Raw genomic sequence first — 131,100 nt, 5'->3', positions numbered from 1 at the left:
TTGCTGCGGGGCTGCTATAAAAAACGATACAAGTGATACCTCAGAACACAATGGAGAAATGTCAAGTGAGAAGATAATGTTTTTTAAAAGGGAACATCCGCTTCGTGAGTTGAACTGGAGTCTAGAAACACTCTCTCAATCTTATCTGGGCCAGGTTGCTTGACAAGCCGCCTCTCAGATGATGAGGAAGCTCGTAAAATAAAAGCTTCCCTGGCATCCAGCCAGGTATTTGCTGTTTTGTCAAATTAAAATCAGTTCTGCACAGTTAAACAACAGGGGAACCTTCCCAATCAGCTACGGTAATGACAGAAAATTATCTTCTATTTACTTTTGCAACTTTAAATTCTAATTGCAAGACTGGTTCCATGACCATCCATGCAAGTCGAAGCTTCTGAACACCTAGATTTTAAGCCAACCCTGCAGTTGCTTTCAGAAGACTGACTGAAAATCCAACTTTATTTGGGCTGATGCTAATGTCGGGGTGATGACGATTACATTTATGACGATAATTAGACTGGCGACAGAGGTGGCGATGATGGCGGTGGTGGCGATTATAAGTGTTGATTGGTATAATGAGAATGATAATGATGATAACTACTATTACAACAATTAGCTGAAAGGGGAAAGAGAGAGACAGACGCAGAGATCAGTGTTTTCGTATGACCTCATCTTGTTAACGTCTCATTAGGGAATATTCAGGTTATGCTCACTTGTGTCAATTATTTTGAAAGGTCATACACATAATGAACTGAGGACATGAGGACACAGATACAGATGCTGGCCGATAAAGGACTGTGTGACAGAACATGAAAGGGTCATGAAGTCAGCTCACAGTTAGTTTGATTTTATATGAGTCCCTGTTATTTGGTGCATGCAGATGCCCAATGGCTGATTTCTGCAAGCAGAAGTCAGTCGTTGTGCCAAAACAGAGAACTGGCTTCCACAAGTTAATTTAAAATGTGTGATGAGCGCAGAATTTGCCTCTCAGTGGATCTCATGCTGCTGCCTTTAATCAACACAACTCCTCAAACTACATTTCCATTCCCCTCTGTCTCTCTGGCCCGGTGAGAGGACAAACTTTTCAGAGCCAAAGTTTTAAATGGCCAAGTTCAAGGCAAACAGCAATGCACATACAGAAAAAAGTCCTTCCTGAAAGCGCCGCTGAATCGCTGGAACGGGAGGAAGCTGTAGCTGGTTTTTATGCTTTGACCCTCTCTCCGGCTGAGGCATTTAAGCTCATGCACATCCTTCAGAAGTTCAAGGGGAGAAAAAGTGAAAGGAAATCTGAACACATGACCCTCTTAAAGGATACGCCTCAACTGGCCTTTTGTATTGGCTTCGCTTGACAGACACCAGGTGCAGAAAGAAAAATTCTTCTGGGTGGAGGGACTCAGAGATGGGTTTCACATTAAAGACAACATCGCATCATATCAGACATTTGGAGAAAAGCATTCAAACCATAAAAGCATAACACAGAAAAAACAGACACGGAAGCAATGGAAGAAACCTGTATTTGATGAATAGTTCCTGAGGTTAAACTGAAATAAAATGAACTCTTCCTAAGACATTAGTAGACACCCTCAGTGTTTGTTTTGATTTATGTATTCATTGTAATTACCAAAAGATAGTCCTGAATTAATATCCAACAGCTACACAGGCAGTTAATCAGCTTGAGGGTTGTTGGCCGTTGCTTAGCCAGCTTTGATGTGAGCTCTCCATACTCTACCCTGCATCATCACTCCAATCACAGGGTAACAACAGAGCGCTGAAGTTACGGGACTGAGTTTGTCAGTCTGGTCATGTGCTATCAACACCAAAGAGATACAGCTAATATTAGCTAAATCCCCTCCTTTAACATGGGCCGAACACAATACTGAGTGTGTGGGAGCAATAGGTTTTGATAACGAATGAATAAAATGTCTAATAGCCTAGCTTGCTAGCTTCCCCCACATTCCAAGTGGAATACAAACGTCCAGTGTGTAACAGTTAGGAGAATCTATTGGTAGGAATGGAATATAATATTTAATGGTATGTATTCAATGTATAACTATCACTTGAAAATAAGAATTGTTGTGTTTTGGTTAGCTTAGAATGAGCCATTTGTATCTACAGAAGAAGTGGGTCCTCTTCTATGGAGTCCGCCATGTTTCTACAGTAGTCCAGAACGGACAAACCAAAAACTGGCACTTTTTGTTTGCCACAAAATCCTATCCCTGTTATAAAGCGTCTTAAATCACTAGCGCTTGTTAGCAAATGCTACCTATATATACTCATACTCATATATACATTGGTATATATATGATATGTTCCAGTCAGCGGCACACGACGTACAGCAGCTGACAGCGCGTCTTCTTGCATTGCATATCAAATGCCAGTCAACTGTTGCCATGGGAACCGCCAACCAGAGGTTTCCACAAACATGTCCTTCTGGAAGAATTAAAATATGCACAATAGCTGCATTATCATTCTATTTCCTTACACTAAACTGAGGAGTTCAGAAGGACTTTCCTGCAATTAACTGACGAAAACCATCAGCTAGTACACTAACACATCCACATCCACATGCACACGCACACACACACGCACGCACACACACTAAAGAGAAAAGAAAGACAAGCTCTAATAGGAGATAATGGATTCTGGGTCAACACCTGGTAATCCTTACATCAGTGAAGGGGAGGGCCTTGACATTTTCCAGAAAGTGCCATACAACATGCCTATAATAAGAAGGTCAACTAAATTTCAAATAGGGGCAGGCTGGAACAAAGAAGGCACACACACAGAATATGTGAAACCTTTAGATTTTAAATTGAAAAACACACATTACTCCATCAAGTATTGAAGGCAAGGCTGAAAAGAAGGAATAACTTGTAAAATCAAATTGCGTGTTTTCATCTGTGGCAGCGACAGCCTCTGTTGGAAATTTTGAATAGATATTTTAATCACTGGGTTGGTGATTTGAACTTCTAACCAGATAATCTTGTTTTGGCAAAGACAGTAAAATGTTCTGCCTCAACGGCATTTATACGTTGGCTTTGGTTGCTGGTGTGTTTGCGCATGCACGTGTACAACCACAGTCATTAAACGAAATGGCATATGTAGTCAGTGTTTCAGATGATTTCTCTATTTATAGACGTGTGGAGGATATGGTTATGTTGACCCAAAATAACTTTTCCTTTGGGACTGTCTGTTCTATGTCCAGAGACAGCAAATTTGGTTCAATTAATTTCATTTGTAGGCAAATTGAAAATCCCCGTGTAATTCAGATGCCAAATTAGAACAAACAAGCTTCAAAGGACAGAGAGCTACAGTCCTCTCAGCCAGTGTGTAGTGTTATTTCCAATCCCCGTCCCAATCCAATGGGCTGTGATGCAGGCTGTGGGAGAGCGAGTGGGCCAGAGATGATAGAGGACTCTTGTGTTCTGACTGTGACTCTGGCAACACAATAACGCCCCCTGCTGTCTGACCACTCTCACCCCCACCCCCACCCCCACACCACACGCACACACACATCACCACACACCCTGCTGCTCCAGCCCCCCCTGCCTGGCTGCAGAGAGCCTCGCCTGGCGTGGTGCGTGACCCCGCGACTCAGCCACTCTTCGTGTAGACCCGTCACAATAATGAACTCCTCGACCCCCCGACCCCTCTCCTCACCACACAGGCTCTCACACAAAAAAAAAAAAAAAAAAAGAGACCTCGCCAGAGCCGCGTGCATTCCTCCCGGTTTGGCTTGGAGAAAACCCTCCGAACCACATCTGGTTTTGCTTTGCTGAGATCTCTCCCCACATTCAATTGGGTCTTAAAAATACGGTTTCAAGTAATAAATGGAGGGTTGTGCTGCTTATTTGTACACTGTATGATGAAATTACAAGGGCTGTAATTGGTTACTTCCATAATTGCATTTAAAGTAATTTATGTACTGCCTTAGGGACGCCAAATGAGATAAACTCAAATGATGATAGCAGTGGAATAAGTAAACATTTATTGGATCTTCTCTGTGGATCCTGACATTTCAGCTCCAGGAACATTTGTGCAAGCAAGCACTGATGGAATTGGTTAGGGCGGTGGCATGCTGGAGTGTGTGTGTGTGTGTGTGTGTGTGTGTGTGTGGTGTGACACTGAGTCGTACTATTATTAGAGAGCCACTGGAGGGCAGTGAAAGTACTACGTGTGGCAGGCAGGATCATCACTGTTCAAGTATGTGCATGTAAGCCCAGTAAACAATCAGCAGGGTGTGAAAGAGAGGTCATGCATCATTGGCGTAGGAACACAAACACGGAGCTCTGCCTTGTCTGTCCCCCTGTGTCTCTCCTTGGGCTCTCCTTCTCTGTGCTTTCCCATGACCTACTACCGTGCAAATTTGGGAGACTGCAGAGCTGTTTGTGGAAATATTCAAACTGTGATAGACACATATGAAATTGGCTTTTGTTGTTTGTGCTGTGATACAGCAGGTAGAGGCTCATACAGTACATGACGTGCAAAACAAAAGGGTTCGGTGCTACAGAGCTCCTGAGCAGAGAGTCAACGTTGTGGCCGCGCCTGTGCAATAATAACAGCTTGTTGCTGCTGTTTCTCCCGGGACTGGTTCTTTTGTATGTAAATTAACTGAGACAAGTGTAGAAGGAAATAATCCTGCTGTAGTAATAACAACATAATGGAGCCATGGAAGTTAAACAGACGTACAGTATACAATGCAACTGCTCTGCTTAGTATATCTTTCATCAGGCCTGTATTGCCCGTCCAGGCTTTCCAGTGATTGGCAGGCACACAAAGCAGTTTTTGGTAACAGCAGTAATTCTATTAGAAGATGTAAAAGCCCACCAGCAGGCTGCAGCTCTCCATGCAAGAGCTATCTGTCTTATAATGGAGAAATATCACAAGTGTGCCAAATGACCATTTACAATACCACCACATTTTGAAATGAAACTCTCAATTTGAGCACTGAAAAGACAATCTTCTGAAATCGAGGAGGGAAAAAAAGGGCTTTGAGTGCTGGATCACATTCCACCCAGTTGACTACTCTGCTTCCCGAGAGGACAAAGGTAGGCCCATTGTATTAAAAATTCAAGACTGGTGAGTTGAAATTGCATCTAGAGTCAGGGTGCACAGCGGCATGAGAACCTGTGGGCTGCTGGGTAAACTGGATTCATGTTTGAAACCTTTACAGTGGAAGCCTGGCGCTTCAAAAGGAAGAGGGTCTTTTTAGTGCAAATCGCAGCACACTGTTCAGCAGCTCGGGTCACGTGCCGACACTCACAAAGGTCACACGGGGAACGACCTCAACTTTCAAGAAAATCTTGCTCTGACAGAGGCGGACAGCTGATCAAGTTGACACCAATTTTTCCTTGCTTTCCTGCTGTCATTCACCTGTTTATTCACATTGCATTAGTGGGCGACCCCCAAGGGACTGCACCATAAAGTTGACAGGTAGCTTCACTGTTCTCCTCCAGTCTTGGCTAACCTTGTACGTTCCCACCCTGAAACAGTGTTTGCATTGATTGCTTTTGTGATATTCAACAAAACTCAAACGCCCTTGGTTTCTATGGTTTGCTATTGCAATGCAGATCACCCCGTCCGAGCGATGACCTATTAAGATGTGAGAGGACCCATCAGGCAAGTGGGTTATTGGAAAAAACGTTTTTTAAATCTCTCAATCTGGTTACGTAAGGCACACGCAGTAATGCTTTCTGCTCATCATAGGAAGTTTGGCTGCAGAGCAATCAAGTCAAAGTTTTCCAGTGTGGGTCCTAATCACACTCTGATGTCCTTGAAGTAGAGGGAAATGACAAACATGCTGCAATTCAGAGGATTATTACTACTCATATTGAGAGATCCCCCTCATGGGAAAGCATACATTTTTTGATGACTCAACTCTATCAAAGACAGATTTAGAAACACAAGGGTTGAGCTAATGGTTGTACTGGTGTTAGTTTCTGTTAGGGCCTCACACGGAGGAATTGTTGTGCTATGCTACGTGTATCACAGAGAGAACATGGCAAGATCAACAACAACGGATTGACAATGGTGCCAAGAGGATATCTAAGGGCCAATTTGCTGAAGAAAGATCCGGCATCTGAGCAGCTGATCCCTTCAGATAAGAGCGCAAAGCTCATTTTCAGCTCCTTACAAAAATATTTCACCAGCCATGGCTTTGTGTTTTTCATATTACCATCCCAAGGTTATTGGGGGAAACCACCGACATTCAGTTTACAACTAACATGTTTAATGGATAAGACGATGTGAAATCCATGCTTAGTTATGGAGAAAAACAAGACAGATGAAATCCAGTGTGTGCAGAGAGGTGTTTACAGCCCCACCGCTTCACAGGGGGAGAGGAGGTAGTCTTTTTGCAGATACCGCAGTACATAACATTCTAGTAAACCATTATGCCATAAAACATCTTTTTCTGCAATGAAACATCTATGCATTCAGGCAAAAAATCATCAAGTTGCATATTTTTATGCAATCTCAATTTGTCTGGGACATTAAAATAAGGTGGAATAAATAAATACAAGTAGAGGTTAAAATGAAATTCACTGGAAAGGACTTTAAAGGTCCAGTGGTCCGTGTATCTTTTGGTCATTGGATTTTCCTTTCAGAAACGGGTATTAAAAAACAGAAAACGAGTGGTTATTTGATTTTCGTTTTAAAATACAAAAATTAAAATTGAAATACGAGGCGTTTTTCTTTTTCATGGTCAAAAAGGGATGAGCATATTAAAAAAATTATTCGATTTTCATTTTCTATTTCATAAAACAAAAAATAAAATCACTAGAAAACAGAAACGGAAAAAAGGCCTGTTTTTTTCATATTCTGAGACCGGATGTTGTCATTTACAGGACGGTGCTGTGTAGAAGAAACAGTAGGCTAGTAGACTGCGGTCAATCCAGCCGTGAGTCCGAGCTCCGTGGTCAAATCAGCCGCACTTAAATTTAGAGTGTACAAGTATTCTCAGCATTATGGTAAATGCGGAGAAACGCCGTATTTACTTCCGGTTTTCAAAATAAAGGTATTTAGAGCCGTAAGCTTTAATTAAAATATGTTACATTAAAGTGTTGTGCCCCTGATGAATAAAAAAACACTTTATATCAAGTATCTTTACTGTATATGAAAATACCACTTGGAGGTACAAATACGGACTTTTATTGTTGAATTTCTCCAAATTGGTACAGTAAAAATGCTTGATATTAAGTATGTTTGTAGTCTCATATGTGTAAAAGTCAAATATACCATCAGTAGCCAGGAAACACTGAGCAATATGTTTTTACAGTACCTCAAATATGGTCAAATATGCAATCTCTGGAGGCATAAATATGAGGCTTTTATTTTGGCATTTCTCCACACTGGTGCAGTAAAGATACTTGATATAAAGTGTTTTTTTTATTCATCAGGGGCACAACACTTTATTGTAACATATTTTAATTATAGCTTACGGCTCTAAATACCTTTATTTTGAAAACCGCAGTCTACTAGCCTTCTGTTTCTTCTCCACAGCACCGTCCTGTAAATGACAACATCCGGTCTCAGAATATGAAAAAACAGGCCTTTTTTCCGTTTCTATTTTCTAGTGATTTTATTTTTTGTTATATGAAATAGAAAATGAAAATCGAATAATTTTTAAAATTTCGCTCATCCCTTTTTGACCATGAAATTTATATCGGGAACTATTGGTATCGGGTTTTTAGAACCATGTTTGTTCTGTAGACTTCAGCATTTCCGAGCCTGCAGGAACGCAGCATGGGACGTTTACCGGCGCGCGCTAGATGACGTAGAACAACAACAACAACTACTAGACTGGTTGGTTGCTAACTGTGGCTAACAAGCAAACAATTTAAAGCTGAATGATTTTAATATTAACACAAAATAAGTGCAATGCACCTTAAATATTTGACCCTGCTATGAGCTGTTCCTTAACCAAACTAACAATTGGCTTAGAATTTACATTACACTCCTTCAGGTGCATAATACAATTAAACACATTAACCAAAGCTAACGCTTAGCTTGCGATTAGTGTTGACGCTCTTTTCAGTATTAATACAATGAAAGTTGAAGTTGTTCTCTTAGTGTGCACAGACAGTGTTTACATTTGGAAAGCCATGTTGCATTTATGTATACATCCAGTGGGGCATCACAATAAAATCAGGCATAAAGTGTTAATTCCACAATAGGAGATATGTTATGTTGTTACCTAACAGTTTTGGTGTAAAAGGCCTGCATATATCGGTATCAGGTGATATCGGTATTGGAAATTGAGAGTTGGACAATATCGGAATATCGGATATCAGCAGAAAAGCCAATATGGAGCATCCCTAGTCCAGTGTATGACATTTAGGAGGATCTATTGGCAGAAATGGAATATAATATTCATAGGTATGTTTTCATTAGTGTATAATCACCTGAAAATAAGAATAGTTTTCTTTACCTTTGAATGAGCCATTTATATCAACAGAGGGAGTGGGTCCTTTTCTATGCAGTCCATGTTTCTACAGTAGCCCAGGACGGACAAACCCAACACTGGCTCTAGCCTTTTGCGGCCAACACCAACTACAACATTAGATGCCACAAAACCCTACACTTCTTTTTTTTCCCTATTATTTATTTCTTCTCTAAAGCAACTATGTGCTGTGATTTGATGTGCTTTGTAACAACTGTAATATTATCTGTAGCAGCTTAAGCTAAGTGGAAATGGTATAATTTTGTCATTTTGTCAGAGATACAAATTGGTGTCTGTGAACCCTGTGTAAATTTGAAGTGACACAGTACCAAACACTGACTGGGCTTAAAAGGTGGCAGTGTTTAGTTTTTTTGCTCACAAACAGAGATTGTGGTCAGGTAGCTTGTTTGTCAGTTACAATGGATTTAATTGACTATAATTCTTGAGGAAAAAATTATGTGAACTTCTTAAACCACCCCTGCAGTATAATCCACTTCTCCACTGTCCATCTGTATGATCAGCATGTTCCTAACTGTCATTGTTTTGCCAAAATTTGGCCAAATCACTTTCCTCCTCTGTAAAGCTCTCTACATCTGTTGTGTAACCATATTTTAGCAAAGTGATGGCAATTGAAACATACTGAGCATTCGGATGAAAAAACAAATGGAGTGCAGCAGAAGTTTGCAAAGTTTCTGTGGACATTTTAAAATTCGTGTCTGCTGTGAAAACTTTCACACATTGACACTGACGATATCTTCAAAAAGGTCATTTTTTGTGCACTCCTTGAAGCTCTGTAGCTCAGTTGGAAGTAAAGTGTTTAGCCATATTTTGGCCAAGCAATGTTGGAACTTACTCTACGTACTTACAGAAACAAGTGAAGTATGTTGTAGCAGTGTTTTGAGTTTCTGTGGACATTTTTAATACTTCCCTCCCTGTAAGACATTGACATTTACTTTAAACGCAAATGACTAAACATTCTTTTTTGGAACATAATTGTACAGCATGTGGTCCTTTTTAAAAATCAATCTTATATTGTTTTTTATTTATTATGTATGTTTTTAGTGGTCTTTAATAAACAGCATTTCCCAGTGCGTTTTAAAAGTAAAAGAAATAATCATATAGGCCTACTGCCGCTTGATCAGTGGTCCTCCTCTTCTAACATGATGCTGTAAGTACCCTTCTTACATCATTTCTGGATGTGCAGGGCTCTGGTTTAGGCACAAAAACGACTTGCTCATCTTTATTAATACATTTCAAAGGACCAACCCTCTAAATGGACGCAGGCTACGTGAGGTAGCCATTGTGCACAGAGAGCGCGTACTTAAAACCAATATATCTCCGGCCTTAGGACTAGCCACAAAAACTACTTGGTTAGGTTTAGGAAAAGATTGCTAGTTACGTTTTGTAGGCTAACTTGAACAAACTAAACCTAATGTCATTAGGTAACGCACCTGATATAGTTTAAGTATGTGACGTATTTATCTTACATAAAAGAAACTGATTCTTTTGGTTTCACGTTGGACACAAACAGCGGTCTTCTGGGTTAAAGTCCTGTGTTTCTTTAAGGTAGGACGGCCACACATGTCAATTTTCATGGCAGCTGTCTTTTTTTTTTGATGCTAACAGAATGAATCATTTGTTTAAATCACAAAGCTTTTAACTTGCTATTGTGGATGTCGATTTGTCTTCGTAAAGACTTAAGAAAGACTGATTAAAGAAAAGCTGAACGCGAGGTTGCATTGGAGTTACAGAAGTTAGTGGAACAGAGGCTAGCCGTACTCTGCTAACTACAGCTGCTCTCTCCATGAAGTGGCTGCTAACTGCTAACAGCCAAAGATCTTTCAAGCCCACAGATGGTGCGCGTTTTACACTCAAAAGAGAAAATCTCCTAAACGGCTGCACACTTTTATCCTCAGATATATTCTCTAACATTAGCTTGTGTACTGGGTCCATAAATATGTTTACACTGGCAGTGAGAGACCTGCAGTGCATAATGTGTAGTTTCCCCTCGCTAGTTTCCATCTTTGAAGTGCCATGTTTCATCCCCAACGCCCCCTTGAGAATATGTTTTGAAACTGATGAAAAAGGAGAAAACAAACAGATTTTTGCTAAACGTTCGTATGATGAGTGTCTCTGCTACCGTGCATATATATGAGAAAGCACAGGGACTTTGACTATAAGCCGAGTAAAACAGGATATCCATGAGACACTGGGAAGCCTTGACCACACAGAAACCCTACTGGTGAGGCCAGATGATACTGTGCTCTTTGATCGCATACAAACACACACACACACACACACACACACACACACACACAGGATACAGTTGAGCCTCCCATTTTACATTTTATCTCAGAGCCTCTCCTGGGTTGAGCCATATCCATCTCCTGTCTTCTTAACCAGTGGCAGTATTGGGGGCTGTCTGCAAGATGAGCACAGAGGCTCAATGGAATAAAACTGCGAATTTGTATGTGGCTGAGTGGGTGTGTTTGGCTACATTCATACCGCAGACCTTCATGCTCAGTTCTGAATCGCTGCTTATATCTGATGTTCTTGGATCACTTTTCCAGTCTATTCTAGGATGCATCTGATACCAATATGAACTGACAGCAATGTGGAGAAGATGGCATACAGAAGATGGCATATACGTATTTGTACCTGTACATCTCCTGCTTGTTTGAACACATTTAGCTTACCTTCAGCCTTTGAGTAAATTGAGGCATCCCTCCAGACTCTAATCAAGGTGGACTGCATCTGTGAATATGACAGTTTCCTCAGTTGAATAATATAAAGTTTATTTATCATCACCTGATTCTAAATGAAAGGGTTTAAATACGAGGTACATGCTGGATGGATGCCCCAGAGACAGATCTTTTTTACCAGGTTTTATGCACATCAGACCTGCTCATTATTTTCAGCATCCTTTTTTCCACATTCATAAATTAGAACATTTATTGGTGAATTTATCTGGATAATGAAAGAAATGTGTGAAAATCTGATAAAAAAAACACCAAAATAATAAAAACCTTGCTGAAAATTTAATATTAAAAAAAAAAAACATTTAGAGTGTTTGCACAGCATTTGCAATTTCTCCCCATTTGTCTAGTCACTTAATATTACAAGTAGGTTTTCTGAGCTGTGGTTGTTTACAGTGAAGAGTCTTTTTGCAGCAGGAATTACAATGTTTTGCAGGTATTTAAAATCAATATGCACCTACAAAATGCGCATGAAAGTTGGTACAAACAAAATATAATGCAACCCCTAGTGAAGATTTACTGTATTCACCACTCCTAGAAATCATTAGATTGGTGTCATATGTCATAGAAAAAAAATGTCTAAATTGCTGACATTTATAACTACAGTGTGAATTCAGTCTTTACTAATATTCCAGCATGTACAGGCGTTCTGTATGGTGCACACACACATTTCAATAACAGAATATGAGTGCCCTCGCCTGTACGCCCGATGAGGTCCAAGCACAGAAATGTAGGGCATGTAGCTCATAACCCTTTGACAATCTGAGTTAGTGCACATCAAACCGGCTGTGCTTTGGCACAGTTATTGAAAAATGTGAGGAGAGAGCTCCTCCCCTATCTTTTGAAGTGTCCAAATTATGATGGAGGAAAAAAGCCCTCCCAGTCCTGGTCTGATAAAGCAAGATTGAAACCTTATCGATTTTGTGTTATTCGAAAGCAGATATAAAAGATCCTGAGCAGAGAAGACTCTGGGAATGCTGAGCACAGTGGCTGAGAAACTGGATTCCTTCCTTCTCTTGTCACAGCATCCTTCTGTGCCCCGGGCCTCCTATCGCCAGGCACTGCGGTGCCGGCAGTTAGTGCGACAGCTGGTCTCCATGCTTGCCTCCATTCTCTGTCCCTGAACACCCAGCTACTACGGTCTCTCATCAAGTCTTGTGAGCCAATCCAGGCTTTCATCTCCCGACAGCTGACAGCTGATGCGCCTCTACAGATGCTGGTTTAAATCATTCATATAGCTTTCCGCTGTTGAAGATACATCCTGCTCATGGGAAGTACTGAGATGTCTTTTCCGCTCATTTTTTGCACCAGTAGCTGAGTTTGTGGCTCGGACCTTACCTAGTTCATTAGTCAGACAGTGGGGGTATTTTCAGAGTGCTGCTGCTGCTTCCATCAGCTGTAATGCAGATATGACACTGCTCATAAGCCTGATGAAGCCTTGGCTCACAGCAATAGGCTGAGAGGCTCAGGGCGACTGCCTACTGCAGAGTCACGGGGCTTTGGTAGTTCCCACTTGATTAAGCCCGACTCAATGCACTCGGCTCTCGCTTTAATTTAAAAACTGCAAGGGGAAAAAAATGTAATGAGAAAGTCAAATTCATAGATATGATGTAATTGACTTTGCTGAACATCTAGGAATCCGAAGGAGTTTGATTAGTGGAACCTAATCATAGTTTAATTAGTGGACTTAGACTAGATACAGCTTCCACAGAGGATCCTATGGAACAGCGGATCAAGAAGGCGGCAGCAGGCAGTGATTGAGACGTCATTTGTGTTAACATCTCATCCTGCTGCAGCTCTCCATCTCTTCTTGCCTGATTTGATCTACTTTCCATTCTCAGATTTTTATTCACAATCACACTCCTCCTTGATTGCAAGCCGCTCCCCTAATGGAGTACATTGTATCTCAAGCTGCTGCTGACAGCCAAAGAAAGCTCTCAGCCTTATACTTATCTTGTCAGGATTTTTCCCACTCCATCTTTACCTCATGTTTGTTACACAAGCATGTCTTTCAAGGTACCCTGTAAGAGTTTCTGCAGCATCCTCTGCTGCTTTCTGGCCATTTCAATTTTGTCTGTTTTCATCTCCTCTTTTCTATCTGACGATTCAAACATGAGTTACGTCTTAAAGTTCCAGTGTGTACCATTAGGAGGATCTATTAGCTAAAATGGAAGATAATATTCACGAGTATGTTTTCATTACTGTATAATCACCTGCATATGGGAAGCATTGTGTTTTTGTTACCTTAGCATGAGCCGTTTTTATCTTCAGTAGAGGCTATGTTGAACCACGATGCAGTAGCCCAGAACGAACAAACCAAACACTGGCTGTAGATAGGGCCTTTCGTATTTTTGCATCTTTGCCACCCTTTCTCATTCCCAGGTCATCAAATACAGACGCCAGCAGTGTTCAGTTAGTTGCAACCGTTCATACATTTCCTAAAGCTGTTCTGTTGTTAACAAAAACATACAGATTTAACATTTACAGATTTTAAATTTAACCCATATCTCTTCACAAACTCGCCTTTGTTGAAGCAAGTTTTTGAGTGCGTCTTGTCCTCTTTCTGATGCGTCAATATTGATTAGGAATAATCTGATTACATGTGCATCCCAAATGGGACTGGACAAAGACACGTTTAAACCTATTTCTTTTTAGCAATGTCACCACATTTTGCTACACTATCGTCAGAAAAGACCCTCAATAAAAGAATGAAAATTCTGTGTAACACGAAGCATAGTGCTTATGTTTTACGTTTTTTTTTTTTTTTTTTTTTACAATTCTTGACATCTAGCATATGTACATGGCAAGTAAAAATCATGGTTAAAGTTAATAAAAAAGTGAGATTTATGATGCAAACTCTGGTCTCCTACATGGAAGTCTGATGCTACCCACACTCCAAGTGGCACTGGACGTAAATCACGAGGTGCAGCATCGGCCAATATGTTCTTAATTCCTGTTTTGTTTTTAGCAGTGAACTTAGTGAATATAATGATGGCTGAAACAATGAAAGTTAGACCCAGGTTGTATGAAGTTCTTTATAAGTAGACAATCTGATTAGTTTTTGTTATACCTTATCCGATGAATAGGAAAAATCCTAAATTAGAAAATATTTCCTTGTATTTTTGCCTTCATGATGATTATCAGATAAAATAAATTGCTTTCCATCCAGCAATATGGGCAAAGAGATAGGGAAATGACCTGTGATAAAGGTCCTTGGCTGGATTCATGCCCAGGATTTTGCAGTTACATGGTTATAAAGAGTTCGTGCCTGAGACCACTGGGCCACCAGAACTCCCCCTTTGTGTGACATTTTAACTTGTGTTAATGTTATTATCCACAGGCAGGGACTGCAAAAGGTCTGCATCAACAGACTCTGCTTCAAATGTTTTAAAGGCATTTTCCTATATATGTACATTTGTTCCCAGTGAAATCTGCTAATTTACATTTGCTCCGTGTGTCGGCCTCGCTTTCATCCTCAACGTGACACTGTTAATCTATGTCACGGCATGAATAGATTTTTTTCTTGCTATTTTCTTCATCGTGATTGTACTCATGCCACCGATAGCTAATTCCACGCCCAGTGAGGTGCAACAGTGTGCGGCTGCTGCTCAGTTAACAAGGTTATTGATTTGGAAACCACCCTCTAAGTACGGTCGCTCCTCAAAAAACACACTAATTGCCATTTATTCCTTACTTTCAATGTGGCATAATGACTCGTAATCCTTACAAGATCCAGCAGACTACTTTAAACTTGGCACATCAAACTGAGGGTGGAGAATATGTTAAGAGGGATACTTTGATGAAAAACAACTTCAAACAGACACAGCTCGCTCCTATTCCCTCCTCAAACAACAGACCACCTGTGTCTGCTTGAGGAAGAGGAAAATACGGCGGTGCAGCGAGGAAATGAATCTCCCAGTGATAGGAGAGCACCCGTGTGTTTGTAGTTTTCTCTTCTGAATTTGAGCCAGCCCAACAAGTATGTCCCACATACACAGAGCAACAATCATTTATCTGCACGCTTCTAACAAGACATCATAAATCTCTACCCTCTAGCTGCTTCACAAGACAACACCCCAATAGAGTGGCATCCTCCCTGGTGCTCCCTCCTCCCCTCGCATTAATCTATCTGTGTGCACCCCGGGTCATCCATTAACCGTCCCAGTTTCTGTCTCCCCCATTTACTGAAAAAGCATGCTGGCAGGCCTCTCAGGCAGTCAGCATCTCGCTCTCAAAAACACAGCCATGTAGTTCAAGGTTCCATCAGTCGAGGGACCACCGAAGATGCGAGTGCAGGGTGCATAATCGAGGATAGGAATGAACCTTCAGGTGATTAATCCATAGGCACCCCGCTTCTTCCAGATGGTATTTCGTGCGTCGAAGTCTATGAACCTCGCTGTTTCTACCACTGGTCTACCGCAGCATCCTCTGCTACAGTGAACGCCCGCCGAGATCCATTCACCCCTCGCCCCCCATGATGTCACTGCCACCCACTCTATCCATACAGATTTATGCTGGTGCACATATGAAGGAGGTATTGACATTTAAATCAAGCTGAAGGATTAGCGAGAGCAGACAGCTGCTTCTTAAGATATACACTTATATCCATAAAAACTAGACGTGTATTACAGACCACCAATATTCAGTGTTGAACTGAAATCTACACCTCAGAGAAATACTGGTTCCAGTTTTCCTGCTGTGTGTCACGCTCAACATATGTCGCAGTTTCCATGATACCTGCATGTGAAGGGATGAATGATACTCCCTAATGGAAGGTTTAATAATGTAATGTGGCGTTCACAGTGAGCAGAGTGACATTTGTCCATACTGAACCTGATGGGCTTTACATGTTCTGAAGAAATTGCTTTCCATCCAGCTGAAATTACAGACAGCTTATCAGGTGCATACTTCATATAATGTTGGCCGAAGTGGCTGAATAACCCTATAAATCCCAACTCACATGCCTTAAGTAACAAAACCTCCCCATGATTTGTCTTGGTGAAAAAATAAGACTTTTGTTGGAAGGCAAATCATCTGGACAACCAGAGCACATATCCAAATAGCAACCCTGTTTCCAAGAACATACACTCATATTGTACTCATTTGCAAGAGTAAATACATGTTTTAAGAGAAACGCTATGCTATCTGGTATAATAAGGCAAAGTCTAAAAATCTTCATACTAAACGTATCATAAAAACATTTACTGATAATGTATTTAATTTGCAGTAGGTAAAGTATGGTTGCTGTCTTTAAGTGTATTTACATGAATTAGCCACCACCGCCATTCTCAAACTGGATTCAAATGGTGTGCACATTTACGTGGGATTCACAGGAAATAATGCATGCATGTATTGGATGGAATTCAGAACAAGTCTGCATATAATGGCATAATGTAATCATATGTGCATATGTCACATAATGACGTAATCTGGAAGAGTGGAACAGCCAGTCTTGGGCATTTTCAAGACGGAAGTATTTGTATATACAGCGATTTATCAAGAAGAAATTTCCATCCTGGTCGAACAACTACGTTTTTTCGTTTGTCATATTTTTGACCAAGCAGCTCCTCAAAGCATGTTTTCCCTCCAGTGATCTATAAACATGTTATTTCAAGCAGAACTCTGGAATTTGTGTTGTTGTTCTTGACGTTCCACCAGTGACGTCAGGTGCTCCTACTTGAAACTGAAATGAAATAAAACAATGTCTGTGGATTATCTTGAGTAACCTGCTCATCATTTCTGGAAAGAGACATTGCTGTTGACTTAAAATGTATTTATTTGGTGTTTTGAGAACCACCAGAGTGCCATCTGGATCCATTATATTAGAGAGAAGGCAGATATCTCTACGGGCGATATCCGCATAACTCGGCAACTCACACCAAAACTATCTAGATGGATAAATAGTAAATAAGGAAATGAGGAATAACATGTATTTTTTATTTTCAGGTGAACTGTGCCTTTAAAGTGATGTGAAACTTGTGCTCTGGGTTCAATGCTGACTTAAAGGACGGGTCAGGACATGTTTACTTACATTGAAACAAAACCACATCCTTTACCTTAACCAAAGTGCTTTTGTTGCCTGAACCTAACCACATGTTGGAATTAGGAGGTGATCACTGGTCTCTGGTGCGCTGTAAGCCTGCATGCAGTACAAAGATATAGCACCTCTTTGACTGGATAAAAACATCACCAGTGAACAAAAACCAGACAGCAATTATGTTTCCCTCAAAACGCATTTGGCAAAACAAATTAGTGGTATATGAGTGTAATTTCTAGGAGACAGTGTTGCAAATAGTCATCCTGGTTTCCAGAAAAGTCTAAACCTGGTACATCAGCATGCAAACACACAGCAATAATGTATCTGTTTCTTTAGGTTACCGCACTTCTAATAATGCCCATGAGGAAACTAGTTTTCCTAATTGAGTCAAAATTTATTTTGTAGCTGCCCAGAATCCTCTGTTGACTCAGAGGGCAAATCCAACAGTGTCATTTGTTGATGTTATTGTGTGGCTTGGGAGAAAACACAGGTGTGACAAAGAAGCTGATCCTAACATCAGGGGAGAGAAAAACAGCACATCTGCTGTGGGTCACAGTGTTGTCAAGCAGACAGACCATATGGGCTGCTTCCGCTCAGCAGCAGCCATATCTCAGTGCCACTAATCTGACAGGAATGACACCTCCGGAGAGGCTGTGAGCTATGTTTTAATGAACATTGTACGTTATTAAACTCATTATGTCTAGACTCTCCTTGCCACTACATCTCATTCAGCCTGCTCCTCCATTGTTTCTCTCACCCGCCTCGCATGCATATGAGTAAGCATGCGTATGCACATGTGTCTTTAACCTTAAGATAACAACACGTACAACATGTTCTGGTCTCAGCAGCCTGTGTTACATTGGTTTATTGCAGATTGTATAATGTTGGGGCATAGCCCAGCCTGGGTTTTGAGCACCTTTAGGCACCAAATGCAAATGCTGGTATTTTCCTAAACAATGCGCTGAATGGAAGCGATGCTAAGCACATTAGTATTCATCAGTAGTTGCATGCAAATGCTTATTTCATATCTTGTACACATGTCATGTCAACCCTGACTGCTTTATTGTTGCATTAATCATCTGATCTGTGTCATCAGCCCCTCGAGATGCATCTATACATTCGAGAATTTAAGGGAGAAATAATTACCCCTGTGGATTGGTCGATTTTGGCTCCGTTTGCTGGCATGTATGGATTTTCAAGTGGAACCTTGTTGTAATTATCTTTGCAAATTAAAAGACATTAGCAGGCGTCTTGGTAGTTGTGCAGGGGCATATAACTTCATTAGCCCAAAAGAGGGAATCAGCACTACCAAAGATGTAATTTGCGGTGATGGATATTTCAGGAGTCATTTCAGTCGGACCCACCTCCTGTTGGACGTGTGCTGCCTCGCAAATCAGGAAAACAGACAGCACTCTGTCCACGAAGAGCAGAGAGAGATATGACAACACAAGAAAGGAAAACAAAGAGGGAAAACGAGGAATAAAGAAGGAATTCATGGTACGGCTGGATGGGTTCTCTCTCAGTCGATTATGTTGATTTACTCGGTTCTATAAAGTCTGGGCATTTTGGCCATAAAATGAAGCTCTTACCCAGATTGTTTACATAAATCTGGATAAGGCTCATGGCGTTTCACACTGGGTGAAAATTAAGCCCCAGCCACAGCAACTAACTCAAGTTAAAACTACGTTGCTTGCTTTGAGAGAAAAACCCAACTCTCTGAGGTTGCCATCACTTTCTATTTTTGAACTAACGTATTAATTAATGCGTTGATTTGAAGGATAACACTAGTTTCATCATATTTCACACTTCAAATTGGGCTGAGTAGCTGAAAGAAAACTCCCTTAGGAATTTTGCTCTACCATCCAGATACTATAATTTTATTTTTGGTACAACACCCTTAAATAAATGTTCTTCTTTCTGAATCCTTTTTTAAATTAGAAAAGTAGACTGAACTGTGGTGTTATGTCAAATATACTAGTTAAAAAAGCCATTAAAGTTGAGTCATTGAGCTTTAATAATGGGGACCATTTAATTTAATTCTACATCTCTCTTATATTTTTTTCTGCTTTTGTCTTTTTGTCAGTACACCTGAATAAGACTAGAAGCTCCTGGCGTTTCAAGCAGCTCCTCTGCGCTGCTGGGACTATGAGCTCCGATCGCTTCCTCTCAGACCTATGGTTGGGTAATCAAAAAGAAGCCTTGAAATTCCTGAACCGATCGTGGAAAAGCTCCTGGTACACAGCTCTAAGGCAGATAAATACAGATCTCTGATTTTGCTGTCCTTTGGTTACCTTGTTCTCTTGTTAGCCGTGAGAGCTTCAGAGCAAATTCAACTTGTGTATCAGTACAAACAAGCTTATAAGCAACATTATTAAAAACAGACAATCCAGAGAGTAATCTGCTTGTTTGCATTTAAATTGCTATCTAGAGACTACTCCAGTGAAACAGCCTTTTGTAGCACATTTTACTGCAGCATAGTATGTTTTTTTTATTAGGCGAGTTATTCATTAACTGATTTATTTCTTCTCCACCAAAAGTGGAGAGGATTAAGCTGGTCGGTGCCTTCGGCTCTATAACCATGAAAGTGCTTGAAAGTTAAAGGCAGACAAATGTAAGGTGCTCTTGCTGTTGTTGAAACCCTAGTGTGAGCTTTGCTGACTGCCCATTGGATATAGCTGATACAAGTCAGAAACAATTGCAGTGCAGTGTTGCCGGGCACTGGGCATAAAAATATTGATCAACAGCCGAGATGAAGGTGCTTTATACCTGGACATTCATTATTGATATTTGATTTTTGTAGCGGCTGTAAATGTGATTTATAACCAAGCAACAGATCTTTCTCCAACTCATTTGGAATTACTTCCCCCTTCATTTAAGGTCATGGTTTCCAACACTGCTATTTTCCTATTTGCATTTACATGAGTTTAATCACAATTCAATGTAAATTAAAAGGAATTACATGCAGTAGCATCCCTGAACAGCAACTTAAAGGTCTGTAACAGGTTCCAGGTTATACAAATGCTTTTCTCACTCCTACAGCTGAGCAATCGTTTTTTGGTTTCTGCTTACATTAATTATGTCCTGTGAGTCAGTGGTACCCAACCTTTTTGGCTTGTGCTTAGAGTTGAACTTGTAAGGGATAATCACCGAGAGGCAGGGCAATAAACAGTTTGATATGCCCGGCTTGTGGACGGTTTACGGTAACCTTCCACGAGCCGGTTTATTGCCCTGCCTTGAGGTGATTATCCCGTTTATTCCACTTCTTGCTTGCCAACATAATAAAACAATTCAAATACTTTAATAATTATGCTTTTGCTTATTCGTATTGCATGCTTATTTAATGTATACTCTGTTTGGGTTCATCTCCCTCAAAAAGTAGTCCCCTTTAGAACTACGGTGAATAACGTTAGCTCAGCTGTAGCTAATTAGTTTCTATAGCAACCACACAAGGCTGCATCTGATCACTAGTTTAATAACGTAGTTGCTACATTGTATCTCACTTGCGAAACTATGTATCGTCTGACCCTCCGATAGATTTCCGACACATTTTAGAAACTTTTTTAAACAAGCTTTATTTTTACAATGGACCTCGTGTTTGAAATTTCTGTGATAGAAAAAAAATACAAGCGGCGTATTGATCTACTATTTGATGACGCTGTGCTCTGTCAGCAGCAAGTACAACCGACAAGTCAGCGGGCAACCTGCCGGGTTAATGCCCTCCTCCCAGCCAATCAGAATCAAGCATTCTTAAACGAAGAAGAATAAGAGTGAGATATTTTAGTTCTATTTAGTTTTCTGCAATGATAGGATCCCCTTCATTAGTGTTGTCTAGGGGACGTGGATTTGTTTTCTTTCAGACTCACAATGTTGGTACTGTAATTGGATTGGTTAGCTGTGTGGGCAGGTACTAAATTCTTTTTGATATGTCACTTCAATATCAAAGCCCATACAGGCAGTTAACCATCAGGAGAAGCCAACATTGTTGGCCATTGCTTAGTCCCATCTGTAATTTAACCGAGCAGCCTCCTGGGTAGACGTCCTGTGTTTGTTTGACCCATCCATCCATCCATACATACATTCATCCAACAATCAATTTTTTTCCTTTGACATTTGCATGTAAAATGACACGCCGTCTCACCAATATAAGTCACTGGTGTGAAATGACATGCAAATTGCAAAAATATGCGGTGTGATAACGTAACGTAACATAACACATGACATATTTTTGGTATCATGCTTACATTATTCCATGTGTTACTCTGTGCTGTGATTCAAATCATAAGGTAACATACAGAGTGCTGAGGTTACAGTCACATTAGAAAGAAACAGCTGACACTAACCAACTTCCAACAAACTAACAGCTTGAAACAGAACTTGAACAGCATGATGGGTCCTCCCACATGTTGAATGTTGTTATGGGATGTACAGCCTAAGACAATTAATTCATAACAATTTATGAGCGTGCAGTTTGTGCACGGTGGTGCACAGAATGAAAAGCAGCACAAAGCATCTAATAAGGAATGCCACACACAACATCTGAATATAATAATCACAATATTACCACCATGCACACTAACCCCCTATTTCTTATGACTTTTGTGCAGTTAAAGAACATAGCACCTCCTAGACTAGAAAAAACAAATTGCCAGTGAACATAATTCACGTAGCAATTACCTTCAAAACGTAGTTGGCAAAACCATTTAGCACTTAATGAACATACCTAGGAGGTAGGGGTGCTACAAGTTATGACCAGTTCGACCAAAGAATAATTAGTTTTCTTTGATTTCTTTGAAAACGTTTTTGGGGGACTGAAGAGGAAACATATCCAATAATTCAAAAGAAAAAAGAGCAAAGACGAAAAGGTAATTTTGTTTGCCAGAATTAAGCTTTTTCTGCTCTTCAATCCTGTTCTTGTGGCTCCTTGTGGGTGTCCTGAGCCCCAGCTTGAGAACCACTGCTCCAAGGGGCACCCTTCATTCTTTCATCTCTTTTGCCCATCATGCGCTGTACAAATGGCACTTTCTGAATATTTCACCAGGATGCAGATTAGTGCAATTCTGCTCCCAGGTTCAAACCATAATAATCATATTTGGTTGGTGGTACCAGCTCTTCTGCTATTATAATGCATTCTAGTTTATTGGCATCATAAAAAGACAGGCTGAAAATATTGTTCCTGCGAAAAAAGGAAAGCTGGAGTAATAAAAAGACAGAGACGGAGCTGTGGAAGGTGAAGGGGCTGTTTCTGTAGATGGACAAAGAAGGAGAAAGAGTGTGCGGCAGTAAGAGAGCAAAATGCTTCATAGCCTCGGGGGTGTGCGCTGCTGAAAGAGACAGCCTAATGGAGGGTCCCTGTGAGGAGTGTTGACAGTCTATTTGCTTCAACCCAGTCAGCAGCTCTCCACACAACCACTGAAAGCAGGTGCACTGTAAAATCAGAACAAGGAGGGGGGTTGTACTTGCAAACGAATACCTCCTAATTAAAGGTAAATATACATATTTAATGAGACTGAAGTGGTCTCATCTTCACCTCCTGCAGGGGTGTCTGCATAATGTCCATGCTGCACTAATTATTAGCAGCAACGCAGCAGGAGAGAAACAGAGAGACAATGAGAGGGTGAGTAAATCTCTCAAATATTAGAAAGCTAGCATTTTGTCCCTACTTTTACCAATAATACTTAGCGAGGTTTCATAAACAGTCATAGTTTATGTTTATTCCCCAGTGCAAAGCTCTGAGAATGTATCCGAGCTTTGACATAAGCCATTATTGTTTGTAGTATTTAGAATGTGGGTCACATACAGGAGCAGTAACCTTGGAATTTGGGGAGAAAATAAAGGCCTCTTTGATGCCGAAATTCACAACATGACCACTGCATAAACAGGGGATTCATCTCTTAGACATTATGCATCCATAATGCATGAAAATGAAAAAATTGTGGATATTTAAAAATAGATTTCCTGTAAGATGTTATTTGAAAGTGGCAAAATTAATATCCCTCTCTGCATAAAACGCACTTCAGAGATAAGCTCAGTTAAATCTTCATAAGTGTATAAAAGTTTAGCGGCCACATATTGCCTGACAGGTACACAGCCACGGCTAACCCATGAGAAATAATGCAACATTTTTGGCAGCTGCTTCCATGGAACCCCAAAGCATTTTGTCCTCCCAAGGCGGACCTGCCTCGGGAGTAAGTGTGCACAGCAAGATAGCGACTGCAGTTCCTTTAAGGCCCCTGTAGCTATATTTTTTAAGAAGAGCTTTCTATTTTAAGCAAACCACCACTGAGCTAGGCTGCATGCTAGTCAGTGCTGGATTTCAGAAAATACCCAGCTACAGCTACACTATAGGCTCTGGCACCACACTTTCGCTATTTATCCTCCCCACTTTGCTGCTAAACAGAAAATATTTTGTAGTTTTTAAGAAAGCAATAGAGAGAGAGTAGAAGAAAAAAGAAAGCCCTCCCAGAATTTGCCCAATAAAAATAGATATTAAGGAGTATTTGCCTGAAATTCAAGGAGAGCCAGGCAGTATCGCTCCCCTGTAAGCTATGTGAGACCTTGTGAGATATTTGAAGGGGTACATCTGTTATTGTTGGTGCACTTAAACTTATTTCAACTTTTAAAACTTGATCTGTACTTACCATGGCCTTAGGAATTAGTAGTCTCTGATTGGCTGGCAGTTGTCTGTTAAGGTTGTGTAACAGGACACCTTCTGTGCAACAGTTTCATGAATTCAGTGGGCAAGGTGTATGCAGGTAACCATAGCAACAGTACCTCAGCATTGCAATACAGTACCAGGTGATTCGCACTAATCTAACAATGGGTGAAATTACTACAAACACATTTTGAATGGAAGAATGGAACAAGACTGCGTTCAGAAAAAAGATCCATTGTTGCCTTTTAGTTCTGGTCCACTTGTTCAAAATACAAACAAACCAAGAAGTCGTACAGACGGACAGGTAATTTATCCTGCTTCATCAGCACGGCATTGGGGAAAATCAAATTTTGGTGACTGACAGAAATTCATGCTGCACTTTACCACTTCTTATGTGTTTATTTATCTCATCTGCTGCCACCCACAAAGATAACTGATTGTGTGTATTAGCTGAGACTGCGACTGGACCTGGAGATGATCATGAATAATGAAAAACAGGTAAAAAACAGGATGAACTGCAGGCGTCATGTACGGTAACATGACAGGGGGAATAGCACCAAGTCCTCAATATTCAAAGACAAAATATTTTGTTCTTTTAGAGCTTTACAGAGAAGTGTTTCTTATCAGATGCTCCTATCTGTAGTGCCACTGCATTTGCCTGTGCTTTCCAAAACTGTTATAAATTACTGTTGGAAAAATAAATGCATTTAAGGATGTGACAACGCTTTGGTTAATGTTTGGTTTGGTTCGGTTTGGTTCAAGAGCAAAAATGACTGGATTAGGTTCAGGGAGGGACAGAGCCAGTCGGCCCTATATTCTCACTATGCAAGTTGTGTTGGGCCTTGAAATTTAGGGCCCCGCCTCCCCCCTCGTATCGAAGCAGGTGTGAATGTTTACAACTTCGATGAGAGGATGAAGCTGAACAATCCATCACACACACAGAGAGAGAGAGAGAGAGAGAGAGAGAGAGAAACACCACAAGAGTGAATTGTGGGAACCAGGTAAACTTCAAGGTGTTCTCTACCCTCCCCTTTGAAGACAGCAAATAACAGTAATGTTAAGTTGAGGTGCTAGCTTGTGTCTTGCCTGCTTGCCAGCCACTTCCAGGGATGTTCTGTGACTTTGTGCTTGACAAAATTGAGAGCGAAATACAATTATTTATTACGTTCGAGCACCACTGGGCAACAGTGTTTAGAAACTGCAGCTTGGAAAAGATGCGCATGAACATGCGTTTATGTGTGCTTGCACTCGTGCTCTCCAGCTGCAGCAGTAACCTCTGTGTGGACCGATCCAGACAATATGGCCTCGTTGACACTCCTCATAGCCGCACATAATTTTAAAACAATCAAGGTTTAGTTACAACTCTGGACTGATGCAAGATTGAAAGCAATGGTTAGACACTGATTATCTACAAGATGTTGATTAGCTGTGCATAAACTGGGAAACATGGATGCACCAGCAAATTAGTATAAATAGCATTTTATTTTTTCGTATAATATTGTGAGGACTGGTCTAATTACCAGGCAGCAGAGCTAGAAAGTCAGTGTTCTTTTTATTATTTTCTACAATTTATTATTCATTCTAATTAATATTCACTTATCTTAAGATTCTATAGAAAATATGATTTAAACCTTATTCTGTTTTCTATAGGTCTACTTATTCTTAGACTGACAGATGGAGCAAACTCTTTTAATAGAAGACTATAGTGGGACCACTGGGGTGTCAGGTCTGACTGTGTGGTAATGGAAAATGGTTTACATGGCTCATGGGTCAGGTAGGAGGGCCCCTTAGCAGAAATTGGCTTAGGGGCCCCAAGCAGAGGTCAGGACCAGCTCTGGGGAAGGATCGCAGTTTCAGTTAAAATAATAACTTTGTTAAGGATAGGGGACCTTCATCGTTATGATTACAATAATAAACATGATGTTAAGATTATCCATCCCGACCTCCTCCCTACAAGTCTTTGTTGTTCTGTAACGTCACCTGACTTCCTTCTTTTGCTCATAATTACAGCAGCCTCTGGAAGGGAGGACTAGTTACCTTTTGCTACATTTCACTTTTTAATGTGGAACTGGTAAAAATCACACATCCCATCTGAACTGCTCTTACATGCTGCTGTGCATATGTGTTGCCATGGTTACCAAATGATCCTTCATGTTTACTTCCATCGCTAAGTTGCTTTGGAGTTTGCTTCCTGCACAGTTCACAATCAGAAGACGAGTTGGACCGCAGGTTGGACTGCTTTGCTGTCATGCCGTAAATCAATCACACCAGAATTCACGTGAAAGCTTACCGAGGCCCACCTTTTCAGGCCGTCTCAGCCCAGTTGTCTGCACTTTACTAGTGTTCATTAGAGTTTAATTGACAGCTTTCACAGCAACACGAACAGGCAAAGGCAACGGAGCTTATTTAAACAGCACCAAAGCGCTTATAGGTGTAAAAGCATCCTGTAGGATAATTAACCATGGTTCAAGTGTGAAGCACCCCAGCTGGGCGGGAGATGTAACTCTGCTTTACATTTTGTCCTCAGTCACGTATCGCAGTAACAGAGGGAGACAGGAGGCCGACAAACATGAGGGAAAAAATTTCAATTATTAATAAAAACACAAGCCGTGATATACTTCCGACTAGTGCTTCCATTTGCTATAATTAAATTCTGGATAGCTTCAAAGGCTATTCAGATGAGACAATCAAAGAACACCACTCTCCGATTGAACTGCTTCCAACTCAAAGACATGAAACCTGTGATGAGGGGTCGTGCATCGCTTTCAAAGGGCCACAAGCTAAGGAGACTAAGCGCAAGTTATTAGATAGGGAGGCTCGTTCTGAAAAGACCAAATTCTACTAATTCAAGCCAGATCTAAGACTGGATTTGTGGCGAGGCGGACACGTTAAACAGCAATTTTTAGCACACAGTTTGGTGTGATCTCCTCTCATAAAGAAACAAGAGAGACAGAGACAGAGTGTGTAGCCGTGGTAAGCCAGATTCAGTTTTCACAGCCGGCTTGGGCAAACACAGCCGAGCAGTGTGCCCTCGGCAAGCCTTTTGTACTCTTTTTAACCATCACCATTTATGGCACCAACTGGGAAGGCAATGTTTTGGCCACCCTTTAAAAAATTCATCCCATTAAAGAATATTGAATGCCTTTTTAAATTATAATCAGATAACTAATCTGTATAAAGCTCCAGTTGGGTTTTTAAGATTCCTCCTTCAGTTCATTAACTTCTCAACCCATGTTGCTCCTTTTTTTTTATTGATGGCTCTGGTCACACTCCACACTGCTGGTACTGGGATCTATCCTATCCACATATGATAAGATTATCCAAATTAGGGAACCATCTGGTGCTCAGCACTGTGATATTGATAGTTATTTTAAAACCATTCAAGAGTACAAATGAAAAAAATTACAGTTCGCATCCTGCTTAGGTAAAAATATCATTAGCTGAAATATATGAAGAGACTGAATGTTTTCTACCTAAAGTCTAGCCGATGCATTATGTGTTTGACATTAAAGTGGTGCTCAGGGAGCCCAAACCCAATCAATCTCAGCGAGGCAGTTAGAGAGAAGCCAATTGCTTAAGTGTTCAGATATTCTGATTGGAGTCCCAGGTGACCAGCACTGTCAGTAATGAGATATAATATGTGCAGCCCTGGGAGACATCTATTCACATAATGCCTGGGGAGATAAGACTTGCGATGGCATTTGAAATCTAATTGGAAACACTTTTGTAGTGAATAAAGGGGGACACTAGGCACTCTTACTGGTGTGACACAATGAAGCATAACAAAACTATTTCAAAACAGTCCTGGCATTCAGTGTTTCAAATAGAAGTCATCACTGAAGCAAAATAAAGCCAGCTGTTTAAACACGAGTTGGTATCAGTGTATGGAGCAGTTGGAAGATTTCACTTCAAGCTCATGTATCATGATTCATTTTATTCATCATTTAAAGCAGGAGTTAATTAGGGTTAAGGGAGACAATTTTCTGCATGTTTTTTGTGTCATGGAGAATAAATTATGGGAATGCAAACCAATCAGCAGTGACCTCTGACAGCCGTTCACATGTGAACACTGCAATCTGCAACTGCAATTAATATGAGGTCATTTTCTGTTTTTTTTTCTCTAATATGTAGCAAGGGCTGTTTTATGTATGGTGTATTGTGACATATCTTTGCACTGAGGCAACTACAGTATCTACAGTAACTTACAGGCTTAGTATAATAAACTGCATTTTCATTATTAGTCTAACTATATGTTATCTGTACACTGGAATAAATACACAAAACACAGTACGACCCAATGTGGTGATGCGTTTGTATTTGTCAAAGATACAGACAATATGCAGAATGGAGTTTGGATAACAGAATGGATCTTTGATAGATTTTATTTATTTTTAAAGTATTTTTATTGCTAGTGACATCTGAAGATAGACAGGAAAGGGGGGCAGAGAGAGGGGATGACAAACAGCAAAGGGCGGCAGGTCAGATTCGAACCCTGGGCCGCTGCAGCAAGGACTCAGCCTTGGTGCATGGGTTGCCAGCTCTACCCACTGAGCTAACCGGGCACTCTTGTTTCGATTTTTTATAAATCCATAAACTTGTATATCATTGGATCTTTCCAGATACAGGTCCCTTTTTGTCCACTTTTATTTCTTATTCTTCCTATTCTTACAATACTTATTTCAAACTCAAGTCAGGGCCAATACAATGCTGTTGTTCAGCACTAATTGAACATTTTAGCCAGGCTGACAGAGAGCCACAGCTCTATTGAGCCACATATCCCCATAAACTTAAGTGGCAAAGACTTTATCGTTTATAGTAAAATTATTACTATTAGAGAGAAAATTAATCACCAACTGCCATCAACAGTTATCAGTGGCTCTCCAAGTTCAGGAACTTTAACTAATGTAAACTTAGATATATATTTAGACTGTTTTTCTGCTATCGATCTTCATCAGTTAACTTCAGTAATTTCTACATCGAAGCAATCAACCTGTCTGTTGGACCTGATCCCAACTAGGCTGCTTAAAGAAGTCGTACCCTTAATTGGGCCTTCTTTACTGGATATGATGATCTTTCTTTATTATCAGGATATGTACCACAGTCTTGACCCAGGGGTTTTAGTCAACTATAGACCGATTTCTAACCTCCCCTTCCTCTTTAAGATTCTGGAAAAAGTAGTCGCCAAAGAGTTGTGTGACTTTCTACATAACAATAGTTTATTTGTGACCTGCTCCATCATTTTGAGTCACTTTGACCCAGAAACACATTTTGAGTTTTCTTCATGGCTGTAAAGAGGAAAGTCTCAGCTTTATGGCGATACCAAAATTATTTTTCTACTCCAAAATTGTATGAAACACTCTTTCAAAGGTCGACTGTCACCAAACCTTGTTTTTGAGAAAAAGGGCTCTAAAGATAGCAATCAACATTCCACCATATTCCAAATGAATTGAAAGACATTTATAGACAGTTTATATTCAAATAAATAAACTTACAATTCAAAATGCTTTACATAATTATAATCAAAGACATTGTATGCTACCATCGAGTCAGCCATGAGTGGAATATCTTCCTCCTTGCCTCCGTCACTCTCACTTTCTTCGCCATCACGATCGGAGCCGGCCGGTGTCGGTGGCGCGAAATCCGAGTCAGACTGGGAGGTCGAGCCGCCGCTGTCACTCTCACTCTCGGCTGCCGGTGCAGTGAAATAGTCCGTAATAAGGTCAATCCAGTTGTCGTCTGAAGTAGCATGTCTTACAGGAATTGAATTTAAAAGTCGAGCAGTTTTGTCGTCGCGAAAATTCATTTTGTCTAGGCTGTCAATCTGTCTCCGTGTCCATGTCTATCTAAACTGACAGTTGACAGATGACGCAGATGACACAAACACGCTAGCCGGTGTTTTGAACTCTGACACCTGTTTCGTTTCATTTATGCTAGCTATATTTATCCTTTGTATTTTACATTAATTTTGACATTGTATGAAAGCTGAGACTTTATTTAATTAGAAATATGTAAAAACTGAAAATAGCCCAAAATTGTATTTTCTTGTAAAAAACGTGTTTCTACAAAAACGGGCCGCTGCGACATCCGACTCATTTTGATGAAACGCGTCACATTTGAGGATTTTCAGTCAGGATTTAGAGTTCATCACAGTGCAGAGACAGCTCTGGTTAAAGTTAACAATGACCTTTTGATTGCTTCACACAATGGACTTGTCTCTGTACTTGTATTATTAGATCTTAGTGCTGCATTTGACACCATTGACCATAATATTCTTTTACAGAGACTTGAGCATCAAATTGGCATTAAAGGAACCGCACTAAGCTGGTTTAAGTCATATTTATCAGATCGTTAGCAGTTTGTACATGTTAACGATGAATCTTCAATAAATACTACAGTTAGTCATGGAGTTCCACAAGGTTCTGTACTTGGAGCAATACTATTTACTATATATATGCTCCCTTTAGGCAAAATTATTAGGACTCACTCCATTTACTTTCACTGATATGCAGATGATACGCAGTTATATCTATCAGTCAAGCCCGATGAAATTAATCATTTATCTAAATTACAAACATGTCTTAAGGACATAAAATCCTGGACGAGCTGCAATAACGAAATTCTTGTACTTGGCCCCAAAAATCTTAGATCCTGGTGGAGCCTCCTGCCATGGTCCTGCTAGATTTCCATTGCCAATACTGTTGTTGCTGTGCACCTGTCTCTCTGTCTGTCTGTCTCTCTCTCTCTCTCTCGCTCTCTCTCACCCCAACTGGTCGAGACAGACGACCACCCACCTAGAGCCGAAGGATCTGTCCTAGGTTTCTGCCTTTTAACAGTTTTTCCTTGCCCTTGTCGCCAAGTGCTTGCTCATGGTGATACTGTTGGGTCTCTGTAAATAATGTTATAAAGAGTTCGGTCTAGACCTGCTCTATTTGAAAAGTGTCATGAGATAACTTCTGTTATGAATTGGCGATATACAAATAAAATTTAATTGAATTGAATACAGACCATCATGTCTTTCATATTTGTTTTATCACTGTCCTTTAAAAGGAAACAATTGCTGAATGGTGCCACACTGAAGATTGTATGTTACTGTGTAGAGAACCTCTTTTCTCCAAGGCCCACAGCACTTCACGCTTCACTATGGCACACTGCACTGTGGGAGTTCACTTCCAATCAATTTATGTTTATCTGTTTCTGTGTAGCCAGGAGCAGACATTTTTCAGACGCTACAGCTCCAGCAACATTTCCAAAGCTGGCCCTCTACATCACATTTCACCTCTGTCTATGCCTCCCGTTTTCATCCTCTCCCCAACAGTGCCACTCACTGCCTTTATATTCATAGCATGCATATACGCACAACTGTCACATACCTGATTTAAATGCATCTCAGTGGGCATAAGAGCTCAGGAACTACTAGAGGTCTCTGGCTATTTGAGAGAGTGACGGCCGGGTAAAATGTGCAGCTGCTCTGTGGGAAGGATTGGATGCATGTTTGGGCTCATGGTGCCAGGAGAGGCAGAGCTGCTTAGCATGGTGAGACTGGAGGTGGTGACGCACAAGGCGAGGCCATGTCAGTGTTCAAGCTGCACATTAACAGAGCCAAAGTCATGCTCCAGACGAATCGTGAGCCTGAAAGAACATAAATCTGTAGTCCAAAGGCCTTGACATCCAATTAACTCACAGACAAAGGGACAAGTGCTGAGGTTTTGGACATCAAATCTATAGCTTTTTTTTTTAGCTAGGTTCTAAGGTCACAGCAACCTGTCATTTTTACAACATGTCACGCTCCAGTCTTTACGCGCCTGTGAGAGCAGATTTATGTATAATATTCTGCTGTCATACAACAGGCATTAACTGGATTTTGCATTTAAATGACCTTGAAAAGTATTGTTTCCTTAATATGCATAGCACAAAAAATATTACAGTGCAGTCCCATAAAGTATGAAGATAATTAAAAATGAATTTTCATATCCCTAATGCTCCAACTTATATTGGGGAGGCATGTTTGCACGAGCACTTATGAGATGATAATTGATAAAATCTGGGCACGGGAAGCAGAGGAGGGCGCTCAGCTCGCTTCATAAATGGATGGTCTAGTTGAACTTTATTTTAAGTGGACTGAGGTCAAAGCAGCATTTTGCAACCTTCAGCTAGAAAATCAACCTTGACAGAAATTTTTTTCAGAGAAGTGCACTTTGCATGAGGACGATTTGATACACCAACAGATGTGTGGCGAATGCAAATGTCTGCTTAAGAGGAGGCACACGGATCCTTGAGAGTGCAGCCTGGCAGGGATTCATATCTCAAAGGCATCTCTGGGAGGAAATACAGTACAGAAGTCTCCACTGATCACAACATATGACATCTACAAAATGAGATGCTTTATCTGAGCGCGCTGTGAAAGCCATTATTCCCTACAAATCTGCACTTTTAGATCAGATTTTTCCCTCCTCAGTGCCACAGAACAGATAGCGCTGTCCTTGGTTATCACATCATATTTTTTTCCTCCATAGATCACAAATGGTTAAATGCCAGATCACATCATTTTGACAGCCTACTCAAGCATTTATAAATCTATTCATACCATCTGCTAGCAGCATACAGCACTGCTACCATTGTATTTACTACACTGCTCTGGCCCACAGCCCCCATAGTCGTGTTCAACCCCATGCTCCCATTCAGCCATTGTTATTTCCATTGCTTACAGAAGATGCTTTTGGACAGTCAATTGCATCAACATCAATGGTTGGAAATGACAATGAGGCCACTGTTTGCTGGACAAGAAGAGCTTCTGGTCTGGAAAGCATTCTTGGCCCTTGTACTATGTGATATGATTTGACATCTCTGGTCAAACACTAGACAGAAATAAAATGCAGATCTTTGGCTCATACAATCAGTGCATGTTAACCTAAGTACAAGGCAAAAAGTCTACAGTGACGCTAAGCTGCACCATCTTAGTTTAGCCTTTAGTGAAGCACAGGTTTACAGAGATATACGGGAAGTTGTCTGGAAACAGTTTGGAAAAGAGCAGTTTCTTTCAAAAAAATACCTGGCAGATGATTGGATGAATCTGTCTATCACTGTCTATCACAAACAAACTTCAACCAATTAGATTAACAACCAATATAACATGGGACGAGACAACACAGGAGAAGATCCAAAAGCCTTTAGTGCCGTACTTTGCTCTTCTTTCAATGAACTGAAATGAACTCATCTCCACTTCTGATAGAACTGATGCTAACAGCATATAAGCTAACCTCTTTGGGAGCCATTGTTGTTTAATGAACAGTCTTCTTACTGCAACAAACCTGGCAACCACCCCCGGAGCTGCCAGTACTTCCTCAAAAGACGCTGACTGGTCCGGTACCACAGTACTGGCCACAAACGCATTTAAGCCCGGCTAAGAGGGAGTCTTGTATAGTCTTGTGATATTGTGATCTTGGTTCATTTTTCCTTAATTCACCAAAATCTGCTTCTGGGTGCCATAAATGTGTGTACAAAATTGCATGCAATTGTTGTTGAGATATTTCTTATTATTTATATGGTGGGCTTACCAACAGACTGACTAATGATGGGGTGCTGAATGAAAGCTCTTTGCGTGGGGGCAAACAGTAGCTAGGAAAGGAAATGCCAACAAGAACTGGTATGTGTCCTAGAATAAGATAACAATGGACATCTGAGTGACTCGCATGGAAATGTCAGCCAATGAGTGTCCAAAGAAAAAGCAGCATGCAACAATGTAGAATATGTATATTTAACAGTGAGGGAAAGTTCAAACAGTGCTAAAGGTCATTGCAATGAGTCTGGAGGCCAACTGGATGACATGTGACAGTATGCTAATTATACCGCTACTGCAGCTGAGACTGCAACACCACTGCACTGCTCTCGTACTGCTTACAGTGCAGCCACTACTCAAAATGTTTCACAAATGTACTTTAGAGCATTATATGAAGACTTTTCCTTCAGTAAAATATTTATTCCTACAGGTTTTGCATTAGACTTTTGTAAAGACTGTATAAGAGTTTTACTGGGAAACTATTAATTTTATACATCAAGATCAATACAATCATAAAACGGACTAGTGGTAAGCTCAGCCTGTAAATCTAAAAAACTGTAAATGTCTTCTGTGGTTTTTGAGGAGCTTTGTTGAGTCTGAGAAAATGGCGCTTCATAATGTTATCAGGGTTATCTTGGCTTATGTTTGAGACTACAATGTTTTTACAAGTATTTTTTTTTTTTGGCCTTTATGCCTTTATTTGACAGAGATAGCTTGGAGACAGAAAGGGGGGCAGAGAGGAGATGACATGCAGCAAGAGGCCGCAGTGTATGGGTCGTCAGCTCTACCGACTGAGCTAACCGGGTGCCCGAGACTACAATGTTTTAATGAAAAGCCTGTGTTACAAATGCTACAGAATGGTAGCATTACTGTTTACCAAGCAGAAAGGCTCTATGAAAAGATGATACCGAGCTGCAGTATTTTGTTCATTTTTGGAGCTTGAGGGACTAAAAATCTGGATATTGATCGATGTTGACCATTTATTTTTAGCCACGGTTCACTTTGGTCCAGACGGAAATATCTTTACAAATATTTGACAAATTCTCATTCTCAAATTTGTACGAACATTCAGGGTCTGCAAAAGATGAATCCTTTGTTGGCACAATACTGTTTTCTCTAGCGTCACTATGAGGTAATGTTTTTCTGTTTATTGATTGCCAGAACCTCTGGTCCAAATATTCATGGTCCCTAGAAGATGAATGCTAATGACTTTGGTGATCACATGACCTTTTATATAGTGACCTATGAGCACGAATTTGTAAATCATCCAGTAAAATATCTCAGTATCTACATGATGTAAGGGCAGAAACTCATGGTTTCCAGACATGAACCCTCATGACTCTGGTGATCCCCTGACTTTTTATCTAGCACCACCAGCAAGTTGACATTTTTGTTTTTTTGTGAAATGTCTCAGCGAGCATTGGACAGACTGCCATGACATTTGGAACACATACAGGTCTCCTCAGGATGAATTTTACAAATTCTTCTGATCCCCTAACTCATCAGTGGTTGCCATCATGAGGTAAAATACTTTTTTTTAAAGCAAATATGTGAAACACAAATATTCATAAACATTGTGATTGTGGGTTTTCTGCCAAATGACTCAGACGGTGAGCCACAATTTGAAATTTCAGACACAATTTCCTCTGCTACATAGGTCAATCAGCAACAATAAATCCCACACAGCAGCTATTTGTATAAATCCAATATTTTGTGCCTCCACACTGGAATGCTTGAAAATATGTATGGCAAGAGCCACAACACACAATTTTAGCAGTGATGCTTCTCTGACATTTTACGTGCGCAAGATATGTGTGGTCCTTTAGTAAACAAGGACGAATACAATTTGATTGTTGCTGACTAAAAAAGGGTTGCAAACCTGCGTAAATATCCCATCCCTGATCCCAATCTTGTTTGATTTGCCTCTAGTGAATAGCTTTATGGAAGTGTAATCCTAAAATGTACCCCTCTGAGAATTTCCTACTCTAATCTATGGTGTAGAGTGGATTTTAGCAACGGTTACAGTAGAAAGGGATACTTTTCTATACTTATATACTTTTTATATAGGGAACAAAAATGATCCATCATGATCTGCAATCACCAAGCAGCTCACACTTGTTTAACAAATGCAACAGACTGCATTTACAAATTTGGACCTTTCGTCCAAGGTGATGTTATTATGCCAAGTTGTCACGTACAGATTTAATTGAGAAACAAGTTATTTATACTGCAACATAACTTTCGGTAGAGGGTAAACTGTTGTTTTGAATAATGGAGTGTTCGGCTGAGGAGATCAAGACAGGATCAGTGTGGCAGTCAGCCATCTCTCCCACAGGAACACACTGAAAAACACAAAGTGTCTGTTAATTTTCTCACTGGCTGACGCCTCCGGGGTAGAGCAACATTTGCGAAGCCTACCCTGGAAGTGTGACCTTGGGCCCTGGCCTAGTACTTAGACAGGGAAAGCTAAACAGGTTTTGCATACCAAGAGAGGTGCCTCCTTGTTTTCAGTCCAGCAGGGAGCCACATAATAGCAGAATGGAGCAGGTCGAATGATCCCTCCCTCCAACTTCCCCTCTGTTTACTTTGTCCTGAACACCTGCTGTCTCTCAGCCTGTAAATTAGAGGGTGAAACACAGGAGCAGTGTACTGTATGTGTGGGAGTGTAGCACACAAGGATTAATTGCCAGCACAGTGATAAGAGCCCTCCTTCTCTCTGTTTCTCTCCACCGTCTCTCATCAGAGACTTCAGAACTCCTACTGCCAAAGCCCTCCAAGCACCATACCACCTCTGCCAAAACAGATCCCAGCGAGTGAATGAGGATACATCTGTGGTGACAGAACCAAACCTCCCAGTCATTTATATATTTATCTATCAGTTGGACATCTGCTGGCGAATTTCAGTTGAATAAGAAGAAGGTTCGGAATGGCTGCAGGGAGGACGCTAGAAAATGAGGAGAAGGGGTTGAAAATTTGATTTTCTCACCTTTGCGTCTTTTTGAGGAGTGTAGACCTTAAATGTGTTTTCCATCTGTCACCAAGCAACTGTATCAGTAAACAGGAGGCAGATTATGTAGGTTGCTTTGTGTGTTGTACATCTATCCATCAGTCCGTGCTGTTTTACCCTGGTTCAAGGTTGCATGGGTCTTCCTACACCCCAGAGTCCTCACAGGACTAACATAGCATACTGTAGTGTGTTAAATATATACTGTAAATAGATGCTTCAAACTCTCATATACAGGCAATTAGAGATTCCACTTCATTTAATCTAACACTAGTCTGAAGGTTTTTTTATACAGCTCAGCATAAACCATCATTTAAAAGAAAATATTTATAGTCCTTAAATATAAATCTCCTCAAGCCTGAACTACAGACCAGATTCATACAGCAGTACCAACATTTATTTCATACATAACTTGTAATATGATGGCAAAGAATAATGTACATACTTACCCCCATGCTGTTGTTTGAAAGTGTCTCATCAATTTTAGGAACCAGTAAAGAGCAAATAATATATTTAAACCTTCAGCTGAAATTTCTTCATTATAGTGGAAGTTTGGAGTTTTGACGTTTTGCCATCACTGACAGCTGTAGAGACGCACAAAAGTCATTTTAATAATCTATATAATGCGCCTGGGCACAGATCCCAGGGGGGTAACGGAGGGGACCAATCTAAGAAGCATGAAGTTGCCTTCCTCAATAAGTTATTTCTAAATAAGTTATTTCATTGAAAAAATACACTTAATAGAAGGCGATTTCATTTGTCAAATAATTCACACATAAACAACACTTTTTGAAGGTTTTGTTTATGTCCCTGCCTGTATCCTGCTTAACTGAACTGCCACTGGTTGGTCAGGAGAGGCGATAATGCAACACGTTGCATTGTGGGTTCATTAGCAGAAAGTACATGCCATGAACACAACTTTTCTTGTTTGTGTTGTAACTTTTGAGGGAACTATAGTGGGTCCATTTCACAATAGGAGGGTGGATATAGTTCACCATAAAGTGATTTGAGATAAGCCTGTTTTTAAAAACATTTAAGAAGAGAAATGAAACAAATATTTCCCCGTGAATGAAACCCAACAGGATAATGAGAAGTTAAAGTCAGTTTAATGAATGAAGTGGCGGCTGTGTGGCTAAGGAGGTAGAACGGGTTGTCCTGATGCCGTGCATTGGGTCATGAATGCCCTTAGTTTTTGTTTCTGTTGAGCAGATGGCCCCTTGTATGGTGTGGATGGGTGAATGTGACATGTAGAGTAAACGACTTTAAGTGGTCAGAAGACTAGAAAGGCATTACATAAGTAAAGTCCATTTACCAAGTGACCATTCAGTTAAATCAACAACCACTTGGAGGTGCTACCAGTTGGAAATGAAATAACTTTTACAGCTCCAAATCTCAAGTGGAGGTGTTTTATTTAATTGTCACATAGCCAACTTGCCACTAGCTTTAAAACCACTTATAATTTTAATTTGGAAGCATGCACATGTCTAATAACCTGGAATGCCCACATGCTAAATATTTTATTTATTTTTAAATTATTTATTTTTTAACCTTTATCTAGAAAACAGCAGTTTGCACATCTTTGGCTGTATCTTTTCAGATTTTTACATTGTAAGGCTTTTTTTTTTTAACATTCTGGTCCACAGAACTCAGAACACGTTTTATATTCTATCCTCTATTTAACTGCCATCACCTGGGGTCCCAGGTGCACAATAGTTGCTGATTAGATGGCTCCAATTAAAATCTGCAAGACTCAAACTGTAGAGGATCGTAGAGTTAAATCCTATATCCTATAAGTTGTTTGTTATAATTAAGATTTTCGAATTTCTGGAAAGATGCGGGCTCCCCCTTTGCTGGTGAGTTAGACAGATCTTTTAATCAAGCCATGTGAGGATATTAGAGATTATCCCAATTCACGATTATTACGATAATGGAAATTCTCAAATGTTTTTTCTCAAGATACGTGATAATATCATATATTGTCCCATTCCTATATGTATCTTTATGGTAAATCAGGAACTTCGTAGTTTGTAATTAATTGTATCAACGGGCATGTACAATCTTTGTATAGTACAGGACAGGTTAATGGAACTGAGTCATTGTTAATATTATTAGTTCCACCTGAGCTTCTGCTATAGCCTGTCAGGATATAGATACTATTAATAGCTTAAGGGTTTGATGTGCCGTTCAAGTCAGGTGATGTGGTATAAAGAGCAAGAAAGTCCATATATAGAGGTTCGTGTCTCATGTGAAACCAAAACAGTTCTTTTAAGTTATATAGGCTACCTTAGTTAACTTAAGTAACACATTTAAGTAACATCAGGTCAGTCATGTATGTATGATACTTAGTTAATTAGTTAAGGTACAATATAGGGTTTTTCTACACATTTCTTTCAACTGCATTTCATTGTGCAATCCTGTTTTGTAATGACAGTAAAACTGAACCTGAATCTTAAGTGTTAATTTTTGGGTCTGACTCTCCTGAATTGTATTCATACAACTAATTTGCATTAGCTCAAACTATTTGGGGGGCGCATGATAGCGCACACATTATGTAGCCCACAATGCAGAACAAATGGAGTACAAACTGCTTCAGAGACACCCCCTCCGTGTGTCAGTGAGATTTTTCTGACACCACATTACAATAGATGTGAATTTTTTGGTTTCTGAGAGTGGGCTGAAGAAACTTTATATTTTATATGAGATGAATTTACGAGATGCAATTACTTGCATACCTGATGTAAAGATGTCCATGAATTTATTACAGTTAACCGTAACAACACAGAGGACACCATCATAGGCCCTGACCACCTTTCTACACAAACCAAGCCACGGTCGGGTCCCCATATTCCTAACATCCAGTCTGTTTCCAAGAACCTGGGTGTTCTTTGTAAAATTGTTTGGTCATGTTTTACCAAGTTTAGGAATATTCAGCAATATTCAGCAATATTCAGCCTTTGTCCTCCGGCTGATAAAATGATTCATGTATTTACATTCTTCTGCCTGAACCTCGAAATTCTTTGCTTACCCACTTCAAAACTGGAACTTTAGCTCAGCTTCCAATTTGGGCAGAATTCTGCAGCCAGGATACTGACTAAGACTTTTTTCCCATATCACCTCAACTTCTTTGCAGTACTTGCCAATTTCTTTCTGAATGCACTTTAAAATTACATACCACACTTTAGTTGGCCTGGCAATGGGTTATTTTAGTGAACTTTTTACACTGTTCCTGTCCCAAAAGGCCTCTCAGATCCAGTAGGTCAAGTCGTTTTTAGCTGTTACAGAGTCCAGGTTAAAGTCACGGGCTGATGGAGGTTTTGCTTTGCCGAAACTGTAGCATTCAGTCTGCTGAATGTAAAAAGCAAAGCAAAACTTTTTTTTATAGATTCGCCTTCGGACAAATGGCTGGTTTTGTTGTTGCATAATAGTGTTTTGTCATGTTATCACATCCATCTGTTGGTTTTGTTTTTATATTGTTTATACAGATATCTGTTTTGACATATTTCTTTGTGTCTATGTTGGTTTAACTTTTTTTGTGCTACAGATGCTCTTATGGTGCTTTAGATTCTGTAACTGCACTTTATTTCCCTTCCTCTGAAAGGCACATTGTGCCTGAAAAGTATACACAGTCATTATTATCATTATGACTTTGGACTCAAGTAGTCAAAGTTATAAAATTCTAGAGCTTTAACAATGCAACAATCAGAAGCAATATTTATTCTGATACACCTGTGACGGCAATTTTAAATTGTTGGTAGAGTGATATTCGATTTCAGTTATCCAACACAGCTTGCTTATTGGTGATAATAAGGTGCCTTTTGAGCAGTGTGGATTCTTTTCCTCAGATACTCAACGCAAAAAAGATGGAGCAGCATCACTCTTTGTATTTAATTAAGGGATCGCTTAGCATAGGCTGCATTACATCTTCTCCCAGAATTGATTTGACAGCCCTAAGCCTGCCTCTTTTTGTAGCTCGCACATCCCATCTGTTTGTCACCTCTTAATATGAACAGAGTCGCTCAAGCTGAAAATGTGTTGCAAGACTAATATTTACGTAATACCAGTTATCCTAATGCATGCCAGAGCTAGCAGCATAATGCCTGAACAGTGGGCTTATGGTGCAGTCTGCATGACAAATATGTGCTGGTGCCGGTGATACATGTGATTAAGTAAAGGCAGTCCCTGGAGCATTACACAGTCCTAATGGAGAAGCAGTGTTTGGAGAAAAGAGGCTTGACCGTGTCTGACAGTAATCAGTTAAAGCAGCAATGATGATGTAATGAAAACTATTGCTATAACATGGACAGTCAATTCCTTTGACAAATATCATTAATAGGTCATGACCACCTAATAGCTGCGCCCGGGCTTGTTCATCATTTTAACCCCTTCATCTCTGAGCATAAGCCAAAAGCTTCTTCATGCCCTTAATTCATTATTTTGCACACATCATTTGTAACAGTATTTCAAGGGGGGAAAAAGCTGCCTAAACAATACCTTCGCAAGCTGTCTTGATGATCTTATATAATGGTCTCTTTTAGGTGGAAAAAGGGGATTTTAACACAAGTTATTTTCCCGGGTGCACATTACTCAGTTCACTGCAGCTGAAAATGGTAGTTAATCATCTGAAGATTGATTTTGCTTCTTTTTTTTTTCCTCCAGACTTGCCAGCTTTAAGACCTCACTGAGCATTTTAATGTGACCGTCATCAGTGCCTGGAAAAGCGTCATTACTGCACTGGGGCAAACTGAGCGATCCAACAGGCTGAGGGAATATCAAGACCTGACAGTGGCAAACTTCAAACCCAGAAGCTTATCTCATATTAAATTATTTACAGGCCAAAAGAAATCAATTTTCAAAGGTAATGGCAAATCTCTCCCCGTCTTCTGAAGTACAGTTCCATCTTATGTTTTCAGCACACTGTCAGAGCCTTTTCAAAATCACATAAATATAAATCTGCACCGATTTTTTATAACTGAGCTTTTTGTGCGCCAAGATCAGGGACAATGATGATATTGTTCTGATTCCCTCCTCCAAAGCACAATCCCGTTTGATGTGCTCTGAGCACTGTCAGAACATTTTTAAAACCACATAAATATAAATCAGCACAGATTGCTCTAACTAACAGATTCCGGAGCTGCTGCTGATGCTCTGATCATTTTTCACAGTTATGCTTGCATGTTTTTCTCATGTGTTTAGGCAGACTGCAAATACACTCAATTTCCCCCTGGTATTAACATGCAATCTATAAGGATACATTATCTGGATAATAACATCTAATTATGGGGCTTTGCATTTACACCTGGTAACAATAATCATTTTTGCAATTGTGCCTGCTGTGTCATTCAAATTAAATGTGCAAATTAAGGCAGGGCTTGCAGACTCAATAGCCGTCCGAGGTCTAAGCAATTCAGGACAGTCTTGAGGGACTGCTATGACCATAAACACATTTAAGGACCAGTGTGTATTTTATATAGATCACATGTTAACAGATGTGAACAGGGCCATACAGTGAAGTATGTTTTTATGCAAATTTGTCTAACTTTGTCTAACTTTAATTAACTGTGTGGAGACTGGTTCTTCATGTGACTGATATCCAATCATCTCACTTTTCAAGCTGAGACAGCCCAGTGCTGCAGCCTAAGACACTGTGTCTAGTCTGAGTAAATGTTATCACTTCAGGGACAAGCAGCAATTTTTTCACTTTTGTCTCTGAATTATAAATGGAGGAATGTGCCATTGATTTTATCTACATGTGAGGGATCCAAGTGTTAATTAATTAAAACAGCCCCATCTCTTTACTCTGCTCTTCAATTACAAGTGAATTAAACAATGCCCAGTGTGAATTATGTCTAATCAGCTGAATAGATTTCACCAATTAAAGTGCCCTCCAGTCTGGAGGTGAGGGTAAAAATATGTAGCAGACTTGCTCATAAATCCAAGTATTGATTTCAACACTGAGGGAGGGTGATTCAATAAATATACCGCGGCTCTCTCTGTGCATTGCAATGTCAATTCCCATACACAGAGAGAGACAATGATTGAAGGCCATTAAGCTGACTGCTGATGGCATCAGGAGCTCAGAATATTGTGTATGTCAAAGGAGCTGCTGTGACTTTTGGTGTGAAATTTTTAATGAGACCTTGACAGCAGCTTTACATTTTGTAGTCAATTACAGAGCACATGCTGTATAGACTGTAGGGTTCTAAATTGAATTTCCTCAGATACCAACCTCAATGACTATGAAGGACATTTATTATTTAAATGTCTTGTTTAATGACGTGATGCTGCCTTTAGAGGACTTTGTAACCCTGATTAGCTATTTTAAAGTAGAATATGTGACTTGAAATGCAGTTCCTGTAAATATCACTCATAGTTAAGTATTTTAAGCATCTGTCAGTGTTAAGTAGTGATGTAAAAGTTGAATTACAATGTGGGCATCACTAATACTCATAAAAATGAACACAAAGGTAATCAGAGAGAAAGGTTCTAGATATACGCATTTCACGGCCACTGTAGTTTCTTCTTTGCACTTGGAAACTGAGGGTGAAGCAAGGGAGTTTCAATCTGCAACACCGCTACATTCCACTAAATCCTAAAGGATTAAAGGCTGGTGGAATTGACAAAAGGTACGAACAGTTTAAAAGCTACATCCATTAATGGCTAATGTGGAAGTGGAAATCAAGGGGTTCCACATGCTCGCCCAGAACCATGCGTACCCATAGCTTTATACATTTGACAAAAAGACTGACGTGAAACCCAAGTTGGTAACACACACAGAGATATGGCAAGTTAGTTAAAAATATACCTTAATTGTTACCAATACAACTATTGCAGTGAAAACCACTGAAGTGAAGTTAGAATGGGAGTCATTGTAGAGCTCCTGTACTATATATGTACACGTGGAGGTTGAGTAGTCAAGTGTGACCATACAAATATGGTCAAATTAAACACGTAGAAAGCATAACCATTCTCAACAACTATCTGAACATGTTTGTTCAATCTTATAAACAAAGGTATGACAGTTCTGGTGGAGAGCGAGGCATGTCAAAACCCACTGTTCTTTCACAGCCTGTTATCTAATGTAAGGATGGTATATATTTGGAAAAGAACTGAAACCCGCAATGGACCCATGGAGGATATCACAGCGATGACCTGAACTCCACAATGGCATCAGATAAAGTTCTGTGCAGCAGATAGAGAGACAGCAGCCTAAAGCAGTGGCAGAGTTGCCAACCCGGAGAGTAGGAGTGAATGATCGTCTGTGTCAAAACCTGCTCTGAGATCTAGGAGAACTAAAACAGGATTTTCCACCTTACTTACTAAAAGCAAGTCATTTATCACCTCGAGAGGAGCTGTCTTGCTGCTATGAGGCAGATTGAAATTTCTTCAGAGACTATTCAGCTCAAAAGAGTAACTAATTAGTTTGGTACTTTTTTTCCAAGAACCATGGGCAGGAATGGCAATATAGAGATAAGTCGGTAGCAGGAAATAAGGGTCAAGATTTCCAAAGCAGCGATACAGAATAGTGATAGCATTGTTTAAGTATATGTATATGGAGGCTGTGCCATTGGCTAAAGATGGCTGTAACGACGGGTCGCTGTTAGGACATATCTAACCGGGTGTAAATATCTTTTTACTAGATGGGGAATGAAACCAAGGCCCAGATTTGGCATGTATTTTTGGATTTTTATGAAATGTATTTATTGACTGATTGATTGTTTATGTGCTGCAGTTCGCTGGGTGATATTTCACAGCGGGGATGCAGGGCTGTTTCACCTCGTTGTTCGCCTGTGAATGAGCAAATAATGCACATTGATTTATGACTCAATAGGAGCAAAATGCTGGTATGTATAATATGAGGAGCATGTTAGGCGGATTGTAATAGTAAATTGAAAGCTGTCTGCTATCTCTAAACTTACCTCTGCCTGCTCTCCTTCTCCCAGGGTTTGGGCAAAAGAAGTCCCAGAGGGCACCTAATATGAGTTCTGGGAGGGGGAGAACAAACGTGAAGTGGGTAGAGGGGAGTTCATGGGTTTTGTTTAAATCTTTTTATTTATCAAAGATATTTATTTGGTCTTTATTTTTGGTAATGCGTTTTATTTATGTATGTATACATTTCTGTTTAAACCTGTAATGGTATGTGCCAGCCAGGTAGTTGAACATACATGCTTACATATAAGGCAGTCAGGGTGTGCTGGTTGTTGTGTGAGGGGCAGAAGATGCTGGGCATGTACACGGTGATACAAAATAAATACTTCATGTTGAAATTAAACCTTGGACTAGTCTTTCACCTCATTAGCCTTCTTGACTGCTCGGGCAAGCTCACAATAGGGGTTTACTCGTAGTCTGAAGTACTGTAGATTTAATATTCCAGTTTTGAAAATGCCACATCAGTGAGTTACACAGAAGACAGATATGAGAGGTGATAATAGAATCAATGCTTTTATCAGACATGAGTATTTTTAGCCACACTAGCTGTGACTGTCCAACGCTTGAGTCCAGAGTCTAAATCTCAGTAACTATTAATGGTTTACCATGATATTTGGTACAGACATGCGGTATGTGGTCCTCAGAGGATGAATGTGAATTACATAACCCTTCAACTAGGACCGACAAGAGGTTAACATTTTCTTTTATTCAAGACTTGCTTTCAAGACAGAATAATTCAACTATTGATCGCATTTCAGGAAGCCTCAGCTGTATTGTGTGATTAATGCTAACACTGCATGCTAACTAGCCCTATTTGGAACCTATTTGTTCATTTGTGGTTCCTGTTGTCCTCAAGGGGCATTGCATTTGTATTTTAGTGATCTTACAAATGTTTTCCTTCTACCAGGAATGATACAATTTTTGCTCTAGGCAAAACCAACACCTAAATCCAATATTTCCACAGATTGTGTTGCTCCTCTCTGCTCATCTTCTCTACGAGCTATTGGCAGGCCGGGGCTGTGGCCGGTGCCGTCTGATTTAAACATTTAGCCCCAGGCAAACATTTTATCATTTCGGCCAGACTGTGTGCAAGGAACATACGTGCAAGTGACCAGACCGAGTAACAGAGGTGGGACCAAGTCATTGTTTTTTCAGCTGGTGCTCCGTAATGTAAAGTTAGTCCTTCATGGCTCTCTTCTGCAACGTGATTGGATGTCGCTGGATTGGTTCAAACAAAGTGGATCTGGGGAATTAAGGGTTGACTTGCTGGGAGTGAATAGCGTTAACGTTAGTTCAGTAAATGAAGGGTTGGTGAAGGGTTTTTTTTTTTTTTTGCTTTTTACTTTTTATGTGGGGAAAATAATGTTAAACTTAATAATAATCATAGCATAGAGTATTTTTACATACATGTGTCTGGAGGGGAATATTTGGATAAAAAAAAAAAACTATAATTCAGTAGCATGTGGTATTTAAAAAGGTAAAAAGATTTGCTTTTCCCTTCTCTCTGCTCTTTTACAGGGTTGTCAGGCTCCATTACAGCATGAGACAACCTTCCAACCTCACCTCCCGGAGCACTTGTGCTGCTTTACAGCACCAGTCACCAGCCATGCCTTTGCTATCTAATGCATAATTTGGTGCTTAATTTGACAGTTTTCACTTCAGCCTGTTTTGCCTGTAGCTTCTCAGTCAGCAGAACAAGCTCTGCATGTATTGCATGCTATTTTTACCTGAGTGCACATCTCTTGTTGATAGGTAATCGTTGAAACCATCTTATCACCATCAGAGTCTAGGAGCCTCTCATGGCATTGTAACCTATCTCTTTTTACTCAGTAGGGTTTTTTTTTTCTTCCTATAATGATGTAGAAAAATAAAATAAGGTCGCAACAGTGTTTTTATTTACTGTATTATTTTTAGTTTGAATGTGCTGGAGAATGGTGTCTCCAGAGATGGAGAAAATTGAAACGCACAGAAACGGGGCAATGCATCAAACATTCAGCCCTCATACTGGATTTCTGCATCTCATTTGGGAAGCCAGTCCAATTACTAAATGTGAGCCCTTCACCCAGAACTGTTGCAGAAGTCATACGATTATCCTTTTATAGTCAAGAACCAAAATCCTCCCCAATCCTATTTGTTGATAACCCCCACCTGGGCTGGCTTAAGAAATATGAAATGAAACCTGGGAAACAGTATCCAGTGAAGTTGCCATCCTTTCCAGTAAATACCGTGCCATTATATCTGCCTGTAATGAAATCGACCAGCATAGGCTAGCCCGTCTCATCTGCAGTCATTGCTGGCACTCTGGAGATGGACTCCCTGTACGCATTCACTGTGTTGAGTGTTTTATCAGCAAACAATGATTCAATGCTTTGTGGTCTACCACAAGCTGTGCTTCTCACACATCAAGTGGAGTGCTATTAGAGAATACTCGGGTTGGGGAAGGGTGGGGGCTGGTGCCTCGGGATGAAGTCTCTTTGCACTGTAGGAATTGTGCTGACTGAGCCATTCTGATAGACAGGCCATGTCTGTATTCGGAGCTCAGCGAGGTTCAGGAGCCCTATGTGACAGCAGCATTGTTTGCCAAGGGGGGAGGAAGAGGCCACGGCAAAACAAACACGCTGCTTTAGTCCGGTGCAGCTAGTCCTGTTTGCTCTCCCTAAGAGCAGAGGACATTTTTGGAAAAAGCCATGCTGTATAGCTGTATAGTACACATATTTCATTGAACTTAGTGTACAAAGTTAAATCTCTGCAAGCTCTAAATTTGACTTTTGACACATGCATTTGAGCATGATATGGAATAAATCTGAGTGCAGCCTAGTCTTTTGAAGTCACACTCAGACAACAGTACAATACTGTACAGAACGATCTTTTGTGTCTGCAGCTGCCATTTTATTTGACCTTGGAAACTCTTTTGTGAGACAGACAATAGATAGGGAGACATAAAAGCCCAATATGAGCCACAGTAAAGTTCCCCATCTTGACTCACAGATGAACTGTTTACTTTACCATACAAACTCTTCTGCATAAAGTGAAACTTTTTAATAGCTGAAAACAGCAGAACACATGCAAGAAAACAAGTCAAAGTATAACGTATGCTGTTTATCAACCAGCAGGTCAGGGAAAGTAAGTGTCTCATCCAGCGTGAATGTCCTACGCTACGCTTCTTAAAGCATTTTCACCTTAAAATGTGCTGATTTCCTGTTGAGTTAAGAACAGAAAGGCGGTATTAGCGCAGCTGACTTTGCCAGCACTTAACACTGTACATTATAATTCAGCTTGTCTGTCAGGAGGGAGTACCTCATATGTAGAAAGTGAGGAAATAGCCAGAAAAATAATTACAGTAGTTTTAAGTCTCTGTAAAAGAAATAAAATAAAAATGGTTCCATCAAAAGGCCAGCATGCAGGTAAAATCTGTTTCATTACCATACTTCCAGGAGAAAAGTAGCATGAGACATTGGGTTTTTCAAGTTTCTTGGATAGTTTTTAGGTACGTATTCACTGCAAGCTTTGCATCATCTTTGTGTATATTAGTAATGCTGTTTGATCATATTTGCCTTAAAGTGCACTTACAAAACTAAACTACTCAGAAGGGCAGAAACTGATGTGAGTAAAAGGTTTCTTCTCATGGGGTCAACAACCATTCTCTGCTTTCTGTCAAAACCTGCCACAGCAGTATTCACAAATAGTTTTTCAACCGCAACTTGCTTCTGGCAATTTTTTTTTCTTACGACAGCACTGAGTTTTTCTACCCGTCTCTAAAAAAAATGGGCTGATGTTAGGAGACCAAAACCTTCTTATAATTTGGTGAATTGTACCGAATCATGTATGTATATATTTGTTTTTGTAAGTTAAGTGGAGAGCTCATGTTCATGCCCTTGGGTTATGATTAAACATACAAAACACTTTAAAGCAAGATAACACTACAGAAACTGAAATTAATGCCATTTGCAGTACTTCATTTAAAAACACCCCACACATTCAGCACTAGCACAACTAAAACTGGTGCATTTAAAATGTATGAATAATTACAATATAACAGTTGAAATAATAAAGTATGCAATAATTCATATGAATGTGATCATGAGAGTTGTTGTCTTGATTGTTAATCAACCACCATTTCAGATGAACATCTCTTGGACTTGTCTCTGGCAGAAATTCTTCACGGACAAGGTATTATTAAAGTCTTATTCACGCTACCTTTAGTCAAGCTTGCCAACTTCCTTCCTCGCTCTCCGAGTAGTAACTAGAGGCACACACCTATAACTCAATACAATTATGGGATACAGATAAATCTGGGTTTGAACGTTGTTGGAAAGATTTGGGATAATATTATATATAATATGTTCTAAAAAATAAATATTATAATTGAACTTTTGAATTAACATTTTACATGCTACTTTGTGTTTATATAATGCTTATAAATGCGACAGTAAACAGGGGAGGTTTCAGTGAAGTATTTGCCAGTGTCCAACCAGAGTATCTCAGTCACCAGATGTGTTGTGACTGCATGCCTTTTGTATCTGCCCCGGCCTCTGCTGCAGTGCTAAATAATTCAGTTACATGTTTAAGTCCGGTGGCATCTATGTGACCACTACACAGATCAGGTACAGCCCCGGGCAAGTGAATCCTGTGTCAGTGCATCGGAGGCTGCTGCAGCAGAGGGCTTCACATACAGTACACACCACACCCCTCATCCCTTACACAGAAATCAATCTAAGATTCAGGAGCACTCCCCTTCAATCCCAAGACCCTCTGTGATGGCAGTAAATTTGTGAGGCAGCAGACAGATTGACAGCAATTGAATAATCCTCAGTATTTATGAGTGCAGTGGCGGACCTCCAAAGTAGTAGCAGATAATGAAAGATGATGCTGATGTTGTGTGAAAACACTGAGGGGAAGAATTGTGACTGATATTAAAGTAATCTAATTGTGTGGAATCAAATGCATATAGCGCTTTATAAAGGGAGGAGGCCTGGCTCGCACTAGTATGGAGCTGTCAATTCAATAATGTGTCCTTCCTGGTGCAGAATCTTATTCAATTCAGCAGAGGTTAAAACCCGATGATATGACTAGACAATTCGCCAGGAGAAATCTTATCGTTCCTGACAGCCCGGAAAGACTGCTTCTGAATGACATACACAAAACAATGAAACGAATATATGCCTAGTGCTTTGTCAACTAAGAAGAGATATGTATATTTATACTGCGTGTATTGCTAATTGGAATTGAAGGAAAAAAATTAAATTCCAACCTCAAACTCATATGTGCCTTGTACTAAAACATTAATAGAATTCATTCCATGATATGATACACTTCATCTAAATTCCACTCACCTAGGAGTTGTTCACACAATTGCATGCATTAGAGCAACAATATACATTTTGATGCTGGAACATCCTAATCTGACGTCTAGGAAAACACAGCATGCCCGGAATGTAAAATCAATCGCAACCTTCATTAGAGTCGAGAAAAGATCTCTTATCGACACATACAAATGTACTGAAAGTGAAATGGATATATTCAACAACACATTCTGTGTGTGTGTGTGTGTGTGTGTGTGTGTGGTGTGTGTGTGTTGTGCTAACCTTACACAACATGTCAACAGTGGAGACAGTAATGAGATTAGCTGACAGCATGTGTGCAACAGGATAGTCTCTGTTGCAATGCACTCTTGTTGGTCAGATTTACTGTTGCAAGATGCCAGTGGCTTCCCAGTATTGTAATGTAGTACCCATTAGCTTTCATATTATCTTTGAATTAAGAGTCATTTTGATAGATACAAGGGATTCATTTTAAAAGACATAACAAACTCCATCTCATTGGATGCAACAATTAACGATTATTTACCGTCTCATTTTGAAAAGAAAACAGTTCCAAGATTCTTCATACAAAGTTTGCCTGTTTGCTATATTCTTACCAATACCTTCCGGCATATAAATCTGTCATATTATGGTGGTTTGCGGTGGCGGAGGGTTGTGAGTGCCGGCGGCGGGGGGAGGGATACAGTTGGCACTGGAGTATGTGTGTGTGTGTGTGTGTGTGTGTGTGTGGGGCATGTGAACTTGGCAGAGACATTAGATGAGAAAATACACTCACCAATTCTATTGTCTCCTGGAGATTGTACATCACGGTTCACCATGGGTGGTGTGTTTCTAAGCTCTGCAATGCATTTACTGTCCAAAGCGAGGATTAGCGGGGAACACGCAACAGGATTTGCCTTTTCTCCGGAATGGCTCAATTTTCATATCTCCTTCAGCAGAGGCTCAAGTCAGGGTTCAATGAATGGTCGGAATTCTAAGAGCGCTATATCAATGGATTCTTAAATAAACGGAAATGTGTGACAAATATTATTGAATAAATTGGATACGGCCAATAGTACTGGTTTTTCTGACGTTACCAGACAAAACATTCTCTCATTCCTCGACCATGTGAATTGATATTTTGTAACTGTTAACTCGCCTTAATGGAGATCCTCAACATCAGGGATTTATAGGGGATAAACAAATGCTTTCAATTTGATAAAAAAAAACAGGTATGGAACCCCTAAATGTTCATTATTAAATGAATAAATTATAAAATAATCACATGCATTGGTTGTGTTACATTTGTTTAATTTTTATAAAGCTAGAAATGTTGATTTCAAAATGACCATTTTCAAAAGTCTTATTTCATAATGGCATTCTCTCTCACGTCACTTTTCACATAGTCTTTATTATATATTTTAGAATAAATGTACAAACGTAGCCAGTTAGCTCCTACAGTAACAACACTGTCACAGTAATTGTAGATCAGCCTGTCCGAGGATACTGCTGTGAAAAAACACAGTATGCAGACAGCGCAACATCTTCTGTTATTTAGCCTAACAAGGCTGCACACGCCTACCCAGCCAGCTAACTGTACGTTGGGTCAGGAGCTGCGAGGAGACTGCGTTAATGGCAGCCGCTAGCCGGCACTTCAGCAGCGTGCACTCTTTGTGGTCGCTTTAGCCAACAGGAGCTAACTAACGCTTCGATAGGCCTTTCTCATTTCCCAATTTGTAGACACAGTTTACAGACATTTAACAAAATGAGATGTCCTTGCTTCAGAGTCAACTGCACCAGCTGCATCACCTGCCCATTGTTTTCTTATAGACTACTGCTATTTTATTATATTTAATTGACAAGATGGCATAATGTGACAAGAATGTTGTTTACGGATGTCAGTTTTTTATTTTAATCAGAACCAATAAAACTGCTCTTTTACTATAAATCTGTTGATTGCACAATTTTATATACAAATATTTGTTTTTCATTGTGTCCTGTACTTTCAGGGAATACAGTGCACCAAACTCCCTTTAAGAAACAAGACTCTAGAAACAGATGATAAAGTACATCATATGTCCACAGTCTTCTTGTCAATTTGGCATTAAGATGATCCACAAAGACACATTTTTTGATGATTTTGTCAAACAACAAAAAAAACAAACAAACAGTAAATTGCTCGCTACAGTCTCTGTTGTAAGACTGTGGGAATGAGAGGCAGATCGTTTAAATAAATATTATTTCTCATTAAAATAAGTGCTGGTTGGTGGATTAAATATATGCCAAATTAAACACAGACTCATAACACACTTAATTTACTGTCTATTATTAGTCTCTGTGTGTGTGTGTGTGTGTGTTGGTATTTAAGTTTTTTTTGGTCGTTACCATAGTTACTACCTGTATGAAGGTGAAATGTCATTAAGGAATGCAGTTAGAACTGTGCCTTATGAGGCGCTACACAAACAGTACATGGCTGAAAGTTCGATCATCCTCTAAGTAACCAATACAACTTCTCAGTTCATCTGCAGAGAGCAGGGGGCATGTGACTGGCCGAAAGGTGAATGGACGGTGTCCACTTTACTTTTTTTGCTATAGGCAGCCGGATTTGGCGAGATCACAAAAATCACAAGATCACGTGAAGATCTACCTTGTCAGGCTTCAAGTTATGTGCATGAGCTACAGGCGTGGTTTAATTCTAGGTGTGTGTGTGTGACAGCCTGTGTGAGAAGCTAATGTTTGCTCGAAATCAAAGATGGCGGCTGCCAAAGAGGTTAGCGTAGATTTTTTTTCCAAACAGTTTCAAATGACCATTTCCCAGATGGTTGTGTCAAGAAAACCATTTGGCACAGCTCATTAAAAATTGCCATCATTACAATCAAAACAAGCTCTTGGAAAAGGGAATTGTGAAATAAATGTATTCATAAACAAAAATGATATCCAATAAAATGTTTAATATCAAAATAAGAATGATTAAATATCATTTCCAAATGATGAGGCTAAGTTTTAGTGACTTCTTCAGTTATTCTGCAGTTTATTGGTTCATTTGTGTATTTTAAACAGTTTATTCAAGATTATTAACGTACTTCATAATGTTTTTGACGGGTGCACCTGGGTCCATTGCCTCCGTCATGTTTCAGCCTTTGTTTGAAGTGTGTGCGAGCTGCACCGATGTACGTCTGGGGTCTCTGCAGTGGAACCTTTGAGGGAAGGATTAATAGGAGTGGGGGTCTGCTGATGCATGCTCTTGCTCCTTCGGGTCTCCATAATTCACATTGTCAGCTGAAGAGCTGGTGCCGAGCGCCAACCCGGAGCTGTCTCTCATCATCACACACAGTCAAGAGCCTGTCAGAACAGATGAAGCCACCGGCTCAGCACTGTCGAGGAACATTGAGCCGTAATTCACATTCTCCTGCCCCGACAGGCCTCACTAAATCCAGGTCCTGCCATGAAACCCTGGCGTCTGATCAAGGAAGCCCTGTGTCAAAACCACCGAGAGCCACAATGCTATGAACTAGATTAGCAATGATCGACTCGCCCTGCCTCCCCATCACATGATACTGGAACCAATAATTGGTATGTCGCCTTCCACAGCAGTTCAGTGTGTGTCTGTGCATTAATTCTCACACTGTAAAATAGAAAATTAAGACATCTCTTTTCAGTTCATGGCTTATTTAGAATGTAGCAGATATGTGTGACAAAATCTTTTCTCTGAAATTTTCTTGAGCAAATTATATTTCAACGATATCAAAATTAAACTCTGAGGGGTTGTTGGGGATTAAATTAGCTTAATGATACACAACATCACACTGCAGTGTCCACAGGCGTGTCAGTTTGTCTGACCTAGTGTGGCTGGATCTCACAACAATTAGCAGCAGCAGCAGCGGCGTGATATTTGTGCTGATATACACATCTTGGCAGATGCACACAAAATCTGCAAAGCCCCCATGTCCTTCTTACAGCAAAAACATTCCTGTGAGTATATTTAACTGACAATTTCAACACCATCAGCATACAGAATCCACATCTGTGTTTGAGTGGCTTAATTAAGCTATAATGAAGAAGTAGGGAAGCTACATCCAGCTCAGGGATTCCTGGTGCCCAGTGTCAGACCTCATTTATAAAAGTAGGCTCCATGATTGGCACCTCAGTCTTCAGGAAACCTCAGGGCAACACGAACACCAGGAACAGACTTCAGAAATTATGTTTCACAGGACTACAAGCTACAAGCAAGACTGAGGAGCCAAACATACAAAAAAAATTACCAAAAAAGATCTAGTAGCTGAAAACAAGACTGCTTTGCTGAGACATGTTTATTTCCCTGGAATATTAATCACTGGACACAGATGATCCTTCAAGAATATATAAATGAAATTGCACTTGTGTAGACGCGGGTTGATTTAACATAACAGCAGTTTAGGAATGTTAATCACCACACCATCCATTGCTTTAGCGTGCTGCTGATACAAATGTATAATTCAAATAATTCAAATACATATTTAATTTGCTCCAGGCTTGTGTGCAAGAGAACAAGTTGCAGTGCAGAAAAAGAACTGACATATTAACATATGTCATCTGCTAGGCTCTGGTTTTATGCTAGCTGCTCAATTAAATGCCTGTTTAAATTCTCTGTGCGCATCTCTTAAAGCTGTCATAGTTATACAGTGCCAGAGTGCGTAAATGGATTGCTAGGATGCATACAACTTACAGGGATGTGCTTTATGTGCTGCAAATAACTACATGTGTCACAGTTCTGAAAGCTGAGTTGTGGAACAGTTCAGAGGATTTATTTGTAAAGAGGTGGTGGAACATAAACTTACAAATTCACAAGGGAGTTGTCCAAATCAGTCAAAGCAAAATAAGCAGGAAAAATCCACTAACTCAAGAAGAACGTCCAAAAACCTAAGGAAGTTGTCCAAGATTCAGGAAACACATTCAGGAAACACAAGGGAGCAGGCAGAAAAGCCACACTAACCAGCAATGAAACACAAACACTCAAGGACTGAATACACAGGTAAGTGGGAGGATAACAAGACACAGGTGAAAATAATCAGGGAAAACAGACAAAGACAGGAAGTGAAGTAAAACAAGACACAAAATAAAAGAGGTAACAAACAAACCAAACTCATGACAGCAAGGTGTACATGTGTGTTGATTAATTCACTTTACAGCCAATTTACCATATAGTAGTAAATGTACATTTGTGTATAAAGTCTGTATTCTGTCATTCCAGCTGTATCTATACTTCTGCATTAAGGGGTTATGGAGTAGCATTATGTCGCAGCTATTATCCATGACACGGCTGACCTGCACCTCCTCAAAAATCTAACAATACATGAGGGCTGTCTACCATGTGGCAACTGCAAGAACTGTGACTGAGGAGGTAGCTGCTTCTGTTTTCTTCCAGTTTCCAGTTCCAATAAAGATTGCTGACAGGACAATATAAAGCAAGTTCAAGAAAGTATTTGATCAAAACCATCTCTGCTGCAAACAGTTCATGAAGTAATGTACACATGATTACTTTGACTATCAATGGCACAGCAGTTTTGTGATTCAGTAGGTAGCGAAACCAAACCTTCCCAAGGTTTCTCACAACCTGAATGAAAGAATATTAAAGCTACACTAACTAATCATTTTAATAATGGGTCAAATGAATATGTGTATTGAACTCGTAGTGGCGAAAAAGGGAGAGAGAATTATCTTCAAACTCTGCTCCTCCACTCGGCTCTACAGAGCATTTCAGCATCTGTCCAGCACCAAACCACAGATTTAGCAACTATGAACAGAATAGAGCATTTAGCTGACCCTGCAAGGTAGCTGGATCATGAAATCACAAGATCACACCAGAATCCATCTGGCCAGGATTCATGCTATGCCCTTCTGTCCGAACACATTGTGCGAGGAACTGGCAGCTGCGGCATGAGCTACAGGCGTAGTTTAACGCTAGGTGTGTGTGTGTGTATGTGTGTGTGTGTGTGTGTGTGAAGACGTGGGAGAAGTGGCTATTTGCTAAAAATTAACAATGGCAGCTGTTAAAGAGGTTTGCGTAGATGTTGCTAGCATCAGTTGTATAAGAACTGGAGAGTATTTCTTCATTGAAAGAAGAGCATAAAGAACTGCACTGAAGGCTTTTGTTGAAAAGATATGTTTTTGATCGTCTGGCTTTGGGAAGAATTATACTGTGTTATATGTAGTGTTGCTTCGTCAACGAAAATTATGACTAAAAATCGTTGTCAAGGAACCTTTATCACGTGACGGAAACGAGACGGGACGCAATGTAAATTGTGGTCATGTGACGAAAACTATAATCAAATATATAATGCAATATTGTTGACGAATAAAAACGGGACTAAATGTGGTTTGCAAAATAAAAACTCTGCTAAAACTAGACGAAAATGTCATCAGTTTTCGTCGACTAAAACTAGACGAAAATAGTCATGGATAATTCTGAATAAAATAAAACTAAAATGCTCAGACTTTTAGTCGACTGAAACTTGACTAGACTAAAAAGAGTATAAACGTGACTAAAACTAATAAAAACTAAAATGACAGTTTGACACAAAGACTAGACTAAAACTAAAATTAAAACAGGCCGCCAAAAACAACACTAGTTATATGGTTCAAACTGGTTGAAGTTCACCTGTGATAGATATGTGGTTCATCCAATCACCTGCCAAGTATTTTTTGAAAGTGCCTGCTGTTCTCCAAACAGTTTCCATCAACAACTTCACAGTGGTTGGAGTAAAGTACACAGAAAATACTGTGTACTTTATACCATCATTCTAGTGGGGGTAACTGCCAATGGGTAAATTCCAATGTTGAACATCAGATCAGTTCATAAGCTGGATGTATCCATGGTGGGACTGTCACACACCATGAAGCGAACATATAATTCCACCTCAAGCGTTACTGTCATTATCACACTATCAACAAGACCCAAAAGGTGGTGTTGCTGTAAATTCTCTGAAAATGAAAATGAAACACCAGTAATCCCATTAGAACACATGAAGAAAGTGTGATAGTGCTTATTACTGGATGTGTTACTGAGGGGTGATCAAATTTGTACTGTTTAATATTTCTATGAAGAACCATTTAAATTCGGGCACATGGTTGGAAGATTCCTCGGCCTCAGTTGATCAATCTTTAATGGGCTGGTGAGCTCGCACAAGAAAAGAAAACTTAAAAAACTGTGCTCACAATTTTAGAAACAAGGAATTAAGTTATTTTGAAATGTCAAATCATGTGACTGAGATATAAATGTGTGGTTATTATGTTAATTAAAGTTGAAAATAGAAGTTGTTGAAGATTTGTGGATACAATGTTTTCTGAAACTCTTAATGAACTTTTAAAAGGCTCTATAAGCAGAGAAAACAGAATAAACTAACATTTTTCATTGTGTCAAGGCTTTTAGGCTGTAAACTTAAAACTCCACTCTTATCACTAAGTATGCTGAAAAAAGCATGAAGTGTCTAGTATGTATCAAGTATATCTATAATTTAGTTTCAGCACCTTATTGCTTGGATCCAGGGGAAGATTTATCATTAAAGTTTATTATTTGAGCTTTGGCATAATCCCTTTAAGTTCTTTTAGTAGAGAATATTTCATGGTATAGGAAAAATTATAAAGCATGAAGAAGATCATCTATCACTGTCTTGATCACCAAGGTGCACGTACTGGTATAATTTGCTGCCATTGCACTGCTTTGTAATAAAACTGGCAATGGAAATATGAATCAAAAAACATTCACTAAAATGCAATTAGACACGTTCAGAAAAAGAAAGACCACACTTACATGTTATAAATACCAACTGCTTTTTTCTACCTTTGCTCTCTCACACAAGCACATACAGAGTTACACTTTGACACTACATCCAGATGGTCTCCAACAAAAACACAACATAAAGTTTTATACTGTGCAGACACAGCTCTCAGTGACATAAATAATCAGCAAGAAGCCAAACACGCACCTGTTTGATACATATTAGCTACCGTGTTGGATTAAACTAATTGAAGAGTTGCAAATGACACCTGCTTCTGTTCACCCACTGTAGAGTGATAATGAATTCAGACTTCAGACAAACTGTGGCAGATGAATTTAACCAATAATTACTTCAATAATTGAATATTTTTCTCAGGTAAATCCTGATGAAAACTTCCAGACTGATCCCCCAGAAAAATACCCAGAAAAATCACATTAACATGAGCTTGACATACAATAGAGTTAAATGTTATATGAGATTTAGAGCTTTAAGGATTCGACCAAAGCACAGTTGGTGATTGTTGGAACAGTGGAAAGACTAACAGAGACTGTTTTGGTGAGTTTTATTTTGTTTCTGTCCACTTTGAATGAACTTTCTATGAGAGGCGAGATAAAATAATGTTTTTGTCACTGGAGGATGGTGAGCAATAGCGATATTACAACAGACTACACTTGCACACAGGAGGCAGTACTCGAGGGCACACAAAGGGAGAAAGGACAAGGACGCCATTCAGACGGGGAAGAGACAAGAGATGCCAAGAGAGGATGGAGCAGGTAATTGTAGGCAACATTTTATTTGAGAATGGTTCTGAACAGAGACAGAACAAGAAATGTTTTCCTCACAAGGATCTTTTGTGGCTGTTCAAGTAGTGTGACATTGTTATAGTGCTGCAAAACCACTTAGGGAAGAGGTTGGGGGGTGATTGGGATCAACACCTTGACATTCAGGACCACTGTTTGAATCCTGTCTCCTTTACACTCTCAAATTCTGTGAGGACCTTCCCTTCCAGTATATTTATAAAATAAATGTTGTGCTGGTAGTTGGGCTAGCATTCCTACAACCAGAGGCTATCTATAGTATATAGTACATAGTACATAGTATATAGTTTACAGCCACAGAAGTGAAATAAATTTTTTGTGTCAAGTTTTTGCACGTAGTTATTCCAACTGTCCGCACTGGTTTGTTTTAACCTTGACCACAATTGTTGTCTAACCTTAACCAAGTTAACATTAGTTTGGAGGACTTGTTTATAACATTCACAGAGTTAACTCCTGAGTAAACTCCTTAAAAGAAGTGCAGTGGGGCAAGAAACACAAATCACACGAGAAAACAAAAATCACTACCCACACTGTCCACCTGGAAAAGCTGGAAATTTATTAAAATTACCAAATGTCCTGGAAATAATCTATGTTGTTATTTTTTTTTGTATTTTCGCCCCTCACTCAGATTGCTTATGTAAACCGAGGTGCAAATTTTGTTTGAAACTTGACAGAAGGTAGGATAAACTGTATGACACTTAAAAAGCGGGTTTACTCGATACAGAGTGGATCTGACTTGCAGTGATCTTTTCAGATCTATTTATTCCAAAAGCCATGAGCAAAATTATCTTATTTATATATACATAAAGCCTAGTAATTATCAAATTACTTGTTGCTGTGGTGCATAAATACATGCACAGCGACGTTAATTGTACATGCAATGAACAATTTAACTTTCTAGAAGATGAACCTTCTGTAAAATAATATAAATTCTACTTGATTTGATCTGTTACTTATGGACTGTGACCAAATTAAAGTTCAGTCAGGACCACTTTTGTCAAAATAACTTTAATTTCAAAGCAGAATGTTACATTGGGCGGTATGGCTCTGTTCTGGGACCTCCTTATCCTTCCGCGTGCCTACGTGGAAAACCTTAAGGCAGGGAGAGCACACCTCCCTGCCCTTCCATGTGCATACATGTAAAAGTTTAAGACAAGGAGAGCGGCAGCAGAGACCCCCCAGGGTACAGAACAGAGCAAGCATCAGTGGCAATCAGAAAATGACATTGATTAATTAGAAACAACATAAAAGGAGGAGCTGGGGTGGAGGTGGGTTGCAAAACGGCTTGTAGAGGAAGCAGCAAAGCAATTGGATGCTTGAATCAGAATCAGAATGAGATTTATTGCCAGGTAGGTTTTTACACATACTAGGAATTTGTCTTGGTGCAATGGTGCTTAAAATATACAATCACACTAAAAATAAATAAAAAGATAAATATATAAATCACACTAAAAATATACAAGTCACACAAAAATCACACGAGAACAAAGAACTTTAAAAAAAATATAGATAAATAAATATAAGAAAAGATAGGAAAACTGTACAGAAGACAGGAATGCATTAATGTAATGCATATATACAGGGTGCGTATGAGAGTCAGTGACAATGGGGGGTCCAAGCCTTGTTAATGAGGCCAGCTGCAGATGGGAAGAAACAGTTTTTGTGGCGAGAGGTTTTGGTCTTGATGGACCGCAGCCTCCTCCCAGAGGGGAGTGGTTCAAAGAGTTTGTGGCCGGGTTGGGAAGGGTCAGCCACAATCTTGCCTGCACGCCTTAGGGTCCTAGACGTACAGGTCCTGGAGGGGTGGCAGGTTGCAGCCGATCACCTTCTCAGCAGTACGAATGATACGCTGCAGTCTGCCCTTGTCCTTGGCAGTGGCAGCAGCGTACCAGATGGTGAAGGATGAGGTGAGGATGGACTCGATGATGGCGGTGTAGAAGTGCACCATCATCGTCTTTGGCAGGTTGAACTTCCCCAGCTGCCACAGGAAGTACATCCTCTGCTGGGCTTTCTTGGTGGGGGAGCTGATGTTCAGCGGGTGGGGCTGGGTTCTTTCTAAAGTCCACAACCATCTCCACTGTTTTTAGAGCGTTTAGCACCAGGTTGTTCTGGCTGCACCAGGTCACCAGATGATCAATCTCCCATCTGTAGGTGGACTCATCTCCCAACGAGGGAGGTGTCATCCGCAAACTTGAGGGAATCAGCTGAGCTGTCAGCTGACTGTGTATGGTTTTCACTAGGAAGCTTAGGAGGAATCAGCTGAGCCATCAGCTGATGTTTACCTGATGTAGCTGGAATTGAGAGCTGAGCCTGACTTTGTGGCCTGCCTTAACTAACACTATGCTTAATTAGTCACTTTGCCCGAAACTGCAGCTTATCTGACAGTCTGTAAGCAGGTGCTGTCCACTATTTGTCAAGAAAACACCTGGAAATGTCCTGGAAAATGATTTGTTAAAAAGAGTGGGGATCCTGATGGAGGGATTATTAACCACTTCTTGGGTGCATTTACTTTTAGTTTTACCTTTTAAAAGAGTATTCTATTATCATCATCATTCTTATTCCTTGTCAAAACCTGGTGCCAACATTACCCTCAGTGGAAGTCTACCATTGACAGTTCAGTCATTCTGCTGTGTTATGCTAGTGGCGGCTAACGTAGCCTCGAGCCGCCAGCCTCAAGCAGAGATGAGGATCAGGCTACAAAGTCTGATAAGCTTCTGTCGAACACTAACTTTTTTCATTATCAAACGTATTCAGCTCCACCTCAAGTTATGTCACTTGAGGGAATTTATCAGACTTCACATAGTTCCCTCTGAGCCATAGAAAGCTTTATGGAACTTTTTCACAAACGCAGTGGTCCAGCTCCTCAGACCACTACTTTAAGTCAATGAAATGTATGGAAAAAATCTATATCGCAATATATCTTGGTTCTTCCTTGCCCTCTATTGTCTTCTGCTTATGTTCAAGTGTTTCTGTAGTATCCCCTCCACTACTCTATTTTTTAAAACTCGTTTATACTTGTGTTAGTACTTGTACTTTGTGCAATGACAATAAAGTCAAATCTAAAATCTAATCTAATTTATTTGGGTGATTATACACTAATGAAAACATACCCATGAATATATTCCATTTCTGCCGATAGAGCCTACTAAATGTTACACACTGGACCTTTAAGACCTGTAAGCAGGCTTTGATGTGTAAAGCACAGTTACCCTTTAATAAAATAATTTAGACAATCTGACTAAACTGTTTTTTTCTGATACAATTGAAGGCTTCAGAACAGATAATGAGTAGAATGTCACGTGGTGAGATTATTTTGTCAACTGGTTTCTAGGTCAAGAATAAACTTTCAATCTGAAGATCCAACTTGTCATAAAGTGTAGTAATCCTCTGAAGTTAAAATTGAGGTCAAATATATTTTCTGCCTCTGATTTATAGTTTTCTTGAAATTGCTGTACAGAAGAAGGTTACAGAGACCGTTTTTTAAATCCTTTAAACATCCAAGTCTTTGTGTGGCCACATCCTGAGCTCAAAAAGCTCCATTTATCTGATCTAGGTCGCCCTTTGAAAATAAAACGCTGTTTGCATTCAGAGGCACATGGTAACCTTGTTTTTCTAATTTATTATTCCTTATCTATATAAACATGGTAGATGCCAGGCTTCCCACTCACTCACTTAACGTTACATTCACAGCCAAGAGCTGCCCAGCACAGTCACAGTGCTCCGCTGTTGACCACAGAGCAGAGCTATAAGGGCAAATGGGGGTTAAGTGCCTATATCACGGGCACTTCGATGGCTGTCGTTGAGGGAGGAAAATAAACATTCCTCATTCACTTTCCGTGCTCAGATTTTCCCTGCTGGTCTGGGATTTGAAGTGGAAACCTTCTAGTTAGAGACCTGCTTGTCTAGCCTGACCCTCACTGCTACAAAAAACAGGTACAAGAGATGCTAATACAAGCAGTCTTCTCCTGGTGCATTTTACGCTCTAAAACATAGAAAATGTTATAAGATTTGTTTTACTATTACAGTCACCTACAGTCATTTGAAAGCACTGTCTTTTAAGACAATAAGCAATGTCCTAGTTCTCCGCCGATGTGGCCCTGTGTGCCTCTGCAGGACTTGCCAGTGGTTATGAAGTCATCCGCAGAAACCGCCAGCGCACAGCCACTGTCTCCTGGCCCTCCATGCCTGACCAGCTGCCTCCTGGAAGGAGACTTGAATTTATCCTGCAAAGCTCAGTGCGATCTGGGAGCCTGTTGAGGTGGTTTGGCTGGAGCCCCCTGTGAGTCAAAGCTCCCATGTGAGGTTCCCTTGACCTCACTGGACTGGAAGAGAGGACGATGTCCTAGTTTGAAACTTTAATGTCATCATCTTTTTTCCGCTCATGGTTACAGTCAAATTTGAGACATGAGCAACTTCTCAAGTTTAAATAAAAACCCTAATTTGACAGCTCTTACCGTATTTAATGAGAATATGTTTAGACTACCTTAAACTCTGCTCTTTGGTGCAGAAGATAATCAGTCCATGCCACAGAAAGTATATTTTTAACACGGTGCAACTCTATTCCCTCAACCAAATGTCAACAACAATTGAAATGATAGCCTTGTGCAATGTGACACCAGAACTTGTTAGTTTTCTTTTATCAACCCTTTTCATGCACAAATTATGACAACCTCATCAGGATTACATTCCTAAATGCTTTACTTTTAAATGTTTTAACTTTTTTTTTAAACATGTATTTTTCAAGAGGTTTTTGATATGTCCACTTGGGTGGACAGAATGTGATTGAGTAGTAGTATTTAAAGGTCCAGTGTGTAACATTCAGGAGGATCGATTGGCAGAAATAAAATATCGTATTCATAAATGTGTTTGTGTGTATAATCACCTGAAAATATAAAAAAATATATGTTTTTCTTACCAAGAATGAACGTTTTATAGATGCCAAGCCAAACGCCGGCTCTAGATAGGACTGTTAGCATTTTTTGTGCTTGGAAGGGTAGTGTGAATCGAAGGAGTTGAATGCACCTAAACTACTAGATGCCACCTAATCCTACAAACAGGTCCTTTAACAACCAATGAATAGAATGACATTGTATCAAAACCTTTAAATAATATGTATTTTTAATGCTTTTAAACTAATGTGTTCACATGTTTTGTACATTCTCTACTGTCCAATGCAATACAAAGCATCCTCAGCTCCACTCTCACTACTATTAGCAGTTGCTAATCCTTATTTTCCTAGCAGCCATTGATCATCACTGCCACGAGCATCATCCTCACTTGCGTCAGATAGTATTTGCTTCACCACCCTGTAGGTCTGTCTATCACACACAACACTACAAAATATAAAGGCGCTAACTGTTACTCACATAATGGAATTAATCTGCACAAAATGTTGTTTTGTTACAAAACCTGCGAGTTACATTCAAATAACATAAATCAAATGAACCATTTTCAGGAACAACAAAGTCTTAGTAATAGTATGAATTGTAGTTGAATGATTTAGTGGACAGATGATTTTTCCTCCTAACAATCAATACTTGAAAATTTAAACATTCCCATTACTCCTGTTATCTGATACCTTTCCTACTACAGAAGAATTGACTCAATATATTCCTGAGTTTCTCAGTGTTTCTCGTCTGCCATCTCAGTTTTGACAAATTTGTGTTGGACTTAGAACCATTGGTCAATGGATGGCAGTGCATGTGATGACGAACTAGTGTCCACTGTGGTGTCTGATGATACAATCAAGACTTTTGAATATCTGTCCACTGTCATAAGAGGGTTAGATTGATTATCCTCATATAGTACAAAAACATGTCCAGATTTTCTTTGGATTGCAGTTTTCTTTATACTTTCATATTATGTAAAGAATAGCCTACATACTAATAGATAATGGCAACTGTTCAACCCAAGCTGCGTTAACTGTGTTTGGGATTTAACACCCAGGGACATGTTTGAGGTTTTTGACTATTTTTAGCCATGCAAGTGCAGTGCTTTGGGGATGTTGTCTGGTTGTTCCACCACTTTTATCCAAACTTCACACATTTAGATGGAATTCTTATAAAATAGATATTATCTGTTTGTCGTAATGATTTTGATGACCACTGGCCTTTTCCTCTAGTTTCATGAGCAGGCTCCCGTCAGCCTGCAGCTATAGTGTGTGTTTAGAGCTGGTTGGCAAATGCAAGATAACAGGCTAGGCTAATTTGGTGAACATGGCAAACATTGCCTGCTAAATATCAGCATGCTAACATTGTGAGCATGTCAACATGCTGAAGTTAGCATTCAGCTCAAAGCTTTTTACCACTGTCAGATCTGTTGAGCATAGATCCTTGTGACAATGTCAGCATAGAAGACTATGTAAGTTCAGACCCTGCTGAGGAAGTCTGCACACTAGATTACATTTAATACAACCTTATGATGTCATGGTGATGAAACAGACTGCATTGCAGCTGGATCACAAGATCATGGGAGAATCCATCTTGTCACGCTTCAAGCCATGCACTTGGGCCCAAACCACAATAGCGCCCTATGAGGAACGACGGCATGAGCTATGGGCATGGTTTAATGCTAGGTGTGTGTGACAACGTTTGTCTTAGGTGTTATGGTGGCTGCTGAAGAGGTTAGCGTAGGCTGCTATCATCGGTTATGTCAGAACTGGACCCCGAAAGAAACACTGCAGAGAAAGCCTTTCTCGATGGAAACGATTTTTATGCTCTTCTCCCAACTGGCTTTGACAAGAGTTTGACTAAGTGATGTGAAGACAGTGATAGACATGTGGTTCACCCAATCCCCTGCCAAGTATTTTTTGAAAGGACCTGCCCTTTTCCAGACAGTTTCCATGTAGGTTAACAGATAGTCAGGTTAACAGAGAGAAGAAGCTGGAGTCAGTCAGAATAAATTTTAAAAAGATGTCACAAATTTGCTCAATATAGAAGAGTGACCCTGCCATGGCATAAAAAAGCAAAAGCCCATTCAGAAAATATACTGCATGTCCCCTGCATGCTTCGTGTGAGCTATGACTCTCCTGGATCTATCACACAGTTCAGTAACAGTAAATTCTGAAGACTGAATGCTAAATATATCTGTCAGTGGGGGTGAAAACAGCACCAGGAAGGTCACATTCAGGAGCTCTTTAAACAGGAATTCATCCAGTCCACCCAGACCGAATGTATAGAGTAGACGTGCCTTTTGAACAAGAGTAAACATTAGTATTTGAGATCCGTATCTGGTCTAAATGATTATATGCTACTTTTCTTCACCTGTGCCTACATTAAATATTGCCTCTAAAAGCTTTGCTCGGCTGGTGTTTGCAGGCAGTTTCCAGAGTGATGGATGGAGCTTGCCTCTGATCGCTCCTTCTCATATTGTTCTCCGGCCACACAGGGCAGATACCCCCTCATTAATAAACCTCAGTGATTAATTTCCAAACCTCCCTCTTGTGTCCCTTCCCTTGTCGCCTGTAAAAAAAGGCGCCCTGCTAATTAGTGAACACTGATGGAGCATCTATAATGCCCAGGGACAAAGGTAAGGAACTGTGCTGCTGTTGAAAAGAAATCTATGAAGAGCCTGCTCACTGTGGCAGAACCCTCCATCTGTAGCTCAAGTCTAGTGAATGTGGCTTGAAGAATCCTTTATGCAACAACCTTTAAGTGTCCTAACAACGCCTGAAGAGCTGATGCATTAAAAATATACTAGACTGCTATGTATATATTTAATTATTTTCCTGAGACATTGTGGTTCACACTGTGATGAAGTTGACATTTCCATCTTTAATTAGTGAAATACTTACCGTCGCTCACCTCCCTAATTATGTGACATTTGGTGCAACAATAGCCTTGTGATAAGGTTAAAAAACATGTAGAATTTCTCTGTGTGAAAAAACAGAATCACACACAGCTAGATTTTAATCCTTGTTTACATTTGATGGCATTCTCGTTCACTCAGTGTACTATTGCTAAATCTAATTCCTGTGGAGAATTGTAGCACTTACTGACTGTGTTAGTCTACAATAATAATTACAGCTGCCACACTGTACTGAACTTCCCGGATGTGTATAAAAACTCCTGGTTTTCAACGTTCAATACCAAATTGTCCGGGCTTTCACCACATTTAAAATAATAATCGGGGTGTCCTGGTGGCTCGTCTGATAGAGCCAACGCCTTGTGTACCAAAGTAGAGTCCTTGCTGCACCGGCCATGTTTTCAACTCCAACCTGTGGCCCTTTGCTGGGTGTCATCCCCCCCCCTTTCCTGTCCCTCTTTAACTGTCACTATCGATTAAATGCAATAAAAAGCCCCAAAAAATATTTATTAAACAAAAAGAATTTTTGTTTTCAGCGTGTGACATTTATCATGTTCTTTCCCACTGATTATTACCTAACCCAATATAAAAAACATAAATGCACAACACAAACAGTATTGTGCCGTTGTCAAGGCTGTTGACAGCAACACACAATCATGGCGTTTCACGGCCAGTTTCTCCTCAGAAGGGGAAGGTGAAGCGAGGGCATTGCGATCTGCAACTAAACTACTACTACAAGTACACTTAATCCTACACACTGGAACTTTAAGACTTTTGACGACCAAATATTGAATAACAATAAAACAGAACCATGTCAGTGGGCAGCAGCATAAATTATATCATCTGTCAAGCCGTAATAGAAGACAATGAGGTTAAATGAATGATCCACATTACAATCTGGAGATACAGAAGAGGCTAAAAACCTGCTACTCCCTCTCTCTCATATCCTCCTGTCTCTCATTCTTTCTTTTCCTTTCTCTCTCCATCTTTTTCTCCTTGCTGCCTCCCTTATCATTTACCTAAAATTAGGAAAAACACCATCTTTATTTCATCTTTGTATTTGCAACATTTTGAATGATAGCAATTTGTCTCAAACAGCACATAAGTGTAAGCAGAATGTGTGTTATGCACTAATATATTTACACAATAATACTGCATTATTACACTATAATTATGATAGGCGCTTGTGTTGTTGTTAAATGGCACCTATAGCTTCCACTGTAATTCCCAAAGAACATATCTCTGTGCTAATGACATAATTTGAATTGAATAATGTCAGTGTTTGTTTGTGTTGAACAGCATCCTTGGCACTGTGGGCAGTACCTGCTCTTCATCGCTCATCTCCATTTTCTTTCCTTCTGTTTCCCTCAGTCTCCTCATCTCGTCCAGTATATCTTAGTTCGTTCTCTCGAGTGAAAAAAGCGTTACTTGCCGACATAATGACGGATGATTTAAAATAGTGTCCAGTCACGGCTGTTCATCAGGTGATGTCTTGGGATGAATGGCACTGAACTACAAGCAGTCCACTAGTAAGTTATGTGTGACATTATCACACTTTGTATTGAATCAACTGCCTGTCCGGGCCTGTCACCTCAATTTGTTGAGAGGATCCCCAGCCCACAGTGATGATAAGAAAGACGGCAATCTTGGTGTTGTACAATATCTTTGCAGCATCGAAGTGAAGTTATTTCACGACTTTTATGAAATACTCCTCGGACCTTGGGGACCTCAGTGGTTGGTACAGCCATACGCAATAAGAACTAAGGATACCCATAGACAATGACTGGAAGTGCAGACACTGCTTTTCAGTTTAAATAAATCACAGGGAGGTATTTCCAGGAGTTTTCTTGACAGTACAGGCCAGCACTTTCTCACAAGCAGTCATATCATTTACCAGCTGTGGTAGGCCTAGTACTGATACATTCAACTCTAGTTTTATTCCTCTTTGTTTATTGATGCAGGGTTCATGATGAAGTGTCTCACGTTCAGTTGCAAATTGCAAAAAAGAATGTCTGCGTTTTTCTCCTCTGACTGTAATGTAAATGTGGCCACAGCTCAAAAGTAACAGTTCAAATTAAGTTTTTTTTTTATTATTTAATTTTACAGAAAATTAACCTTCTCACCTATTCAATTAAGAAGTAGAAAGTGTTTGTTGCACGTAACTTAACATTGCTGTGCATGTAACAGCAGCAATAAGAGTTTTCTCCTCAAGAGAATGTTACTCTGGGCCCCAGAAAAAATGACTGACTCAACGTCAAAAAGATTACTGCAAGTTTGTTATACGTCTGGTAAACCTGCTTTGAAGTACAGGGGCTAAAATACAATTAAAAGTTTCCTGGACAACACAGATTATTTCCAGGATATTTGGTTATTTTAATCCATTTCCAGGTGCGTCTGCGACTGGAAAAATAGTATGTCCGTCCATTAAATATGACGATGGAGTTAACAAAGGGTTAGCTTTGTCTAGCATCCCAGCTCTGTCCAAAGTTAACAAAATCCGCCTACTAGAAATTGCAAAGCTTTAACACTTTATATCTCGTTTTAGATTTTTCTTGCAAATAAGAGGAAGGATGCAAGTGAGGACTTTGATTCAAGATTGCTTTGATAGGTTTCCACTACTTATTAAATTTTATCTTTCTAAACCTTTTAAATAAAGCAGAGATTGCATGGGAGGAAGGTCAGACTCTTTTGATTTGTTATGAAAGTTGACACATTTATGAAGAAAAAGACCTGTTGTAATAACATACAAATAGCTGTCAAACAAATGCACATTTATATTCACCAGTTTCCATAGCACATTGATGGCTCTGTGTGAAAGGACCAGAAGTCTTTTTTACTTCATTATAAAACCCTGATACATATACACTGTATTAAGATAAGAAAGTAGGGAGTGACCTTGAGTTATTCATAAACAACTCAACTGTAATAAATGTACACTGCAAACAACGTACAGTACACAGATTATGCTTACACTAATACTGCAGAGCAATTACTGCTGCTACATTTTGTAAGAAAAACGTGTGTATTTGGTGAAACTTATGAAACAACCCTCTTGTTGTGCTTGTCGTCATATTTAAAACATAATTTCCCCACACTGTAGGAAATACTACTTTTCAAAACTACAATAGACCACCAGAACACCAACAGTGGTCCTCTAAAGAAAAGCTTTCATATATTTCTCATTACAACAGGACATTCAGTGATCATTTGCATGCATAAAAGATTGCATCTTTGCAACAAGGAGGTCAACGAGGGGGAGAAAGCAAATGAGCAACCTTTTCTGACACATAAGCACAAGTTCAAATCACACAGCTTGTGTTTTACTTAGGGACGACCTCTGGTCAGAAATAAAGAAACATCTATTCTTCACAGATACCGTGCCTGTGTGGGGCTAATGATGGGTAAAATGCACACTGCAGAAGGCAGTGCAAAGCTGTGCTTTGATGAATCGGGTGATTATATTCTGAAACACTCCTTTGCTCTACAAACTGCTGTGGCACAAAGTAATCCTGTTTAGATCTCACTGACTAAAAAGGCCTGCTTGCATTGACGTGTGAATCCCACAAGCAGAGGCTTTCTGCCGTTCTTGCCACAGTTTATGAAAGGAAGGAGGCACCTTCAGTTCAATCAAGCATTGCCATCATGTCACCATCTATGTTAAAGTAAATGCATCTCATTTATACATTGGATTTCACTTGATATCTGCAAGGGCCTGGCAATTGGCAACTGGAATGAATTATTCAACAGCAGGGTCTATAGATATATAGGTCTTCTGGTACTTTAAAATGTAGTATGTAGTGCTTACAAATGGGTAATATTATTGATGTTATGTGTAATTTCTTCCCAGAGCCACAAAGAATAGAACAGTAGAAAATCCTTTAAGCTGTACTGTATGCATTCATTGGTCAATTTCTATGCATTGAGGGGTGCTTAAGGGGCAAAGAGCTCATGTAAACACGGAAAATCTCTATTCATCCTAAATAAGCCTCATCATTATTGCATCTTGTAAGATATGGACACCTTTAGAGCTTTTTTACAAAAAAATTTACAAAATGAACAAGAATATTTTCCAATATTGGTACATATAACAGAAAATATCCTTATTAATATTGTAATATTTATTTCAAACATATTGCTTAACACCATCCCTTGCACTTCTTTGCAATTCATAGTTTTCAGTTATGTGACTTGCACAGAGCCCTGGATGGCAAAATAATGTTCCAATATGGTGACCTACACTGGACAGAAGAAAAAAAAAGATATGTGAACAAACTGCAAGTTTTGGGCGCTTGCGATCCATACACAGCACCCGCCATAGTATTTCAGTCACTGAAAACAGTGAAGTCCCTGCCAGAGCTCCAGTTTTCCGATGTTTACAGCTATCTTCCCTTACACTGCCACCAGAATGAAAGAATCTCATGTTTTAACTGATCGGTATTGGCTGTACTGAGCTTTATTGACCAGATCTTTTATTTTATTTCAGCTGTCCCACAGTTGTTTTTACTCCTGGGTGTTCCTATAAGGATGAATATGTAGAGAATGTACCTTGCTGCCTACAAATTCCTCTGCAGATTCTCTTCAAATTTGTGGTTTCTCAAGTAACCCCAAGTCCACTGACACTTAACTGAACTTGGGGCTTTGGTGGCCCCTGGGGATTTGGATCTGGATTTCTGAATGGAAGAAAGCTGTAGCTGTGTCTATGAGTTGGGCAGTAACAGTCGAACACCTCACTGGCTGGAATAAACATTTTTATTAAGTTATAGTTTTAGAAAAAAATCCAACACAAATTCACAAACAATGATTAACATGCACAATTTTAGTATACAAGACAAACAGTTACTTTTCAATATGAAAATGCCATTCTACATGTCAGTATCTCACAGAGATCATTGATTAATACACCAGTATTAAGGTGGGAGAACACACTATATAAAAGCAATAAGGTTGTCTTTGATGGCCATGTTTAAAAAATATATGCAAGCTATTTACACTGCAGTTACACTCCTTTCTAGCCACAACAACCACAGAAACCAATCTACACAAACCGACCTTGTGGATATAAATAGATATGTTGTTGTTCTGTGATACAATACATGTCAACCATTTCAGCTGGTGGCTCCAATCACTTCCTTCAGTTCCTTAAGATTGTACTTTGTATTTATTAAAGCACAAGGCCAGAAACAATAGTTTTGTTTTCTTATGTGAGCTTGAGCAGAAGTAAAAAACATTAGGCTGAATTACAACTATGTAAATAATAAGAAAGCTCTGAGAAACTGCCACACATTTAAGCGCTGTAAATTAATAAACTATGAGTCTGCCACATAGACTGTATATAGGGATGGACACATCTCCACTTCCTCCCAATCAACAAATATTAAAATATCCCAGATATGGGCGTTGCCATCTTGCGTTGAGGGCGTCATTTGGAGCGAATAGTGATCGGGATTATGGAGCTGCGGTATCAAGGTCCCACCGATGTATTCACGCAGGGGTCGGCTGTCAATCATGACATCAAACACCCTTTTAATTTAAACCAAACTTACCAGAAAAACAAACACTTGAACATACATTATCCTGATAAGAACTCCTTCAAATGATCATGTTTTTGTATTTGTACATTTCTTTTGGCAGGGCTTTATGACCAGTAGCCCTACTGCAGCCAGCCACCAGGGGGCGATCGAGATGTTTTGGCTTTACTTTTGGGAAGTCATGTCATCCATACTTAAATACAGTCAGCGGTCTCCCATCAAACATTACTTGGATATTAACAGAAATATTAACACTTGGATCACGTATGTGCACACACAAGCTACGTTGAGGCCCGGTCACACCAGAAAGTGGCACAGCAATATTCATCCACACGTCTTTGTAAAACAGGTGTTGCTAGATGCTTGGCGACATAGTGAATACTCGCTGGGCTAGTTTGTGGACTACTGTAGCTGTCGAGCTAATGACCTAAACACGCTAGACAGCTGGGAAAATGCTAGTTGTAGTATTTTTGTTTTCAAGATTGTACAACATTTTGGGGAAAAAAATTCTCTAAGCTAGCTAGCCTGCCCACTGTCAGTTAGAAAGCTCATTAGCTTGCTAAATAGCGGGACATTAAGTTCACACAGTTTATTAAATATATATTTAGAACCATCAAAACCGGTCTAAAAATCATACTTCTTTTGTGGAGCAGGTTACACTCCAATAGAGGAGGGTTAGACGAAAAAGGATAGTACAACACAGCTAATAAGCTATCCTCCATTAGCTTCCTCCATAGATTCTTCGGTTCCCTCAAAGGTAAGCAATGCAAAGGTAAGATAGCTTGCTAATGGTCAACGGCACCAAAAAGTTCACCAAAGTTTAACTCCACGCAAAAAATGTACACGTATTTACTTTGCCCCACAAGTGAATCCGCTTATAGCAGCAATTCCATTGAAATGAACTGATTTCACCATGAATTTTTACTTTTTTGAATGCTGGTGTGACTGGGCTTATATGCAGTTGGAAAGAAAGATACAATAGTAATACTGCCCGAGGCAGCCCAACACTGGTTGTGTTCAAAATGTAATTTAAAAGAATCAACCAGCCAATCAATTTTCAGGTCACTGCCCCAATTCAAAGTCACAATCTATAACGACACTACAAAATACTTGTAAAATATGTGAAAAATTGAGAAAATACAGTGAGATTTCTAGTAAAAGCAAACCAAAACACAACACAACAGAAAAAAGAATGCCTTTGAAGTCTGATAGGGAGTAAAGTAGTGGAGGACATCTGAAACATCATTGACTGTAACACAACAGAACGAGTGCAATAAGAAAGCAGCCATCAGTCAATCAAGCAGCTGAATTGTGACAGCTGTAATAATGGGGCAGGAAAATCAATATCCCATTGACTGGTCTGCAGCAGTCTAATCAACGAGCACAGAGCTTTATGAAACCAGTCAAGGAGCAGATAGGACAGCCTGATTATGTCGGCCGTTTGGACTTTTTACGAGGCCTCTGGGGTCTGCACACCTGTTCAGACGGCTAAGTGAGGACATCCAGTCACCTTGCATCAATTCCTTGTGCTTTCATACGACTTTGGGGGGGGGGTATAGAGTGCAAAATACAGACGACGACAGCCTCCGAGCTAATGACCTACACAGCCCCATGTTCGGTAAAGGCACAGTAATGTGTAGCAGTTCAGTTGACTGTATCCTTCCACATCCACATGAACATTGTCAGGACCCCAGTAATCACACCTCGGCTCTTACTTGGGTGGCTTTTGACAGACTCATCCACATGATAAAAGGGCGTGAAAAGTAGCTCCCTCAGCAGAGTAGCAATGTTCTTTTGTTACTGTTCAGTCTGGTGTGTGTCCAATAGACGGTGATGGGGGGGGGGTAAAATGACAGCCATGCCTTTCGCTCCATTTCCAGTCAGGGTTCTTTCACCGTGGTATTGGCATCAATTATTCTGATGCCTTAATAGCCCATAAATTATGCCACGGATGGAGTCATACATTTATTATACCACAGACCATAAATACTAAAACCAAAATTTCCACCATATATCTCAATCCACTGCGGCTTTCCTAAAGCTTCAAACCATTTTGTCTTAGGTGCCCCGGTGTACTTGCCTCAGTGAAAATGTAATCAACATACCCTTTCCCCTAATGGGCTCCCTCTACATTCGTAGTTTCCGGTCCTTCCTTGCTAATTTTTTCAGAAAGAAAAGCAAACAATGAGTCTTCTGCAACATGAATCTTTCCCCTAAGCTATTTTAAAAGGAAAGAAGGACGGGAAAAAAATCTGAGTGAGCTCTGGTGAAGGCACTGTTATCCTGTAGTCCATTGTGCACTGGGCCAGCTGGTCATCAGGGGTGTGGATGGTACATGTTCTGTGATATGATATACGTATCTAGAACACAGGTCGTCTAAATGTAGAGGAGGAACAGTACACATGGGATCTGCTTGACTTAGTAACACCCGACGTCTCTGTTCTCTGCAATCTTTTTCGCTAGACTGAGAATGCAGTTGTGTGATAGGCATTTATTATTTAGAGGAGCACGAGATAGAGAGCAAATGCCAGGATCTATCAGAGTAGAGAGCTAAGGAGCCAGGTGCTCTCGAACAGACCAAATATTATTTCAGTACGTAGAGATAAGTGGGTTCGAGGCACAGTTGATCAATTTTCTATGTATCTTTAACGTATCTGACAAAGCTTGGTAAAACTTTTTTTTCTTTTAGCAAAAGCTGCATAAAATGTGGTAACTGTGGATCCTATCCAAATAATGGAACTGATTTACTTTAAGATTTATTTTTGAGACAATAAAATATGGATGCAACCAATGAATGCAGGCTAGGAGAAGTTGATCTTGAGAAGATAAATTCTTGTAGGATGTTTTGCAAAAGATTCGATGTAGGGTTAAAGAAACCATAAAGCAAGCAGCATCTGTCACCTACTTTGGTATGGACTGTATGTGTAAAATGGGTTTTAAGGCAGTAGTATCTCCAAAGAGACTCATAAGATAAGTCATGTAGACATCAGAACTTCTAAAATTAAACCTAGAGCACGGTGGCACTTATGACGCTGAAAGAAATACCGAAAGATATCATGCACGCAGATCATCAAGTCTCTAAACGATGGTCCTTTAAAAGAAAGTGGCCTGGTCCCTTTAAGAATTCGGCGCAGTCCAGTCCTTTCCAGTCTTTCCCAGCCCTGCCACTGAAGCCCGGGCCTTGTGCCAGTCCAGTGATGGGTTTACATAGGACAGGCTGACTGAAGGGATGGAGGGGGAGGGAGGGCACTCCGTAGGCTCTGATTAGACATCACCAGACGGAGCAGAGCATTGCACTGATGAGGACTGCAGAGAGGTACAATGGGCTGAGGCGGATCGCTCCTGAACCCCGCGCTCCCATGCCTGCAACAAAAACCAGCAGAGCAGCTTGTGAAGAAACCAGAAATACCCCCCCAATCAAAAGAAGAAAACCTGCTCTCTGCTGCACTATCCTCTAAATTTCTGACAAGTCATCATAAATCAAAAGCCTTGCATGCTTTCTTTTTTTTCCATATCTACATTATTACTGGCTTTCAACAGGAGAGGCTATTTAGGTATTCTGAGAAGATAAAGTTCGTATCACATCAAAGAGGAGAACGGCAAACTGAGCCGCCTCACAGTTTTGCACAGCAGTGGGATGGAGCACAGAACTGCTTTATATGCTGCAGCGCTGTGCAGCCAGTCAACAAGGAATAATAACCCAATGGCAGAGATGGATGACACCGCGCACGCATTTCTAAAAAGGTCGCTTTTCTCGCACTCGAAATAAGTCTATTACACATGGTTGGAAAGGGATGCAATGAAGCCAAATTAAACGTTGTAACTGAATTACTGAATCCTCACTAAAGCTTATCCGTGGTCAAAAGGGAAATTATATAAAGAAGAAAAGACAACAGTGAACTCACTTAATTTATGGATGTGGATGGGTTCACTGCCCGCGCCTTCGCCGCCCTCACTCATGGCCTTGATCTGAATGAGATAGTTGTCATTGGCGGAGAGGCTGAGCTCCACAGTGGTTTTGTTAGTCAAGATGGTGTTGATGTCATTGTAGCGGTGTCTCTTCAGCAGCACCTGAGGCAGGAGAGGTTGACGCAGAAAAATGAGCTAATGCAAAAAACCGTCATCCTTGATTCTGGAGATAAATCAGAGCTTTGCAGTGAATTGGGACCTACCAAATATCCAGTGACCTTTGACTCTGTCTCCATAGCTACTACAGGATCCCAGTGCAGCGTGAGTGTGGAGCCAATCATGGTCCATTGTATGTTGAGCGGAGCCCGATCTGGAGCTGGAAAAAGAAAAGAGCTAAAGATATACTACTAAAGCAATTGCAAATAAATAAAGCAAATTATAGTCACTGATTTATTCAGTATTCCTCTTGAAAAAAAACCCTCATCTTATCCATCTGAATAATACATTGAGGCTGCAGCAGAGCACCCTTACTAATTAAGAGTTAAATCTATGGTGGCCCGAGATCTCACACACACTGAAGTCACACACTTAAATAGACAAAATAAAATCAAATGAAGGAGACATCATCATTAATTTGACAACACGTGCAGTATTTGAAAGCAAGCGTGGCAAAGTGAGAAAACGCAACCAATGACCAAGATGCACTTTTAATACAGAAACAGCAAAAACAGAAATCATCACCAAGAACAGAAACCCTGCAGTCGCACAGAACACCACGGACAGGAGTTACACAACTACACAAGTCCCCTGTTGGAATCTAACTGATGACCTTTGCTGCATTACTCTCACCCCCATTTCCTGTCTCTCTCTCCACTACTGTCTAATAAATTTACCCCAGTAGTTCAGTCTAAGTAAAGTTCAGGATGATTTTGAAATTCTTAAAATAATAACTAACAGGCTTGTCACTGTTGTTGCTGTGGTGTTTTGTTTTCTTTTGTTCTCATATTGTGACAGTATTTTGAATGGTTTCTTATTGTTGATCTTTGTTTTGTTCTCGTATATTTTGTCAAGCACTTTGTAAACTTGTTTAGACTTGCAGCGATTTTCAGTTCTTTCTCAGAATGTTGCGTTTTTTTTCAAATTGGATGACATTTGCTTGTGTTTTGTATTTGCGTGTCTTTTTTTTTTTTTTAACATTGCAGTGCTCTTAGAACTTGGGGCCACCATAGAATTGTCACTATTTGGTAAATTATTTTTTTATAAAACAGCGCTTTTCTGGCCCACCTACCACTCAGAGTACTAACACTTGTCACATTCCCCCATTCACACACACGTTCATACACTAATGGCAGAGGATGCCATGTATGGTGCCAACTGCTCATCAGGAGCAATCAAGCGCTTGCTATCAAACAGGCTCAAGATGATACTAAGCTCATCCACAGACAAACACTCACACACCAGCGGCACAGCCATTGGGAGCAATTTGGCATCAGTATCTTGCCCAAGGACATTTCGACTGAACAGGGGGAGTTGAGAATTGAACCAGCGACCCTCCTATTACTGCTATAACAACTGAGCCTCTGCCCCCCAACATAAAATTGTAGCGTCAAGCTCTGTAGGGTCACTGGCAGCAAATTTCTGGCCACAGGAAATGAAAAAGATACGACCAGAGGAAGCTGGACACTGATCTCGGAGTCATGAAACATGAGAATGCTATGGTTACTTTTTCACCAAACCTGCACAATGTCTGGGCTGAAATCCAAAAATCTAGGGGTCTCGTTTAGCTTTAACACCTAAAATTCTGTCTTTATTTTTTCACTCTGGCTATGTTCCTCTTAACCCACCGATTTACTTCTCTTATTCTTTTCCAAGGTAACTGGAAAGGACTTGTCGGACTGCATTTAGTGAGCACAACCAAAAAAGTGGAAGAAATGCTATGCCTATATTGTTGAGGACATCTGAGAGAGACGTGGTTCATGGACGAGGACCATTTAGAGATGATTTCAATGCCCCCTCTGGGATGGACTTACGTGGTTTCTTTGTGGTGGTGTTGATGGGCGCCGACTGTGGCCCGGGGCCAGCTGTATTGAAAGCAGCCACAGAGAGGTAGTACACTGTGTTCGCTTTCAGCCCCGTGATGTTAACCAGTGTGTAGTTTCCAGATATGCGCACTTTGCCAACAGTGTCAGGCTTGGTGTCGTCTTCCCAGTACACGGCCTGTGAGAAAAAAGTAATAAATAAAAAAAGTCACAATCATGCGCACCAACAGTCAGATTCTAGTGGTGCATTTCACTGCATTATTGAAATTTATATTCCATCATTAAATCTGAAATGCTGTTTGTATTACAGAAAGGGAGGGAGGGAGAGATGATGAATAATACATTCTTCACTAGTGGAGTCTCAATTACTGATGCACATCCTCTCAACCACCCTGGCCATATAAACAGGGCATTAGTGGGTCATATGATAACCGACATAGGAAGAAAAAATCATGATAACTGTCCGTTTGTTCATGAAAACAACCTCAGTTCTTACTTTTGTCTGAGGACATTAAAAGTGGAGAGGTTATGGATAAATCTTACAGATATTTCTAAATGCTTTATATGTATTTATAAATCACAGCAAAGCAGGAGACCTACTCTGTTAAACAAGATGCAGAGTTTGCTTTCCTTCAGGCTATTAGCCTCCAATTAAAGGTGCAGGTGAAGAGATATTTGAAAAAGCAAATGGACTAATTTGCCGTTCGCTTTGGGTCATCTTCAATATTCATGTGTCTGGTATTAAGTGACATGAGAGTTAAGTCAATAAATAATTAAATTGAAATGTGAAGTCTGCCCTCGGGGATACTCTTGCTGTAAATTATTTCATTTCAAATGTGTTATCAATTAAAGCTGTGTAAGATAAACAGCTGAATTCAGTTTACAGTAATGTAATCTTTTGAGCAGTAATAATGATGATTACATTAAAGTGAAACTGGATTGCATCTGCAGTCCTGACAACGCCTAATTAAAGGCTGAGCGCCATATATATGCAGTCCACTGCTCTGGATCCATACCGTTGGTGGCCTATTGAGATTCAGCAGCTTAAATCCACTTCAGGACCGCATTTGGAGGCATAAGCTCTGTTCTAAAAGGACAATGTGGCCACTGCTATGGCAACTGCAGAGCTTTGTGCTGAGGGCCAGAGGTGACAGATATTGAAAGAGCAGCAGGGGAGAAAAAAACAGCAAAGCCCTCTTTGCATCCTTGAAAGGATTTTTTTGAGATCATTCCATGATGTTATTCAGACAAAATCTATGCAGAGATACACAAGAAGATATAGTATAATATTATAAGTTTACAAAAAAGAGAAGAAAAACTAATTTTAAGAACAATGAAAGGACGGTTATGAGCTGATGAACAAGCCACAGGGAAAAGCTCAATTATCATGTTATTTGAGAAAAAAGAATGCTTTTGCAGCGAGCTATAACGTACCTCATATCCAAGCACTCTTTCTGGGATGGCGGGGAGAGCTTCCCAGATCACTTCAATTTGCACTGCAGACACACTTCTAGTCCTAACCCTCTTAGGAGCCACACTGGGGACTGCAGAAATAGAGCAATGGTGAGAATCCCAGAGACTTATCCAACACCATCACACACACTAATAGCAATACGAGCAAAGGCACAGAATAGACCTGTAGTTTCACTGAGAAGCTTTTTCCCCAGCTCTCTTTTAATGGGATCTGTGACTGACATAAGGGAAGACTATCTGCCCAGCAAATTCAATTAACAGAATACCTCTCTGACAGCGCGGTGTGGTAAGTGTCTGCTAGGATTTCCTGTAATCTACCAGCATGATAACTAATATCAAGTTGACATTCCCAGCTCGAGAGTGGAGGGAAATAACAGCACTGGGGGAAAAATCATTTCATCATTACTGTTCAAGGTCACAGATGAACAGAGAGAGATTATAGCTTATTTAGGCACGGCTCTCTGTACCTTCCTCTGCCGAGTACACGGTGGCAATAGAGCTGAAGGGCCCCTCGCCTCGGTTGTTGTACGCCCCCACTTTCACATCAAAAGGAGAGAAGGGTGGGATGGTGTCGTTGCGGAAGACGTAGCGCGCCACGCCAGGTGTGGAGATAACCGCTCGCGTCCACGTGACCGTGCCCACAGGCCTGAAGGCGATGATGTAGCCGAAGCCCTCTCCATTCTGCAGTTCCTCGGGAACAGGCTGGGAGCAAAACACAAAACTATAGTGATATTAAAACGCATACAGACAAAGAAACAGACAGGCCCGTCTCTGCGCTGTACCTTGGACAAGGGCTTCTGTGATTAGACAGAGCCTCTCTCTTTGTTACCGCCCATAACACTCCACAATCACCTTTTGCCTTATCTTTTCCTCCTGCATGGCTATGTAATTGTGGCTAAAGTGCAAAACTCTTCACAGGAAGTGCTCTCTGTCCCTGCTTTTGGAGGGAGAAATGGCACTCGGAGGCTGTGCCGGAGGAGAGGTGTCTCACTCTAATGTGGGTCATAAAATTGCTCCGTTCAATTCTGCACAATTAAGCAAAACCATTACTCGGCCATGGAGAGAACAGTAAAATGTAACAGATGACTTACCTCCCATGTTATCACTAATTCAGACTTTGTGCCGCCTCCACCTCCAACATCAGTGGGAGCTGTGTCAGGAACTGAGAGGTAAAGCCCAGAGGGGAACAATTAGAACACAGTTTACAAAGCTCAACGAGAAGCCTCAACTATACTTGTAGCCTTATGACAAGGCTGCCTGCTGCAGATACCGTCCTCTATTCTACATTCCACAAATCCCTTAGTCTGTGCAAACAAACATTTCAGAGAACGGTGAATTACTGATATTGCCCAAATGTCACTGTGCATAAATACCAAGCCAAGATCTGTAGTATTTTGCAAATGACATTCGACTCAACCCACTCCATTCCTATTCCCACTCAGCTGTTTGTGCAATGCAGTGTGATGGCGAAGCTGATAGTGGAGGTGGAGGAGCACTCGTGCCTGTCCTTATAGTATCCTTTAGTAAGTGGAGCATCGCATTCAGTATGTCAGCAAATAGTTGTTGCAGCATTCATGTCTGATGCCTGTGTACGGTTGTTGTTGCTGTTAGGGTTGAACACTGGGAACTGAGATCCCAGTACTTTATGGAATTCACACTTCTGCCTATTTATGCATTAATTGAAGATTATGTACTGAAACAGAGCCCGTTATTGTAGCTATATTGTGACCTTGAAATGCCATTAGCACAGTGGTATAACCCCTTAAATATTTTTTAACCAAATAAGAGGAAGCAAGAATAAATCCACTCATTGATGGAAATATAGTTATATATAAGTTATTTAAAGGACCAGTGTGTAGTAAGCATGTCACGATACCAGAAATTTAGCAGTTGATACCAGTGAAAGTTTGGAATTTTCAATACAATTTGATACCACACACACACGCGCCTAATCTAGTCAGTGTCTCTCTCTTTCTCTCTCTCTCACACACACACACCTGCCTCTCTTTTTCTCTCTCCCTGTATGTGTCTGTTGACTTTCTTCAGCAGTAAGTTTTATGAAGTCACCCAAAAACACAACTTGCATTTGAGATTATTTCACCTGTGATTCCGTTTTAACAACAGCAGGCTTGTTGTAAATGACGTAGCCTATCAAAACGATCATAAACAATGTGGTAACAAATGACATCGGCACCAGCTGGTGTGTTCACTGCTGTTCACTCCTGCTTTACCTGGTCCGCCATAGAGCGTCTTTGTGTCTTTGTGTTTTTCTGCAGATCATGTGCCATAGTCATTAGACTGTAAGGGAGTCGCTCCGTCGAGTTGATTCCCTGGTGTCTACAGTACTATAGAAAAACCAGTACCATTATGTTTTCAAAACGTTGGCATCGACGTGGTACCAAAGTATTGGTTCTCCTGACATCCCTAGTGTGTAGGATTCAGTGGCACCTAGTGGTGAAGTTTTCAGATTACAACCAGCTGAATACCGCTTGCCTTCCAAGTAGAAGGCCCTGTCCTGTAGGCAAATTTGGTTCCAATCGTATCATCTCGCATCTTATCGTATCGAGAGCGAGTGTTTGGTCTGAGCTACTGTAGAAACATGCTGGTTCAACATGGCAGGCACCGTAGAAGAGGACCTCTGTAGAAAAATAAGTCTCATTCTAAGGTATGAAAAACACAACACTTTCTTTTTTTCAGGTGATTAAAGACTAATGAAAGCATACCGATTGATATTATACTCTGTACTTTCTGCCAACAGATCCTCCTCAATGTTACACACTGGACCTTTAAGCAATCTCCACACATAGGAAAACGTCTCAACATCAGAATTTACTTAAAATCTCAGCACCAAGATTGGTTTATAAATATCACAGGGAAAGCAATAATTTTGTGGCTTATGTTGACAGAGGTGTTTACACACAGACCTCTCCAAAATCACAAAACCTCTCATGTATGTTGAATTTTGCTTCTTTGACTTTTCCCTACAATTTTGCATCTATCACAGCTTGAAATGTCAATTGAAGTGCAACTCTGAGTCCTGAGCTCCATCAGAGCTGTCGGGACATTTTTATTTTCAGCAGACATCAAACACTTGCCAGTGTGTTATTTTTTCGCCTCAAAGGTAGTGTCAAGGAATAGTGGCTCTGCTGCCATGTACCAACTAATGATTACAAGTGAAAAACATCAGAAAGTTAAAATACACATCCCTTCATGGAAGTAATTAACCGAAGTACTGTGGTTTAAATATATAGCGAGAAATCCTGGGAAGCGTATGAGTAAGTAATAAAATCAAAGCAAATCCGTCAACACTATTGTTTATGTGTATGTGTGTGTTCAGTTTCACATACTGGCATCCTCTGTCCTGGTCTTGGTTGAGGCGGGGCTGGGCTCTCCCAAGCCTACAGTATTGCGGGCCACCACCCTGAACTCGTACTCCACCCAGGCGTTCAGACCCACCACTGTGGCCGTAAGCATGTTACCATTCACCACCTCCGGCACTGCAAAGTGGAAATTAGTAGAAAATCAGGCTGCCTCACAGCTGCACTCAAATGGAGTGAATAATAAATACAAACTCCACATAAGAACCCAGATGAATACTATGAAGGGGAGAAGAGTGTTTTAGGATACCTGTATCAACAGCCTGCCAGCCAACAGTAAAGGGTGTCCGGGCCTGAATGATGTAGCCCGTGATGGGGCTGCCGTTGTCCCTTCCGGGAGTCCAGGAGAGCTGGGCCGTGCTATCTGTGATTTCCTCCACTGCTACCTTGTCCGGAGGACCTGGCGGACCTAAATCAATCAGACGGGGTGAACTTGAGGTGATCAACCATTTCAAGAAGCCTCCTCTCATCAAAATCATAAATATTTCTGCACTTGTTACACATCAAGGCTATCGCGCTCCCTTTAATTAAGGTCTACGTCCTTGGCGTGTGCATGCAGAGACTTTTCATTTGCCGTGCGTGTGATGTGCAGGGCTACAAAGTGATAACTGAACATGGGATCACCTGCAGTGGTAAGACATACTGGATGAGATCATTTACGAGAAACAGAAAGAGGGGCTTCATGGGAGCAGACATGAGAAGAAGAATATGAGAGTTAATACAGAGAGAACGCGTTTGTGACTGTTGCACGCTCTGGCCTTACCATGTTGCTATTGTTTGCACTACTGCTCAATTATTCAAATGCTTTCCATGATATTTTGGCGATGTGTAAATGAGCCAATTATAGTCATTTTCTGTGATAAACATTGCCTTCTCAAAGCACCTGGGACAGCTATTACTGTTTGTTAAGGGCATGAATACCAATGTAAATCACCAGAGATAAGCCCACACAGTGAGCCAGATACACCAAGAACATATCAACGAAGCTACTTCAGCTGGGCCTGAAGTCACACATGCCAGCGTGAGTGTGTGTGCCATTTTTGGATTTGAGCAACATGTATCGTTGCATGTAACATGTATTGTTGCATGTAGGTAAGGCAAGCATCCATTTTAGCTTTGCTGCACTGTATTTACAGTGGATGTGTCATATACAGTATTTGTCTCAAACTTTTCTCCTCATGTTTCAAAGCCACATCATTTTACAGAAAAAATATACAAGGGTATTCATACACTAGCATATAAAAGCCAGGTCTTGAAATCAATTGGTTCTCTTACCTTTGACAACCAAGATGGCAGAGGTCGACAGGCTCTCCACATCAGTGTCAATAACGCAGACATATTTCCCTCCATGGTTCAGCTGGATGTTACGAATCATCAGATCCCCTGATATACTCTAGAAGGCAACATGATTGTTGAAAAAATAAAGCTAAGTAAGAGATGCAGTGTTATTTCATCACTCAGCTTTAGGCTCTGGGATGTTTGAAACATTTATAATGCTTCGCACAATTACATCGTCTCCAGGCCACTGATTTATGCATCTCTTCAAACACCAACAACAGACCTGGCAGATGTACTCTGCACAAATAATGCTATTGGCTGCCCTTCAGGCGTTACCCGGCCAACCAGGCCCCCTACCCCTTCTACCCCACCACCACCACCACCACCACCCCACCCCCTACAAACAGCTACCAGCTACACACAGAACACACAAAACAAACATAGTCTAGTTAATTGGCAAGACAATAATTATTCTGTAATTACATAAACTCAAGCAAGATATGAACGTAACTCCCAGAAAAAGAGCAAATATTATTTTACATAAGCAGGATGCATTTGGTGGCCATGAGGGAACACAACAAAACATCCTCAAACTTTGACTCAACTTTCTTTTCTGTGTAAGGACAGTTGTAATTCACTCAGGAAAATCCTGTTAAGGACGAGGATGATGTTTTCTATGCATTTCTTATTGTCCACAAAATCCACAAAAAGACCAAAACCAACAATGCCCTTGTCTGTCGCATCTTCCCTACCCTGTACTTAGCTCCAACTCAGGACATAGATTTTTAACAACAAAAAACAAACTGTTAACATTGTATATACTGTATAGAAGGTACAGATCATCCAGTGCAAGAGTGTGGCTCATTGATGCTTTTAAAATCGTTTTTGGACAACAATGTAGCTTTAGGGCAGAGAGGAAAAGCTTTGTCTGGCTTTGCGTACAAAGACATTACTCGTTATGGCCCCTCTACACTGTGCAAACAGGGCTGTCCCATACAAAAGCTGTAAAAGAAATGTGGCCAAATCTTTGGTTGTCCATCCAAAGGTGGATCTAAATCGCACTGAGATACGTCTACTAATCCACTGCTAATTTAGCAACCAAAAGACAGCTTGCTGAAAAGTATCACAGTGTCCAAAACTTGGGATCCAATTCTCACATTGTAATTGTTAGTATGACCCACATCTGCAAACCAACTAATCAGAGTTACACAGAATATAGTGGCCAACACAATATTGCAAGGGCCTAAGGACACTTGTACATGTATATACCACATTGGCACAAAAAAGGTAAGTGTCACAAAAAAAAACATTACAATTCACCAAATATTTATTGCACAGTCTGGCATTCCCTAAAATTTGACACAATATGTTATTAGACACATGCACTTAACCTGTAAAGCGGACTTCATAAGTAGGAGCAAAATAATGTTGGTTTTGTTCTGGTGGGAGTCGTTGCCAATAACAAAAACACAGAATGTGACCACTAGGGTTGAGCGAGAACTCGGCTGAAACAAGTATCCGGTATGGATAATGTACATTTTACAAGTATGAGTATCCTCAGAAAAATGTTGCCAAGATCCATTTTCTAATAAACAATAAATATTCCCTTGCCATTGCTCAATTGTGAGGCTGAAATAGGTTTCTAATAAATAAATCAACTTCTGGTTAACCCATATAAATTTCAGGCTTAAATGATCAACTTTCCGTTGGTCCTGCCCATGTCCTGTTTAAGCCACACACATTCCGAGGAAGGATATGGATACAGATTATTTAGTTGGTTGAACAAATACAGACACAGATAATGGTTTACTCATCCCTAGTCACCAGCATAATCCTTTAAAATTACATGTGTGCCAAGGTAAAAAGTTCTGTTCTCATTTTGACTGTGCTTGGGAATCCACCTTCTGAAAGTCACCTCTTGAAGTGTCCTGTCACAAAGCATGTCAGCCTGTAAAAAATAGTGTGTTGCTTTAGAAACGCATCACCTGAGGGGCCAGCCAGGTATGACTCCAGTCATAGCAGATTTCATCACCCCCAGCGGCTAGTGATCATAGCTCTAGTCTGCTAAAACTGGGCAAGAACGCCTGTGGATCTCCACCTCTCTCAAACACCTGACAAAGCAGTCCAATGGCACTTCTATGCGGCCACAGGCTAAAGAGACTACCTCTCCTGCTCTCTTTTCTCCTTTCCCCTTCCTTTCATCTCCTCTGCTTTCACCTGACAGTTTTTACGCGAGGCTCTGCCATGTCTGATTCTTTCTGCAATGTCAGCCACCACCTGGCCGACCTGAGAGCTTGCGATCGAGAGCATGGCGTCCTGCCTTGGCAGGAAGGAAGTGATGAGGCAGATTTGCTTTAATTATGTTAATTAATTCATCAGAAGCTGTTGAGCGGGGGGCTGGTAATCTCAATGGACAGGGGAAACAGATTCTGTGAAAACTATATCTCATTATATGCCGATGCACAGTTCAATGTCATTAGTAATTGCCATTTGCATTCATAAAGATATGAATTTGGTATGTCCATAACACAATGAGAGCATTCAGACATGATGTCAACCTTTACCATGTGATGGCAGTGATCAGACTGCTGACCTTGGATGATAAATGGTGCTATAAAAAGCAAAAAGAGTGTATAAAGTCATTTCATACTGACGAGCTCTGAACATTTGACTTTGCTCTTCATCAAAAAGGAACAAATATTCAACAAAGAGTCGTCACTTTGTTATTATTTCAGAGTATAAGGATTTCAAATGAACATTTACTGGTTCCAGGCCTGCCCTTGGTGAATGCCAGCAAGCTCATTACTTAATTATTTCGGGGCTCAAGATTCATAAATAAGTATGCAAATTCAATTATGGCAGAGGGAGATGATAAGAAAATGTTCTCCCTTGAGGTAAGGGAATTAGAAGTTGAAGAGATGAAAAATATAAAGACTTTATTAATGAAGACCCTCTGTATGAGTGAAATGGCATTTCACCAATATATCTTTGGAAGTGTAACACACGGCAGCTCACACAGGCAATTCAAAAGGTAAGGATCCCGATTACTGACCTGATAGAACCATTCATTGAGGTTTTAACCGCATCTGAATGAAAGAATGTAACTTCACAGATATCTCTATCTTTTTGATATTCCATCCACCGCTGACCACGGGGAAACTTTCAAATGGACAAATCTTGGCATAAATCTCTCTGCTTGGGTATTATTGGTGTCTAAAAAGCCCTCAGCAGGGCAGCGGAGCATACCCTTGCACATCACACAGTATGTCCCAATTAATCCCAGAATAGCCAGAAAGTAGCTGAGTTTAATGCCTGAGATGACTCACCCCACCCACTCTTTCGAAATGATCGCTGTCTCGCTGGAAGTCGATGAGCTGGCCGTTGAATGCCCATGAGAAAGACACATCCAGAGCTGGATCGCAGGCAATCTGGCAGGGTAACACGATGCTCTCGCCAACAATAATCTCCATGTTAGTCGGCCTCATGGTGATTCTGGTGGGCTCTGGCCAGACAACAGACGACAGCGTAGCATGTTAATATCTCTGCCACGGGAACCTTTAACACCACTGTGACCCCTGCAACTGTCATCTCACTTCGATTCACAGCTAAATCAAGTCCCCCATCATTAAATTACCCATGGATGTGTGCTTTTCCTGATTTTAATAAGCACTTAAATTTCAAGCCTGTCCATTAGCAACATTTAATGACATCTCAGGTTTGCACTTTATGTTCCAGGATCAATTTGGAAGAAAATGTTTGAAACAGGATTACAGAGATGGAAGCACATTCCCACTGGTGACTGTGGTGGATTGGAGGCCTCAGAGTATGTTGAGGAAAGGTCACAGTAATTAAATTCTATGACATTAAATGGTTCAGCTGTCAGTGTATGAGAAGAAAAGAAGCTAATGAGAAAAATAAGTCAGGTGGCAACACACACAACAGATTAAACTGGAGGACTACATGTACGTGTTATGTCACTGCATTCATAAGTAATGACCTTTTACTAAATTAAATCAAGGATAATGTTTTGTTGCTTACTTAACTGCTATTTTGCATAATGTATACCAGCCGTATTAATTTGACAATAACCTTGGTTGTTAACGTTACAATATAACTTGAATATAAATTAGGGTATTTTCAAGCCATAGATTGACAAAGAATGTTGACCTTTATTTTGGAAGAACTGAAAGGAAATTGACCATTGTGTATTTTTTAGTGCCTTTCAAAAGCAAAAAAATACAAGGGCCAAAGTGTAAAGAATGGATTAATCAAATAAACTTCAGTCACAAGCAATAGTATGAATGGCTAACTAGTATGTTACCTACAACAGTAACCTAGTCTTAGTAACCTAGAGTTAGCAGGTTATTAGCTGACTACTTAAACTACCCTAACCCTACCACAGAGGATGTTAAAAAAGCCTGCTCAGGACGTTGACTATGGAAATGCTGGTGTTAACAGCGGCTCTTGATTCTGCTAACCACTATGTCAGCTCAGGAAAATGTAAATAGTTGGGGAAGAAGGTCTTTTTCATTTTAAAGTAAAACACATTGTGTTGTTTGTCAAAGTAACCTTTTTACGTATTTTTATAGTGAACATATGACGTATGTATACGTATGTTTATATAAATGTTTTCTTATGATACTGTACTTTAATACTTACTTTACTACTACGCCACCCTGTAGCCATTGAATCAATACAATGCCTAAAATCTATATCATTTGGGAAAAACTTAAAAAGATCCTCCTGTAGAGACCACATCCTATTTTGTATCGAATTGTTCTCTGTCTTCATCATTCGGAAACCAGAACACAAGAAATGTTGTGGATCTTCACTACTAAAAAACATATGGTATGGAAGGAATTTGGTGTCAACAGCATTACGATATTTGAAACCTATTTTTGTTAAACTATGCTTGAGTAGCGTTCATAAAATGAATGTTTAGCCTCGCTATGTCCTTCGCTATGTCCATAGTTTATAAGCTAGTAAGCTAGCTAGCTAGCTAGCTTGCTCACTGAGGTGACACGACAGGATGAATCCCTACATACACAAGATAACAACCCCCAATGACAATGTTAGGGCGAACCTATGGTAATATTTCCCCATTAATAGAACTTTTGCTGCACTGGTTTCCAGTCCAGTCAAATAGACTGAGAGGGGAAAAAAAGTTATTTTAAAAGCCTAAAAGATTCTGGGCTTTTGAGAAAACATTCGGGGACGGAGCCCCAGAAGCCACCCGTCAAACTTTAGCTTTTTTTTCATTGTTAGAGCGCTGAATGTGAATGATATTGTATCATGCATGTAGGTATCAAATGCATAACTTAAGGAAAGGTTCAGGAGAGTTTTGGAAATAGGCTTATTTCTTTCCCTGCCAAGACTTAGATGAGAAGATCGATAGACTGTTTCTCCATTTCCAGTCTTTGTACTAACCTAAGTTAGCCGGCTGTTGGCAGTGGCTTCATATTTAGTGCACAGACATGTGAGTGTTATTGATTTTCTCAGCAAGAAACCACATAAGCATATTTCCCAAAATATTAACCTAAGACTTGCTCAAGTTTCTAATTTTCCAGCTACATTGAGAGGTCAGCCAGAGAAGAAGTGTTCAACAAACTCACAGATTTAATGTTAGTTAGCAGGCTAGCTACAGCTAATAAAAAAATGCAAACAAGAGTTGTGATTTCAGCTGTCACAGTCAACGGTTGTCAGTTGGAAGCTGCTTCTGTCTTCTTACGTTCGAAAATCAAGAAGCTATTGTTTCTAAAATGACTACGAATGTCTGGAGGCAAATCTGCCACTGTTATCGTGGAAAACTGCATTCTCGCAGTGCTTGAATGGAAAGCAGGGTGTAGTGCGAGTTACTGATGGAGAAGGGCAGGACTCACCAGTGATAATCAGCCTCCCAGTTGTGCTTGCAGTCCCAAACTGGTTCTTAGCGACACACGTGTAGCTGGCTGCATCCCGTCTGGTTACATTGGTGATCTTCAATGTCCCATTGGGAAGCAAAGTAATCCTGAGGGAAGCAGAACTGCTTTTTACTGTACTGACTAAGGTGGAGAGTGTACAGTTCGACTGAAGTGTTGAGCTTTGTGTTGCATCTGCCTGTAGTCATTATTTTCTTTCATCTTCACATGTGACAGTTTATTTATTTCAGTCTTCATACTGCACTTCTACTGAATCGCATTCTTGTCAAAATGGAAAACCCTCTGAAGCAGTGTGACCCTCATGGCACTTTAAAGCGCTCCACTAAAGCCCAGAAAGATTTCTTTCAGGTGGGTTTGCAGCAAGCAGGGTGACCCACCACCCTGACTCAGTGGTGGGCTAAACTCTGGGTCACACTACTAAATGAAGAAATATTTTACAAACAGTAACACTGAATAACTCAATGAATAAATAAAATGTGCTTTACAGACTTTATGTTGCTCCAGTCAGAGAGTAAACTATCATGCTGAGTGGGCACTGAAAGGCTGGATATTTAATAAAAGCCACGTAAACACAAGTATTGCCCCAACAAATAGTGCACTGCAATATATTTATACACCCAACTGTTCAAAAGTTTGGAATCGTCTGCCACAAAAGCTTGATTCAGTAAAGTCAGATGGCTAAAAGGAGTAACCCATATTTTTGAATGGTCTTTCATGCTTTTAGGTTGTAGAGAGTTCTCTTTACAAATAGATGTTGTTTTGTATGAGGGGTTTGCAAGAAAAGAAATGTTTTGTCCATGGAGAGTACAACACTGTCCAATGGATCAACCAGACTGATAAGTGAAAGGGCAGAAAGAAACCTCTGAGCTACAGTTAAATAAGAATATAAGCAATCACCAGTCATTGGTAAAAATAAATTGTAAGCTTCGCATCACAACAGGAGTGTTGCTTTAACAAAGTTACTCTTAAAACTTCAAAATAGAAATAGAAGGTTGGTCTAGGGTTGAATATCAGCTGAACATACTATGGACTGACAAATCACAGGTTAAACCTACTCAATCTAACCACTAAGTAGACTGCAGGGAGCCCAAAGAAAAATTGATTCTCAAAATATTTAGAGCCCAATTGCACCATTGTGGTTCAATAATGATGTGCGGTCACTTACGGTTTACTGGACTGGAAAACAAATTCAAAATCGATGGGTATTGGAGGGAAAAAAATTTATTTTCCTCTGTCATGCAGCACTGTTGAGATATCAACTAAAGGGAAGTTTTAATCAATTAATTATATTCTTCTTTTGGGGCCAAAGCTATTTCCAATGTAAATAATACATTTGGTGTATAGATTATACTGTTTTATCTGTTAAAGGACCAGTGTGTAGGATTTAATGGCATCTAGCAGTAAAACTGCAGATCGCAACTGAACACCACTCACATCTGTTATTATTTGAGAATGTGCTGTGAAGTGTGCAGGAGAAACTATGGTGGCAGCAAAACTTGCGGAAAATGCAAAAGGCCGTATCTAGAGGCAGTGTTTAGTTTTTACTATTCAGGGCTACTGTAGAACCATGGCGGTTGAACATGGCGGACTCCATGGAAGGTGACCCATGGCTCATTCTAAAGTAACAAAAACACAATTCTATATTCTGGCAATTATACAGAAACCTCAGTTTCTGCCAATAGATTATCCTAAATGTTACACACTGGACCTATGAAACAGACATTATTGAGGAAGGAAAGAACAAAAACATCAATATAACAGGTGATTCCAATCTTTTGAACAGTACTATGATAATTATGTCAGTTGAATCAAGTTGAACTGAATAGCATATACCATGGATTGTATTGTCAGTATTTATAATATCAATACATATAATAATAACAATGTAATGTTTTGTTTCGAAATCTGAAGGGTTGGTTCACCTAAACCAAGACTACGTAACTGTTACTACAGCAGCAGCCACTAGAGACAGTTATGTAATAATGCTAAATCCTCCTGTAAAAGCAGCACAAATGGAGTCAAAGATTTCTAAAGTCACTGAACTGACTCAGAGATGTCAGTTATATAGCAGCATTTACTTAAACTAGCTAACATCACCCTCCATACCAGACAATGTAAGGCCATAGCAACAAAATATCTAAGTCTATTGAACTGAGCAAGGGTGCATTTTATCGCTAATGAATTTGTGAGAGAAAGAATGTGTTAAGCTTTCATTCAAAAAGTTTTCCATTCCTGCTTTGAATCACACAAGACAACATATTTTCACACTTACCTCATGCAGTATCGAGCCGTGCAGAACTGTTTTTATTTGCCCTGGGTTGGACTAAGAAAGCTGTCCTTGAGAGGTTTGCCTCCATCCCCACCGCAATAACAGCAATGTGTCTTTCAAGAAACGATGTGTGGGTAAACCACAGACCTCACTGTAAGCAGTTGTTATTGGAGCTACTTTGTACCAAAGAAATAGTTCCGATGAAAACTGTCGACAGTGCATTCTGCAAATTATCCAGAGTAGCAGTGGGGTGGAGGCCGATCTTTCAGAGAAGGATATCTCAGAACCAGGGTAAATAACCTAAAACTACATGCACGGCTAGACACTGCAAGGGGTAATTGTAAAAATATGTTTTACATAATTTGGGTGAAACTAGCTTTAACTGATGTAGTATTTAATGATATGCCAAATGTAGTGTATACACAATTCTTTTTCTAAACACTGCTCCAATTTACAGCATGACTGCATATGTGAAAGAGCACTTTCCATGCAGCATGTGCATACATCAAGCGCTGTGCACCTTGAAAGACTATGTGTGCTTCACATACCGTGTGATAAATGTCAGTCATCTTGGGAATTTAACCAATTTCCTGCAGCTATAGATGTAGCTCCCCATCTGGAGCCAACTAAGGAGCCTCAGTGCTGTTTTGACAAGATGCTTGATGCTCGTATTGTTCCCTTTCAGACCTCCTTTTGAATAAGCAGCATGGGAGTGATTCAAACAGCACAAAGTTACGCATTTCTTCAGAGTGCTGGGATGCCTGTGTCGGAGTTGTTCTTATTCAGTCTGTCCTGCCTGCTGTGTGTATATGTGTGTACGTTTGCTGAGCATCCTGGATGTGCGTGCGCTCACGTGCAGCAGGGTTTAGTCACCCTCTGAGCTTTTCTTCTTCTACCTCCAATTGGGATGACGAAAAGTCAGCGGATGGATTGCTCGGATGTGTCATTTCTTGCCTCTGTTTTGCTTTTGGATGTCTCCACCTTTTAATTGGTTCTTTAGTGTTGTGCAAAATGTTTTCAGCCTCTGGTGTATTCAATAAGAAATCAGACAGCAAAGGACAACAAACTAAATGAAGCACCTCTTTAGGCCGACTAAAGTGGTGCTTGAAGTCTGCTCATTGTCTGCGTCTTATCTCTGTGTGGAGTTTCTAGACTAGTGAGATGACTCTGCTCTCAAATCTTAAGCAAGGTTTATGTCCTTGCAGTTTCGCACCAAACTATCAAGCAGAACACTTTTACATTGAATTGCATGTGCAACAGCTTCAGTTTTACTTTTAAATTCATTCCTCTATCTAAAAGCAGACAGGCTTTGTCTTCGGCTGCAACTCCATTTGCTAATCTTTCATCATTATTCATCATTAAATATTCCATGCATGCAGTGTTGATACGACCAGTGAGCATGTACATCCCACACACCAAGCTATTTGCACATGAGGCCACATGCAATATATTAGCCATGTGCAATTTTCCTGGTGGGTGCCCTGCTCTCATTCTCCTCATTAGCCTTTCTCTCTATGCACCTGCACAAATGCCAAATACGCTATTCAAACAAGTCAGCTTGCAGTGAATGTGAATAAAAGCTGCTAGGAATATGCACTTGGACTTTTATCCTACCTTTCAGTTCTCTGCAGGATCTCATTCCCTTTCTTCCACAGGCTAATTGCTGGGGGCGAGGCCTGAGGCTTGCATTCAAGAGTGACTTCGCTGCCTGAGCGAGCTTTTAGCAAGGCCCTTAATGGACTTTTGGAGAAACTGGGAGGTGAAGCTGGAGGGGGGAGGAGGACAGAGAAAGGTGTGTGATTAAAAATAAAGGCAACCTGAATCTTTGCAGATGAGCCATGTCGTTATTGACATGGACTTCAGCTTCAGCAGTGAAAGCAGCTCAAAATCTCTGCATACAGAAATGCCTACGGGGCTCAAGGCTGTAGATCTGCATGCAACCCCACCCCTCAACTACACAATACCCTCACCAAGCCTCCAACCTGCACAGGTTTCAGGCTCTTGTCCGCACTCATCATCACATTTCGTCAGCCATCATTTGGACCCCCCAAGTGTCATCACATGTATGAATTGAATTTCTCATCGAGCCATGTCAGATAGAAGTCATCAAAGCTTTGCAAATAAATCAATACCCCATCTACATGAGAAAGCATGCACAATGCCACAAAGCAATGCGTTTGTAGTATCCAAATCAATATGATGAAACGAGTGAAAGTAAAATGAGACACTCCATCAGATTCATATTTTTGCTGGCAGAGCCCATAGTGACATCAAATGAGTCTGCAGACTGATTGCTGAGGAGAGCTATAGCAGGCTGCTGGTTTTTATCTTAGGAGATGATCAAACGCACAGGCAGATAAGCAGGATAAAAGCAGAGGGAGGGATGCAATCTTACCTAACACCATTAGTTGGGCACTGGAATAAATAATGCCATGTTTGTTTTCAGCCACACACTGATACATCCCGGAATCTGACAGGTTTAATGCAGCTATAGAAAGAGCCCCGTTTTCGATTTGTACCCGGCCCTGTGGAGGAAAGAGAAACAGTTATGCATATCCATTGCAAGGCCAGTCTATTATGTCCAAAAGCACAGCAGCAATTACTGGTGCACCATGAAGTGAGGAGGACAGCAGGAGAGGAGAAAAAGAGAGAGAGAGGAAAAAAAACCCTAAAGAGCCTTGTGGCATTCTACGTATGTTCAGCTTGTAATGGGGTAAGAGACAAGGAGGATGCTAACCTGCATCTTCGATACACAGAAAAGAAGCAATGCTGACAATAGCACCAGCAGCATATTAAAAAGTCATTTATTTTCTGTGGTTGTTCAGTCGGAAAAACTATGACAGCTCAGATAATGAGTGATTTTTAACCCAAATGATCTAGTCAGAGGGCCTCATCGCTGTGTGGGGAGTGGCTTCTTACAATGCTATGTTAATTATAGACACATATAGAAAGCTGGAGTGTAGTAAAACACAACATATTAATGAGACACCTTACCACATAAACACTGCTAACCTTCAGAGTTAACCACATCTGACTTTTATTTGTAGCATATTTCTACAGATGACATTTTTTCACTGTTTTGCATGGTGATTTAAAGGGGCGCTCCACTGATTTTTCACATTGTTTGAGAGATAAAAACAGTCATACAATGTCCTAGGCATGGTCTGAAGCGAGGTTGGTCTTGTTTGAAGTTTGACCCATACTAATGACAGAAAGCAGATTTTCTCCTCACGTATTTGTGCAAATTTGACCGCTGCACCATTTGTGTTTTTTCACCCAAAAGGTTAGCTGTAAGCTAGTTAGCAACGTACACACCGGCTGTGTCTGTGGTTGTGTGTGTGTTCAGCTCAGCCTCTGACTAAAGCCAGGAATTCTGGTTCTTCCTTTTAAATCCCTCCAGTCTTTCTCTTTCTTCTTCTCATCTCTGCACATTTATGAAGCCGGTTCACAAAGCCCGTGGATATATGAGCAAACTTTTCACTCAAGTTGAAACATTTTGGCTAGTTTGCATCAATTTACATCAGTAGCCCAGTATCTTTCCATTGACTAAATTTCCCTTGCTTTCTTTCTGTATACATCCCGTTTACACCTTGCATTACCTATTATTTTAGGATGGTGTAAATGCACACAAAAGCCATCGTGATCAGAGTACAATCAGATCGGCCCGACCACGGCCAGGTAAGGTGAAGACTTATTAAGACTAGATGGAAATGCAAAGCCCTGTGGATGCTATTATCCAGATAATGTGTACAGATACACCAGGTGTAAATGGGACTTGAAAGTCAGGGTACCTCTACCTCCTCTTTATCTGTAACATTATGAAAGCACAGTACTAAATCACTGGAGTACCCTTCATGTACAGTAGTTCTATAGTACCTTGCAAGTGGAAAATGGATGAAAGGTTGATTCTAGCCATCAAAAGCCAGTTCTAATACAGAACACACATTCATCCAGAACAGGGTAAGTTCACACTGAATCTGTTTCTGTATATTTTTGACTCTGTAACAAATCTGACTTAAAAGTTCAGAATTTTGAAACCCACACAATCTGAGCCTATTGCACCAATTGTGTAGAGAAGTTGAGCTTTAGCTTAGCTTCTCAGTAAGCCCTTTAATGCTCCCTAAATATTTTCCAAGTGTGTGAAGGGTTGAACACCTTTCTTCCAAAAGATATCCCCTCATTTTGCGTTTTCAAGTGTTCAGTTGGATTGCATTAATTATGTTACATCAATTTTTCCTCTAGTCTGTCACCCATCTGTCTTAAAGTGAAAACTTACTAACAGATCTCCATACCTCAGCCACCACTTGGTCCCCGTTCTTCAGCCAGCTATAAGACGGTTTGGGCTTTCCAGTGGCTTTGCACTCCCAGAAGAGATTTTCCTCGATGGACAGAGCTGTGTCCGTCATTGTCTGGAGCCAGTGAGGTTTGGCTTGGAATAAATGAGAGGATTACCTTTTCAAACATGTGTTTTAATTAAAGAAGCAGTGGATTAGTAAAGAGTTGTATCACAAATCACACAGCCGTTAAAGCAGCCTTGCATTAAATCATCAAAGTTTAAACTCAATGGATTGTCAGCAAAAATGAAGAACACGGGTTGGTAAACACATTATCAGCAGAATATTGACAGGAGATGAATTTGGAGCCTCTACAATAAAATTCACTTTTTACTTTTGAAGCCTGTCTCCATAGCCTGTCTTGTAATTTCATGGCAACATTACGCCCCACATGTTATAGACAAATTGGTTTTCTGTCAAATAAACGAGATTAAAGCTGCTAGTCACATGCGTGTTTCCTGTACAAATGTGGATATCTGTTACAGACACACATTCATTCCTGCGTCTGCCTCCGTTCACCGTCATTCAATTTGAAATGGCTCACTAACCATGGAATGAAATACGACCCCGTGCAGCATTTTTGCCTCGCCGATTCTCTGCCATACATTCGTACGTCCCCGCGTCTTCCTGCTGGAGATTAGGTATTTCAAGCACAGCGTTTGAATTCTTCATCTTGACTTTGCTGGGGAATGGGATGCCGCTGGTTCTCCTCCAACTTATTTCTGGGACAGGGCTGCAAACGACGAACAAAAAGTTCCCATGGCGGCAACTGTCAGTCGCAGTGATCAAAGTGTGATTAAGCACAGAAGAAAAGTAGCTGAAGCAAGAGCCTTGTGAATTATTGTTCCCTACAAATCAAACTGTGATTGCTCAGATTTCAGCAGCTCTTAAAAAAACTTTGATTTCTGCTCTCTTGTCTTTTCATGCTGCGGCCCTTGCTCTCCTATGGATTGATGAATCTGACAATGAGTAATGTTACGCTTGTGCATTCTTAAATCATCTTGAGCAGCACTATGCATGGATGAGCCTACAGCTTATTTCACACGCACGCACACACACAATAAAGCGGACTTACTTTCCCAGAGCGAAGCATTCCAGCTTCACCACCGATTCTTTCGCAGCTGGAACCGAATCCGGGAAATGAACTTCTATTTTGGGTTCATATTCACCCATTACTCCTACAAAAAGGGAGACAATAGATGACAAGCTTTTTACATGAATGATTAACAGCACACATTACACTCACGTTGGATCAAAGAGAGAGCAAGTAACACGGTGGGACAGTTAACAGAAAAGTCTTTATGCGTACGGAGCAAAGGTGACCACTGAAGGGCTGGTAAAAGGGCTGAAAAAAATCAGAGGTGGCTTATAAAAGATTCAGAGAACACGTCAGGGAAAAGACTTGCTTAGTAGAGATTAATCATCTGTGGCAACTTCATTTAAGACTGTATTTATATTCACATCACTAGAACGGGTCAAAGACTTCTTTGCAGAGATAGCAGTATGCCCTTTACTATTACCAATTACAACCCCACAGTCCGACAGCAAAAGCTGATCTGGGGTCCAGTGCATGTTTTCAGATTAAAGGTCACTAAAGACTTTGGAAAGCTGTGATATGTGCTAGAATCTTACACACATCGTGGAAAATGGAATTCCTCCTTTAACACCCAATCCATACCGTCAATGTTTAGTCAGAAATGACCTGTGACAGTGTCTCATCTAAAAACATCTCTGACTGATACAACACAGCGGTAATTCAAGCTATAAACCATCTCATGAAAGCTTTGACATTTTTGCGTTTTATGCTTCCAACCAATGGTTTAATTGGAATAATGGCTGAATAGAGAGGAGCATATTTAAAAAAACAAAAAACAAACACGTTCTAAGGCACTCTTAGTGTCGTTATTAATGATAATGCTTTACTATTTGTTATAAGCCATTAATAACAATGACATCTGGGTTGTGGCTGGACAGAATTTGTATGTGTACATAATGTGAAACAGGTCCTACCATCTTGTTGAATTGTATTCAATGAAATTCTGTTCAAACAATTGCAATTCCATATGTATAACAACATAGGGCTGAGCTAATACGTGTTCTTATATTGAAATCTGTATTTGACGAGCAGTATTTTTATTTATAGCGTCATCATTAACAGTGTTTTAACAAGCAGTCGCCAGTGAATCGCTAAGTCAGCAACTGCAAGAAACAAACAAAAAAGGCTGTTAGCATGCTGCTAGTGTCTGTACGTTTACAGGCTAAAGATGGTTTTGTGGAAGAAGAAACACCATCTGTATTATTTTTAAAACTTTCGCTTTTTATGAAAGACAGGTGCATTTCTTCCCACATAAAAGATCTAGGTAATTGCCTCATGTCAATCTCCGACAGCTAGCACGTAGCTCGGCAGTGGCCAAGAGTAAATGTTGGATAGCTGGTGAACAGAGTAGCCATAATGTCCCAGTTAAATTTCTAACCACATCATATCATTGTTTTAAACACCTTAAAATGTCTAAATTGAGATGTCCAATATTCAGAGCAGCTCTTCCTGTCAGTCTGTAAAGCTAATGTTAACATTAGCTTAAGCAGCGTCAGTGCAGAGCTGTCAACAGTATCATTAGGTGTCATCAGTCCAACATCAAAACACTGTGAGGTGTAACAGTTTTTCATTAATATTATAGCTTGCTAAATATGTGGCTGTTATCAATGAGTTTTATAATCATATCTGAATATTATTAAATAATGTCAAGTAAACTTGACACTAATATATTTAAGAGTGAATGTTTCCATAGAGCATTAGGCGAGTTGTCTCAGGTAATGACTTTTCTCTGACTCACTGGCTTGAACAACAAGCAATTGCATTATTTTATCTGGTTCTATCCATGTAGAAACAAGATGAGTTTGTGATTATGCTTGGTACAATCACATCTTGTTTAATAGATCACAAATACAGACCTGTTGTTTAATTTATGGAAAATAGTTTTAATAATTTAAAACGCCATAGCGATATTGGTCAAAAAAATTGGTCTTAATTATAATGTTATTATAATAATACGTAACCTAGATGTGTAAACAAATTTCCCTTATCTAATCTTTCAACCAAATTTAGCTTAGTTTTAACCCACAGTAGAAAAAAACCTGCCAAACTGGTGGCCACTAACAACCACAGCTGAAATAAAGAGCAAACAAGCTAACGTTTATAAAGACTGATTATTGATATAAAGCTAAAACTCAGGGTAGATTACTGTTTGAATCTATATGACACATACATATCGAAGAAATACCTTTTAGTGGATAAACCAGTGGGGTACAAACTAAAGGTTCCCTATAGTTTAAGGCGTTTACCATCACTTCTGAGGACCAGCGGTGTAGGAGAGCTGAGCACCTTCTCCCTCGTCACAGTATTGTTAACCACACAGGTGTAGTTGCCAACATCTGAGGACTCCACTTTTGCAATGTACAGACTCCCGGTCTCTTGAGAAATGAATCGCCGACTGTCTTGTTGGACAAAGTATGGGTATTCATTGAAGATCCACGCAAATGTCAGCTCTGGAAGGGAAAGGAAAACAGTTCAACTTAGAGCAGCGTTGGTCCACTGTCGCTCGTTCAAAGCACAACTGATTCTGGCTGGGAGACCCAACTGGGGCCTAAGAATTTTAGCATATCACGTCATTTCCTTCCCTTATCTCAGTTTTCTTGAAAAAAAGATGGCATGGCAAATGTAATGGCTATCAGTGCAGAAGGAATGGGAGACCTAAGGAAAGGGAGCGAAACAAAATGGATTACAGCGCGTCAGTGGCCCTCCCCTGACACACGGCCTCTATTCCCTGGGTCCCTGAGTGACTTAGTTGGTTCATGGGAGGCTCGAACGGATGGATTGAGGGATGGATGGATGGATTGATGTACATATATGGAAGTAGTAGGAATAAATTGTGATGACCCTTCACAAGCAGCAGGTCTACCATAAGAACGGAGAGACCTGCCATGATGAATTACTGTGTCATTTTGAGACATGTACGCTACACAGATTTGCAAGAGCAAGGAGACACTCTGTGTAATCTACCACTTCGGAGGTGAGGGGCTCCGAGTCAATAGGTGTATGCAGTGACTGTCAATCATATGCGCTGCCCTCCGAGGGATCCGGCCTTTGGATAGGATTGGGTGTCCGAGCTGGGTGCAGCGATGCAGATACAAAGCTCCTTCTGATTAGGCAAGCATGAGCCACATAGTCGGAGTCAGCATAACCTCCATCTGAACTATGTGCCTGTAATGAGCAGTGATAGAATTTTGCCAAACAAGTCAAGCAAAGAGTGGTAATAAAACACAAGGTCTTCTGTGCAACAGAAAAAGTGGCTTATGCGCCAAACAAGCCCTTAAAGTAAACGCTCTGATAATGGAGCACAAAGGTGATACAATCGCAATTGTTTGTGACAATATTGTATTGTATTTATCATATCTGAGTGATGTGATAATGGCTGCAGTAGTGGAGGAAAAAGCTTCTGCAGAATTCAAAGTCAATGAAGCATAATGAAAACCAGAAGGGATGCCTTATAGGTGTTAGATAAACTTCAGTTCAGTTCAAGGTTATGCAGTGAATCGATGCTTTCAAAATTCAAGAGAGAAAAAGAAAAAAAGCAAAAGAAGAGGAGAGAAAGAAGAGAGAGAAAAAGGGAGAGTCAGAGAGGGAGCAACAGGGCAAAGAAAGAAGAAAGGAACAGCGGGCTTACTTTCATTCACTTCGGAAAATGTAAGAAAACACAATAGTGCTACGGTTATAGCAGCCAACTGCGTATAAGCCAATGTCAGAGGAAAACTGTCAAACTGTATTTCACACAGAGTACTCTGACCCATTATCCCATAGACCAGCTGTACAATGCACTGCGCTACAAACTGTTCTCTTGTGAAGGAAATTGGTTGTTCCAATGTGCAAGCTACTGTATCAGGAGAGAGACGGGCGAGGCAGCAGCCATTGTGTCCTCAGTTTTCTGCAGATATTCAGAGAGGCGGGTCTGAGCAGCCTGCGTCTTTATCTCCAATTTGTGGCCTTTCATTTAAACAATACATTTTCAGCTTCTCAGTTGAACAAAGCATCTTCTCTTAATGAGTGGAGGTTAATAAATATAAGGCTACAGCCAGCAGCTGGTTCCAAAAATCCACCTATTAGCAACCACTAAAGGCCAAAATATTATATTTTTATTTTTTATTTTTTCCATGTACAACCCCCACACCGCAGTGGGGGCTGGGCACCCACCAGTGCTCATAGACACACCGCCCCACGATCCCTCATGCCACTGTCCCGGACAAAAAACAGTTTTGTACTTCAATATATGTTGGACCAACTACAGACACTATTAATAGCTTGTTGCTTGCTTTACACTGTAGTTTTAACTATTTCACCTGTGCCTGAATCTACAAGGCAAATGATAATAATTAACTCCTCTTGGTCCCTGTTTGTACATCCTGACTCCAGTGGCAGCTTGACTTCCTCTCCTCACCCCATGCTGTCGCTGTCTCTTGTGTGTGTAGATCAATTAATGAGCAGAAAGAGTAGATGAGGTTGAGAAATATCCCGAGCTGTGTGTGTTCTTCCTGTTGACGCACTGCAGTATGACTTCCTATTGGTGCTAGGGGCGGCACTTGAAGTGCGTCATATGATGTGCTGCGACGGCAAAATGTTTTCCACTTAAAGCACACTAATTAACACAGTATATCTCTTTTATTCTATCTATATAAAAACTAATGTGTAAAAAATTACAGTTTTTACAGCGGTTATGAGAGTGTTACTACTACAAACCAAAAAGTCTTTGTGCTAAGCTAAGCTAAGCTAAGCTAATCAGCTGCTGCTTCATATTTAACAAACAGACATGAGAGTGGTATTGATATTCTCATCTAAGGAACTGTATACATATTCAAATTATTCCTTTAAAGGACCAGTGTGTAGGATTTAGTGGCATCTAGTGTTGAAGTTGCAGATTGCAACCAACTTGAATACCGCTCGCCAGGGGCCTTTCCAGACTTTTTTGACTGGGGTGGCACATGTAGAGCACTGACTTATGCAGAGGTGGTATGAAGTGTGTGTGTCTTTCAGTCATTCCCAATTCACGCAATTATAATACTATTTAGGGAACCAAGTATGCAGAAATATTCAGATACACTCGGAGAAAATAACACACTTATACCAAATGCAAACAACTGCATGGTTTTTTGCCCTAAACTGCATGGGTTTAGCATAAAGTGGGCATGTCTGCAGACTTGTGGCTACCCATAGAACCCATTTTGGGATCCCTTTGAAAAAGGCCATTAAGTGGAGCCCGCTAGTGTGCAGAGTGGCAAAGGGTAAGGATAATGTGGTAGTACTTGTGTTGGCCAATCAGATATTAGGGGTCCTCCCCCAGAAACGCCCCTGTCGCTTACCTTCCAAGCGTGTAGGATAAACTACAGTGGCTGCGAAAAGCCCCATCTAGAGCCAGTGTTTGGTTTGTCCATTCTGGGTTACTGTAGAAATATGGCACTTCAACCACATTCTGGTGATTATACACTTAAGAATACATACCTGTGAATATTATATTCAATTTCTGCCAATAGATTCTCCTAAATGTTACACACTGAGCCTTTAAGACTTACTTGAGAAACTGCTTTAATTAGAAAATTAGTCAGAATAAGGAAAGAAACACCCAAGCGAGGATTTGCTTAGTAGTATTCAGTATGAAATACATAAGAAGGTGATTATTTAGAGCATGTGTACACATAAATGGGTGTAAAAACAGATTAAGTTAGGAATAAGAGAGTAATACTTTATCAAAGGTTGCCATGTGAAATGAGTGGAGGTAATTCCTATGAGTCATGTTAAAATAAGAGACGACAGATATACCTAGATATAGCAAACTTACCTCCAGAATGAGCAGGTGGTCCGCATAACAGAACCACTCCTTGGCCCTCACGGACGTTGACAGCGCTCCTTACCGTTTGACTTTTGAAGTTATCGAGATCTGATGAGTCAAAAAAGATGGAAATAGAATTAGACAGCAGCTAAAAAGAAGTAAGATCATCAACAGCATAGGACTGAATATCACACAGCCAAAAAGTGTGATTTTATATAGTCTATATTCTCAAGGGTTTCTTTGAGAAGGATAGTTTTGAAAATAGGAGACATAAGTTTTCCCAAACTCCCTTCACTGATTCACTGAGGCATGTATTTGATGTTACATTTCGAGCACTGGGACTATAATAGGACATCATTGATTGCCATGGGACACCTCCTGACAGCCTCCAACACTTTCAAAGGCATCTGGGGTGCTGATGAAATAGATGGACCTGACTTTGTGACGTTTACCATACAAAACCGCACTATAGCACGAGGAAGAGATAGGCTGAAACGGGATAAAATGAGCGGGGGGGAGGGGAAATGCTGTGCACGGACTGAGCAAACACAGGGGAGCGTGCATGACAAATGACAGTTTGCTGTGCCAGCAGCAATAAGTAACATCATTATTAAATGTGGTGTAATCTTGCACTTAAAAGCATTAGCTTCCCCATCAATACTCTCAGCACAATCTATCCCCTGCAAATGAATGAGCAGTTGCTGGCAGACAAAACCTAAACCTGGGATGATAAACCACCCCTGGCTTCATGACTGATGGAGGGAGGCTGCCGCAGTCCGCTCTGTACTCTGTCTGCACCCTCTGGCTAACAGCCTAGAGTAAGCCTTCCAAACACAAACAAAAGAAAGTCAGTGTGACCGATAAGGGAAATTAGGAGAAGGAAGATTATGGAGAGAAGTGGGACAGAGTGTTGGTAAGATTAATGAGCAGCTCTCTGATGACCGCAGTGGAATCAAACAGAGCCAAGTCACGGCAGGACACAGAGGAGGCCACAGGAGGAGATGGCGGACCTGAAATACAGACAGAGGCGATGTCCTTCTGATCTCACCAGGCTGCCTTAGTAAATACAGAGTCCATCTCCTAAAGACGTTTAAGATTCTGAGGGGAGGTGCTGGAGCGAGATTCATATATCCAGTTTGATTGAAAAAGCCCAGCAAAACGGCAGTTGATAATTATAATAGCAACGCTTTTGGAAACAGCGGGATGTGAATCTGAGAGCTACTGATAATTACTAAGTGGACGGGAAAAGCATGACTCCTTCACCAAGATCGCAAAAAATGGCACAGAAGAGGGTAGAGATGTAGCTGAGCTCAGTGCTGGAGGGGATACACTCCTCTCTTCTCTGGCCTCTGAGCAGAAGAATAATGGGCTTCACTGGAGTGAACTGACCACACACTGTAACTCTGAGAGCTAGAGGCCAAACTCACTGTAGCTGCAGTGATTCCTTTGTAAGCAGAATCAGTCTCTGCCATACAAGAATGGCTGGCCTGGAGATTACAGAGAGCGACCATTACAGCCAGAAGATTATTGGTCTGGGCAATGGCGCCACTGTATAGACATTCCCCATTATAAATTGTGTCCAAAAGTGCTCTTGAGCAAAGCTTCCTTTACCTTTACCTTTTACAACACAGCTTCCTCAATGTTTGGTTGAAATAAAAAAAAACCCATCTGCTTTATTACACCTTAGCTTGTGGTGTTCAAAGAAGTAGATTTGAAAAAGTCAACAGCAATGTCTGTCCGGGTTATTAAAGATAATTCACAGACATTGTTGCGAGCAGTTTCATGTAGTAACTATTATTTTTCAACTCAACTACACCAACGAAACGTATCACTGCTCAGAAGGAATTTTGTCCTTGGCTGAGCTACACGATGGGGCATTTGGCAGGTGCAGTTCAGTAGAAATAAATGTTCCTTAATGAAACTGCTCACAACGAGTTCTGTGGATTATCTTTAAGTAACCGGGTCATGATTTCTGAAAGAGACATTGCTGTTGACTTTTTCAAATGTACTTCTTTGTGCACCACAAACAGAGTGCCATCTGGCTCCATTATATTTGAGAGAAGGCAGACATCTCTAGGGCCAATATCCAAAAACTCTGCAGCTCACACCAAAAAACTCTTGCCAGCAGTTGCTTATTTACACATCCGGCAGACACACAGCAACATGTTGCCTGATGAATGTAAGTCTAATATTCACTCTTTTAGCTCTGCTTTTGGTCTCCACCAACTCTTCAGGGTAATATCTGGCTCTTTACACTCCAAAGATGTTCTACTATGTTCACCAGCTAGTCTCTAACTGTGTCTGTCTGCTGTTTGCTGCTAAAGTGTACAGTGGGTTTATCAGAGTTTTTCCACTAAACACAGCTGATAGAGTGCTGAGACTGAAGCAAACAGGACAGTTGAGGGCCATAACAGCGGGCTGAAAGATGCTAAAAGGCTCTATAGAGCTGAAGTGAAGCACAGAGACAGGTGATGCATATTTTTCTGTGGGTTTGTCACACTACATAGAGTTATCTGACCCATTGTTAATATAAAAATGGATTATTGAAGCTCTCAAACCATTTATTTGGAGGTAAAACTGCATGTGAGCACACCCAAAAGTCTTTTAGGATTTCTCACTACAGCGGAAAATCGTGCATACGCAAAACTATGGTAACGGCTTGAACACACTGCCCACATGAGTGGTGCTTGACGGCTACCACGCTGAACTGCTGTGGCTTGCATCCCTGTGGTGTCTACACAGAGCGTTTCTGCTGCTGCCAGCCCCATCTTTCTACATTAAGTTTGCCTGTGATAAATACAAGACAATAAAAGCCTTGTTAACAAATGAATGGATTCTGTTCAAAGAAACACTAGAGAGCTTTTAATATGAGACAGACACAGGGGGTGTTCAACTGTTTTTTATTTCTGTCCGTGTTTGTGACTACAGATATAGATGTTTAAAGTGTAGGGCAAGGTGGACGTGGGCAGTTTACCAGGCTGTAAGTGTATTATAATTGAAGTTGAACCAGAAAGTCCACCTGTAAATGTGATGTAGGAATTTAGTCTTGCTGCTAATTTCCCCCAGTGGTCAACAATGGTACTGCAAGAAAATAAAAGCATTTTTCCGCCAAAAAAAACATGTTCATAAGGGCTCCAAAGGCAAAAAAGGTCAATTTTCTCTCTTTGTATTATGAGATTATTTCAAGCCATTGAAGTTTTACATTTGCAAAACTTATGATCAGAGCCTAGAATAGCTATTTTTATGTGCTTGACATTATCCAGGGTAGTCTGGGCTGAGCGGGGCTGAGAGGACAGGGCCAGCAGAGAAACATTAATGTGCATGTGCAGTAGGCCAATGTTGCCACGTTCCCAGATCTTAGCAATTAACTTGATGAGTATAACGCTATCCTAACCAATGACATTGGCCAAAGCTATAAGTATAATATATATTTTATTAAACCATAGTAGTATGAAAAAGATATGTTATACATTGTGTATGTTGATGCTCCAGATTGCTATTTTGTGTTCTATTCTACCCTTTCTTTCAGTTGCTTTTATTGCAACTGAATTTTGAAGGCCTGACATTTCTATCTTAGGGCAGTGGCCTCATTACACGGAAAAACAGAATATCAGCCATGCTGATCTCCTAGACCTCCCTCACTGTGCATTAGGCAAGACAATAAATGTCAAGCAGTACTGCTCTTCACCCGGTCCCCACGAGTGAGATTCATTACTGGGCTATAGGGATAATAGCAGTCCATCTCCTGAAAGGAAGTGAAAGGCTCTCTATCCTTGGGACATGATCAATAGTCAGCAGCCTTGATCAAGAGAAGAGAGGTGCCTCTACAGAGTCTGTCTGGAAGGTAGGACCCTACTCCACAACATTACTTTCCAACCCGCCTTTTGTCTTTTAAGCAGAAATCTGAGAGAGCAGCAGACAGCCTGTCACTATCTGATCAGCTCCCAATCTGCTGGATATATTATACAAAAAGAAGTGTCCGGCGATTACAAAGAAGCAAACACTTCTTAAGCATCATTCGTGTTTGTCGCCTTTAAAGTCTGGATCATAGGGGCTGGCATATCACTTGGCAAAATATGAGTCAATTCGGACTGAGCATAGATGCTGTCAGAGTTGGAAACACTAATGAGAATCAATGGAGTTCAGAGGCAGTCAGAAGCTGCCTCACCCACTGTGTTTGTTGCATCTGACATTTCATTCGATTACCATTTCCCCTCTCGAAAAATCTATTCCCAGGCAATCTAAATAAGAAATTGGAATAGTAAATGAGAAAAGGGCTGGGCCACAAGCATATAACACACATGTCAGAGCGGATACAATAGAGAAGCCAGAAAGTCATAACTGTGTCAGAGTCAGAAACGTGTTAGCAATTGTAGGACCACTTACATGCAAATTGCAGGCTGGCTCTGCGGCTGAGGATGGCCCCCCACGTGTTGAAGGCCGTGCACTGGTATACCCCGGTGTCTTGGTCCTTGTCCAGGTTGCTAATGATCAGGCTGCCCCCAGACATGTGACGCCGGTAGTCATTCCCCAGATCAATGAGTGTTCCGTTTAGTGACCATCTGGAAAAACGCAAACACAATCAGTAGCTGAGCCCCCTGGAGATGCACGCTCACAGTGTTTATCACAGAGATCGATTTCATCGGTCCACCCACATCATGCTGAGAAGTTAAAAGGTGGGTAATAGGAGAAGGATTGTGTATTATTAACAGAGACATCTGAATGTGGTAAACATCCCTTACAGCAAGTTACAAAGAAAGAAAACATCTCATGCCTTTGAGAACAGCTATAGCTTCCAGTTTTCAACAGTTTGATATAATTTAAGCATTTTCTTTTGCTACTAATTTAGGCAAAATTCCAAAAAGAGCAAATCTGCTGCGGCGAGTATTGATTTTCTCCTACTTACATGGTGAAGTGGATTTTATTTCACCTCATTTTTAATTACTTCCACTAAGGAGGTTATGTTTTTGGTTTTGCAGTTTGTAGTCTGCTAGCAAAAATTTAGGCCATATGCCAAGGAACAAGTTTTTTTGTGCAGGTAAGAATACATGAGATTATGTTTCATAGTATAGTGGGATAGAGGATTTTGCCCTTTTTAGCAACGCTATCACCATAAAGATTCATAGACAGAGATTCATGGCGCCTAGAAGATGAATCATACTGACGCCACCATGAGGTTCACATGAGTGTCTTTTAGTAAAATGTCTCCACAACTTTTAGATGCCATGAAATTTGGTTTGCACATTCATGCCCCCCTCAGGATGAACTGCAATAACTTTGGTGATCTGCTGACTTTTCATGTCAAAATTTCACTTTGTCCAATAATTTGGTTTTTGATATACCCTGCAAAACTAATAATATTCCCATCAGCTTCAACCTCATTTTCCCTTTAGTGTTAATTTACCCCTTTAATTTATCTGAGGAGGCCTTCTTGATTTTAAGGGTTGTAAGAAAACTTTAAAGATATGAGGTATGCTTATATCTCACCATTCAGTTCACTTCGGTGAAGAAAAGTAAATTGGCTAATAGAACAATGGCCAAGTGCCAGAAATAAGAAAACACTGAATTTATCCCAAAAAGAAGCCTAGTAAGTATGCATGATGAAAAAATATACAATACAGACATACAATTGTATAAAAAGTCTTGCAGTTACTGATTTCACTATTTAGGTTTATTGTACAGTTTTGAATATACTTACTATAAAATATCCATAAAATATCGCTTGGGGTCATAAGTTTACTAAATGATTAAAAAAAGGGGTCCCTTTAGGAAAAAGGCTGGGATCCATGGATTTACTCTTTAACAATAAATGGAATTTTAAATGCTCATTATAGGTTTATAAAAAAATATTTCAAAGTAACTAGTAACTACAGCTGCCATAACATAAAATAAAATACTGAAGTTACTCGGAAGTGTACTAAACTTTCCAAGAGTTTTAGAGAAACTACAGCGATTCTACATAGTGTACTCTATAGAAGAGGACCTTCCTCCCACTTATTCTAAGGTAACAAAAAACAAAAACACAACAATTCTTATTTTCAGGAATGAAAAATGTATTGAAAACATATCTATTAATATTATATTCCATTTTCACCAATAGATCCTTCTTAATGTTATGTTGTTAGTAAATGTACCAAGTTGCTTTCCACCAGTTGCTAACATACTTAACTAACATGGTTTAATATGATAAACATCAGCATGTTAACATTGTCATTATGGGGATGTTAGCATCCTGATATTAGCCTTTAGCTAAGCACTACTGTACTGTACATGCAGCCTCACAGAGCTGCCAGCGTGGCAAAAGCATCCCCATGATTACATACTTCTATGAACACTTTGACACAGATTCGGATCAAGATGCAGATTAAAAATGTCTCAGCATTTTGTGTCATTTAAATTACAAGTCTAAAGGATTGTGTAGCCTTGGCAGACGTATGTGCTCTCTGAGTGCTTTCTAATTAGTTTATGTTTGTGCTTTTGTGTTTCTGACTTATTGCTTTCTGACACCTTCATATTGCATTGTCTACAGACCATTTCCTTCTAGGAAAGGTCACGAAATGCTCTGCCATGCGAGCTCAGTTCGGGAAGTAACAGCTATTAATCACAGCTACCAAAAGAGACAAAGCACTGAATAATGTTCATGCTGAACAATGAAAACACTTTATATGTTATTCACTGAAATCTACAGTCTGTCAGTCTGACAGTGACATATTTGAAGGCAATGGAATGTGAGTGATACCTATAAAAGCATGGAAGGTAACGGGACTTTATCTCAGAACATTAATGCAGATGAAAAATGACTTTTCCTGTTCCTCATATAGAATTTCAAAAACAAAGAATTATTGGAATGCCGTGTGCTAGTCTGCTTTAGTGACAGGACTGTGAAATCACAATTCCAATGATAAGGAGAAAAAAATCAATATCATTTTTTTTTCCTCCAAGGAAACTAACAGGCAGTTAGAATGATGCTTCATGCAGTCTTAAAGCCAGTCATGGCTCTCCCCAGTCTCCTGCCTGACAGACTACAAAAGACAAAGCTGTCTTTCATCTTGTAGCTTGCATTATTCATCTAACAGTCTGTGCCAGTCACTTAATCTGACTGATTTTGTCACTCTTCCAGCAATATTACTTTAAAATGCCATATACTCGTCGTGGCAAAGCTTATGTTTCTAAGAATATATATGAAAATGCACACTCTGATATGTAATATGAACATTCTCAATACGGTTATATTTTAAGTCCTTGTATTTCGCCATTTCAATTCTCCACTGTCCTTTTCCTCCTCTGTTTGTGCCAAAGGGAGGATTATTGTATGTGGAAGAGGGGAGGAGGTTAAATGGAAAAGGATGGGAAGCTAGTTAGACTTGCAGCCACCCAGCATGATTGAACTTAATGGGCTAGGAAGGTGGGAAGCCTGGACAGATCACACACCCTTGGAGCAGACAGCTGGCTGGGTGTGATGGTGTCTCTGCACCGCGGACACAATCAGTAAGCCACCTACCTACTCTTGCTGTAGAAAAACCTGAGACAGGCTATGATATTAGAAGACATGGGGAAGCTGTCATCAGAGAGCTCTTGGTCGCCTTTTTCATGTGAACCCAGGAAAGGTGGATGTGATTTAAAGGTAAGGGAAAATCAACAAGAGCTGCTGTCATATTATCATAAATGGCCTGAATTAAAAGAAGCACTCGCAATTTTCTCACCCAAAGTACCCCGAAATCCCAGGAACTACTACACTGATGTATGAAAAAGCAACGGCTGATTTTACACGTAATTTTTGCACACGATAATGCAACAACACATTGTAAACATTAGGTTTTGTCTCACTGTGACGACATTAACACGATATTGTGTCGAAGCACTATATTTAAATTTGACTTTATTAAGGGTTAATTAGCTATTAATAAGGTTTAAATTAGGTTTTGATACAGGTTGTGAAAAATCTCCGGCTATTGAGGCAGTATTAAGGTAAGGTTATTAACATTCATTAATAAAGTTGCTAATTTTCTAGCAAGCTATCAAGTCTGCAGTTTTAAATTAATTAATGAGGGGTAATAAACCATTAAGTAAGCAGTTATAAATGTTACTAGGAAGCCTTAAACTTAAACGTCAGTAGGTCATCTGTAATTATAAATGTTATAAGCCATTAATAAAAAGTAATAAACCATCAAGTGTGTTATACATGTTAGAAATTCCTATCATAATCTAAGTGATCTAATGTAAATGTTTATGAGTTATAAATTAATTAATTTTGAGGAGTCTGGTAAACTGAAGAACTAAAAAAAAAGCTGTTTTTAGTTTGCCTGTTCTGGGCTACTGTAGAAAGATGGCAGCTCAACATGGCAGACTCTGTAGAAGAGGACACAAACATTCAAACAACACTACAAAAACGTCCACCAGCCGGACTGTATAATGAACATGTTCTTCTATTCCTAAAACAGAGTGATCATGACAGGATTAAAGACACGTTTTTCTGTCTGTAGAAATATATTTTCACCTCTCCAGTCCTCTGACAGTGATATAAATTGAAAAATCTGCAAAGGAACATCTCTCTTTGTTAGAACTTCTCACATACTACGTCCATACTAATACCATAATAGGATTGGGTGCATGTGTAGACATTGCTTTGTTGTAAGGGGCCCACAAGCAGCCAACAAAAAAAAACACAATGCAAACACCTACTCATTTGGATAGAAGAAATCCAACCTAAACAACTGTAACCATAATCAATAGGCAGTTCTCTACTTGTGGCCAGCTGCTAATGAGCATAAGACATCACAGCGATATTTGTTCTCATTTCAAAAACAATGCTTCCCTTCCTCCTTCATTATAATTCCCTCTCAGACACTAACTGCATGAGTAAAAGGAGGAAGGTGAAGCGGGCAGAGCAGAGGTCTTAATGTTAGCACAGGCCAAACTGAATCACACTGAATACACCACCACAGCAGGCCGAGAGGAGCTTACAGTAAGTCCAACGGAGTCCAGGAGAACAGTCCTATTTGCTGTGGTGTGCTGCAGGCGCGGGCTGATCTGAGCATGCTCCGGATGAACTCCCCGTGACCTTGAAGTTCACATCAATTTTGCATGAGGTCTCCTCATCAAATAAACTGGGGATTGTACTGCAGCACTGGCTCACCTGGCTTTCCTCGAGGCCAGACACCCACAGAGACGGCAGTGACCACACAGGCCACATACTGCTCGTGAATACGCACACACATACACTCACAGAGCTCTGAGCTGATAATGGAAATTCAACTGCCGACCAGGGTACTCTCTACAATTACGTTTAGTAGGTTATTGCTGCTGCTTTTTAATAAATTGATGTTCATTTGGCCTTCAAGCCAAATGTAACACAATAAATATTCCTAAAACCACCCTGATTCAGTGTGAGTGTTTTTCTCTCTCTCTCTCTCTCTGTGCGTGTGTGTGTGTGTGTGTCTGTAAAGCTTTTTAAAAAAGGGCTTTAAATGTCCTATGGAATTAATGAAACATGAACAGATATAGAGTAAATGTGCATACACACAGTCATAAACCCTTATCAGCAGGCATTTTATAGCTTGGATATGTGATGCTTTTACTCAAATTAAAAGTAAAATAAGTAAATAAATAATTGATATGCATCAAGCACCAGTAGAATAAATAATTAAAAGACCATGTACTGTATCTACCTTATAGAAATTCAAAAATATAGCCTTTATGTAAGAGCATTCTTCCAGTTTATGCCATTGGTTTTTAATGAGCTCAAAAACCGTTGGGTCATGTAATTTTCTCACCTTATAAAAGGAAAAGTGACCCTCCAAAAGATAAAAATCTATCAATTTCTGCATTCAGCCCTGGTGTGTGGCTCTATGCTGCCACTGAATTCATAACAAAATCTTCTAATCACACCCTCCCAGTTCTATTTATGTCCCTGTTGCCCTGTACCGACCCGTAAACAAAGGTAGAGTCATACATCTGCCTGAAGTCACATTACATGATAGCAGACACCAGCCAGAGTATTTTTTTATTCTCCCTTTCCAATCACTGCGGTGCCCTTGATCCTGTGTTACAGCAGATTCATAGTAAACACAGTGACAGGTGTATTCATAAAGCACAGCTCTGAGCCCTGCAGTGTGCTCTGGCGCGACGCTGGACTATTTGTCAACTGAAGAACTGTCAGGGTTCCCGTTCGTATATTCACGGTCTCACCGAGGGGGCGAGGTGGAGGGGACCGAGGTGTTGGAAACAGACAGTATGAAGCTAACTAACAAAGGTTATGAGCATAAACACCAGTGACAAGCTGATATTCTCATTTTATCATATCTGCTATCTGTGCTCCAGTATTTAAATCAACTAGACAGAATTTTAAAACTTGCCAAACGGCCTATTAAATGACTTGCCTCCATATCACAGTTAGATATGTAGTCATTTACAGTATATTAGAGGGTTTCCACTCCCTCATCCTGCTTTTTTCCCAGTTAGTGGCTTCCTGCATTTTCCAAAACGCAAGTCTGCAACACATTCTGGTCTGCTGGCTCTTTTTCTATGATGGATTCTTCCACGTGTGATTGCTGAGCATCGGTGCAAACTGATGAGTCTGTAAAGCACTTGCTCTTTGATTGACAGTCCTGTGCAGCCAAGACCTGATGTAGCTAAATTCCTCCTTGCTAAAGCTACTTTACCTACCATTACCTTCATTACTTTGAACACGAGCAGTGTAGTTTATTTTCACTCAGTCCTGCATAAACCGTCGTACTGCTGTAAATACTCACTAGAGCTGCAAATGTGTAGAAACCGCTGTATAAAATAGTCCCCAACAAATGGCACTATTTACTCATGTTTGAGGACTTTTGTTATCGGCATCCCTGGAATGCTGAGGTAAAAGCTTTATCTTGTAGAAAAATGTATATATAATTTATAAATATAAATTACATTTTTGACTTATTTCAAAAAAGATGTAAACAACGCTCAGCATTTTTTCTTTATAAAGAAAGACTGTCTGTCTGACTGTAATTTATGGCAACCTGCATTACCAACATATTATTTAAATGACAAAATAAGACCATGTGAGCTCGACAGTTGTATCTTTATGACACAAATAAACAAAAACCATGCTGACTGTACCTGGTATTATGCTTTAGTTCGGTGTTTCTCCAACTTTTTACACCACATACCACCTCAGAAAATATTAGGCTCTCCAAATACCACCATTGTGAGCGGGTCGTCCCCTAATCGGAAGGTTGTTGGTTTGATCCCCGGCTCCTCCTGCCACATGTCGAAGTATCCTTGAGCAAGATACTGAACCCCAAATTGCTATGTATATGAATGAATTGGTTTCTGTTCAATCGGCTTTGCCATTGCTGTGTGAAGGGGTGAATGTGGCATGTATTATAAAAGCGCTTTGAGTGGTCAGAAGACTAGAAAGTCGCTATACAAGTACAGGTCCATTTACCATTTACTCACTTTAAAATAGAGCAGCGTAGGGCCGACTCTATTCAGCTGCAGGAGGCAGCTACTGACGAACCGGTTCAAGAACCAGAGCTAATTTGGTGGAAAAGGGGTACTCCTGGTCCACGTTTGGAGCCACAATCACAGTGTTTCATTTTTACATCCACTATTATCTTGCCATCGCATTTTAGCTTGTAACCTATCATGGATGTATTTGTGCTACATGCATAGCAGACTGACAATGAAATAAACATATTTAAGGCACAGGTTTGAGAACCAGTGCTATAGTTCATTGCGGCTGTGCTGGATATTAAAGTTGCTATATTTGGCCACTGTCCACTGGATTCAGGTAATATCTGAATATTAATTTCATCTTATCTACATTTTGCATGCATTGTATCACTGAATGCAGGGAAGCTGAAACACCCAGCTGGAAGAGAACTGACATTCCCAGTCCTACAGTGACTCCCTGACAAGGGTTAACATCATCTTCTCTGACAAATTCAATATTGTGTGACCCAATTTTTTCTATGGATATTAAACCAAATGGATGAATTTTTTCTTAATAGCTGCAGTAACTGAGGAAATTAAGTGTGGAGCTCTGAATGTAATACCCTCTCGCTTGGCATATCTAATTATACAAATACTGTTCATTTGCAGGGTGTAGGCCCATGCCTAGTTTGCAGAGTCTGGTGAAAGTCACAGCATGACCACTTCCTAAAGGCATTTTTTCAGTCTGCTCAGGACATTTTGAGGTTCTAATTTCAGTGTTAGTGAAATAAATTGCCAAGAATTTATGCTTTCTATTTTATCATCAGGACAAAACAGTCCTCTCCTTGCCTGAAGGGAAACAAGTCAAGGGCGATCAGTGTCAGAAAAACTGATGCAACCCAAATAAAGCTGAAAAAAAAGAAAAAGACTCCTTCCTCAAAGTAAAATTAAGGGTAGGAATCCAGTGTCTTTAAAAGCATTACCAGAAATGTCAATCCACAGTGGTGAGAGCTTGCTCACTCAAACATCAGTTCTTCCTTTTGAACCTGGTTTCAGATTTTTTTATTCATAATTGAGAGCACTGACTCCAAACAGTGGAACTACTGACCTAGATGAATATCGCTAGAGTGTGAGATATGTGAGTTGTTTTGTATTACAAACACAAGCTGAGTGCTTTGGAATGGAGGAAATCTGTGAACTGCAGGTATTGCAGCTCTGAGAAAACCCTAGAAATAGACAAAATAAAAGATGAACACTGCTCCCAAGCAAGTTACACAATAGGCTTATATAAAATCTGAGCGATAACAAGGGTAATATGAATTACTAGTAATTAAAAACTATATACTGTAGTATATCACATTATTTAAAATATTAAATCAAAGAACTTAAAGCTGCATCCATTTTAGTTTTTTTATAGATGTTTTTGCTGCTTAAGGTCAGAACTACACAACAAGCTAAAAATCACCAGAGTAGGGATCCCTCTTCCGAGGCGGAATGTATTGTAGCTAGTTGCTAATGTTTGTTTACTGCTGTGGTAGTAGAGCTGGGCGATAAAGCTGAAAAATGTATCACGACAACCTGTTTTCAGTAAGGACTTGGTGGAAAAAAAGAAATTTAACCACTTTACTTTGAATTTTTCCACTTTATTTATCAGACCACGCAAGTAATAATTTGAATTGATGTTTTGTCATACAGTAATGTTGTTGAGTAACTCTCCATTGTGGACTGCCTGTGAATTTTTTTTTTAGATGTATGTTGGTCGTGACTGACAACATGTTGCGTACTCCGAAGGGTGGAAACGACTATGGTGATTCACTCATAGCAAACTCCATTATCAGGGGATATGATGGTCTGTTTATGAGCCAGGGCATATTCGTTATGTGCTTTCATGCCAGTTTGCATTTAATGCATTTAAGTGAAACTATCGATATTCCATTGAACAATTTTCTCATTGCTATTGATGACATGTCTAATGCAGATATATTTTGATATTGTTTTATTGAAGTAGCCTCAAGTCCATTTATCAGAGCTTTTTTTGCTAAAAAAAATGTAGCTTGCTGATGCTGGAGACAGGGTTGATGAAAGAGGGGGACAAAGAGAAAATGAGTGGGACAAACCCAAAACAGTAAAAGCTGCAGGACATAAAACTAAAACAATGAGGACACTGAAACACTCCAAAAAGCTAAAGGGCCATGCAGACTTGGTCATACATCTGTGTGTTTGTCACAAGGAGGGAGGCCTTTCACATTACATTATAGACCTTTGATCTATTCATATAAAATATTGATTAGTGTTAGCTGTAATGTGGGGCTAACATGTTACACTGTAATAGTGATAATCTGTGCTCTTATAATATTACGTGCCTGCTCAGTTGGAGAAGTTGCAGATCATAGTGACAACGACACCATTTCCCACTACGGCTTTAACACCACACAGGCCCCGAAAGAGAAAACCTCTCCAATAAACAGCAGTCAGAATGTTTTAAGTTGCGGGTGAAATAATGCAAGTGATGGTTTCGGCTTCATCCGGGGATAGCTCAGGTTGCACAACAAGTATAATGATACCCCCCTGCTGCTGTGCCTGGACCATGTTTTCAGCGCAGACACATTATAGGAAATGTAAGCATTTAACGGAATGTCACTCACAAGGTTATTGCCTCTCTCCCCTGCTTGCTGTGCATCTACATGGTGCTGACCAAGCTCCGAAACACAATCTACCACAAAAAAACATCGCTGGCTGCCATTTTCAGGCAGGCTCCCTGCACCGCCAGGGAATAGCCAGGGAGATATTATCCAAGGATCCGTGGTGCAAATGAGTCACTGGAATCTCCTTTTCTCCCTTAATGATTTCTTAAGCCGGTGCACCGTATTATAAATCATCAGCTTTAGCCGTACAGTGGCTTAAATCTCATCATTATTAAAGTTAACCTTGCTCATATCTGAGGTGCTGGCATATTCATCAACTGCATCAACCTGACTCTAACTCCACATCACAGCCCAGGCTGAAAACAGATAAGCTTCGTTCAATTAGAAACGGATGCTCAATTAAGCAGTTGGTCTTTGAAGCCTGTCTTTTAGCCGGATGGCGCGTAATCTCTCCCGAGCATTTATGTCCAGAAAACGTTGTTCTTTAACAAATCAATAGCAATCAACGCCATCGGTAGCCCCTTTGATTTCCGTGGAAGCGGCAATGAAGATTCACAAGCAATTAAGCAGCAATGGATTTTCACCATGTGATGCGCATGTAGAGTCAAAATGGGTAGACAGTCGGGCCGACGCTTGTGGGGAATGTAACTTTGATGTGGTAATTTACCTGTATTGCAGAGGAGAGCTGCCTTCTGCCTCGCACGTGATGGTAGCCTCCTGGTCTGGGGAGTTGATCGGTAAAATGAGGTCACTTGGCTCCGTCCTCCATCTTGGCCCTTGAAATATGACATCCTCTGTACAGGCTGGGGAAAGGGGAGAAAGTCTATAGTCGTACAAGCCAGGGAAATTGTCTCTTTGACCTTAAGAGAAAATACTGGAAGAATATAGCAAAAGCACAGAGATTGTAAGAAAAACCAGTTAATCTTGCTGAAATACAGCAACTTTCTGACACTCAGTGTATACTACTTTTTCAATATAGAGTATATATTGTCTCCTGTCGTCTGAACTATGCTGCTCTTCCCAAACAAAAGCAAATAAATACATTAGGACAATCCCAAGAAGGGTTGTATACAGTGTTAGACATTAATGTTGACATATCTGCTTTATTGTATTCTATATAGAGCTTCAATGAGTAGTTGATTAGTCGATTAGTTGTCAATTATTAAGTTAATCACCAGCTATTTTGATAATCGATTCATCATTTTGAGTCGTTTAAGAATGTCAAAGTTCTCTGATTTGAGCTTCTTAAATGTGAATATTTTCTGGTTTCTTTAGTCCTCTATGACAGTAAACCATATCTTTGGGTTATGGACAAAATAAGACATTTGAGGACATCACCATGGGCTCTGGTAAACAACTTTCCAAATTTTTCACCATTTTATGGACCATGCATTCTGCATATACTGTATATACAACATACCAGATCCACCTACCCCATGTACATTAAGAAACCTGCAGGTAAACATCTATTAAATATAAATGTAAATATATTTCAGCGTCCTTTGCACTCTGCACCATTGCACTACTGTCTACTGTCTACAAATGTTATTGTTTTTCTTTGTTTATTTATATCTATAACTGTACATATTAGTCTATGTCTACTTTGTTAAATTCTGTTTATTTATGCTTAGTCTGTGTTTGTACATTGAGAGCAATGTAAAACCGGAGTCGAATTCCTTGTATGTGTGCACATAACTGGCCAGTAAAAAGTGATTCTGAAACAACTGATCAATCGAGAAACTGATCGACAGATGAATTGCTAATGAAAATAACCGTTAGTTACTGCGTTTCTTAGGGGAACCACAAAAAGCACCGAGCATGGTGCTTTTGTTTACCCCGATTTTGCATGCAGGGCCTGTTTTACATAGTACCAGGCCCCACTCTGTCACTTTATCATCATGATAAATCATCATATTGTTGCTACTGTCCAAGCTATTAATTATCTCCCTGGTTGAAAACTCCCATGTAAAAATGGTAAAATGGTAATAAAAAATACTGCAAATATGTCATCCAACAACACTAGTTGTGTTCAGCTGGCAAAGGGCTTTGAGAAAGTTTAATGCAGTTGCAGGAAGCTCATACACAGAGTGATAAAACCAAACTGACGTGTTAAGTATTAATTACTTGCCAGAACCAATATCATAATGGAAGATAATAAAAGTTGAGGATTTAAGTTTAAATTCCTCAGTAATTAATGATTCACTGTTTAAGTGACAGGGTTGATAAATAAAGCAGAGTGATCTATTTTCAGAACATCTATGTCATACTACGCATGCACCGGTTAATTGAGGCCATAAGGATGCACTCATCTGCCAGAAGCTTAAAAGGAAAGGACGTGGAACACAATCTGGTGCTAAATGAAAGCGGAGTCAACAGACGGCCAGAGTAGGCCTAATTAATATCCTACTGCTAACAGATTGCAGCATGTGGCTAGCAGTTCCACACGTGGTTTTAACTGGTGATAATATGTCAAGGAATCAACATATATCACATTGTGTGATAGATTGACAAGCCATGTGAGAACAAATCACTGTGACTCTTGATGCTTGCTCAGAAATATGAAGAAGTTGGATTAGGCCAATCAGCCTCCCCCTAATGTGAATTTGACTAAAATGCCACGCAGGCCTAACATCTACACTGTCTGTGTATTTTGTAAAGTCCCAGACACTGGAACCAGACAACACTTCAGATGTCATAATGATTGTTATCAGCTATAGTGATTTTCAAGGGTTTTGCAAGTGTATGATCACAACACTGAATGAGGAACGAACACCTATAGGTGGCAACCAAGGCGCTGTTAAGAAAAACACTTGTCCGCTAGGAAGGTGAGACCGCTTGGATTTTGCTCCCTTGAGTACTGGGTGTGAATTACCCATGAGCCAATTTGAATAACATTCATTGGGATTTACAATGTCATTTGAACAAGGGTTGACATTCTGGTGGAGTGTCTGCGCTTCTCTTGCTCAAATCCCAGGTGGCCACACAAGGGCAGAATGAGGCACGGTGGCAAGTAGATTGTGCTAAAATGCAGGGCTGGATTCATTGCATGGATCCTGATAATGATCTGGACAGGCCATAAACAGGAATGGGACTGGACTCCCAGTTGTCCCTGACAGTGTACTGTAAATGTGCAGCAGGACACTGCTCTAGGGAGCGGTGAAGGACATCATGTTGGAGTGCTGTAACGTACATGTAATGACTGTAACTAAATCAGCCTTTTTCCTGTCGAGAAGAAGAGATTTTCTGAGATTACATTAATGGATGAAACTCCATAATTTATATAAACACTGCTTGCTAAGAATGAAATGCTATTTATAACCTCTAACCTTACAGTCATGGTTTTGGTCTTAGTCTCTGAAATATAAAGAACACACAAAAAAACAACAACAGTAACATCTTTCTGTAATGAATATGCATTAGAACACACAAATTTATGAGGAGAGATGTTGTCGTGGCATAAACCATGACAAGTGCAGCGAGACTCAAATATAATATGTGTTAAAATATCTTACCTGCAAGGCATCCAGTGATTGATAGCAGAACAATTTGTCTCCATGGTAACATCATCTTTAGTTGCCGAGGGCTAATAAGACTCTCATCCAATTGCTTGTGAATGGAATGCTCTCCCTTGAATACAAGGATTTTAATCTGAAGGGAAAGTAATTATGGATGTGATTAAAATATGACATTTTGATCCAAATACGACAAGCATTCCTCAGCAAAAAACATGATTATAGCACTGCTGTGTTACATAATTGGTTCTTATTATTTAGGAGTTACTGTAAGCGAAGAGAAAGTGAATTTTGAGGAACAGAGAAGCGATGGGGGGAAAACAGCGGCAGGCAGGATACAGTCCGCCAGTGCGATTTTCAGGTGGCACAGAAGAAGAAACAGCTGCTAAATGAGTATGTTTCCTTCTACCATGCGTGTTTCTCTTCCCGCCTAACAAGCTCAATTCTGCAGCTTTAAAGAGAAGTGAGGAAGGAAATGATTGACCTCAAAAGATACTTCTCTCTGCATATTTGACTATTAATAGGAGCTGGCAGACTGTGTACCAGCACTCCACAAAATGCCACTTCGTACTTTAACAAAGGGTTTGGTGGCCGACTGAATGTAAGCAAACTGACTGTTTTCATTTTCATATACATGCATCATTCCCTTAGATCAACAGAAAACACAAGAAGGCCATACACTGAAATGAAAATGGTACATTTCATCGTCAGCTATTGTCAGCTTTGACTGACATCCATATATACCGCAAGAGGATAGAAATGTGTCAACCTCTACCTTTTCTGCCAAGGTATTTATCCCTTTAAAGGGGCATACATTATCAGCTTACTTGTCGAGGGAAGGAACAGATGTTATGTCTTCTGTGGGTTAGGAGGAGCTTTGTCAAGTTGGAGACAGTGACTATGTCATTACCATTACTGGCGTCAGGAGAATACGTTGTTGAGCAGTAAAACTGTCCTGAGTTTTGCTAAGGGGCTACTTTTTAAAATTCAGTAATTACATTGCAGTTGCTAATCTCCATAATGCTGTTACTTTGGCATTAAGGGGGTAGGCTTGTTTGCTATATGATGATATGATGATATGATATGATGTTAGACTGCTAAACTTCTATCATTTTCGAGTCTGGGATTCGTCAGCTTAAGGCAGGAAGACAGCCAAAAGAGGAGGAATATATTAACTAACTAACTTCTATATGACTTCAAAATGGGCTAGTTATATAGTCATGAGCCTTAGCTACCTAGCATCTAACCTTAAATTCAGGAATTACCTGGTTTTGTTCAGAGTTGGAGAGGGTGCGAACCTTCCAGCAGCTTCACTGTGAGAACGGGACTTAAAGCGCGACGTGTTCGGGGCTAAGATTAGGGCTGTCACTTTGAATTCGCTACTATTTGACGTGAAAAAATGAAAAAAATCTATTATAATATATAATAATATCTGTTCGGATTTAAAACTGACATTGTATAGGATGCTGTACTCGTAAGGCATTCATAAAATGCAGTTGATTTTGCAATGAATCAACATTAGCTTGTCACTCAAGTAAATAGTAGAGGAAATGGAACAACATAAATTATACAACGTATGCTATACTATTAGGCTACTAAGGTAGCTAACTTAGGTTTTCAAATTCAAAATAATTATGGGTTAATTTCAATTTGTCCAAATGTTGAGGGTTTTTCTTTTTTGATGTGTTGACATTCTGGTGTTGGTAAAGTGTTGGTAAATTACTCCAAACTGCAGCAGCTTGTTTAACCAACAATGTCTCGTTTTCTATTTTCAAAAAACATGTGGATATGATGACTTGGAGTAGTTGAGGGAGCTGGGTTGAGTAAAAGAAAGTAATGTGACAAGAAAAGTAACTCATTACTTTTGCTCTTGAGTAATTAGTAAAGTGATGTAATTACTTTTTTAATTCAAGTAAGGAGTAATTAATTGCACATTTCAAGTAACTTACCCAACACTGCTTAAAACAAAAACCTGTCACAAGCTGCAGTAGAAAACATGCTAATGGTTGCATTATGGGAAATATAGGCTCCAGTGGTTTTGGAGCTTGACCTATATGAGGGAGTAAAAGTCAGGATACCTCAGCCTCTGATGCACCGATTTTGACCATTCTTTTTAAAATCTGCCTCTTGTGAATTCCCCAACGTTGTGGAAACATGATACTGAATTGCTGGAGTACCCCTTTAATATCTCTGGTTGTTGTACTACTGCTTTAAAGTAGTGTTAGTAAAGTCTAACAACCAATGTGATGCCATGCTATGATTTAACACATACATTTGAATATTTCTATCACAATATCAATACATCTTAATATTAAATGATATTGTGTTCTTGATGTTATCCTTACAGGTATCTCCCATCAACCACAAATTGCTGCATCACATATCCAGTCTAAGCAGTGATCAATGGCTTTAATGGCTTTTCAACTTTTCTTACGTGGAGGTGGAACGGAGAGCCCTAAGACTGTAATTGTAGTATCAGTGACACAGGAGGGGCTTTGCTCAAGCTCTGACCTACATCACAGTAAGTCGAAACTGATACGCCTCTCAGGATTAAGAATTCAACCCAACCCCTCATCCTTACAACACAACCCTGTTATGCGGATTAACCCGGGGCTATCTTTGGAATTCTTCAAACAGACCTAAATACTAACCACTCACTTGTTTCACCAAGTTTTAACTGTAGGATTGTGTCTGTGGTTTGACGTGAAAATCATAGCTACATAATCTCACGGAGGAGTATGGAGCAGCATCGTGGTGCTGAGCAAACACAAAGAAAAATCTACAGGGGGGGAAATCATCCCATTTTCCTGATCATAACTTAATGGCCAGTGTTGGCTTAGCTCGACTGTCCTGGTGCCAGTAATTGTTCCTCATCTGGTGTAATTGCAGGCACAGTGAGATGCAGAGTGGATTTCCTGGTGTCTTTCAAAATTTAGGGGGCGTTTTGCCACTCTAAAACCCCATCACATTGGATTACACGGTTTGAGATTCTACTGGAGCAAAGAAATGTGTCCTGCATTTTTCAGTTTCAGTGCAGTATTAACTGCCATCCACTTTCTGCAGGATCCAACCTCGTCATCCCAACCCATCAGTCCAAAAAGCTTCAAGATCCTGAGAGGAAAATCTCTTCGGAAAGACTTTCTTTGCAAGTTGGATGTTACACAGTTCATGGCACAGCGTCTCCACTGATATGATGGATGTTTGTCCCAGAGCACAGCTTCATTCTGCAGTCTGTAAAACATGCAGTGACATTTTCCTTTTGGAGAGTCCTCTTCTTATTTGTTTCTGAATGGATGGTTCATTAAAAATGTCCAATATATGCCAGTTTTTCCGGCCATTGTGTAAGACGGGTGTGTCGCCTTGCCTTAAAGAATCACATTTTTAGTGGACAGCTTTTCAGTGGCTCTCAGTGGAGAACTTAAGTGTCTCACGATGCTCCAAAAGCTATTTCAGAGCTGCTGAAATTTGAAGAAAGAATTGCATCACTTTTGACCTTCAGAAAGCTGCACCAGCGTCGGACCTTGCAGAGCCACATTTTAGCTGAAGCTTCGCAAATCCAAAAGAAAAAGAACAAAACAAACTCTGGACACTGAGAACACTGAAAAAAAACCTTCTGGGCTTTGTGGCGATGAAGGTGAGATGGTATTTTCTTTCTTCTGCTTTCTCAACTGAAATGATGAGCAAAAGATTGCTCTGCCAAATGTAATGAGGCATCACACTTTCACCTCCACAGAAGCTAAACCTAATGGAAGTCATTGGCTAAACCCATTCCAGAGTAAATGAGATGACTTCTTGGTTAGCGGGGCTGTTGTTTGGCACATAATTGATAGGAAAGGTGGTTAAAGGCATCCATTTCCCCCCCGAGGGCAGCATAATTGCAAAAGAATCTAATAAGGGAGGGAGGCAAGGAGAGAGTTTCTATCATAGGGGTGTGCACTCTCAAGGTCTGTATTCAGATCACATGCCGTACACAGAGCTCGGAGATCCAGATATATCAGATAATGCAAGAAAAAAAGAAAAAACCTGGCTCTTTCAAAACTGAACACCAGTGGGTATGAATTCACTACAGTATATGATGCAAGTTGTTCTCTTTATGATCATATTATCTGCTGCCATCTCCATTAAATCACTCAGCAAGATAACCTGGGAGACAAGGATCCGCCACCAGGGACGGACTCCATCTGAATACACAGCTGCTCTGTGCTTTTGCAAATGAATGAAGAATTCACGATCAAGGGCGCACTGATGCCTCCTAATTTACTCTGACTGACTGAAGACCTGCACAAGTCTATTTCACATGGGCCAGGGAGGATTTAAAAAAATATGTGATTAACAAATAACTGCAGAGCTTAATGTGTGTATTTCATGGCTTAGGCTACAAGCGAAATACTTGTGAAATGAAAAGAAGAAGCAGAGTAGGAGTAATTGTTCGATATTGATTGCGCCATAACTCTTGCATTATCTCAGGTAATGCGTCCCATGGCATATTATGCAATGAGGTTTCAAATAAAAAGGCATTTCATGTAACCCCCCGCCCCAACTCAATCTCAACAGCTGTTACATTAACATTCATGAAAGAATTGGTTGAATGCATATTCTCTCCTGAGATGTTTCTTCCATTTCATTTCAAGCACAGCCTCGCAGGCTGAGAGAAATGTAGCCACTTCACACGTGTGACTGACATGTCATATTGTGTACGTATGAATAAGATAGCGTGATTAGTACTGTGCTCACATTTGAATTCTCAAGGACTATATGGAAATACATAATGGAAGGGAGTTCCATGTGAATAAATATGTGTGCTTGTGAAATGTCACTCAAGTGAAAAGCTGTGATATTATTGCACTTCACACTCAATATCATGCAAAATTCATAAAAACTGTAATTTCACATTCACTTATAGCCTCTTCAGTCTTTTTTATATACACATTCAATATCTTTAGACCACCGTAAAACCAAACATCTGGGCAGGACGCTCTGCAGACGTTATACAGCTGTGTATTTTCATGCGAAAAATCACTGAATCCCTAGAAGACAGCAGGACGCCCCCAGTGACTCCCTCCAATGTTAAACACGGCTGCATCCCTCAGCTGCTGCCTAACGCAGGGGCAGGAGAGTAAGTGCACTTAAAAGAGAGGGGAGCAGCGATCCATTTCTCAACCCCATCATCAGCCAGGCACATCCCCAGACCCTCATCCTAGATACAGCCACAAACACATGACTGGAGGTCAAGGATGTGGAGCAGGAGACGCTCAGGCAGGCTCTTTACATTTCATTTGTATGTTATTCAATCCATTTCACAACCTTTCCGGAAAAGAAACTGGCTGTACAATGTAATTGCCACTCTGGTTCAATCAAAAGGGCTTTTTCATCCCTGCACTGCCATGCTGGATATTGCTGCGTTACAGAATAATTCACTGCATGGCTTCAAAGACATGCTTCACCTCTCATTTGGCTATCGCTCAAAATATGTGCAAAATATCTATAAATAAACATGAATAGAGGGGAGGACGTTTACAATCCCGGCTGAATAGTAGGATACTTTGAAGATGGAGCAGGCTCTCTGGGTCTGTCCTTTTGCAGTCTGGGTGGGAAAAGAACACTTGTGTGCAGACCACTGGTGGCCAAATATTTGGTTTTGCAGAAAAATATTAGTGAAGCTGAGCTGTTGTGTTAATTTCTCTAATAACACTCCCCTGTAGGCTGAGATATTTAGAATAAATGCTACATAAATATCTGAATTCTGTGGCGTTTCAGTATGACACAAATAATTCAACATAACAATTTTTCAATTTGAAAGAAAACCCCTCACTCTTTTCCTCTGCATGCACTGAAATAATTGCCTTAAACAAGTTAGAGAGAGCTTTTCTCCAGGCGGACAATCCTGGTGCTGTTTCTCTGTGTGACTGAGCAGAGCAGCACCATATGGACTTTGTCCTAGATGAGGGAAATGAGCCCCAACAGTAGAAATCCCAGTAGGATCATCCAAACCATTTGAGGCTGGTCTAGAAACGCAGCCATCAGCATCATGCATGTGTGAGCACTATCAGCATGCACACTCTGTCTCAGAGCCCCTTCCTCCGATTTATATCAGATAAAGACATCTCGACACAGGGATGTGGCTTTTTAGGTTCTCTGTCAAATGAAGTTGCATTCGCTTCTCTTTTCTCCTGCAAAAGAAAGGCTGCAAACTTAACAGCACACAGTTCCTTATTACATATTAATATTAAGATAATGGACAAAGATGACAGGGAGGATTTCTACTTACTTGTTCTAGGATGCAATCTTTTTCCTCTTCATTAAACTGCTTTGATTGTAATTCCAGTTACCCGTTAGATGTTGGTGTTGTTTGTGGCTCTAGTGAGCGGACAACATTTCTCACAGCAACTCTTGTCCTCTCAGCAGCCAGAAGAGGAGCTTGCTCTCTTGCTCCGGCAGTTTAATTCTGCTCCGTCTATAAGTGCGTCTGTCGGTCTTTAAGGACGGGACTGACAGTAACCTCTACCTCGGTAAATTCCACAATCAGTGAGTTTGCAGGGCTGAGGAGGATGGTAGCGCGCTACACCGGGATTATCCTCGACCTCCTCGTATTACACTCCACAAGATGCTGCCAAGACGCAGAGAGGACAGCGGTGCCTCTGAGCGGAGACTCACATTGTGCGCATCCCCGGGCTCTGCTCTCTTTGTGCGCAGGAAGAAGCGCCCACTGGTGACGCGTGAAAAACACCCATCGCAGCACAGTAATGCGCCACCAGCCTATCGGGCACCTGCCATTCCTTTGCCTAAGTGAGTGCACATTTGATCTCCGGGTATTTATCGTTATGAAGAGTAAGAGATCAAGTGGAAATTTACAGAAATGTTTCGGGGGATCATCAGATATTCGGGTTTTAAAATGAGAAGGAACGCTGAGGAGAACAGTCTGAACTAGAACTGGTCATTTGTCACAATAACCAAACAGCCTAATGTCTGGTCTTGGTCAGTAAACGCTTTTATAGTGTATTGGTGGTAAACGGATGCAGGGGTTTTGCAGTAGATTGCAGCGAATTGCGGCTTCTGTTGACCAGATCAATAAAGGTGGAGGGGGGGAGAGGATAAAAAAAAAAGTGATGTACATTAGTGAAAGTGACCCACAAGGGGGTTTTACACACGGAATCATTTTTTATTATAGGTGAAATGAGCCTTTATGGTGTGTGAAAGGGTTCCATCCTGAAGCACTTTAAAGTGCAGTAGGTGCGGTAACAGACCACACAGACAGGTGCTATACTGTTTTGGTCTATAAATATGGTGTCACCTAATTGAAATTTCATTGTTTTCATGATGCAACCATCCGAAATCACATGGTGGTTTTTTCACAGCTCTGTGCAAAGTCAAGAGTAGTTCTGCAAGAGCATTCACTCACATGCTTTGTAATAGCACCGGATTCTTACACATCTGGGCTACAAGATTCTTGTTTTGGCACATGGACATGAACACAATATGTTCAAGAGTCTTACAGGGTCCTCTTTCTTCCTCAGATTTTCTTACAGTGTAGGCTCTTTTAAGCATTTTAGCATCTTTAAGCTCAATGTTTTGTTTTGTTTGTTCTGCAGCTGTACTGTCTGGGTCAGTCACCAGCAGGGGCATACCAGCCAGGTAACAAAAACAAAACAAAAACCTTGTGTAACGGGTATATTTATACAAATTCACAGGTACAGGTAAAAATGAATTAAATACGGGCAGTGGGTGAGAACTGAAATATGTTGTTCTTGCCAGGTTTTCTTTTATTGTTAAAGCAGCAAACTCAGACATCCTCTCCGAGGAAACATACAGCTGCAGCAGGAGAACAGGGGCTGCGCCACTTAACCAAACCTTCTCCAATAACACAACTCTCAAACTGCAAGGACGCTATAACGCAGTAAGCTGTAGAGTTTATATGCCGGGACATCATATCATTTAAACCTGTGTGTGGAGATGGATTTAACAAACTGACACGCAACTTAATTGACATCGGTGCCCAGCTGGCCGTGTGGATGCAGAAGCAGCATTTAAGTAGCAACAGTTGGTGATGGATTCAGCCAAACGGTTAATTATTATATTTTATTTAACCCGTCAAATACCGACACGAGCAATGTTCAGTTAGTTGCAATCTGCAACTTTACCACTAGATGCCACTAAATCTTACACACTGTTTTAACTCTACAAATAAAACATGATGGCCAGTGAAGTCTTATGTGGTTGTGTTTTATTATTACAGCACAGGAACACAGTAACCCCTTTTCTCAGTGTAGCGGGCAGCGTAGGATGGGTTTTCATTATTATTTTAGATCTAATGATTACTCTACAAGCCACTAAAGATGCATGGGTTTACTTGTTGATGCAGTTTTTCTACAGTCATGACAATGGATAAATCAAAAGGGGAAGGGGGCCCACTGAGGCTGCATGTGGCTCAGATTTCTGTGCTATACACCACTGCTCATCAGTCTTACAAACCTTGTTTGCAGCATTAGAAGCAACATTACTGACATGTTATCAAAAATAAGTTATTGCTGCTTGTGTGTGTCTAGAGATAAGTAATTTATTTAATGAAAATAACTGCCGACTAATCTCCATGATTAGTGATGCCTGCAGAATCCTCACACACATAGGTTCCTTATTTATCATAACATGTCGCGTATATACTTGATTTACAACTGTGAAGAAGTGAACCAGACCTTTCACCGTCAATACAGACGCAGAAATACATCTGATATATCCAATATATTTCACCGTCATACTGAATAATTGATTGAGGGCATTATTTTCGGGGTCAACTGACAAAATTGACCAACATTTCCTCCCAGCGGAGATATCTTACATCCGCTCACAACAGAAAAAGTGCACATAATTGAAATGCTTTGATTTCTGATATGTGAAGAAATTCAAATGCATTACATCCTCTATTCAGGCTGATAGCACAGTCTGTGCCAAGTAGCCCAAACAATAGAAGAATCAAACATGTGAGGTTCACTGTCATTAAATCTCAATAAAAATAGAGCTGCCACTTTAGCTCTTTTAGCCATTTTATCCACAACAATCTACTGGATGGCACTACAGCTCGCAATTGTTCTGCTGTCAGCGACTGTGAAAGGGCCTGTGTCACTTTTTGTTAAAAGTGGATATCTCACTTTCAAAACTCTTCATAAGCTGTGCCAGCGGTTCCCTTTTAAGTTAAGGTGAGCCTTTAAAGATGCACTGTTGTCAGAGAAGTGAAAAATAGGCGAAGTAGAGGGAGAGCAGCAGACATTCAGCCTCATGTTTCATCAACTGTCAATCATGACACTAAATAAATCTCCCTATCACTGCGCAGATAATTGCTGTTAGTTTTATCTGGCGCAATCCATTTGATTGACTTAAATAATAAAATGATGGAGATATGAATATTTAATGTTTCTGGGCAGAGGAGGAACTCCGGGGGGTTTTCAGAGAGACTGATGGAAAATACAGAGGAGGTGAAATGCCATTAATTAAGGTCATTTGGTGTCTTATTGGATGTGGAGAGGTGTGTGGGAGTGGGGGTTTGTGTTTGGAAAAATGACATTCAAGGTCGGCAGAGATATGCAGCGACTGCATACGCTGCCACTGCAGATAATCCACCTTCATCCGCGGGTAACTGCGGTGGGGAAATGAGTAATGAGACCATTCTGCACGTACAAGCATCGGTTTCAGAGAGCAGAAGTCCTGCTCAAGTGTCCTGGAGCAAGACACTGTAGGTCGACCATGTCTAGAGCTCTGTTATAGCTGAGTCTGAACTCTGACCTCCCTCTGGAGGAAGAGCAAAAGGAAAATTAATATTCTCTTACATTTAAATGTCGAGGTGAGGCAGTACATTTCAAAGAAATATTCAGTTACATCTAAACTATAAAGTTTCTAGACTTTTAAACTTAATAGGCCTTAAAAAATAATGTTTAGTCACAGAATCCTGCCACACTTTACAGAGTGTGTCAATGTTTTGCCTGTAAAAGCTATTGTAAGTGTTGGATTTCACCATTTGATGAACGCAGGTAAGAGTGTAGCTTGTTATTAATAACTCTCTGTACCCTATGTTCGCCGGGTTTTCACTCCCTCTATTTACAGGCTTAAGGCACAGTCATTATGTGTCTTAGTCATGTGTTCCTATTTTTAGAATGAACTAGGCTAGTCAGAAAAGCCACAATTTGGTATGTCAGTGGTACTACACATGTTCTAGGACAGGTTTTATAAAATATTTACACACAGCAATACTAAATGATGTGCATCAGAGGAAAATGTAGAGGTTGGTATACCCAGTGCTGACTGAGAAATAAGTGGGTATACTCCAAATACCTGCGTATACATACACTGCACTACAGCACTGCACCTGGGTTGCATTTGGTACATGATAGTAGCCTACATTTGATGATCAGATTTGATGATCGGAGGCTACACGGAGCGTCTTTTTAAATAATTTCTAGGAGGATAACAGACATTTATTCTTGATAG

General features: G+C 40.3%; 1 protein-coding gene across 2 annotated transcripts; it reads right to left on the bottom strand.

Annotated features, from left to right (window-relative positions):
- Positions 1–70,781: 70,781 nt before the first annotated feature.
- On the bottom strand, positions 70,782–127,333 carry cntn3b (contactin 3b). 2 transcript variants are annotated; one of them, XM_051415709.1, is made up of 23 exons: positions 126,893–127,333; positions 120,625–120,760; positions 117,780–117,915; positions 107,436–107,611; positions 103,059–103,157; positions 99,514–99,717; positions 97,247–97,349; positions 96,720–96,904; positions 96,130–96,266; positions 94,233–94,362; positions 93,452–93,602; positions 89,530–89,657; positions 86,977–87,152; positions 83,648–83,765; positions 82,623–82,781; positions 82,343–82,492; positions 80,087–80,157; positions 79,463–79,697; positions 78,957–79,066; positions 77,514–77,700; positions 75,747–75,859; positions 75,480–75,645; positions 70,782–74,937 (listed from the first exon to the last, which is right to left on the bottom strand). In XM_051415709.1, the coding sequence occupies exons 2-23, from the start codon at positions 120,677–120,679 to the stop codon at positions 74,846–74,848; spliced, it is 3,081 nt and encodes a 1,026-aa protein (XP_051271669.1). In that variant the 5' UTR covers positions 120,680–120,760; positions 126,893–127,333; the 3' UTR covers positions 70,782–74,845. The 2 variants fall into 2 exon arrangements, with proteins under 2 accessions (XP_051271669.1, XP_051271670.1); XM_051415710.1 differs by lacking the exons at positions 117,780–117,915; positions 120,625–120,760.
- Between the last annotated feature and the right edge of the window lie 3,767 nt (positions 127,334–131,100).

Source organism: Dicentrarchus labrax, unplaced genomic scaffold, assembly GCF_905237075.1.
Source record: "Dicentrarchus labrax unplaced genomic scaffold, dlabrax2021, whole genome shotgun sequence".
Lineage (NCBI taxonomy): Eukaryota > Metazoa > Chordata > Actinopteri > Moronidae > Dicentrarchus > Dicentrarchus labrax.
This window is presented reverse-complemented; position numbering and strand designations above follow the sequence as displayed.

Coding starts and splice junctions, on each gene's coding strand:
- cntn3b (XM_051415709.1), bottom strand. CDS start 120,679: ATGATGTTACCATGGAGACAAATTGTTCTGCTATCAATCACTGGATGC. Junction 93,603..94,232: donor TGCCCAACTAATGGTGTTAG/GTAAGATTGCAT, acceptor TCCCCCCTCCAG/CTTCACCTCCCAGTTTCTCC. Junction 82,493..82,622: donor CTGGCAGGCTGTTGATACAG/GTATCCTAAAAC, acceptor TCCACTTTGCAG/TGCCGGAGGTGGTGAATGGT.